Source organism: Mobula birostris, chromosome 27 (genome assembly GCF_030028105.1).
Source record: "Mobula birostris isolate sMobBir1 chromosome 27, sMobBir1.hap1, whole genome shotgun sequence".
NCBI lineage: Eukaryota > Metazoa > Chordata > Chondrichthyes > Myliobatiformes > Myliobatidae > Mobula > Mobula birostris.
The window spans coordinates 18,123,514-18,247,674 of record NC_092396.1 but is presented as its reverse complement, the minus strand read 5'-3'; the positions used below and the strand labels follow the sequence as shown (position 1 = coordinate 18,247,674).

The 124,161-nt window shown below is 47.0% G+C and overlaps 3 protein-coding genes and 1 pseudogene across 5 annotated transcripts; 3 read left to right on the top strand and 1 right to left on the bottom strand.

Moving 5' to 3' along the window:
- Positions 1–808: 808 nt before the first annotated feature.
- Positions 809–5,342, bottom strand: LOC140188800 (transcription factor HES-5-like). The gene is made up of 3 exons (XM_072245447.1): positions 2,901–5,342; positions 2,590–2,758; positions 809–1,933 (listed from the first exon to the last, which is right to left on the bottom strand). Exons 1-3 carry the CDS (start codon positions 2,976–2,978, stop codon positions 1,692–1,694), a joined length of 489 nt encoding a protein of 162 aa, XP_072101548.1. The 5' UTR covers positions 2,979–5,342; the 3' UTR covers positions 809–1,691.
- Positions 5,343–11,149: 5,807 nt separating this feature from the next.
- Positions 11,150–15,963, top strand: LOC140188799 (transcription factor HES-5-like; annotated as a pseudogene).
- Positions 15,964–19,940: 3,977 nt separating this feature from the next.
- Positions 19,941–42,470, top strand: LOC140188798 (proteasome subunit beta type-7-like). Its single transcript, XM_072245446.1, has 8 exons — positions 19,941–20,057; positions 21,023–21,116; positions 26,644–26,741; positions 33,744–33,884; positions 37,191–37,306; positions 38,923–38,981; positions 40,549–40,700; positions 41,507–42,470. The coding sequence occupies exons 1-8, from the start codon at positions 19,993–19,995 to the stop codon at positions 41,616–41,618; spliced, it is 837 nt and encodes a 278-aa protein (XP_072101547.1). The 5' UTR covers positions 19,941–19,992; the 3' UTR covers positions 41,619–42,470.
- A 16,039-nt stretch (positions 42,471–58,509) lies between these two features.
- Positions 58,510–118,025, top strand: ccdc187 (coiled-coil domain containing 187). 3 transcript variants are annotated; one of them, XM_072245129.1, is made up of 12 exons: positions 58,510–58,690; positions 60,459–60,560; positions 77,530–77,592; positions 78,533–78,662; positions 80,504–80,594; positions 97,844–97,949; positions 100,300–100,460; positions 105,428–105,490; positions 108,864–108,977; positions 113,977–114,092; positions 116,264–116,361; positions 116,507–118,025. In XM_072245129.1, the coding sequence occupies exons 2-12, from the start codon at positions 60,512–60,514 to the stop codon at positions 116,659–116,661; spliced, it is 1,146 nt and encodes a 381-aa protein (XP_072101230.1). In that variant the 5' UTR covers positions 58,510–58,690; positions 60,459–60,511; the 3' UTR covers positions 116,662–118,025. The 3 variants fall into 3 exon arrangements, with proteins under 3 accessions (XP_072101230.1, XP_072101228.1, XP_072101229.1); XM_072245127.1 differs by lacking the exon at positions 58,510–58,690 and adding an exon at positions 58,705–59,034; XM_072245128.1 differs by lacking the exon at positions 58,510–58,690 and adding an exon at positions 59,366–59,496.
- Positions 118,026–124,161: the final 6,136 nt, after the last annotated feature.

Here is a 124,161-nt window from a genome sequence, read left to right as displayed (position 1 = left end):
TAGACCATAAGTCATAGGAGCAGAATTAGGCCATTTGGCCCTTAGAGTCTGCTCCACCATTCCATCATGGCTGATTTATTATCCCTCTCAACCCCATTCTCCTGCCTTGTTCTTGTAACCTTTGATACCCTGACTAAGCAAGAGCTATCAATCTCCACTTTAAATATTTCCAATGACCTGGCCCCCTCACTAATCTGTGGCAATGAATGCCACAGCTTCACCACCCTCTGGCTAAAGAAATTACTCCTTATCTAAAGGGGCGTCCTTCTATTCTGAGGTTGTGTCCTCTGGTCCTAGACTCACCACTATAGGAAACAATCTGTCCGCATCCACTCTATGTAGGTCTTTCAATATTTGATATGTTTGAGTGAGATCACCCCCTCATTCTTCTAAACTCCATCAAGTAAGGCCCAGAGCCATCAAATGCTCCTCATACGTTAACCTTTCATTTCCAGGACCATTTTCATGAATCTTCTCTGGATTCTCTCCAGACTGATTTTTGATAGCATCTGTTTAGTAAGTATCACTCTCAGAACAGGACCTCTGTGTACCTAAGAACAGTTATGAATACAAGGTTTGACTGGTTCTTGAAGAATCCAGCTGAACGATTTAAAGCTTACCACAGCCAAGATTAATGAGCCCAACCAAAAGTTTCTTTAAACTGCTTTCTGTGGTGAAAGGCCAGCAGGGTTCAGTATGGAGCAGCACTGGTCCAGTAGCACAACCGCACACCCCAACACCAGTACTGAGCAGCAGGATAACCAGAGAATAATCTGCTGTTTGTATACAACATTTTATTAAAGCACACATTTAACATACAGATAACAATAAGACTGGCTTTCAAAAGTTATATCACAAAATTAATGCATAATAGTAAATCAGCTTTCACAGAGCAACAAAATTCACACATGGCGGGGAAGTGATTTTCCTGCACTCTGAAATGTGGATTAGAAAGGAAAGTACCTGCCCTTCCCTAGGACACAGTGGGGAGATTCATTGGAAGGCAGGTTCCAGGTACCATCGTGACAGTGACAACCTGAAAAACCACAGAAGGATATTCGGCCAGTCCAGCTAGCCGAAGCCAATTCAATGATCGTCCGATTTGACCTGCTCCCACGCTCTTTCCTCAAAGCCCAGAAGATAACTGTCCAATATGATCCCCCAACAACCCTTACTTACTCAACATACGGGGTTTCAAATATTGAAACTATTCCAAGACACAGTTTATTGACTTACCCATCACTGCTAAACGCAGTTTATTCACCAGTATACTGACTTCCCCTGCACTGCTAAACGCAGCTTATTCACCCAGTATACTGACTTACCCTGCACTGTTACAGTGTCATTGCAAAGGATAAAATCCTCAATTCTTCCAAAGAAAGCTTCAATTTCGCAGAAATCGACAATAAGCTTCAGAGCAGCTCAGGTGACAGCAGTCTCCACATCCCTCCTCACCAAGACCAATAAGCCCTAACTTCCTGAACACAGTTAGGTGATTCCACCATGGGAGGATATCCGCCATGACAAATCACACTCATGGTCAATAGCTCGTGCCAGCTGTTAACCGGGATCCAACCACAACCCCAATCAATTAACACCAATCATCGATCTACAATCACAGACACTTGTCAATATCACAAGACAGCACAAAAGCTTGGGACCCCAGTATAGAAGGGTCTCTGTTGTCTCACTCAGAATTGCCAGGGTCTCCACAGGGTCCCGGTGCTAGGAGGCTCCACTTCTTTCGCAGCAAGCTGCCTGAGAGTGGTTTGGTGTGGGGACGAGTCACGGTCAGGGCATGTTGCCCCCCCCCCCCCCAGAGGCACAGCAGCAGTCCGGGCACCTGGGTCTGGTGTGCCGACAAGATACCGAGAGCCTCCTGCATTTACTGGATGTGGCCATCGTCGTTCCCCTGCATAGGGGGGTCTGGAAGCTGGAAGGAGGAGACAGACAAAATTAGGCCTCGGCTGCAACACTGAGTCAAGCATTTGACATTTTGCCAACATCCTTGTGAAATGAACAGAGATCAATAATCATCTCTTCCCATTCTGTGGCACCTCCCCGCCATGCCTTACCTCCGTCCCTCCCTCTCAGAGAGAGGGCCCCAGCTTAACTCTCCAGAACCTCTCACATGGATGTAAAGAATTCTATAGTTAATTTTTACATCCTAAAACCATAATTAGGCCATTTACCCGTTGAGCCTACTCCATCATCTGATGCTGGCTGATTTATTTTCCCTGCCAATCCCGTTCTCCTGCCTACTCCCCGAAGCCTTTGACACCCCTGACCTTCTGTGTTAAAGAAGAGCAGGGCAGATCATCCAGGACCAGTAATTCTGCCTCGACCAATACCGCTGGCACAAATGATCACAATCACGGTCACACAGTCATGGAGCTGTTTGTGGGATCTTGCTGTGTACAATCTATCCCTTCATTTCCCACGTTACAGGAGTGACTATCTTTCTATGGGTTCTTTTTCCACACTCATTCCCATAAAGATGTGCGTCAGTGACTAATCTCTGACTTACACAGGGAATTCTCAGCCTTCCCAGTCACTGAGAGAAGCTAGAAATATTCGGGAAACACTCACCAAGCAGGTGGTGATGCCTCAGGAAGCTCACACATCTTTCCAAGATCTCAGCTTTCTCCAGTCTGTAGTTCGGCTCCGAGTGAAACTCTCTCTCCAACAATCCCTTCAGCTGCACAATGCTTCTGTGGATGCGATCTCTGCGCCGTTTCTCCACCGCGGGTTTCATCAGCTGCGGGACAAGGGGAGAGAAACAGCTCAGCAAGGGATTGGCAGCCCCCCCCCTCCCCCCACCACAAAACCTGCCCTCTCGCCATCTCCTTCTGGCTCAGAAACACCAGCCCCAGAACCCCCTCCGTCTCACCCTCACTTACCCCACATGGTTCTCTGCAGCTGACCCTGGGTTTGGTACCTTCCCTCAGGCGCCGACCGGCAGCGGTGCCCGGAGACATGTCTGCTGGGCTGAGCGTGAGGGTGAAGCCCAGCGCGGACCGTGTGAGTGAGAGGCACTGACTGATCCAGCTCTCTGAGGCCGACCTGGGCAGCTGCTGTATTTAAAGGCCGATATTAGCATGACAAAGTGTGGGGCTCTGCTCCCACTCGAGTTCCCACACTCACCAGCCAATCCCCCAACTCACTGACAGCACAATAGACGTGTGCCCGGCTACACGGGCAATTAGTGACGGGATCGGCCTCCGTATTGTGGGCAGGGCGGCCTGAATCTCTGAGGGCCATCTGGACAGCAAGTGAGTCTCACAAATCCCAGGATATTAATGTCGGCACATCCTGGGAAAGTGGCTGGAGGTGGGAGCGAGGGACAGCTCCCATGTCAGAATCAAATATCATTGATTAACATCTCGTTGTGACAGGTTGTGAGGCAGACAATGACTTAATCTGATACAGGAGATGATCAGCTCTCAAGTGCACTTTCTGAATTGCTGTCCCAATTTACAAATGGCTCACTGCTGTCTTTGTGAGGGAGAAAATATCGAAGGATGGGATGTAGATTTCATCAGCATAGTCACCACTCATTAGCTTCTCTGACAAAATGGGATGTCCTGATGAAGGATCTCAACCCATCACAGTTTATTCCCTTCCATAGATGCTTTCTGGCTTGTTGAGTTACTTCAGCATTTTGTGCTCAGGATTTCCAGCATCTTGCATTTGGGATATGCTTCTTGTTGAGCTATTCCCACAGAGAAGCTGTGCGATTATGGGACTGGAGTTACCTTGTATCTTCAACCGGGTAAACATGGCAGGTTTCCAATTCACACAAGAGTACCTGACTTGAAACACTGGCTGTCCATCGGTCTTCCGCAGGTGCTGCCTGACCTGCTGAGTTCATCCATCACTTTGTTTTCGCTCCACATTCCATCTTCTGTCGTGTCGTGTGTCTTCCGTCCACAATGATGAACTGATTTGCCATTTAATGAGCTGATTGGGAATTCAGGGCAATCAAAAGCAGCTTCCTTATCAGTTTTTTTTGTTTACAAATTTTAAAGAAAACATTCCCTGCCCACTCTTCAAATCTTTAGACCACTGCATTTCAATAAAATAAGACGATGGATAAAAAACCTGAAATGGTCTAAATGCAATTTCTTTTTTACAAAGCACATTTAATGGAGCACTGCCACAAGAAAGCAGCATCCATCATCAAGGACCCCATCATCCAGGCCATGCCATCTTCTCACTACTTCCACTGAACAGGAGGTACACGAGACTTACCCACACTACCAGGTTCAGGAATGGTTACTACCCTACATCCATCAGGCTCCAGAACCAACGTGGATAATTTCAATTGCCACTATTCTGATCTAATTCCACAACCTACAGACTCACTTTCAAGGAATGCTCTCAGTATTTTTTTTATTTGCATAATGTCTTCTTCTCTTCTTTTGCACATTGATTGTTTGTTAGTCTTTGTTCATGTATTGTTTTTCATATGTTCAAAAACTTTAGAGAACTAATTATCTCTAGATAATTAGCTTGTCCTGTACATGCTCACCAGCTCCCTCTCCAGCAATGTCTATGTATCTAAATTCACTTCCCTTTTAGGAGGTGTTGTCTCCTTCAATCCTGGTCTCCTGTGACTTTACCTACTACCAACGACAGCCATGCCTTCATCTACCCGCCCCAGACCTCTCTACCTCTACTTCCTATTTTTCTAACTTGGTCCTCAGCCATCAGTAAATTAATAGTCAATGATGAATGGTGGAGCAGACTCAATGGGCCTCATTCTGCTTCTATGACTTAAAAAGTCTTTAAAAGTAACCTGTTTCACCGTACTTTAGATAACCTCTTACCATATCACTGCATTTGTTTAATCACACCTCTGAGATGCACCCTTTGCTGTCTCAGAGGTCTTTCGTAAGTTCAAGTCAGTGCCTGAGCCTGTTAGCTCCTGGTCATGTTCACAGGGTGAAAGGCTCTTTGTCTGGGTCAGGGCAGCACAGTAGCAGAGAGGTTAGCGCCAGCGATCACCGATGGGGGTTCAATTCCTGCCGCTGGCTGTAAGGAGTTTGTATGTTCTCCCCGTGACCATGTGGTTTTCCTCCTGGAGCTCTGGTTTCTTCCCACAACCTAAAGACATGTGTTTAGGGTAGGGTTAGTGAGTTGTTGGTGGCAGGAGCAAGATGACACTTGCAGGCTGCCCCCTGCACAATCCTCCAGTTGTGTTGGTGGTTGATCCAAACTGAGGCATTTCACTGATTGTCGTGGAGTTTCCAGAAGTTACTAATTAACCTACTTGTCACTCGCAGGAAGAGTGAGAGATAAATAGCTATTTGTCAGAAGGTGGATGTGTTAGATGACCAAAGGCAGAGGGTTGGAGGAAGGGAGGTTGGAGACAGAAAGTTTTGTGACGGGTTACCAATCAACATAGAATGATGCAAAGCTGGCCCATTGAACCTATGCTGGCTCTTAGAGTGATCCATTCCCCCACTAATCATCTAAACATTTCCACCAACTTCCCCAAATGTAACCACACACCTCAGGACTAAGTACAGTTTAGGAGGAGAAGGAGAAGGTGGCGGCGCAACGCAGTGCGCGCGGCCGCTCTGAATGATATTGTAGGTGTTAACTAGGGGGCTGTGCACAATCCTGATTTGATGGAGACAGCCATGAGAAGCACAGAGGAACACCTGGAGAAACTTCTGAAATGCCCGCTTTGCTGCCGCTGCTACTGTGCCATCGAGAATCTCCAGAGGGAAGGCCCCAAATCCTCGGCTTTGCCTATTGCCTGTTGCCGGGGCTGGGGTCGAAGCACTCAGCAGAGATGGTGCTCGGTGCTCGGTGTCAGAGAGGTGGTCAGAGGCTCAGAGTTTTCGGACGGACTCGGACTGTGGTTGGATGCTTCCAGGATGCTGCATCGGCAAGTTTGCGGCGCTGGAGGTTCACCGTCTGCGTGAGATGATGGGACTTTCGAGAGACTTTGAGACTTTTTACTGTGCCCGTGGTCTGTTCTTTATCAAGTTACGGTATTGCTTTGCACTGTTGTAACTATATGTTATAATTATCTGGTTTTTGTCAGTTTTTCAGTCGGTTTGTCATGTGTTTCTGTGATATCATTCTGGAAAAACGTTGTATCATTTCTTAATGCATGCATTACCAAATGACAATAAAAGAGGACTGCATGTCCTCATAATCTAAAATTTGCGGTGGTCGTTTCACCCACGCAGGACATTTGTAGAAAGTAAGAAGAGAGTGTAGCACCCACGAGAAACCCATTCAGTCACAGGGAGAATGCACAAACACCATGGAGACAGAAATGATCCTGCAGATGCTGGAAATCTTGAGCAACTGACACAAAATACTGGAGGAACTCAACAGGTCAGGCAGTATATGGAGGGAAATAAACAGTTGATGTTTCAGGCCAAGACACTTCATCAGGACCGAAAGCCAGAGAGACGGCACCAGATTGAACCTGGGTCACAGGTGCTGAGTCAGCAACACTACTGCTTCTCCATGCTGTGCATGCTCCAGGAGTCTACCAACTGAGAGCTGGCAACTCGAAGGAAAGCAAGCCTTAATCACTGATGAGGAGCTGGTTATTCATGGAGATCTGAATGACGTGTGTCAAGGAAGAGCGTGTAGGAGGAGTCCATTCAGTTCTACGTCATGAAACCTGGATGGAGAAACTGCAAAACCATTGTTGAGAGAAGCATCTGTTTCAAAGGGAATTATATAACCACATGAAAACGTAAAAGGAGAAGAAAACTCACTGACTTGAAATATTAAACACAAGACATTCTGCAGGTGTTAGTCATGCAGAGCAACAGACACAGAATGCTGGAGAAACTCAGCAGGTCAGGCAGCGTTGATGGAAATGAACAGACAATTGATGTTTTGGGCTGAGGACCTTCAACGTGACTGGAAAGAAAGAGGCAAGACCCCAGAATAGAAAGATGGGGAGAGGGGAAGGAGGATAGCTAGATTAGATTAGATTAGATTATGAGGACAAGCAGTCCTCTTTTACTGTCATTTAGTAATGCATGCATTAAGAAATGATACAATTTGTTTCTCCAGAATGATATCACAGAAACACAAGACAAACCAAGACTAGAAGCTCATAAGTGAAGCCAGGTGGGTGGGAAAGGTAAAGGGCTGGAGAAGAAGGAATCCGATGGGGCAGGAGAATGGACCCTGAGAGAAAGAAGGAGGGGCACCAGGGGGAGGTGATAGGCAGGTGAGGAGAAGAGGTAAGAGGCCAGAGTGTGGAATAGAAGATGAAAGAAGGGGGAGGGAAGAATACTTGATGTTCATGCCATCAGGTTGGAGGCTTTCCAGATGGGATATGAAGTATTGCCCCTCCGCTCCGAGAGTGGCCTTGTTGGGGCAAAAGAGGAGGCCATGGACCAACAAGTCAGTACGGGAATGAGGAAAGGAATTAAAATGGTTGGCCACCGGGAAATTCTGCTTTTGGCAGATGGACCAGGGGTGCTCAACAAAGCGGTCCCCCAGTTTGTATTGGGTCTCACCAATGTAGAGGAGTCACATTAGGAGCACTGGATGCAATGGACGATCCCAACAGACTGGGAGGTGAAGTATTCACTCACCTGGAAGGACTGTTTGGGGCCCTGAATGGAGCTGAAGGAGGAGGTGAATGAATAGGTGTAACATTTCTGTCGTTGGCAGGGATATGTGACAGGGTGATTAGTGGGGGAACGAATGCACAAGGGAATCATGGAGGGAGCAATCCCTGCAGAAAGCAGAGAGTGGTGGACATAAAGATGTGTTTAGTGGTAGGATCCCATTCAAGATGGTTGAAGTTGCACAGAATGATGCATTGGTTGAGGAGCCTCATAGAGGCTCAGAGGACAAAAACAACTGTATCCCTGTTAAGGCAGTGGGAAAATGGGGTGAAATGAAAGAGATGCATTTGAGGGCAGCATCGATTGTGGAGGAAGGGAAACCCCATTCTTAGAAGAAGGAGAACATCAATTATGTCCTAGGAAGGAAAGCCTCATCCTGGGAGCAGATGCGGCAGAGACAAAGGAGATGAGATAGCAATTTTACAGGAGGTAGAGTGGGAAGAGGTATAGTCAAGCTAGCCATGGGGAATTGGTATGTTTTTTTTCATAATTCATATTTTTATTATTATTTATTCTTATTTTACAAAGCAGCACAGCATATCATAGAGCAGGTAGAGTACAGCATATTGACACAGCCAACCCATGACAGGAAAACAAGTAAAACTTAGAAACAGAAAGAAGTTCTAATTTAAGTTTAAATTAACATACAACCAAAATTGATCCCACGCGTCTTGCACTTCTCCCTCACTGTTAATTCTTCCCAACATGCGTTTATATGATGAAGTCTTAATCATTTCCTCAGTCCATTCCTTCATAGTGGGACATCTGGGTTTTTTCCAGTTTTGCAATATAATTCTTGCAGCTGTGATGAGGCCCACCTTTAAAATAGTAAATTTGTCATTGTTTACATTAGGTGTCATTGTCCTATCACCCAGGAGACCAAGCCGTGGGCACAAGGGCAGTGTGGAACCCGACCAACTCCCCAACAAATCAAGAAATTTACACCAAAATGGACAAACCATGGAACACTCCCAAAGCATGTGAAAATATGTGCCCACCTCATTTTTACATTTCCAGCATAAATTATTATCAACAATCTCCATTTTGTAGAGTCTAGTTGGTGTCCAATAATATCTGTGTGCTATCTTATATTGAATAAATTTCCCTCTCGCTTCCCTAATATGTCTACCCACGTTTGATAAAATATTTGACTACTCATTATCTTCAATCCTCCTGCCATACTGCTTTGAGATTGTGACACGATTCACCCACAGAGTGCTTGAACAGTTCATAAAACACTGATGCTTTATGAACTTCCTGTGCTAATGGAAAGTATTCAGTTGAAGCGTTACTTTGTGGGTCATCGTTCTTGAATATGCTACTAATGCAATGTCTTATTTGCAGGAATTTGTATGTTTATAAAAGACAGTAAACAGTTTGTCTCCAGAGAGATCAAGAAAAGGAAGTGAATAGTCAGAAGCGGACTGAGTGAATTTATGGGACCTGAAATATTAGTTCTTTTCCTCTCTGTACAAGTGCTGCCTGGTCTGTTAAATATTTTCCTAATTTCCAGTACGTATTATTATTGATTTATGGAAGACCATAAGACCCTAAGACGCAGGAGCAGAGGTAGGCCACTCAGTCCATCGAGTCTTCTCCGCCATTCTATCATGGCTGATATATTGTCCCTCTCAAACAACACACATCAAAGTTGCTGGTGAATGCAGCAGGCCAGGCAGCATCTCTAGGAAGAGGTACAGTCAACGTTTCGGGCCAAGACCCTTCGTCAGGACCGAAACGTCAACTGTACCTCTTCCTAGAGGTGCTGCCTGGCCTGCTGCGTTCACCAGCAACTTTGATGTGTGTTGCTTGAATTTCCAGCATCTGCAGAATTCCTCCTGTTTATATTATCCCTCTCAACCTCATTTTCCTGCCCTCTCCCTGTAACCTTTGAGACTATGACTAACTAAGAACCTAACAACCTCTGCTTTAAATATGCTCAAAGACTTGGCTTCCAAAGGTGTCTGCAGCAAAGAATTGTACAGATCACCACCCTCTGGCTGAAGAAATTCCATCTCACCTCTATCCTAAATGGACACCCCTCTATTCTGAGACTGTACCCTCTGATCTTAGACTTTCTCACCATAGCAAACATCCTATCCATATCCACTCTATCTGGTCCTTTCAATATTCAATAGTTTCAATGAGATCCCCCTTCATTCTTCTAAACTTCAGCACAACCCTAACTCTTACATTCTAGTCCTCTCAAAATGGATGTTAACATTGCATTTGCCTTCCTTAACAATGACTCAACCTGCAAGTTAAGCTTTAGGAAACCCTGCACAAGGTCTCCCAAGTCCCTTTGCACCTCTGATCTTTGAAATTTCTCCCCATTTAGAAAATAGTATATGCTTTTATTCCCTCTACCAAAGCGCATGACCATACGCTTCCCAACACGACATTCCATCTGCCATTTCTTTGCTGATTCTCCCAATCTCTCCAAGTCCTTTTGCAGATTCTGCAACACTGCCTGCCATTCCATTTATATTTGTGTCATCTGCAAACCTGGCCACAAAGCCATCAATTCCATCATCCAAGTCTTTAACATGTAACGTCAAAATAAGCAATCCCAACACCGACCCCTGTAGAACACCAGTTGTCACGGGCAGCCAATCAGAAAAGGCCCCCTTTATTCCACCTCCTTGCCTCCTGTTGGTCAGCTGATCTTCTACCTATGCTAGTATCTTTCCTGTAATACCATGGGCTCTTATCTTGTTAACTAGCCTCATGTGCAGCACCTTGTCAAAGGCCTTCTGAAAATCCAAGTAAACAAAATCTATTGACTCTCCTTTGTCTATTCTGCCTGTTGTTTCCTCAAATAATTCCAACAAATTTGTCAGGCAAGATTTTCCCTTAAGGAAACCATGCTGATTATGGCCTACTTTATCATGTGCCTCCTAGTCTCCGAACCCTCATCCTTAATATTTCTCTTTTACACTATTTATTTACCTTTCTGCTGTACCTTATAGTTGTGACTGCACTTTACTGCTGGCACAAAACAACAAATTTCAGGACTTATGTCACAGATAATAAACAGGATTCTGCTTCTGATCCTCTGTAGCTGCTGATGAATTTCCCGTCCCTGTGGCCGCTCTGCCCATCTGTGAGATGTCAGACACTTTAACCAAGCGAAACAAAGCCACTATAATTGGCACATGATTGTGTTTTAAACAATGCCAGACTCTCCAGAACCAGATGTCAAACAGCAACACTGTTAATTCTGACATGGGAGCTGTCCCTCGCTCCCACCTCCAGCCACTTTCCCAGGATGTGCCGACATTAATATCCTGGGATTTGTGAGACTCACTTGCTGTCCAGATGGCCCTCAGAGATTCAGGCCGCCCTGCCCACAATACGGAGGCCGATCCCGTCACTAATTGCCCGTGTAGCCGGGCACACGTCTATTGTGCTGTCAGTGAGTTGGGGGATTGGCTGGTGAGTGTGGGAACTCGAGTGGGAGCAGAGCCCCACACTTTGTCATGCTAATATCGGCCTTTAAATACAGCAGCTGCCCAGGCCGGCCTCAGAGAGCTGGATCAGTCAGTGCCTCTCACTCACACGGTCCGCGCTGGGCTTCACCTTCACGCTCAGCCCAGCAGACATGTCTCCGGGCACCGCTGCCGGTCGGCGCCTGAGGGAAGGTACCAAACCCAGGGTCAGCTGCAGAGAACCATGTGGGGTAAGTGAGGGTGAGACGGAGGGGGTTCTGGGGCTGGTGTTTCTGAGCCAGAAGGAGATGGCGAGAGGGCAGGTTTTGTGGTGGTGGGGGGGGGGGGGCTGCCAATCCCTTGCTGAGCTGTTTCTCTCCCCTTGTCCCGCAGCTGATGAAACCCGCGGTGGAGAAACGGCGCAGAGATCGCATCCACATTGTGCAGCTAAAGGGATTGTTGGAGAGGGAGTTTCACTCGGAGCCGAACTACAGACTGGAGAAAGCTGAGATCTTGGAAAGATGTGTGAGCTTCCTGAGGCATCACCACCTGCTTGGTGAGTGTTTCCCGGACTATTCCAGCTTCTCCCAATCACTGGGAACGCTGAGGTGCCAAACTGAATACGGCACCTGGCTCAGTGGGAGGTTAAACTCGTGCAGGGTAACAAAATATTGGGAAACAACCAGTGTGACGCTCGGGTTCAAAAAAATTAAAAGCCAGGAATCTACAGGTCAGTTTGCTCATCATCTTTAAATGGCAGGATGCTAGAGTCAATAATCAAAAAGGAACTATTTACTCATTTGGGAAAGTTGAATCTAATAAAACTTTTCAGACCAGATGGAAATAACTAGTGGACTTCTGCTGATCAGTTCTTGTCCCACAGTTATTCACTACTTACATTCGTGACCTGGAAGAAGGAATGAAATTAAATTTACCGATGAGATAAGAATGTGTGGAAGAGCATGTTGTGATGAGAATGCTGTGGGACTGGGTGAGTGAGATTAATGTGGGAAGCATCAGATCAAGCACGTCAGCAAGAGAAATCAGAATGCGGATTATCAAAAGGGAGATACCGCAAATTGGTAAAGTTCAGAAGGATCTGGATGTTCCAGTGCATGAATCACAAAAAGCTCGCAGGCAAGTAGAACAAACTGTTAAGAAGGCAAAAACTGTTTAAAAACAGGGTGATTTTGATCAATTATACAGGTGTTGGTGAGTTTGCACCTGGAATACAGTACAGAGTCCCAGTTGCCTTACCTGGAATAAAAGATTGGAGGTAGTACAAAGCAGATACACAAGCCTAATTCTTGAGATGACAGGGTTGTCCTGCCAAGACAGAGTAAATGGTTTGGACCTGTATTCCTCAGAGTTTAAGAAGAATGAAAGGGGTCCTTCTTCAAACATACATCATCCTGAAAGAGCAGATGTTGTGATGTTCCCCCTACTGTGACCATCTCAGACAGGGGACATCACTACCAAAGAAAACTTTAAAACTGAAGTACAGAACATATGAATTAATGAAGCTTCTCCATTGTTAGATTTGATAGATAGATAGATACACTTTATTAATCCCGAGGGAAATTGGGTTTCATTACAGCCGCACCAACCAAGAATAGAGCATAAATATAGCAATACAAAAACCACAAACAATCAAACAACAAAATGCAAACTATGCCAGATGGAAAGTAAGTCCAGGACCAGTCTATTGGCTCAGCGTGTCTGACCCTCCATGGGAGGAGCTGCACATTCGATGGCCACAGGCAGGAACGACCTCCCGTGCCGTCCAGTGTTGTATCTCGGTGGAATGTGGCCGAAGTCCGACAGTAAAAAGTTCAATATCCAGTCTACAAACACATTCCTCGATCGTAATATGACCCGGATTGCACCATCTGTTGTTAGCCAGAACAGTAAGCACCCAACTCCTTCACACTTAACGCTCTCAGTGCACTTCCGGTCAGCCGGAATGGTCTGGAAGCCTCCCTATTTGTCACAATAGGGAGATATATCCAAATAAAAATGAGACAACTTATCTTTAGTCATGTGGGCCCTATGGACCACTTTAAATTGTTGGAGGGAGTGACGGGCACACAACAATGAGGTATTAACCAATTTTAAAATTTCATTCCAAGTTTCCTCAGAAATTGAAGTCTGTAAATCTTGTTCCCAGAGATTTTTAATTTTGTCTAAAGGGACGTTTCTCATTCCCAACAACATACCATAAATATTAGATATTGATCCATTATGAAAGGGTTTCGAATTAAAAATTACATCTAATAAATTCTTATCAGGACTTTTAGGAAATGTTTGTAATTGAGACCGCAAGAAGTATCTAATATGTAAATACCGAAAAAAGTGGGTTTTTGTTAAGTTATATTTAGCTGGGTTTATTGCATTCACTTTTGCGTGACCTTGGCTTCACTAGAAGAGAGATCAAGTCAACCAGCAGGGCTGTAGCTGAGGCAGCAGAGAAAGGATCAGCATGGCTGTGGACCAAGTATGTCCAGAGGGGCAGATAGTCAGACAGTGTATCCATCTTTTGCAAACCCTTCAGTAGTTGCGTAGACACCTGAAGAGCAGACTATCTGTTGGATGGAAGTGACCAACAACTCTGATAGCGGCAGATGCCAAGTTTTTAAGCTCACCAGTGGGAGGTGGTGCTTTAGCACTGCTGGCCCACCACCTTGAGGGAGTCTTGATCATAAGCGGGCCAAAACTCCTGAAGACAGGTGGCAGATCAACTGATGATCCCACTGGTGATAGCACAGGACAGTTAACATCTTAGTCCACGTGTATTTTTTTAACTCTGACAACTGCTCAAACGAAAAGAGACTTCCTCCAACAAATAGATCCTGAAAGCATTTATTTGAAAAATACTGGAAGGAAGTATTTCAAACTTTTTCTGTGCTTTTTAAAGTCAATTTTAAACCAAGCCCTTTGACTGCCTTATTCGGTACTGTTGGAGGAAAAGATATTATTTTGGAGACTCCTGATTTGCACATTTTGGCTTTTATTTCTCTTATAGCTAGGAGGGCGTTGTTACTTAGGTGCAAGGATGTTGCTCTGCCTACTCATGCCCAATGGCTAAGCGATGTTATGTCAAGCTTCAATTTAGAGAAGATTCGTTGTTCAATTTCTGAATCAAGACAAGACTTTTTAACATTGTGGGGACCTTTTCTGAATTACTTTCAAAATCTTTGATTTGTTATCAAGTACAGATGTTGGCTAATAATATGTTTTACTGTATGATAAGGATTTTTTTTCCCTTTTTCTTTCTTTACCAAACAGCCTTCTCGGTAGTGGGTTTAGATTTTTTTTGTATAATAATAAAATTATTACTTTTCAATATTATGATTTAATTTAATTTACACGAATATGGGGTAATGAAACTATAAGTGTGATTCACATATATTGTATTTGATATATGATATCTCCTCCTGTACTCTGTATTCTTTTTTGTAAGAAATCAATAAAAATATTGAAAAAGAAAACTGAAGTACATAGCAATCTGCATCATTATATGTGTTTAAAGTGGAGGTGGATGAATATTTGATAGATCAAGGAAGAGGGGGGCATTGAGAAATGGCACAGAAGAGGAGGAGTCCAGCTCAGATAATCCAGGGTCATATGAAAAGTTGGGACAGGCGTGAAAGGCTAGGTGACCTTCTCCTGCTCCTGCTTTCTGTACGAACTTTGGCTTGCAACTGAAAAAAATAAACGAATAAAACAAGGACATTCTTGTAAAGTCAGAAAGGAAGGAGACAGATTTGGGAACAGCTTCTTTCCAATAAGACTGCTGAACGGATCCTGACCCGGATCTGGGCCGTACCCTCCAAATATCTGGACCTGCCTCTCAGTTTTTTTGCACTACCTTACTTCCCATTTTTCTATTTATGATTTATAATTTAAATTTTTAATATTTACTAATTTTACTATTTTTATTCTTTAATATTTTTAATCCAGGGAGTGGGAAGCGCAGAATCAAATATCGCTGTGATGACTGTACATTGTAGTATCAATTGTTTGGTGACAATAAAGTATAAAGATACTTAGTGCACAGCAATCTCCCACAAGCAGCACTGTGATCATGGCCACATTATCTGTGTCAGTGATGTTGGTTGGGATAATTACTGGCCAGAAAGACCTGCCAAATGTTTGACTCCAAATGCAGCTCCCGAGGCCTAACTCTTGTCTGTCTCTTTCCAGCCTTCAGATCCCAGGCCAGACACCCCCTGCAGGCTTACAACAACGGCTACACCCACTGTCTTCAGGAGGCCCTCTGCTTCTTGTCGGCACGCCAGACCGAGGGGCCCGAACTGCTGCAGTGCCTCCGAGGAGAGAGGGGACAACACGCCCGGACTGTGAGTCCACCCCACACCACCTCCAGTCGGCTCGCTGCGAAACAAGTTACAGCTCCCAGCATCAGGACCCTGTGGAGACCCTGGCGATTCTGAGCCTCGCCGAGTGAGACTGTGGAGACACTTTTATACCGAGGACATGTTAGAAAAGCGCTTCCCAAGTCTTTGTGTTGTTTTGTCATATTGACAAGTGTCTATGATTGTAAATCGATGATTGATATTAATTGATTGGGGCTGTGGCTCTGCGGAGGGAACCGCTCAGCGGGGCAGCGAAGGGGATTTTGTCTCCACAGGGAGCAGCTTTATCCCGTGTCGGATCCCACACACCACAGGCTTCCCTGGCTTGGCTTGGGTCCACCTCTCTTCCAGGTTGGCTGGAGAGTTGACCTCCGTTCCAGTGAGCTGCGGTGAGGGAGTGGGGAGTGGGTTGGATCCTAGTTGACAGCTGGCATTAACTCCGCCGTGTAATGCAAGGCTGGGTCCCACACAGCCCGCTTCCATCCTCCGCTCTCTGTCGGCACACCGCAGGTGGTGAGGAGAGAGGGCAAAGGCCCAGGTGGCCTCGCTGAGCCCCTTCCCCCTGGTGCCAGGCAAGCCCTCTGGATTTTAGGGTTCATTAGTTTCCTTTCTCAGAGTGGGCGATGCCTTTGTGGGGGAGAGTTTAACGCTGTCCGCCAGCTACCACAGTGGTAGTGACAGAGACCTCGGTGTGAGTGGGTGAGTGGGTGGGTGGGGGAAATATGTTTTTAACTCCTCTCCCTACGCCATGCCCTGTAAGGACACTGCAATATGCCGGGCACTTGGACCCCGAAGACACCCTGGTAGACCGCAGGCCGAATACGGAGTATTTGTGTTGCTTTGTCATATTGACAACTGGCCGTGACTGTAAATCGATTGATTAATAGTAATTGCCCGACGCGCTGGTTCAGCTGAGGCCTCTTGGTGAAGGGGATTTTACCTCAGCGTCGGGGATTTCCAAAGCGGGAACTCCGACACAGTTTTTTTTTGTTTTACTACAAAAATACGGCTATTGCAAATTCAGTACAACAAAACACTGAGACAATAACAGTGATTAACACAAACTAAATTTTAAAAATTCCCACCCCTACCTAGGGTGACATTTATCCCCTGCGCTGCACGATGGTTCCCGGAACACTTCCGTGTCTGGGGCTGTTCGCGCCTCGGCCCGTCCTTTGGTGACTTGTGTGACTGGCAACCTGCCAGAAAGCTGGCGTGGCCTGTGATCCTCCTCTCATCGTGTCCCGGCCCGTAGATAGGGGGGGAAAGTCAGGGGCACCTGGACTTCGTGCACCGGGGCCTCCGTGATCTGCTCCGGGGTAATTACTCATTTCTGTGAAATGGTACCGTTTAAGCTCGTTTCTTTCCTTGGAAGAGTTTGGGGATTTAATCCCAAAGAACGACACTACCAGTGCTGGGTAAAATACACTATATCGTGAAATATTTTCAATATTTGAAAAGAGGTTTGGGGCAATAGGTGTTTTAATGCCGGGCTTTGGGGAAACCAAGTGCCTGATCCTTGCCAAGAGCTTGCACTGGCTTAATGGTTTTCTGTCTTTGCTTTTGTCTGTTCTACAAGGAAATTAAAGTGGGTTTGTTGTTAAGTGCCTTCTTTTGTGACACGTCGTTTCTTTGGGAAAGTTTGCTTTCTGGGGATGAAGTAGATTACTTATTTTGGTTGTTAATGTTGCACATGCTCAGTAGCTGCTCCGCTGCCAGGGAAAATGCTGCCTCCGCTTCATCATCCCCCATTGTAGGTTCAAAACTCCCCCTGGTATTTTGCTGGATGAGGTGGTGGTTCCCTGGAAATGTGCACTGATGCAATGCCTTCTTCTTGAATCAGACTGCAGCATCACATTGGGCCTGGGGTTGAAAGTGCCCAGTTAGGGAATGTGAGGTGACCCATGAATTGCTATCCCAGAGTTCCTTGGTGACTTGAGCGTCAACTCTGAATTCTCTTGCAAGTTAGTTGAGTGCAATATGAGTCCTGAAATTCCACTTTCTAAGCAGTGGTGCCCCGTGGAAGCAGGAATAATGAGCGGCAGCTGGATTCTCCCACCGGGAAGGAAGTGATGTTGGATTCACCCGGTGGCCAAACGTTTTAATTCCGATTCCCATTCCCGTTCCGCCATGTCGGTCCATGGCCTCCTCTTGTGCCAAGATAAGGCCCCCCTCGGCGTGGAGGGGCAATACCTGGATTTCTGTCTGGGTAGCCTCCAACCTGATAGCAAGAATATTGATTTCTTGGTTTAAAAAAAATCCCTTCCCCTCCCCTCTTCTTCTATTCCCCACTCTAGCCTTGTACCTTTTGTCACCTGCCTATTAGTTACCCCTGGGTCCCCTCCTCCTTCCCTTTCTCCCATGGTCCACTCTCCTCTTCCATTAGATTTCTTCTTCTCCAACCCTTTACCTTTCCCACCCATCTGGCTTCACCTATCACCTTCCAGCCAGCCTCCTTCTCCTTCCCCCACCTTTTTATTCCAGCGTCTTCCCCCTTCTTTCTCTGTCCTGAGGAAGGGTCTTGGCCTGAAACGTCTCATTTCCATAGATGCTGCCTGACCTGCTGAGTTCTTCCAGCATTTTGCACGTGTAACTATGGATTGACTGGGAGTCAATTTTCCCCTGCCCTGTCTCTCAGCATCATTCAACCACCTTCCACTGGGCCTTTGGAGATCATCACCAGTAACAAACATGTGCTTTAATATGTTGGAGGGAGAGGACCGAACAGAAGGGGGCAAAAGTTAGAGGCCTAGTATTTGAGGTTCTGGTCATCAGAGAGTCCAGAGTTGAGGCCTGGAGTTTAGGGTCCTCATCAACGGCAAGTCCTGGGGTCAATACGGAAGATCAACACCTGGAGGTCAGTCGGAGGTTGAGCCCGATGGCTGGAGCCCTGATTCTGCAGGTCCACTGGCGAAGTCAAAGTTTAACGTCTGCGAATCCACAGGAGGCCAGACAGCCCGTCCTAGGGTTGGGGGACTGTGTGTGTGTGTGTGTGTTTGTGTGTCCAGGTAGGGGTGGCTGGGTGTCAGGGAGGAACTGGGCTTGTTTTGCTGCTGTTGTGATCTGTGCTGGTTCTGCAAAGCATTGTGGGCTTGCCAAGTTGGCGCTGGAATGTGTGGGTAACACTTGGAGCCTCCCCCCCCCAAACACGTCCTTGAGTTGCATTGGCTGTTAATGCAAACGGTGCAGTCACCGTTTGTTCCGATGTACACGTGAGAAATAAAATGAATCTGAAGCAGAAGTATTATCTGTTGACAACACAATATTTTGTGAACAAGCAAGTCTCAAAGTTGTATAGTTTATACATTCTTTGATAATAAACATTCTCGAATCTTGAATTTTGAACGCACCGGGTGTTGTGCTTGGTTCCTGTCGTGTGTACAGCATCAAACTTGCTGCAGGGCGGCCTGAGAGATCGGCTGGAGTAACAGCAAACTCTTCTCCACATTAAGGACAAAGTCTCTGGAGAAGCTCTGCATCGATTTGGGGGAGGTCTGATACACTTTCCACAGTCTTGATGCAGGGGTTCAGTCTGAAATGTCAACATTTCCTATTTCCCCCACCACCATCCACAGAGAACCCGCGGCTCAGCCTGCTGAGTTCCCCCACCAGGTTGTTCGTTGCTCCAGAATCCAGCGTCTACAGTTCATACTGCCCAGGTAGCAGATTTTTTTAAAAATTATGCGGAAATACAGCACAATTACAGGCCATTCAGCCCAACACAGGAACAGTACCGCAGCATAAAGGCCAGGACCAACAGACTCCGGGACAGCTTCTTTCACCAGGCCATCAGACTGATTAATACACATTGATCTGATTGCATATCTGACTGGACATTGTGTCTGACTCTACATACATGTATACAAGACAACTGTGTATACAATCTTAGTGTCTGGGCAATATCTTCCCACATTTCCCTTCTTTATGGCCTGTACATAGCGACGGAGACGCAACATAAAGATTGTTACTCCCTCACGTTGTGAGATGGATGTAAGAAATAAAATTCTAATTCTAACAAGCCTGCAGCACCCATTAACTCCCATGAGACCAATTAACCTGTATTTCTCTGGAGCACCTGGAGGAAACCCCCATGGTCACGGGGAGAATGTACAAACTCCGTCCCGACAGCAGTGGAATTGAACCTGTGTCGCTGGCACTATGATAACATTACGCTAACCTCTACGTCACCATGGCTCCCCAGCACCAGCGCGCCGATTTGCAGAGACAGGTGTTGAAAAGTCTCTCAGTTAATGCCACCTTTAACTCAGTGATGGCCTGGTCAGGGTAACCCAGCTCAGCTCCCTTCACTCCCAGCTGGGGCTGGGGTTCATCATCCCCTTCTTCAGTCACTCCCAAAGCTGCTTCAGGAGGGAGGCCAGCCCCCCCGGGCGGGGACTGGGGTCTGTTGGAGGGGTTTTGAAAGACGCAGATAAATTCGCAGAAGTCCGAGCTCCCATTTCTCTGTCATTTCAAAATAGTTTCTGATAGGGCCTGTGGCCCAATCACACGAGGTTTTTGTTCTGTGTTCTGAAAGTGAAACCTTGAGCAGAGGAGAAGTCGGTGCATCAGGTGAACATGTTGAAGGCAAAGAAACTCCTTCATCCCCCCGAAGGAGGGTTCAGCTTTGAGAACTGCACCAGGTGAGGGGATAGGGGTGGGGGGTGGGGGTTCTTGCTGGTGTAGCAGAAGAGGAGATCCTGGTGGGAAGTGGGTGAATTTCTCTGGCTGAAGCCCAGAGCAAAAAGTAAAGGAAGTGGCTGCAAGACTGCTGTCGGTTTGATGCTCTCTCTCCAGTGCCCCCTGCTTCTGTCTGTGACCAGCCCTGAAACTGAAATAAGGCTGCAACGTTCAGGAGCGTTCTGTGCCTGGGGGGCAGGTGGTGGGGCAGTGGGGGGCTTAAGATTGGGGAGCAGCTGCTGTTTTGCTGAACATTTTGAATCCATTTTTTGAAAGTGAAACTGAAACAAGGCAGTTCTGCAAGAGCAGCCAAATCAAGCAAGGAGTTTTGTCCAGGCTGAAATGAGCCTCTGCCTCTCACAGCAAATGCGTTCTTAAATACAGAAAGCACTAATCGTTCTGAATTTTCCTGTGCCCCATTTGTATGTTAATTGTCTCTGCTAAGTCTCCCCACCTTCTGACTCATCTTCCCTCCCTTCACCTCTCTCCCACTCCACACCGCCTTTTCAGTCTTTATCTCCTTTCACCTCCCTCCCCTTCGTTCCTCCATTTTCCAACCTCCCTCCTACCTGACCAAAAGCTCCCTTTCTGAAGGCACTGGCTGTCTATGCAAGCAATCCCTCATCACTGTGAATTCACCCATCTCTGACTCTCTACCCGTAAACACCCTCAGCTTATTTAATTGTGAGGCGAGGATTGGTTTGGAGTGGGAGCAGATGCAAGCCATAGCTGGATTTTGTTGTTTCATTACCGCATCTTCACCACCATGTGACGAGCCCTCTGTCAGCAGTCACTGATTAGGGCCAAGAGCTCACGGGGTAAATGTTCCCGTGTGATCCTGACACAAGTCTGCAGATTTGGCCCAACTTGCTCATTCTCTCCCTAGCTCACTCCCTCTGTCTCTTTTCAAACCTATTGTGTCTTTCAGGAACACTGAGTTGGAGGGAAACCTACAGAAGGTGGGCTTCAACCCTCCAAAACCAAAGAAGACAGGGACTACCATCGCTGGCGCCATCTTCAAGGTAACCGTTCACCCACCGCACCAGTCGCTGACACCCCCAGGGTAATCCATTTTGCAAACATTCCGTCACCGTACCAGGAGACATCATCAGTGCCCTGTTAATTTGTGGTGTGACCTCCAAATGATTGGCCTTTATATATTTATCTATCCGCTGATTGGTCATCAGTATGGAAATTCAATTGTGATGTAGGGAGGGGGGGTCTCGTCACTGGTTGCGTGACAAACTCTGTGAGTTGTAGTCTCGAATTTTGCTCGCATTTGCTTCTGTATGTCAATTGAGTTTCCATAATGATGACCAATCGGTTGATTGATAAGTATATAAAGGCCAAGCAATCGGAGGATGCACCATAAACTGACTGTGCCCTGATGATGTCTCCTCGTATGGCGTTGAAACGTTTGCAAATGGATTGTCAAGATCGGAGAACAGCTCAACCCAACCATCAGCCACCCGAGTTACACACTTTCCGAGTCATTTCCAACTCCCAGGGTGGTAGGGATCTCCAGGGCAGGATTTAGCTAAGTACAACGATGGTACAGGCGTTAAATCGAACATTAGCACTGTGGCCACCTGCACTAATGATCTGGTGAAATGAGCTCAGATCCAACCATGGCAGCTGTGGGCTTTAAATCAGGAAATATTCTTGAATCAAAAGGTAAAAGGTCATTAGTAAAGATGAGCATAAAACTAGCAGTTTGTTGTAAAAATTGTTTCACTAATGCCCCACCAAAAGTGCATGTGTCTTAGTTGATAAACATTTATGGAGTGGTTCCTGTTAAGAGGAGCTGCCACAGGGTTCTGGCCTACATCAGCTTGTATTTCCTGCAGACCTTCCCATCACAATCACAGGCTATGTCCTGCCCCACTGGTGGGACAGAACCCCTGGAGGTGAGGGCCATAGGGGTGTACAGGTCAGAGGGATTAGCCCTGGGAGACCTCAGCACTGACTCTGGGTCCCATGAAGTCTGATGATCCAGGTCAAGTATAGACAACGGAATTTCTCCCTGGTGCCCAGTGCCCTCCCTCAGCTCCTCTCTTTTCGTTGGCACTTGGAAGAAGCACTGGATGCTGCAAGGGCACAAAATGTACTCAGGCAGGAGGACTTTAATGTCCACCATAGGGAGGTGGCTTGGTGACGCCCTGAGGGACCTAACGACCAGAGAAGATGTACCTGTGGCAGAGGCACTGATGTGTGATTACACTGCTAGAAATGACCAGCTTACAGTCTCTATGGAGACAAGAGTCCTCCCTTCACACAAAAGGCACCGTCTTTGGCCTTGTCTGGTGCAAGGTGAAATGATGGCAGGGTGGTTATCCCAGCTTATGTCATCCAGTCTGCTCCCAGTCAGCACCGAAAAGATGGAAGGTTTCATTTACAGTGACCTCACAAAGCATGCACCATTCACCTGCTCACTGGTACCCTGTCTGGGTTTCACCAGGGCCTTTCAGTTCCAGAACCCATCATAAACATGGTGCAATATGAAACAAGGAGCTGAATTCTGGTGATGGGAGAGCGACAACCCGTGACTGTAAGGCCGTGCTTGACTGAGTGTAGCATCCAGCGGCCATATAAAGACAAAAAAGGAGCACCCGCAGGCTTATGTTAAACACAAGGGATTCTGCTGATCATAAACATTAGAAATTCTGCCAACAACTGGAAGTCCAAAGCACAGAGACAAAATGCTGGAGAAAGTCAGCCTGTTGGCCCATGGACTCCTTTTGTGCCAAGATGAGGCCACCCTCAGGGTGGAGGAGTAACAACTGATGGCATGAATATCAATTTCTCCTTCCGGTAAAAACAAAATTCTCCCCGCCTCCTGTTCCCCACTCTGGCATTGTTCCTCTTCACACCTCCCCCTGGGTCCCCTCCTCCTTCCCTTTCTCCTCTGGTTCACTGTCCTCTCCTATCTGATCCCTTCCTCTCCAGCCCTCTAACTTTCCCTCTCACTTGGCTTCACCTATCATCTTCCAGGTATCCTTCCCTCCCCCCCCCCCACCTTTTTATTCTGGTATCTTTCCCCCTTCCTTTGCGGTCCTGAAGAAGGGCCTCGGCATGAAACGTCGACTGCTTATTCATTTCCACAGATGCTGCCTGACTTGCTGAGATCTTCCAGCATTTTGTTTGTACTGCAGAAGGAAAATATTCCCTGGTATGCAACAAAGTCATGGCATATCCCCTCCCTCAGTGCTGTATTCCTTTGCTCTCCACAGTGGTAAAACGGATTTATGATCGTCACACACACAATAATAAAGACAGTGAACTTTGTCCTGCACAACATCCATACAGTCCATTTCGTTAGAATAGCGCACTGATGGAAAGCAAGCACAGAATGCAGCATAAAGTGTCACATTTACAGAGAAAGTGCAGTGCAGGTAGACGATAAGGTGCAAGGACACAGTGAGGTAGATTGCGAGGTCAAGAGTCCATGTTATTGTATGAGGGGATCGTTCAATAATCTTTTAACAGCGGGGTTAAAGCTGTCCTTGAGGCTGGTGGTACATGCTCTCAGGCATTTGAATCTTCTGCTCAGTGGTGAAGAGAAACTATTCCACGGTGGGTGGGGTCTTTGATTATGTTGGCTGCTTTACTGAGGCAGTGAGAAGTGTAAATGAAGTCCTCGGAGGGTCAGCTGGTTCCCACGAGGTGTGTCCACAACTCTGCAGTTCCTTGTGGTGTTGGACAGAGCTGCTGCCAAGCTGAGCTGTGATACATGCCCTTTGTGTCGAGACATCTGCTTCATTCATCCACCTATTCAGCTGTTTGATCTCCACAGCTTTCAAGTGAGGTTTGCACAAGTCCTCATCTGAGTCTTAAACGTCTTCCCCCACGCTCTTAAAATGTCGCCCTTGATTTTATTCCCACAAGCAAGGGGAATCATCCTCCCTTCGTCTAGCCTGTCAAGCTCCAAGATCTCCTCTTGTTCATCTAAACTACAGTGAATATGGTCATACGTGACCCAATATTTCATATGACAATGACATTATTCCAAGAAACCATCATTGCTTTCCCTCTACAGTAGGGGCTCCCAAGCTGGGGTCCACGGACCCCTTGTTTAATGGTAGGGGTCCGTGGCATAAACACGGTTGGGAACCACTGCTCCTATGGCAAGAACAATCACTTTGGGAAAGCTGGCGTCAATGGGAAAAGTTCTACAATGTTTGGTGCCATGCTTCCCTCAAAGGAAAATTATTGTGGTGGTTGGAAGTCAATCCTGCCACCCTGTGACATCACCACAGGAGTCCCTCAGGACAATGGTCTAGACCCAGTCATCTTCAGCTGTTTTATCAATGGCCTCCCTTCATTCACAAGTTCAGTATTGGGGATTTTCCCTGATGATTGCATCATATTCAGTTCATTCATAGCTCTTCAGGCGGTTAGACGTGGCATTCCGTCGTGGTCTGGTACAGGAACTTGGCATTTCAGGCTGCTGCCTTACAGGGACCAGGCTGTCTTCCAGCCTCAGCTGCTGTTGGTGCAATGTTTGCCCATTCTGTCTGCTTGTGTGCTCCATTTTCCTTCCACATTCCAAAAACTTGCTTGCCAGGTTAACCAGTTACTGAAAATAATCCCTTAGTGTAAGAGCTGTCTGTGTTGAAATAATCAAAGCAGAATTGGTGGGCATACGAGAAAGAAATAAGAAGTGAGGGAATGGGCTGACGAGGTAGGTCTAGTATGGGCCAGCATGTACTGGAAGGGCTGAACAGACATTTTCTGTGTACTAATTAGTAAAGAAGTGAGATATAAGGGAAGTAAGGTTAATGCCCCAAAAGAGCCAGGCCATGTGCATCAACAACATATATTACAGGTTGGGCAGCCTCCAGCCTGTTGGCATGAATATCGACTTCTCCTTCCAGTAAAAAAAGTATTTTCTCACCCCCTCCTCTCTTCTTCTATTCCCAACTCTGGCCTCTTACCTCTCCTCACCTTCCTATCACCTCCCCCTGGGTCCCCCTTCTTTCCCTTTGTGCACTCTCCTCTCAGATCCCTTCCTCTCCAGCACTTTATATTTCCTATCCACTTGTCTTCAGCTATCACCTTCCAGCTATCCTCTTTCCACCCCCCACCACCTTTTCATTCGGGCGTCCTCCCTCTCCCTTTCCAGTCCTGAAGAAGGGCCTGAGCCTGAAATGTTGACTGTTTATTGATTTGCACAAACGCTGCCCGACTTGCTGAGTTCCTCCAGCATGTTGAGTGTGTCGCAGCAGATATTCTAACCACCCAACTTAGATATTAAATAGCACTATTGTTAATATCCTGGGGCCATCACTAGCCAGAAACTCACCTGGACCAACCACATACTGTAAATACTGTGGCCACAAGAGCACATCAGAGAGTAGGTATCTCCTAGTAAGCAACTCTCCTATTGATACCCCAAAGCCTTTCCATCATGTACAAAGTGTAATGGAATATTCTCCATTTGCCTACGTGAGTTCAGTTTCAACAACACTCAAGAACCAGGATTAAACAGCCCAGACAATTGTAGTCCACCCATCACCTTAAACACCTCTGCAGATGGCACACAATATCTGAATGTGTGTATTGTCCTCGGAATGCACTGTAGTTATTTGGCCAGGTGAAGTGAAAACTCCTCCCAAACCTGCAATCCCTATGGCCAAGAACAAGGGCTGAGGTGCACCAAGTTATACTTGACTTGGACCAACATTGCCATCCCTTACAGTGAGTGTGAGTGTGCGACCCTTCATTAGAGGGATTGCAGTGGTTCGAGAAGTTAGCTCTTTACAACTTTTAAAGTAGCTTATAGGGATGGGCAGTACATATTTGCATCCCAAAAAAAAAAATGACCGGAATGGGGAAAAATGCCCAGTTTGTGTCAAATCTTTCACCCTGGGTGAACTGGAGGCTGTAATTAACAGAGCTCCAGGCAGGCTGCTTTGGCATCTTTGGGTTCTCAGTTTGCCCTGGGCAGCGTGACGGGGCTTGGTGAATGAGTTCAAAGTAAAGTTATTTATCAAAGTACATATATGCCATCCTCAGATTCATTTGCATTCACAGTAAATACAATGAAAAACCTCACACAACAAGACAGACAAACAACCAATGTTCAACAGACAAAACTGTGCAAATACAAAAAGAAAAAAAAATCTAAATAAATAAATAGACAATAAATATTGAGAAAATGAGGTGAACAGTCCTTGAAATCAGACCCGTAGGTTGTGGGAACAGTTTATTGTTGTGGTGAGTGAGGTTATCCCCTCCGGTTCAGGAGCCTGATGGTTGAAGGGTAATAACTATTCCTGAACCTGCTGGTGTGAGTCCCTGAGGCTCCTGAACCTCTTTCCTGGTGGTAGCAGCGAGAAGAGAGCATGGCCTGGGTGGTTGATGATGGATGCTGTTTTCCTGCGATACTACTCTGTGTAGATGTGCTCAATGGTGGGGAGGGCTTTACCTGTGATGGACTGGGCCGTATCCACTACTTTTTGCAGGGTTTTTATTTCAAGGGCATTGGTGTTTCCATTCCAGGGTGTGGTGCAACCAATGACTGACTACTTCCTGTGTTTTGTTGTGTAGGATGGGGTGATTTTGGGAGCTGATACCCGGGCCACAGATGACATGGTCGTGGCGGCAAAGAATTGCATCAAGATACACCATATCGCTTCAAACATTTAGTAAGTCTTGTTCTTGGGATTCACAAACTGACATCCGTTACATCACTCCCTCTAGTGGCCATACTGTATAATGACATCTCCTCATACCCTCCTTTGCTCCAAACAAGCCAAGTTGATCCAACTTTCCCCACAACTACAGTTTTCCAGTTTTGGTGACATCCTCATGAATTTTCCCTGAACTTTCTCCAGTGAAATCACCTGTTTTCCATGAAGAGGAGACCAAAACTAAAGACAGTGTTTAAACCTTTAGTTTTATTTAGAGATGTAACATGGTAATGGTGCCTTCCGGCCCAATGTGCCCCTGCTGCTTAATTACATGCATGTGACCAATTACCCTAAGAACCTGTATGTCTTTGAAATGTGGGAGGAAACCAGAGCACCCAGAGGAAATCAACACAGTTGTGGTGAGAGTGTACACCACAAGACAGCGGCAAGAAATGAGCCTGGGTCACCGGTGTTGTAATAGTGTTAAGCTACTGTGCTATTCCCAAAGCTAACTAGTGTTGTACACAGTTCCCTCTCAGGAGACAGTCTATCTACTGACTTCCACAGGTACCTTAACTGCACCTCCTCTCACCCTGTTGCCTGAAAGGACACTGTTCCTTTTTACCTCAGTTTCTCCCTCTCCACTGCATCTGTTCTCAAAGCAAGGCCTTCCATTGCTGGACATCAGAGCTTTCAGAAAACAGGATTTCCCTCCCAGCTGCTGGAGCTCTCATCCATATCTACTCTATTTCCCACACTTCTTACCTCACTACTTCCCCTCCGACAGAGTCCCTGTAGTCCTCACCTATCACCCCACTGGCAAATGCACGCAATACCTCATTCTTCACAACCTCTGTAATCTGCAGCTTGCTCCCACTGTCATCTTCAACTTCTCTACCCTTTCTTCTTTCAACTGGGACGACTCCCTCCGTGACTTCCTGGTCTGTTTTTCCCCTCCCAGGAACTTCTCCCCCGTCACCACAAGTGTGTAACTCCGGTTCTTACACCTCCATCCAAGCTGTCTGGAGCTCCAGGTCACTAGCCATTTTAATTCTCTTCCCCATTCCCACACTGACATGTCCACCCTCGGCTTTCTCCACTGCCAGGGTGAGGCTAAACTCAAGCAACTAAAAGCACCTCAAATTCCACCTGGATAGTTTTCAGTCCAATGACATGGATATTGAATTCTCCTGTTCCAAGCCAACTTCTCCTCCTCTGTTCCTTTTCTCTCTCCTCCTGACCTACCCAGTTCTTCCTACACCCATCCCAGCCCTCATCACCTTATCTCTTTCTGCTCCTCCACCGTCTCCAGACCATCACTCACACTCTCCTTCCACTGGGACGTCGCCTCCTATTGGTACCTCTGCTCTTCTCGTCTCCCTTACTTGGTTCCATGCTCGGCCTTCCTTTCCTATCAGTCTCCATCACCTACAGCCCTATGTTGCCTCTGCCCATCACCTCCCAGTCTCTGTCACCTACTTCCACTCTTCCCTCCTCTGTCAGCCTTTCGCTTCCCCTCCCCCACCTTACCTGGATCGACCTATCACCTGCCAGTGTTTTCTTCCTTCTTGATTCCAGATGTCAGCTGCCCATTTCAGAGTTTAAAACTAAGTTCAAACTAGATCTATTACCCAAGCATATACTGTGCATGTCACCGTATACTACCTTGGGGTTCATTTCCTTGTGGGCATTCACAGTAGATACCCCTAAATGTATGCTGCCTGACCCACTGATTTCCTCAGTTACCATGTGCGTTGCTCCAGATTCCAGTATCTTTAGTCTCTTATGTTTCCATTTTCTTCTATATAAGTAAAAACATCCAGCAAGCTGTTTTGAACTTTTTCATTGCCACTCCTATCATAACTGAGGGTCTGATAATGTACATTTTTAGGACCATTTCTCCCTCCATACCAGTCAAAATCCTTCCATTTCCCCGGTTGCAACTTCCACAATTCATTATAAGACCACAAGACATAGGAGCAGAATTAGGCCATTTGGCCCATCGAGCCTGCTCTGCCATTCTATCTTGGCTGATTTATTATCCCTCTCAACCCCATTCTCTGGCCTTCTCCCCGTAAGCTTTGACGCCCTGACTAATCAAGAACCCTGCTTTAAGTATACCAAATGACTTGGCCTCCACAGCTCTCTGTGGCAATGAATTCCACAGATTCACCACCCTCCGGATGAAGAAATTCCTTCTCATCTCCGTTATAAAAGGTTGCCCCTCTAGTCTGAGGCTGTGCCCCCTGGTCCCAGACTCGCCCTCTCTAGGAAACATCCTCCCTACCCACACTATTCAGACCTTCCAAAATTTGATAGGTCTCAATGAGACCATAAGATATCAGAGCAGAATTAGGCCATTTGACCCATCGAGTCTGCTCTGCCATTTCATCGTGGCTGATCCAGTTTTCCCCTCAGCCCCAATCTCCTGCCTTCTCCCCCACATCCCTTCATGCTCTGACCAATCAAGAATCCATCGACCTCTGCCTTAAAAATACATAAAGACTTGGCCTCCACAGCTGCCTGTGGCAAAGAATTCCACAGATTCACCACTCTCTGGCTAAAGAAATTTCTCCTCATCTGTGCTCTAAAAGGACCCTCCCCCCCATTCTGAGGCTGTGTCCTCTGGTCTTAGACTCTCCCATCATAGAAAACATCCTCTCCACATCCACTCTACCAAGGCCTTTCACCATTTGATAGGTTTCAATTAGGTCACCCCTCATTCTTTTGTGTTCTAGTGAAAAGGCCCAAAGCCATCAAACACTCTTCATATGACAAGCCATTAAATCCTGGAATCATTTTCATGAACCTCCTTTGAACCCTCCCCAGTTTCAACAAATCCTCTCTAAGATAAGGGGCCCAAAACTGCTCACAATACTCCAAATGAGCCTCACCAGTGCTTTATAAAGTCTCAACATTACATCCTTGCTTTTATATCCTAGTCCTCTTGAAATGAATGCTAACATTGCATTTGCCTTCCTCACCACAGACTCAACCTGCAAATTAACCTTCAGGGAATCCTGCACGAGAACTCTCAAGTCCCTTTGTATCTTATTCTTTTGTATTTTCTCTCCATTTAGAAAATAGTCAACTTTTTCATTTCTTCTACCAAAGTGCATGACCATACACTTCCTGACACTGTACTCCATCTGTCATTTCTTTGCCTATTCTCATAATCTGTCTTAAGTCCTACTACTGAAGGGTTTCAGCCCGAAAAGTCAACTGTACTTTTTTTCCATAGATGCTATTTGGTGTGCTGAGTTCCTCTAGCATTTTGTGTGTGTTGCTAGGTCCTTCTGTAGCCTCTCTACTTCCTCAAAACCACCTACTCCCCCACATATCTTCATATCATCTGCAAACTTTGCAGTAAAGTCATCAATTCCATCATCCAAATCATTGGCATATAACATAAAAAGAATCGGTCCAAACACAGATAGGTCCCTGTGGAACACCACTAGACATTTGCAGCCAGCCTGAATAAAGGCTCCCTTTATTCCCACTCTTTGCCTCCTGCCAATCAGCTACTGCTTTATCCATGCTGGAATCTTTCCTGTAATACCATGGCCTTGTAACTTGTTAAGCAGCCTCATGTGTGGCATCTTGTCAAAAGCCTACTTAAAATCCAAGTACACAACATCATCTGATTCTCCTTTTTCTATCCTGCTTGTTATTTCTTCAAAGAATTCCAGAAGATTTGTCGGACAAGATTTTTTTCCTTGAGGAAACTATGCTGACTACAGTTTATTTTATCGTGTGCCTCCAAGTACCCTGAGATCTCATCCTTAATAATCGACTCCAACACTTTCCCAACCACTGAGGTCAGACTAATTGGCCTATAGTTCTCCCTTCTTCTGCCTCTCTCCCTTCTTGAAGAATGGAGTGACATTTGCAATTTTCCAGTCTTCCGGAACCATTCCAGAATCTAGTGATTCTTGAAAGATCATTACTAATATCTCCACGATCTATTCAGCCACCTCTTTCAGAACTCTGGGGTGTACACCATCTGGTCCAGGTGATTTATTTATTTTCAGACCTTTCAGTTTCCCAAGAAAACTTCTCTCTAGTTATGGTAACTTCACACACTTCACGACTCCTGACATCTGGAACTTTTACCATCCTGCAAGTGTCTTCCACAGTGAACACTGACACAAAATACTTATTTAGTTTGTCCGCCATTTTGTTGTCCCCCATTACTACCTCTCCAGCATCGTTTGCAGTGGTCTGATATCCACTCTTGTCCCTCTTTTACACTTTATGTATCTGAAGAAACTTTTGGTATCTTCTTTAATATTATTAGCTAGCTTACTTTTGTATTCCATCTTTACCTTCTTAATGACTTTTTAGTTGCCTTCTGTTGGTTTTTAAAAGCTTTTCAATCCTCTAACTTTCCACTAATTGTTGCTCTATTATATGCCCTCTCTTTGACTTTTGTGTTGGCTTTGACTTCTCTTATTAGCCATGGTTGTGTCATCTTTCCTTTAGAATACTTCTTCCTCTTTGATACTCCAGCTGCAGTGCTGTCGACAAAAAAGCCTTGCAGAGGGTGGTTAGGGGAGCAGAGAAGGTTATTGGGGTCTCCCTGCCTTCTGTCCAAGACCTCTTTCAGAGTCGATGCCTCCAGAAGACACGGTACATCATTAAAGACCCCTCACACCCTCTCCATGAACTGTTTGTTCTTCTGCCATCAGGCAACCGTTACAGGAGCATCAAATCTAAAACCACAAGGCTACTAAACAGCTTCCTCCCACAGGCAGGCAGACTGCTAAATAGCTGCTCTACCTGACTCTGCTTTGGACACTTTTAACTTGCACTGGACACTTATAACTTGATTTTAACTGACATGTGGCTGTTGTGTTTTACTATTTTTTGTTATGTTTATTATTTAGTGTTGCGTTTGTTATGATTGCACTGCTCCTGGGAAACGCTGTCTCATTCTGCCCTGCAGAGCTGATGTACGGTTAGAATGACAAAGTTTTTTGAATCTTGAAATATATATCCTGTGCCTTCAGAATTGCTTCCAGAAATTCCAGCCATTGCTGCTCTGCTGTGATCCCCACTCATTTTCTTCTAAACTCCAGCAAGGACAGGCCCAGAGTCATCGATGTACCGCATACATTAACCCTTTCATTCCCAGAATCGTTCTCGTGAACCTCCTCCCCAATACCAGCACAAGTTTTCTTAGATAAGGGGCCCAAAACTGCTCACAATACCCCTCGTGTATTCTAACCAGTGCCTTATAAAGCCTCAGCATTATATCCTTGCTTTTATATTCTAGTCCTTTTGAAATGAATGCTAACATTGCTTTTGCCTTCCTTACACCACCGACTCAACCTATAAGTTAACTGTTAGGTAATCCTGCACGAGAACTTCCAAGTCTCTTTGCACCTCTAATTTTTTAATTTTCTCCCCATTTAGGAAATAGTTTACCCTTTTGTTACTTCTACCAAAGTCCATGACCATACACTTCCCAACACCATATTCCATTTACCACCTCTTTGCCCATTCTCCCAATTTGTCTAAGTCCTTCTGCATCCTCCGTGCTTCCTCAGCACCATCTGCCCTTCCATCTCTTTTCATATCGCCCGCAAACTTGGCACGAAAGCCATCAATTCCATTATCCAAATCATTCACCTATAACATGAAAAGAAACAGTCCTAACACTGATCCCTGCCGGACACCACAAGTCACCAACAGCCAACCAGAAAAGGCCCCCTTTATTCCCACTCTTTGCCTCTTTGTCTCCTTCCAGTCAGCCAATCCTCTATCCATGCTGGTATCTTTCCTGTAATACCATAGACTATTATCTTGTTAAGCAGCCTCGTGTGTGGCACTTTGTCAAATGCCTTCTGAAAATCCAAGTAAGCTCATCAATCCTATTTGCTATTTCCTCAAACGACTATCTCACACATCTCTGGATTAAATTCGATATCCAACTGCTCAATTGATCAGGTCAGCAATATGATCCTGAGCTTTTAGCCCCCTCAATCACCTGGCCAATTTTTACAGCATCAGCAAACTTTCTTTAGTTTGTTACCCAGAATTAAGTCTGAAATATTAATACATAAAATAAAAAGAAAGGAACTGAGCCATTATGGAACGCCAGTTGTAATGGTCTTCTACTAACAACTTTTGGATCAGATTTACCACTCTACTTTGTATCCCTTGAAATTCCTATCTTTGCCACTCTTTGTGTGTCACCTGTTCAAAAGTCTTGCTAAAGCACCCTTGGTGATTGCTTCCCTTTCCCGCCCTCCTGGGCACAGATGGGGGTTCGATTCCCGCTAATGTCTGTAAGGAATTTATATATTCTCCCCGTGACTGCATGGGTTTCCTCTGGGTGCCACACACCAAATGCTGGAGGAACTCAGCAGGCCAGACAGCATCTATGGAAAGGAGTAAACAGTCGACGTTTCGGGCCAAGACCCTCCATTGGGGCACGTGGTCTCGGCCCTGAAACATCGACTGTTTACTCTTTTCCACAGATGCTGCCCGGTCAGCTGAGCTCCTCCAGCATTCTGTGTCTGTTGCTTTGGATTTCCAGCATCTGCAGATTTTCCCCTGTGTGTGTTTCCTCCGAATGCTTCAGTTTCCTCCCACACTCCAAAGACGGAAAGTTAGGGTGAGGGTTAGTGAACTGTGGGCCTGCTATATTGGTTCTGGAAGCGCGGGGACACATGTGGACTGATCCAGCGCGATCCTTGCTGACTTGATGCGATTGATGCAAATGACACATTTCACTGTACATGTGACAAGTAAAGCCAGTCTCTTCCTCTTCCCTCTGTCTCTGCAAAATATTTAGTCAGGTGGACATAATCTCTCCTTAACAAATCCCTTACAATCATTGTTGGTTGATCTGTGCCCTTCTGAATGAAGGCTTATTGCCAGAATTGTTCCAATAATATGCCCCACCACTAAAGCAAACTTCTCACTCTCCAACAGGCTTTCATTGCGACATTAACTTCCCACCCTCTCCCTGTGATATTAACTTCTTCTCTCTCTCTCTCTCTCTCTACCCAGCTGTTGTGGGGCAGGAGTGGCAGCTGACGCTGACATCACAATGAATTTGATCTCGTCCAACATCCAGCTCCACAGCCTGTCGACCGGGCGCCAGCCTCGAGTTGCCACCGTTAACCGGATGCTGAAACAGATGCTGTTCAGGTGCGAGAGCAGTCTCACAACAGGATTAAGGGCTCTTGATTCATTGGCGCTGAAGTGGGGTTGACTGGTTGGGGAGAAGATTAGACCAGAAAACAGTGCAGCAGAATTAGGGCACTCACCCTCTCAAGTCTGCTCCGCCGTTTGATCATGGCTGACTTATTTTCCCTCTCATCCCCATTCTCCAGCCTTCTCCGTGCACTTTTGACTAATAAGAACCTATCAACCCTCCCCAGCCATCTGTGGCAATGAAATCCACAGATTCACCATCCCCTGGCTGAATAAATTCCTCATTTATTTTCTCAAGTGACATCCTTGACAGGTGGATAGGGTAGTGAAGAAAGCTTATGGGGTGTTAGCTTTCATAAGTCGAGGGATAGAGTTTAAGAGTCGCGATGTAATGATGCAGCTCTATAAAACTCTGGTTAGGCCACACTTGGAGTACTGTGTCCAGTTCTGGTCACCTCACTATAGGAAGGATGTGGAAGCATTGGAAAGGGTACAGAGGAGATTTACCAGGATGCTGCCTGGTTTAGAGAGTATGCATTATGATCAGAGATTAAGGGAGCTAGGGCTTTACTCTTTGGAGAGAAGGAGGATGAGAGGAGACATGATAGAGGTGTACAAGATAATAAGAGGAATAGATAGAGTGGATAGCCAGCGCCTCTTCCCCAGAGCACCACTGCTCAATACAAGAGGACATGGCTTTAAGGTAAGGGGTGGGAAGTTCAAGGGAGATATTAGAGGAAGGTTTTTTACTCAGAGAGTGGTTGGTGCATGGAAAGCACTGCCTGAGTCAGTGGTGGAGGCAGATACACTAGTGAAGTTTAAGAGACTACTAGACAGGTATATGGAGGAATTTAAGGTGGGGGCTTATATGGGAGGCAGGGTTTGAGGGTTGGCACAACATTGTGGGCCGTAGGGCCTGTACTGTGCTGTACTATTCTATGTTCTATGTTCTTCTATTCTAAGGTTGTGCCCTCTGGTCCGAGACTCTCCCAAAGGCCTTCTGGAAATTCAAGTGGAGAACATCCACAGCAACACACACATTGCTGAAGGAACTCAGCAGGGCAGGCAGCATCTCAGGAAGAGAGTAAACAGTCAATGTTTCAGGCCGAATAATAATAATGAGAAGTCAGAATAAGAAGGTAGAGGGAGGGGGAGGAAGAAGTACAAAGTGGTAGGTGATGTATGGAACCAGGAGGGGGTGAAGTAAAGAGCTGAGAGGTCGATTGGTGAAAGAGAGAAAGGGCTGGAGAAGGGAGAATCTGGTAGGAGAGGACAGAAGACCATGGAAGAAAGGGAAGGGGGAGGGGCACCAGAGGAAGGTGATGGGCAGGTAAGAAGAGAAGGTGTGAAAGGGAAACAAGAATAGGGAGTGGGGAAGGAGAAGGTGGGGGGGGTCGACTTCTGGAAGTACGAGAAATCCATTGATTCACCTTTGTTTATCCTGTCTACGTTGTACTGAGGGGGAGAGGACTGAACTTCCTCAGTGTCTACGTTGTACTGAGGGGGAGGGGATTGAACTTCCTCAGTGACTTTTCCCTGATTTCCGATACTCAGCATCACTGAGCCAGGCTGACCCAGCACAGTTCAATGACCAGGGGAGAGGGGGCACAAGCAGAAGAGTTTACCCTGAAGATGGGAGATTCATGGTCCCACAGAAGATGCGAGATCTCCCTTTCTCCAGAACATCGTCTTTTTCAGATCACAGCCGGATGAAGGCAGCACACAGCAATTCTGCCCAGTCACCCCTAAATGATGAGCAGGGTTCCAGCTAAGTTTTTATAGACCCCCCTATCCTTGACGCAGGACCTAATGAAGGCAAAAGATGGGCCCCCTTTCAAATTTTGATCAGAATCAGACTTATTATCACTGATATATGTCAGGAAAGTCATTGTTTTGCAGCAGCAGAACAGTGCAAGACAGAAGAATTACAAAAAAATAAACAAATAGTCCAAAAGAGGAATAGCAAGGTAGTATTCGTGGGTTCACGGACTGCTCAGAAATTTGATGGCAGAGGGGAAGAAGCTGTTTCTAAAACATTGAAGGCGCATTTTCAGATTCCTGTAACTCCTCCCTGATGGTAGTAATGAGAAGATGGCATGTCCCAGAGGGCATTTAATGGTGGATGAGAAGATAGCATGTCCCAGAGGGGATTTAATGGTAGTAATGAAAAGATGGCATGTCCCAGAGGGCATTTAATGGTGAATGAGAAGATGGCATGTCCCAGAGGGCATTTAATGGTGGATGAGAAGATAGCATGTCCCAGAGGGGATTTAATGGTAGTAATGAAAAGATGGCATGTCCCAGAGGGCATTTAATGGTGAATGAGAAGATGGCATGTCCCAGAGGGCATTTAATGGTGGATGAGAAGATGGCATGTCCCAGAGGGGATTTAATGGTAGTAATGAGAAGATGGCATGTCCCAGAGGGCATTTAATGGTGAATGAGAAGATGGCATGTCCCAGAGGGCATTTAATGGTGGATGAGAAGATGGCATGTCCCAGAGGGCATTTAATGGTGGATGAGAAGATGGCATGTCCCAGAGGGCATTTAATGGTGAATGAGAAGATGGCATGTCCCAGAGGGCATTTAATGGTGAATAAGAAGATGGCATGTCCCAGAGGGCATTTAATGGTGAATGAGAAGATGGCATGTCCCAGAGGGCATTTAATGGTGGATGAGAAGATGGCATGTCTCAGAGGGCATTTAATGGTGAATGAGAAGATGGCATGTCCCAGAGGGCATTTAATGGTGAATGAGAAGATGGCATGTCCCAGAGGGCATTTAATGGTGGATGAGAAGATGGCATGTCCCAGAAGGCATTTAATAGTGGATGAGTAGATTTCATGTCCCAGAGGGCATTTACTAGTGGATGTTCTTGGAGATGTTCTCAAGGTTGGGGAGGGTTGTACCCATAATGGAGCTAGGTGAGCCTACAACCACCTGCAGCCACTTTCAATCCTGCATCTTGCAGTCTCCTTCCCGGGCTGTGGCGCAACCTGGCAGAATGTAGAAATTTGCTAGTCTTTGGTGATGGTCCCAAATGAGGTGGAGCCGTTGGCACGCCTTCTTTGTGACTGAGTCAGTGCGTTGGGTCCAGGATGGATCCTCAGAGATGCTGACGCTCGGAAATTTGTTGCTACCCTTTGCACTACCCTCATTGAGGACTGGTGTGTGTTCTTCCAACTTCTTCCTGACGTTTCTGCCCGTTAACAAACTTTGTTCACCCCTGACTCCTCTGTCAATGCCCAAGAGTTGACCAGCCCCTGACTGAAATCCAATGTTATCATTATCTTTCTGCAGGTACCAGGGGCACATTGGACTGTCAGTGATAGTAGGGGGCGTTGACTGCACAGGGTCCCACCTGTATGCTGTGTATCCTCATGGTTCCACAGACACACTGCCCTTCGCCTCCATGGGTAAGGAATGGTTAACACCATGTACAGAGTTGACATAAGGCAGACCAGCAGAAACTCTGAAAACTTGTTAAATGTAAGCGAACCAGACAAGTACATGGACATCCAGGTTAATATGGGTGAGCTGGTAACTCCGACTGATGTTAAAAAGCCTGGCAAGGCTCTCATAAGCAGACTGGGCAGGGGCACTATGGAGAGCCCAGGAGAGTCAGCGCTTCATGCAGGAAGTGGGTGCAGGAAAGACGTGTCCTGATTGCATTATACACCATGGAGACCTCTTGCCTGCTTTACCATTCCATGGGATCATGGCTGTTCTTTTATCTCAGCACCAACCTCCTATATTAATTTCATATTCCCATAATATCTACAAAAACATAGACCTTTGTATAAAACGCGCTCAGTGACTGAACTTCCAAACCCTCTGACAAATCACTAGAAATTATTTATTTATTGAGGCACAGTGTGGAATAGGGCCCTCTGGCCCTTTGAGCCACACCACCCAGCAAACCCCGATCTAACCCCAGCCCAATCACAGGACAATTCACAATGACTAATTAACCTACCACCCGGTACGTCTTTGGACTGAGGGAGGAAACCAGAGCACCCAGAGGAAACCTACGTGGTCATGGGGAGAACATACAAAGGCCTCATAGGCAGTGGCAGGAATTGAACCTTGATCTCTGGTAAAACAGTACACTATTGTGCCTCCCCCAAATGAGGAAACCATAGAATCATAAGACAAAGGAACAGAATTAGGCCATTCAACCCATTGAGACTGCTCCGCCATTCCATCATGACTGATTTATTATCCCTCTCAACCCTGTTCTTCTGCCTTCACCCCGTAACCTTTGACACCCTTACTAATCAAGAACATTTCCATCTCCGACTTAAATATACCCAATGCCTTGGCCTTCACAGCCATCTGCGGCAATGAATTCCACAGCTTAACCACGCTTTGGCTAAAGAAATTCCTCCTCATCTCTGTTCTAAAGGGGTGTACTTCTAATCTGAGGTTGTGCTCTCTGGCCCTATTCTCCTTCACTATTGGAAACGTCCACTCCATATCCACTCTATCTATGCCTTTCAATATTCGATAAGTTTCGATCAGATCATAGAAGCATACAGTATAGAAACAAAATCTTTTTGCCCACCTTGTCCATACCGACTATAATGCCCTATCCATATCAATCCCTTCAGCCACATTAGGAACATATCCCTCAATGGCTTTACTTTCTCTATACCCATCCAAATGCCTTTTGAATGTTGTTCTTGCACTTGCCTCCTCTGGCAGCTTGTTCCAAAAAATTCACCACCTCCTGTATGAAAGATATGTTCCTCATCTCTGATTTAAACCTTCCCTCTCACCTCAAACCTGTGCCCTGTAGTTCTAAGCTACCCCAGGAAGATTTTCTGATTGCCCATCTTGTTAACGCCCCTCAGAATTTTATAAGCCTCATTTGTAATATTTCATGTTTCATGAGACAAAACTTGAGGGTCCCATCTAAATTTACATATTTATGCATTTTAAATAATGGAGTAAACTGACCCGAATCAGCTCTGTGCTTGTAACTTGGGGGCTTTACCGGGATAATAACTGGTGCTGTGCTCTTCTACAACAGGCTCTGGCTCAGGGGCTGCCATGGCTATTTTAGAGGATCAGTACAAGCCAAATATGGAGGTAAGTGAGCTACTGTGGCCAAACCACCATACCCAGTCTTGAAGCTCTGAAGCCAAACAAAGTTTTTTTTATTGGATTATGATTGGGAGTCCCTCTCTAGTATAATATCCATTTTGCACTTGACTTGTTTCCTTTTAGTTGAATTAAACCTATCCAGCAACCTGTGAGTAAGCACTGATCCCAACCATTGGAGGTCCTAAATCCTTCTCATTACTATAAGAGCAGTAGGTAGTTGAGGAGTTCTTGCTATTCATGGACGCCACAATGTGCTTGAGGTCCTTCCTTCCCCAACCCTCTCCCCCACAACTTCCACCCAGCCATTCCGCCAACTCTCATTTTCTCTTACTCAAACCATCTGTTCCTCCAGTACTCCAGTGCTGGTCTTTGGATGACCCTGGCTCTGAGTCCAAATCTATTAGGTACCTCCTGAACCTAATAAAGCAGCCACTGTGGTCTTCTGCTGCTGTAGCCCATCCTCTTCAAGGTTCAACATGTGTATTTGAGACACTCTTCTGCACACTACTGTTGTAACATGTAGTTATTTGAGTTACTGTCACCTTCCTGTCAGCTTGAACCAGTCTGGCCATTCTCCTCTCACCTCTTTCGTTAACACGGTGTTTTTGCCCACAGAGCTACTGCTCACTGGATTTTACAAAATTTTTCGCACCATCCTCTGTAAACTCTGGGACTGTTTGTGCATGAAAATCCCAGGAGGATCAGCAGTTCTTGAGATACTCAAACCACTCTGTCTGGCACCAACAATCATTCCACAGTCAAAGTATCTCAGATCACATTTCTTCCCCATTCTGATATTTGGTCTAAACAACAATTGAACCTCTTGACCATGTCTGCATGCTTTTATGCATTGAGTTGCTGGCACATGATTGGCTGATTAGATTTTGCATTAATGAGCAGGTGTACATGTGTACCTAACAGGAGGTCACTGAGTGTACATCTCTCCAGCCCAGAATCCATGTTATTCCTGCCCTGGGTAAAACATGCAATTTGGAGGAACTCAGCAGGTCAGGCAGCATCTATGGAAAGGAATCAAGATTTATTTTTTTCCATAGATGATGCCTGATCTGTTGGATTCACATTTGTATGTGTTACTCTGGATTTCCAGCATCTGCAGAATCTCTTGTGTTTATTTCTGCCCTAAGCTCTGGAACAACCTAGCTCTGAGCCCTGAGTTATTCCAGTCCTATGCCCCGAGTCACACCAGTCCAGGTTAATCTAACCCTGAGCTCTGGGTCACTCCATTACCTGGATTCCGAGTGTTAGACCTTATGTCACTCCAACTCTATACTCCTGGTTATTTTTGACCTAATTGCTTGGTCACTGTAGTTTGGACACGGAGTGTCTCCGGCTCTGGGCCCGAGGCCCTGGGCCTTCCCCGCTCTTGGATACTGTGTGTCTCCGGCTCTGGGCTCTGGGCCTTTCCTGCCCCTGGATAGTGAGTGTCTCTGGCTCTGGGCCCTAGACCTCTCTCACTCTTGGGCACTGAGTGTCTCCAGCCCTGGGCTCTGGGATTTATCCTTGTGCTCATTGTGCAATTTCTTATCTCCAGGAGGAAGAAGCCAAGCAGCTGGTCCGCGAGGCCATTTTGGCCGGGATATTCTGTGACCTCGGCTCTGGGAGTAACGTCGATCTCTGTGTCATCACCAAAAACAAGGCTGAGTTTCTCCGTGCATTCGATTGCCCCAGCAAAAAGGGGGAGAAGTAAGTACCCGGTCCCCCAGGGTTATTCAGCAGAAGGCAGGGACCACCTGAGGACAACAATTATAAGCACAGGATAGGAAAACAAGGAGGAGACTGTATGTCTACATCTTGCTGCTGGAGGAATGCTGCCTATCTTGGTCACCAGACCAGAGGATGAAATGGTCGAGAGGGGTGGAGGAGAGTTCTATTGGCAGCCTGCGGTTACGTGGACAAACTGGAGAAGCCAGAATTATCCCACATAGTAATGAAATGATTGAAATTCTGAAAGGAGAAAGGGGCTGAACAACAGCATAGCAGTTAGCACCATCACTTTATGATGCCAGCAATCACTATTCAAGGTTCGATTCTCGCCACTGCCTGTAAGGAGTTTATACGTTTCCCCTGACTGCGGGGTTTCCTGCCATGTTCCCGGGACATGCGGTTAGGGTTAGTAAGTTGTGGGCATGGTGACACTTGTGGGCTGCCCAGCGCAATCCTCGCTGATTTGACTAGAAGTATGTGGACAAGTCTCTTTTGCACAGGGAGGGATTGTCTGCATGCATTACCTGTGAGGGTAATGGAAGCAGATTGCACAGTTAGTCTTCAAGGTGGAATCAGGTGAATAATTGAAGGGGAAAAAGTGGGAGGGCAGATCTGAACGATCTGGGAAACAGGACTAATTGGTTGCCCGATGCAGCCACAATGAGCCAGATGGTCTCGTCCTGTGTGTGCCTTTCCAATTCCCACCCCCACAGTGTGATTCCATACCTCACCCCCCGCCCCACCGACGTCCCCTGTGTCTTATTAACCCAATCTGTCTCTTACAGGAAAGGCGTGTACCGTTACAAACCGGGCACCACTGCTGTGCTTTCAGAATCAGTCACTCATCTCAAAGCTGAGCTGGTGGAGGAGGCTGTACAGAGGATGGATACTGAGTAACGAGTGGCATCCCATCCACCTTCCAGGATCCAACGGGAGGATTGTGACAATGTATTTCTCTTGGAAGCAGATGCATTTAATGTTTGGCTGTAGATTTTCTTCCCCCCGCCCCCCCCCCACCACACACACGATCACAGATAGTTTCCCAATCAATTTTATCATAGTAGTTTCTTTACTTAGAAAATCAGATCGAGTTAACTTGCACAATTCCTGCAGGACTAGGGGCCTAATGAAATTGTGGATTCTGCAACATCAGCCTTCTACCATAAAGGGCTGATCATCCAGTCTCTTCTCATTATCGGGGTCTCTGACCTCCCACCTGGTCAGCTCCAGGCCTCCCTTCTTGTTGCTCTAGTGGTCTCGTTTACTTGGCTAATCCCTGAGTCTCTCACTCAGGCCTACACCAGGATCATGGACTCCTCTTGGGACTTCTGATTTCCTTCTGGGCCAGTCCCACTCACCTGCTTGGCCAACGCCAGGACCTTTGCTCTCCCTCCAGGCCTGGTGTCCCTGGCCATCTCCTCGGCCAATGCTGAGTCTCTAACCTCCAACTCAGCTGCTCTGGGAGTCTCTGACCTCCCTCGCAGAGTTTCCGCCCACTCACTCAGGCCCAGACGCAACCACCTCTGCCCCGATCCCACAAAGCGAACCAGTTACGAGCCTGGATTTGAGCGATGGATTGTGGTTCAACAAGGTTGGTGTACTGAAGAATAAACAATTAATACTGGGGCTAAACATTCATGGGCATAATTTAATTGCATGGTTCAAGTGTTTTAAAAGAAACAAAAATGTTTCCTCGATTGCTTTTTATAAATTATAATGCCCAATAAAATTAAATTTACTCTCCTGCAATTTTATCATGCTTCACTTGCATCTGAACCCCAGTGTTCTCAGCTTCATCCCCAGACTTAGCAAAGGGGTGACATGGCTGCTAATCTTTGCCTGACAAGCATTGGAAGAGGAGCAGGTCCACAGGTGTAAAATACACAGCTTTTATTGAAGGGAAGATAAAACAATCTGAGATGCCTCACTCAACTTTGATAAGTGATTTGTTTATTAGACATTGGAATATATTTACATACAGTACTTCCAAATTGTGTTTGAATTGTATTAAAAATAACCGAGAGAAAGGAATGTTTGGGTGGGCCCGTTCACACGCAGTACTTCCAGAAACAGTCCGAGAAATTGTTCCTCTTTTTGTTTAGTTTTCTGCTCCGTCCAGGTAAGAGTCTGCCAGTCCCTGCTTCCCCTGACCTTCCATACAGAATCTGCAAAGAACAGAGCCAGGCCAAAACTAATTCGAACGGTCTTCCAAAATGTTAATTTCTCCAGCCCTTGTTACAATATACTTCCAATCCCCAATTCATAATGTCAAACTCTACCTGCTCCCAACCCCAGCTTGTACACTGATGCATTCAATTTCCTAAGGTCGGACAATGGTACAGATAGTTGAGCAACTGTCTCACAGTGCTCGAGACCTGGGTTCAGTCCTCACCTCAGATGCTGCCTGTGTGGACTTTCCACCTTCCCCATGATCGTGGGCATTTCCTCCAGGTGCTCTGGTTGCCTCCTACTTAGCAAGGACGTGCAGATTGGTGGACCAATTGGTTACTGTAAATTTCCTTGAGTGGGAAAGTCAGGAGGAAGTGAAAAGAATGTGGGGAGAATATAAAGTGGGATTAATCTAGAATTAAGGTGGTTCGTGGTTGGCGAACCTGTTGGCACACATTCCCAAGGTGGCATGTGTTGTCATACAGCATGGGGTGCTGCCCCTCAATTCTTTAAATCCCACCCATGATAAAAAGACACATAATGATTGTCTTTACTGGCAAACAAAGCAGCAAAATGATTTTATACAATCCCAAGAGCAGTGAGATGTTTTCACAGGAAAGTCCATGATTATTGTTACTAATTAATTAATCAATGATGATCACTACTCAAAACTACCATGGCAGATGAGAAACTGCTTTAGGAGTTTCTTGCCAATTTAGGCATATACTCTCAAGAACACTGGTTGGCATGGACGCAGTGGGCTGAAGGGCTTGTTTCTATGTTGCATCTATTTACGGCTCTTGATTTTTCCTATTCACAAGACCTGCCCAACTCCCTACCTTCGACCCTGGTTCTACTCAAATCCCCGCACTGCTTGCCTACTCCCCAACCCGAACCTCAGCTTCACCTCTCTTATCAGAATCTGTCTACTCACACCTCAAACCCTAGTCTAATCCTAACCTTATCTGACTCCAGCCCTGATCCAAACCCAATCCCACCTGTTCAGGTGCCCTGATATAAAAGAAACACATACTTTGATTTTTTTTTTCACTTTTCATAATCTCAGGACACTCAGAGTGAATTCTAGTCACCAATGTAGGAACTGTGGCTCTCACTTTACAGAGAGCAGCTCCCACAAACTATCATGTGATGGCAACCAGATGATCTGCGTTAATATTGTTTGGCGACAATAAAGTATAAAGTCTGTGCAGTGTTGATGGAGGAAGAAGGGTGGTTAGAATAAACCACTGCTCTCATTAAGTGTGCACCCTGGCACCTTTTGCATTTGTCAGCACAGACTAGCTCTTGGTGAAATGTCTCCCCTGCACTCCAGCACAATGCTGGATCTTTGTGCACAAGTTTCTGGAATACTACCTGAAATTAATGCTAAAAGATAAAAGAACGACAACTCACTGAGCAAATTCTGGCCCTTGTAGCAACTTTTCCTTATAAACTGAAACATTGATTGTTAGCAGACTAGTTAATGGTGAACACATTCCCCCAACGGTTGGAGAAAGACATTTCCAGGGCAGATACAGGTAAGAAACTAACATCAGTATTGTTGACTGAACATTGGGGTCTAGCAGACACATGTGGGACTGAAAATCAGGGAGAGGGTTGGGGACAAGTAAAGGGTGTTCGACAGGTGAAACTGAGGACAAGTGGTAAGTAACACACATAAAAGTTGCTGGTGAACGCAGCAGGCCAGGCAGCATCTCTAGGAAGAGGTACAGTCGACGTTTCGGGCCGAGACCCTTCGTCAGGACTAACTGAAAGAAGAGTTAGTGAGAGATTTGAAAGTGTGAGGGGGAGGGGGAGATCTGAAATGATAGGAGAAGACAGGAGGGGGAGGGATGGAGCCAAGAGCTGGACAGGTGATTGGCAAAAGGGATATGAGAGGATCATGGGACAGGAGGCCCAGGGAGAAAGAAAAGGGGGAGGGGGGGAGAAAAGCCCAGAGGATGGGCAAGGGGTATGGTGAGAGGGACAGAGGGAAAAAAAGGAGAGAGAGAAAAAGAATGTGTGTATATAAATAAATAAATAACAGAAGGGGTATGAGGGGGAGGTGGGGCCTAGCGGAAGTTTGAGAAGTCAATGTTCATGCCATCAGGTTGGAGGCTACCCAGACGGAATATAAGGTGTTGTTCCTCCAACCTGAGTGTGGCTTCATCCTTACAGTAGAGGAGGCCATGGATAGTCATGTCAGAATGGGAGTGGGACGTGGAATCAAAATGCGTGGCCACTGGGAGATCCTGCTAAGTGTTGGGCAGGTGAGGGTGAGGACAGGTGGACGGTGATGAACAGGTGAGGGTGTTGGACAGGTGGAAAGTGATGAACAGGTGAGGGTGTTGGACAGGTGGAAAGTGATGAACAGGCGAGGGTGTTGGACAGGTGGACGGTGATGAACAGCTGAGGGTGTTGGACAGGTGGAAAATGAACAGGCGAGGGTGTTGGACAGGTGGAAAGTGATGAACAGGTGAGGGTGTTGGACAGGTGGAAAGTGATGAACAGGCGAGGGTGTTGGACAGGTGGACGGTGATGAACAGGTGAGGGTGTTGGACAGGTGGAAAGTGATGAACAGGTGAGGGTGTTGGACAGGTGGATGGTGATGAACAGGTGAGGGTGTTGGACAGGTGGAAAATGATGAACAGGTGAGGGTATTGGACAGGTGGAAAGTGATGAACAGGTGAGGGTGTTGGACAGGTGGAAAGTGATGAACAGGCGAGGGTGTTGGACAGGTGGACGGTGATGGATGTGAGGGGTGAGCGATGGCAGACCTGACGATGAAGTGGTTGGAAGACGGAGGAGGGTGCATGCTCTGAACTCTCACCTCTTTCTGGTTTCCGGAGCTGATGTCACTGGTGTCTCTCAGACCTGTGAATAAGGAAGGAACATTTAGTTGAACTCCTGAACCCAAAATATGTAGGAAGCTCAGTAGCAGAAGTGCCAGCTTAATCAGATGATAAACAGAAGGGAGAGTGCATGGAGGGGAGCAGGTAACATGCAAACCCAGATTGTTTGTGCAAAACTTCCCATCCTGAAACTCTGACAATCCACTGGCCAACTATTCAGAAATCCTGATGGTTCAGCATCAGGTGATGTTTGCCATGCTCCTGTTCCATTCTCTGAAAGCTGAGTTCCCACACTCCCATTCTGTGAACCAGGGTCCCAGTTTCCATGCTCCCAATCAATTCCTATTTCCTGTACTCCCTTTCACTCGCCCTAGACCCTGTGTTGCCTTTCAACTTCCTTGGTTCACCAGAAAATTTATTACAATATTGTGTAACATCTAAAAAAAAAGTGAAAGGGTGTTGGGATATAAACTGGAACTCCAAGAGTTCAGAAACTCTGCCAGACCGGCTCCACCAACGTGCCTGCACAGTGCATCTCTCTGAATCTCCAGCTCATACTGAATCCAATCCAGTTCAGCTCAACGAGACACGTCTGCTCATCAAATCCTCGCAGAGTAGGTGCAGGTTGGGTCAAGAACCTGAAATTTCAGTTTTGTTTGTCTCAAGATGTTCTGGGCAGTTCCTGCACTCCGTGTTTTTTTCTTTCTCCCTTTTACAGTACAAATGATAGGTACTGTAAAACCCCTCTTACACTGTCCGATCAGCACCTCCGGGGCGGGTACCATCAGCATACACCGCCTCAGTGCTGTCCCATCCTAGACCAGAGTTCTACACTGCTCTCTAACAACAGCAGGAGACTTGCTGTCTCCTCCCTGTTGGATTCCGACTGTGGCTTCACAACATTCCTCACCACTGGTGTCTGTCTGGTAGTGAGCTCAATGTCAACATCTTGATCTCAAGATTTACTAAGACATTGATGAGCCAGCACTGGAACCACACCATGTATAATCCTTCCTACCCCACTTATGTGAACAGACAGAACACGGGAATGGTGCCCTGCGCCCACAGCGCTGATCCAGAGGATTTTACCATTCTTGTATTGCTCAGCAGCCTCTTGGTCTTTGATGGCGTCATACAGGTTGTCCCTAGCCGTCATAGCAGATTTCCACAGAAGGAAGCTGTTGTCCAAGTCTTGCAATTCATTCAGATTTACAGCCTGGTTTTCCTCGCCAGACACTGTACAAGAAAATAATTCAAGTTATTAGAACATCAGAATATGGGAAGAACAAAGGGCATTCAGGCCATCACAACCCCAATCGATAACCAGGTTCACCTGGAACCCATATCCAATGTTTCTAGATTAGATTGCTACCCATCATCTGAAAACCATTTTTCATCAGTATCCCAGGCAGCACCTGAGGAGGGGAATAAACAGTTGATGTTTCAGGCTGAGACTCTTCGTCAGAAGTCTAATAAAGGATCTCGGCCTGAAATGTCAACTGTTCATTTCCCTCCATAGCTGCTCCCGTACTTGCTGAGTTCCTCCAGCATGTTGTGTGTGTTGCTCAGGATTTCCAGCATCGGTAGAATCTATTATGTTTATGATTTCTTCCTCAATATCTTATGTTAAGATAATGCTGCTCTGAATAACTTCACTCAGTATTTCTAACACGTCTTAATTTACTACTTGGCAGACATCATTCCAGTCTCCAGGCTTTATAAGTTCAACTGCCTTACTTTAAGTATCAAAAAAATTACTTTCTTTAAAGTATGGTTCCTATTGTCCAAGTAACAGTTAGTGTCTGTGGATCTGTACGCCAGTGACGGGGTGCAACTGTGCCCAATAAGAATGTAGAATTATACCCCAGAGAGAGTGTGGGACTGTACCCCAATGAGAGTCAGTGTGTGTGGAACTACCCCGGTGAGAATCAGTGTGTGTGGGACTGTACCCCCGTGAGAGTCAGTGTGTGTGGGACTGTACCCCAGTGAGAGTCAGTGTGTGTGGGACTGTACCCCCGTGAGAGTCAGTGTGTGTGGGACTGTACCCCAGTGAGAGTCAGTGTGTGTGGGACTGTACCCTGATGAGAGTCAGTGTGTGTGGGACTGTACCCCCGTGAGAGTCAGTGTGTGGGGAACTGTACTCTAGTGACAGTGTGTGTGGGACTGTACCCCAGTGAGAGTCAGTGTGTGTGAGACTGTACCCCAGTGAGAGTCAGTGTGTGGAACTGTACCCCAATGAGAGTCAGTGTGTGGAACTGTACCCCGGTGAGAGTCAGTGTGTGTGGGACTGTACCCCCGTGAGAGTCAGTGTGTGTGGGACTGTACCCCAATGAGAGTCAGTGTATGTGGAACTGTACCCTGGTGAGAGTCAGTGTGTGAGGGACTGTATCCCAGTGAGAGTCAGTGTGTGAGGGACTGTATCCCAGTGAGAGTCAGTGTGTGTGGGACTGTACCCCGGTGAGAGTCAGTGTGTGTGAGACTGTACCCTGGTGAGAGTCAGTGTGTGTGGGACTGTACCCCGGTGAGAGTCAGTGTATGTGAAACTATCCTGGTGAGAGTCAATGTGTGTGAGACTGTACCCCCGGTGAGAGTCAATGTGTGGGGAACTGTACCCCTGTGAGAGTCAGTGTGTGGGGAACTGTACTCTAGTGACAGTGTGTGTGGGACTGTACCCCAGTGAGAGTCAGTGTGTGTGAGACTGTACCCCAGTGAGAGTCAGTGTGTGGAACTGTACCCCAATGAGAGTCAGTGTGTGGAACTGTACCCCGGTGAGAGTCAGTGTGTGTGGGACTGTACCCCCGTGAGAGTCAGTGTGTGTGGGACTGTACCCCAGTGAGAGTCAGTGTGTGTGACACTGTACCCCAATGAGAGTCAGTGTATGTGGAACTGTATCCCGGTGAGAGTCAGTGTGTGAGGGACTGTATCCCAGTGAGAGTCAGTGTGTGTGGGACTGTACCCCAGTGAGAGTCAGTGTGTGTGAGACTGTACCCCGGTGAGAGTCAGTGTGTGTGAGACTGTACCCTGGTGAGAGTCAATGTGTGGGGAACTGTACCCCCATGAGAGTCAGTGTGTGTGGGACTTAGTAAATTCGGAACCAATGCACATATTAAGAGTTAGCATCTATGCAACTATATTCAAAGATCCAGTATCTTTTACAATAATCACAACTGCAACATTTTCCTCTATGAAACATCTCTAACAAAGTAAATTGAATGAAGGCATTTTTCGGGATTGTAAGTTTGAAGTATGGGTTTAAATGAAGAGCAGTAGGCAGGGGACAGGAGATTAATGCAGGGTGTTTCAGAGTGTTCCTCCCGGAGTGGAGTGAATTGTTCGTTCTGGTGGAATGCAGAGACATGGAGGAGTTTCTGAGGGAGACAGTCTGGGCCCATGGAGTATTTAAAAACAGGAATCAGAATTTGAGGGCAGTATCAGGCTGGTGTCAGTGTGAGGTAGTGATAGGGAGATGTGTGATTGGGGCTCGACACAGGTGAAGACATGTCCGCAGAAATTTGGATAATGTCTGGTGAACTGATAGGGAACTTGAAAGATCCGCCAGAGACTTTTGGAATAATCATGTGATTAAACTTACAGAGGAGGTTTCAGGAATGCTCGTTTCATAACTTCTACTGATAAACTGGATACAAAAGGAAAGTAAACAAGTAAAACCAAACTGCTCCCAGCTTTGGTAAGTGAATCAAGGGAAAAATTCCACAGGATATTAATTGCAGTAACACTAACAGCTGGGATTTAAAATTACCAGTCAATTATTTTGACTAATGTTAAGTAATTGCGATCAGTAGGGAATAAACAGAATGGAAATTAAACTCTAGCAACTGATCTCTGTACCCAAGCTGGAAAGTATGATTCTGGCTCTTTAAAGACAGAAATGGAAATACAAGCTGATGTTAACTTCTGAATCAGACCCAAAATCAACTTTGTACAATGGGATCTCGAAACCAAAGATCAGATTCAAAGTTAGAAACACAAGAGATGCTGCAGATGCTGGAAATCTTGAGCAACACACACAAAAAAGCAGGAATTCAGCAAGTCAGGCAGCATCTCTGGAGGGGAATAAGCAATCAATGTTTATTCCTCTTCATTGATGCTGTCTGGCTTGGTAAATTCCTCTAGCATTTTGCGTGGGATTCAAAGTCAGAATAGATATTAACTTCATCCTGTTCAGGGACGCCGTCCTACACTAAACACAAGATTTGTTATTAACTCATTTACGGGCATACTGTAGGACAATAGCATTTACATAGGTGAACTCATATGCCAATAATTAATGGAACATAGAACAGTAAATCACAGCATGAACCTTCAACCTACAAAGTTGTGCTGACCAATATAATCCCACTCCATGATCCACCTAACCCTTCCCTCCTCCATAGCCCATAACCTTCCATTTTCCTTACATCTATTTACCTAAGAGTCTTTTAAAAGTCCCTATAGTATCAGCCTGTACCACCATCCCTGGGAGTGTGTTCCCGCCACCTATCGCTCACTGTGTGAAAACAACTGGGTAAGTATTACTTATTTATAACTCACAATAACACCGGAGGAAATTCAGAGGAAGATGCCTGCATGTGTTTATAAAGCACCTTTGACCATGACAGGACATCCAAAAATATGCTACTAAAATATTTTTGTATTGAAATCATAGTTCATGGCAACCCAGTTGTGCACTGCAATGTGATAACAACCAGACATTAATGTTCATTGAAGAATGCCTTCAATTCCCATATCCTTGTCAATAATATGGTAGAGAGAACTGTTGACAGTGCTCCAATCACACTCTCACTCTACGTCCCGCCCATAATACATAGGAACAGAATTGGGCCATTCAGCCCATCAAGTGTGCTCTGCTATCCCTAAACTGCAATCCACGTGCCACTCCTATGCCCATTCTCCTCATCTGTCTACATCCTTATGTAGACTCCCTGCTTCCTCAACACGGCCTGTCCCTCCACCTAACACCTAAGAGAATTGCAGGCTTATCGTCAAGCTGTGAGATGAGGCCTGAAGAAGTCTGAGGAGACAGTACATCTAACCATGCCAGACACCCTACAAGGAGGTGCTGTAACCCGATACTTTTACACCGAGGAATGGAGATGGATAAGTGATGATCGTGACACAGGAAAGAGCTCAGTACAAGCTTTTCCTCGACCCCTTCAACCCATGGCTTACCTGCACTGTATCTTGAGTCTGTGACGGGTATAGCGAAGAGATAGGATCCACTAAGAAGCAACACACCAGCCAGGAGTACGAAGGACATGATGAAAAGGGATTGGGAGACAACTTGTTAGGGAGTGAGAACAGAAGTGTGCACTCAGTACAGAACAAGGACTTTATATATCCTGCTACCCCATCCCTATCACGAAAAACAAGAGCAAGATCCATAAACTATCTCCAGCTGTTGGATCCAATCAGCTCTTCATTTTGACTCAGCTTCGAGGATAAAACATGAGAGCAGATGGGACATAGATTTACTGCCCCTTACTAACAGTCACCAATAACAAACACATCTAATTTACCTCTGTCAGACCCCAAATTTAAAGAGCTGTTTATCATTCACAAGGAAAATGACGTAGCTTTATCCAAGAGGGTTTGTCATGATATTATTGAATGAATTCTTTAAAAAAATCATTGAAAATCTCTTAAAGAGCCAGCTCACTTCCCTTACACTGCACTCTGGCCATCTATCCAACTCAGCTTTTTTTCTGTTTAGTACTTTGATATATGCCCCATACCTAAATTCATTTTTTAAAATTTTATTGAGATACAGCACGGAATAGGCCCTTCCAGCCCTTCAAACCTCCGCATGCAGCACCACCCCAGCCCCCCACCCCCCCCGATTTCACCCTGTCCTAGTCATGAGGCTGTTTACAATGACCTACTGCCAGCTGGTGGTGTCACGGCATCAGCACCGGACTCCGAAGCGAATGGTCCGGCCGGCTTCTTGCATGACTTCCATCCATGCTGGGTTGAGCATTGAGCTAGCAACTCAGCCCCGTGAAACGCAGACAAGTGCTAAAGAAAATGGCAAGGTTGCCACCCGATGCGCCACAAGGCACGGAGAGGAATAACAATTAACCTACCAACTGGCGTGTCTTTGGACTGTGGGATGAATCCAAAGCACCCACACGGGGTCACAGGGAGAAAGTACAAACTTCTTACAGACAGCAGTGGGAATTGAACCCAGGTCGCTGGTACTGTAAAACATTGTGCTATGATACCCTTATTACTGCTGAGTACATTTTTTAACCTTTCACTTTAGATGATCCAGGCTCTTCCTAAGCACAACTCTGCCATTTGCCTCAAATGCTTTCTGTACTTTTCACATAGTGTGGGCACGTGGCCAAGTGGTTAAGGCATTGGACTAGCGACCTGAAGGTCGTGAGTTCGAGCCCCCAGTCAAGGGAACATGTTGTGTCCTTGAGCAACGTACTTAATCACACATTGCTCTGCGACGACACTGGTGCCAAGCTGCATGGGTCCTAATGCCCTTCCCTTGGACAACATCGGTGTCATGGAGAGGGGAGACTTGCAGCATGGGGAACTGCTGGTCTTCCATACAACCTTGCCCAGGCCTGCGCCCTGGAGAGTGAAGACTTCATGGTGTCGCAAGACTAACGAATGCCTTTACTTCACTTACTTTCCACATAAGGACATTTCATTCCAATTCCAAAGAGAGGAGATGTTGGAGGTGTATATGGGAGGGGCTCTCTGGTGGAAGGAACACTTCCGGCTGGAGTCACAACACTGCAGATGTTGGAATTGGAAGCAACAAGCACATTGCTGGAGGGCCTCAGTGGGTCAGGCAGCATCTGTTGAGGAAAATGGACAGCAGACATAACAGGTGAAGACCCATCATCCGGATTGGGGGCTTTAGCCCTCCAGGTTGGTGCCTATTTATCAGAATCTTTTCTTATGAACCGCAACAGAAAACGAAAGGGGCAAAGAGAAATCCATCTGCGGAGAGCAGACTTCCTTCAAAATGGGAATTCTTGGAAGAGAAATACGAGTGGATTTAGCAAAAGGAAACCCAGGTTCTGATGAAAAGTCATCGGCCTGAAGCACATCTACTTTTTCCCCCACATTTCCTGCCTGACCTCTTGGGTATTTCCAACAATTTTTTTTTTCAGATTTCCAACATGTGTAGATTTCCCCCTTCCCGGTACACTTTTTGGATTTATGATGTTATATACTGACACCTCGAGCCTTGTTATCTCCGATCTTCTCTCCCTCGTCAAACCATGTCGTGGTTTAAGGAACACTATTGGAACATGGCACAAGTCATGGTTATGCGACCACTGGTGCCAGGCAGACAATCTCTGAAGAGTATTGATAATGGTTGGGGTCACCTGTCCTGTAAAGACACTGCCCAGAAGAAGGCAATGGCAAACCACTTCTGTAGAAAAACTTGCACAGCACATACTGATGATGATGATAATGACTGGAACATCTCTCAGCATGCACATTTCAAAGGAATAAACTCCCAGTTTAGTCAATCTTTCCTAACCATTTTAATCTCTCAGTTCTGATAGGAACCTGATAAAACATTTGTCCATCGTCTCTCCACATGGACCCTCTCCATATCCTTGTAGATATATGGAGGACAGAACTGTTGACAGTGCTCCAAGCATGATCTCAGTCTACATTCCAAATAAAATTCCCACAGCTTTTCAGCCTTGTAATTTTATTCTTCTTGAAACAAATCTCAATGTATCATTGGTACTTATAATTTGACTGTTAACGTACCTTGTTATAAACACAAGAGATTCTGCAGGTGTTGGAAATCCAGAGCAACACACACCTCCCCTTTCTTGATATCTCCATCTCTGGAGATAAACTGCCAACGGACCTCTTTTCTAAACTTACTGATCCCCACAGTTATCTCAACTATACCTCTTCCCACCCTGTCTCCTGTAAAAATACTATTCCCTTTTCTCAGTTTCTTCGTCTCCACCACATCTGTTTCTCAGGATGAGGCTTTCCGTTCCAGGACATCAGAGATGTGTCCTCCATCTTTAAAGAATGGGGATTCCCTCCCTCCACTACTGATGCTGCCCTCACCCGCATCTCCTCCATTTCCCATACATCCGTGCTCACGCCATCTTCCCGCCACCATAACAGTGAGAATCCCTTTTGTCCTTACCTACCATCCCAACAGCCTCCACATCAAACACATCATCCTCCGCAACTTCCACTGTCTCCAAGGGGACCCTACCAATAAACATATCTTTACCTCACCCCCCCCACCTCCGCTTTCCACAGGGATCCCTCCCTCTACGGTTCCCTTGTCCATTCATCCCTCTCCACTAATTGCCCTCCGGGCACTTATCCCTGCAAGTGGCCTAACTGCTACACCTGCCCGTACAACAACCCCACTCCCCTCCCACCACCACGTTTCCATTCAGGGCCCAAAACCCTGAATGTTGTGCGTGTGTTGCTCTGACTTTCCAGCATCTGCGGGGTTTCTCATCTTGGCAACACACACAAGATGCTGGGGGAACTCAGCAGGTCAGGCAGCAGCTAGGAGGGGAAAAATAGTCAACGCTTTGGGCCATGACCCTTGATAAGAATCCTGCAATATTTTGTGTGCGTGTGTGTGCGTGTGTGTGTGTGTGTGTGTGTGTGTTACTCCAACTTTCCTTGTTACTTTTAATAATTGGTGAATCTATACCCCCTCTTTCTCCTGACCTTTTCCCCATTTAAACACTGATTTTCTAACAATGCAGATTAGGCAAGAAGCCAAGTTCCTCCTGGTCTGTTTGACTCAGCTTCTCAATAAACTATGTTGGCCTCAAAATTCAGTCCGGATTTTTGCCTATGTGCCAGTACATAGTTTTGTTATATATTACAATCAGAATTGTAATATATCTTCACCTTATTAAATGAAGTTGACACTAGAGCATAAACAGAATAAATAAGTGGGGCAGCCAAAGGTCAGTAAAGTTTAATCTCTCTGACTTTTACAGCAGGTTGTTTGTCTAAATACCTTTTGCATTTCTCAATAAAATATAAAATAGATGCATCTAGCTACACCTGCGCCAAAAACCCTTGGCAATATTTCTGCTGTTACAAGGAGTAATAAATGTGTCGCTCTGGTGTGAATAAATGGTCTTTAGATGTCATGTTCTGCAATAAATATGCTAAAATGGAGACTATAAGTGAAATTACAGGAAACTGGAGGTAAAATGTATAAGGCACACAGTGTGATCTTTGGTTGAGCTTTTAAATCAAGGGGCTGACAGCTGGAGTGGATGAATCTGCAGTGGTGAACTAGAAGGAATAAAGAAACTGCCACTTTCTCTACCACAGGTTTTCGTCGCTCCTGTTAAGTATCAAAGGTTACCTTGATTCCTTGCTGTTCCCAGGCTCTGAAGGCATTGATTTCTGGTGGGAGGCAGTTCCAAAGTCACTTGTTAACATCGCTCACAATTAGTTCTCCTGGAGTCTTTTGTCCAAGTAGTCTCATAGCATGGACATCATTAAGAGTGGCATTTACTGCCTACGTCTACTTTCCTGGTACAACAGCATGGCTTATTACATCCATATTTAAGATGCACCTTGGTTGTATTTGGGTTGTTAGTCCAATGAGGTCGAATGAATTGGGTTTTCAGTCCTTACTGTAATCTAGTCCCCACCCTGGACTACTCTGTGAAGGACACAAAGGTTTATAGTAACGAGAGCCTAGAAGGACCATCTCCCCATCGGAAACCGATTATGGAAACAGATTTCTATTTGTCAGCTCCTGCCCATGTCTTTGTCAGGTGAATGTCCATGCTTTGGTCTTGAGAGCCATCCTGGAGGGTCGTACTGGGGATCCAACACATTCTTCTAGTAGAAGATGAATCTCAGGGTTGTATTCTGCACATATACTAATGTACTTTGTATTTTTGATCATTCAAGTTGAGTATGATCTTCTCCTAAGGGATTATCCATTGGTGGGTCCACCCCTTCATCCTACACAATGCTTGGACTTCCTGATTATACTGCTACAGTCTGAACGGTGCACTTGTGCAGCCAGAGCAATGCACCAGTGTAAAAAGGGCATCAAATTAGAACAAATAAAATCAACTGCAGGGTAAACAGTATCATACCATTACAGCTGGACGGTCAGCAATTATCCATCAGTGCAACTGGGAAAAACATCAGCACAGCGATTTCAACTATGACAATTGCATGAAGATGGAACCGAGTGCTCTTGGTGATGGAACACGTATAAGGTGGCACCTCATTTAATTTCACACACAAAGGTCACGTTAGCGTAAACTGAAATGCGTGGAACACAAGGCTATGTCATGTGCCGACCACTAAAACTAGGAACAGACAGGGCGAAGTAACCCTGCAGCTGATGGTCAGCTCAGTGCTCTGTCACATTCAAGTGTGCCCTGGTAAAATACAAATAAATGGAGATGAAGAGGAAACCCCTCAAAGGGAGCTGGCATTAAACCGTGCGCAAAGGAAGATGTTTGTGGTTGTGGTTGTTGGAAATCCATCACCCTGGCATCAGGGTCTTGCTGGAGGAACTCTCACAGGAATATATTTGGTCCAACCCTCCTTAGCTACTTCATCAGCTGCCTTCCTTAACACGGTGGCATAGAGGCTAGCATAACGCTATGTTCAGCACCAGCATCTGGGGTTCGATTCCACTGTCGGCTGTAAGGAGCTTGCACTGTACATTTCCCCTGTGACTGTGTGGGTTTCCTATGGGTGCTCCGCTTTCCTCCTGCATTCCAAAGATGTATGGATCAGGGTTAGTGAGGTGTGGGCATATGATGTGAGTACAGGAAGTGTGGCGGCTCTTGTGGGGAGGGGGAGGGGAGAAGAGGAGTAGGAGGGAGGGGTGATGGGGAGGGAGTGCATGAGGGTTGGGAGGGAGGAGGAGGGGAGGAAAGGAGGGGTTGGGCTGGGGAGAGGGGAGTGGGAGGGGGAGGTGGGGAGTGAGGGGGAAGAGGGGAGGGAGGGGAGGAGGAGGAAGGGTGGGGAGGAGGGATGGGGAGAGGAGCGAGAGGGAGGTGTGGGAAGAGGGGAGGAGGAAGAATGGGGAGGGGAGAGGAGGGGGGAGAGAGAGAGAGGAAGGAGGAGGGAGAGGGAGGAGGAGTGGAGGGTAGGGGTTGGGGGTGGCTGGTATGGATTCAAATTTTCATCTGCTCCCGCAGCAAATAACTAGGAAATATTTTTTTGCATAAAACTCAATCCCTCCACAATAAACATACAGTAATCCTGTTAAACCTGCCTGCAACGTGCGGGGAACAACCACCGGGTGGAGCGATTCATCCCGGTGAGCCAGCAGTGGTGGCGGGGAGATTCGGTCATGGGCAACGTGGGTGAGTTCAGGGGTGCGAGGCTCCAGCACCGAAGTGGAGATCACCAAAGGCGAGCTCGATGCCAATTTCCAATGGTCACGTTTGATGTGTAAGGGCCATGGGTTCCGGAAAAGAGAGTTCAAACTCTGTTCCTGCCCCAAACATTGGTGTAAATGGACCCTCAGACAGGACATCTGCCCTTCAAATGAATGGAGTGCGCTTTTAATCACCAGCCTTGGCTATTCAACTGCAGCGGAAGCACCTAACAAACCTTGTTCCAACTCCAGTCCTTCCCCCTCCCAGGTGTCGGTACATTCGAGTTTATTTACACCGCGTTGTTTTCACGCTGAGGCCCCTGAACCATTTGCCTTCACTCCGGTTCAGCTCCGGAGTCCAAGCGGATGTGCGGGGTCCCTCTTCCCTCTCGAAATGTCCCTAAATTCAAGCCCATCCAAATTTCTCCGCCTGGGGCCTACCACATCCTGTACACCGCAATGCTTCCATTCCTCTTTGCCTCATAATTTAAATGAGTACAAAGTACAATTCAGTCGCCGGCCAGGCAGGGAGAGGTACCCCTCATCGCTGTGTTCACGGTCTGGGCTGTTCCGTGTGGAGAGACTCGGCGGGCTGGACAGCATCCGTGGAGGGGAAATGGCGAGGCCCAGGTACAGAGAGCTGAGGGGAAAGCGCAGACCAGGGGAGAGTGGAGATGGTGACTGACTGGCGGGTGATAGAGGGCTGCAGGTTGCTGATGTCCCTCTTCGCGCCTTATGGTGCATCCGGCGGTGACCTTGCCGTTTCTTCAGCATTTTCGTCTTTTTTTTCCCACGAGGCCGAGTTACTAGCTCGACGCACAGCCCAGCACGGATGGAAATCATACAAGTAGAGGAGAATGAATTACATTGTTTTTTTTCCGTATTATACATTCTATATCAAATTTACACTTTGTGGATCAACACCATGTGTGATTCTGATATTGTTTATTTTACCTTCTGTATGTACTGTTATTGACATATATACCAGAGATATTCTCCTCTTGTTTGTATACACACTTTTTTTAAAAAAAGTCAATAAAAAGAAAGCATACAAGGAGCTGGCCGGATTCGAACCAGTGACCACTCTAGTGCGGATGCTCGGACTGTAGGTGATGGAATCTATTCTATCTCCATCACCATCGAGCTTTTAAGCTCTCCTGCGGTTTTACCCTTTGCTCATTCACTCCAACGCGTCTGGCGGTGCCTTCCTGAGGTCCTCCTAATTAAAGCGCCCCCTCCGACCTTTAATCTCTCCTGAAAACCCCCTTCAGTGTTATGTTTGGTGCGGTAGCAATCGGTAAGCGCGTAGATGTGAACGACTGCAGGTTGGACTGGAGACGGGTGAAAGGAGAGAGGGAGCGGTCGGTGTCTTGTTTACTGGCGTGTGTCCTTGCGGCACTTCGGCCTCGGCGGGCGGGGGCAGCTCCCCGGTGTGCGCGGCTGACCGCACAGGGGCTCCACAGTCGGCCTCTTGTCTTCACACGCCGCTGGCTTGGCCGCAAGTTCACCAGAACAGCTGTGTGACAGGATTTTGACTGTGGTTTGGCAGCGGCTGCCCTCCGTAGTCCCAAAGACAACAGCTGTCGGATTCAGAGGTGGAGCATTAGGAAAGAAAGTGGCAGTGGGGAGGATAAAGGGACCGGGAGAGGGAGAAGAGGAGGATATAGAGGCGAAGGGAGAGGGTTACGGGATGAATTAAAGATAGAAAGAGAGAGAGTTGTGGTGGGGGGAGAGGGTGGAGAGTTCTCCAGGGGAAGGGAAGGGTAGTTTTGTGTGTGTGAGAGAGAGAGCGCAGGGAGATAGCGGTATAAATCTGGGCGCCTACACTCTCCTCCGGTGCAGTGAGGGGGAGCGGGCCGACTTTAGCAACTCCGCAAGTTTTGTCCCAACTGTTGCAGCCTTCTTGCTGACGGAGACGGCGGACAGTGAGAAGAGGCTGGTAATGAACTGTCTGAACTCCAGAGGGTGGGGGTGCGGGTGGGTGGGGTGTTCTCGGTTGCTGATCAGAATTAGACCCCAGCCTGGTGTCCCCCGCTGACCGGGGACCGGTGGTTTCTGACAGGCGGGGAGGGGACGGCTTGATTGTTGGGTGAATTTGCGGGGAACGTTGTATGGTGTGAGTTTGGATTTTTTTTAGGGGAAATCGAGATGTACTTTCTGTGTTCTGGAGGCGGTAGTGATGAGTGTGATTCCACCCCCACCCCCACCCCCACCCCCACCCCCACCCCACACATCCCTCCGGAAGGTCGTGTGCAGAGGGAGCTCCGATCCCAGACGACACCGGTCTGAAGTGGAAACGTTCCTTCAGTGACCGGGAGTAAAGCTCCACCCAACGCCAGTCGGCAGCCGTTCGAGGCGGCGGCTCCCCGGCGACTTCAGAATCAGATTTAATCGCACTGCAGTATGTCGTGAAGTTTGTTGTTCTTCTGGAGGGACGGCCAATAAATTCCGCTCCATACAGCCGTACCCCACCCAGCCGAGAATTACTGGGACGAGGTTCATTTTGTGGCCGTTTTGGTTTGCAGGTTGCCACAGGTGCTGGAAATAAGATGTTTAGCCGGCCGAGTGGCGTCTGTGAGGTGGGGACAGAGATGTTGCCTCACTAGATAAAGGTGGAGAAAGGGGGGGGGGTGACGAAAGGGGAACCAAGCGATGGGTTAGCAAGCATGGGAGATAGAAGAATTTGGGAATGAGATAAATAAATTTAACTCTGAAATGGGAAAAAGGTATAAAGGGATTTTACTGGAACCCTTGCCAATGGTGGCCATGTAAAAAAAATTGCAGTAGTGGAACACATTGGAGCCAGTACCATGCCAGGGGCCTGCCAGATGCTCACACTGAGGTTCCTGCCAGGCTTTTTCCGCTGCCCTTCCTGGCTATCCTCATCCTCTGGACCACTGGTAGGTTAGGGGCCCCGGACTCGGACACCCGCAGTACTTCCCTGCCTCTGCCGGTGGACTTCCCCCGAGTGCGCTTCCACAGGGACAAATGGCTCTCTAGTCGCCGCCCCATATGACCAGTTCCTGCAGGCTGTTGGACGTGGAGACTAAAGCTCTGGCACTTCCCTGTTGCTGTGTTAAATGGAGGCTTGTGCTACCCTGTCCAGTGCTGACCCTTTTTGTCACCCCTCACTCCTGTGGGCCCGATTGCTCTTTCCATTCTTCCACTGTCAATGAAATTGCAATGGGATGCAATTTGCCTCATCTCTCTAACACCCGCCGCCACCCGTGCCTGGTCTCTGCTCCTCCGCTTATTCTCAACTTGTGTGCTTTTGAAAGCTTGGAATTTTAAGATCCACCAGTAGACTAGGAATTCTTCAAGTTTCCACCCATAAAATATTTTTGTTTGTTCTTGTTTTTCCAGATGTTTGATTATTTGGATGTTCCTACACAATCCTGTTGAATCCCAAGACCACAATGAGTGAAATCGTAATAGATAAATCCAATTTACCTCGGGTGCGAGAAGGTGAGCAAGAGATTTTTAAAAAATTTTACTTAGAGATACGGTGTGGGATAGCCCCTTTCAGCTCTTTGGGCTGCACTACCAAGAACCCACCAATTTAAATCTAGCCTAATCAAGAAACTATTTACTAAACCTACTGAATGGCACATCTTTGGACTGTGGGAGGAAACTGGAGCACCCGGAGGAAACCCACGTGGTCATGGGGTGGACGTACAGATGATGTCAGAACTCCAGTGCCCTGAACTGTGATAGTGTCACTCTGATTGTTGGTGCAGTGCAGGATGGGGGTAGGAGTGAAGCTTTCCATTTCCCAGTTTGTGTGTGTATTTATTTATGATACATGTTAATCTTCCATTCATTTTGCAAGGACCTTTCATGCAATAAGACATTCCAAGTGCATAAGTCACCCAAAGATAATAAATCATCCAAAGGTTTATACTGAGTCAAAGCAAGGTGTTGTGTACTGGTGATGGAAAAGTTTGGTCAGATGTGAATTAGAGAAGTCTTAGTTTGAGGAAAAAGAATTTCAGAGCTTGGTAACAGATAAGTGTTGAAGTAAGTACTCAGGAGGGTAGGACTGAGGACTTGTACTTGCATCGTGAGATGGCCGGACGAACACTGAGCTTTTTGGAATCGGTTAATGTAAGTAACATACTGAAACAACGAAATACTAGAAATCGTTTTTCCCTCTGAAGTAAATTGAGCACAACTTTACTGGCGTAATGGCTCATGATCTCACAGAAGGATAAAGGGATGACTCTTGTGAATAATATTGGATATAGGATTGGGTTTGGCATTATAGACACAAGAGGTAATGCAGATGCTGGAAATCTAGAACAATACACACAATGTGCTGGAAGAGCTCAGCGTAGATGCTGCCTGACCTGCTGAGCTCCTCCAGCACATTGTGTGGACTTGGTGTTGGTGGTTGTTCTGGCACGTATTCAGTCAAGGAAAGCAGAAAATAGATGCGCGTCAATTGAGAAACATTGACAGGCCAGCCTAGAGGGAACTTTATTTCGTATCTAACCCATTGTGTCCTTTACTGCTTGACGGGACATTGATGGAATTTAAAGGTATTGTGATGCTTCCGCCCATGGAGTATTTGATGGGACTGTAAAGTCTATAAGACATTGTCATTCTAGATTTATGGAAAATTGTACACAATGCAGATTGAAGACCATAAGACACAGGAGCAGAATTAGGCCACTCGGCCAATCGAGTCTGCCCCACCATTCCATCATGGCTGACTTATTACCCCTCTCAAACCTCTCCTCCTGCCATCTTCCTGTAACTTGTGATGCCCTGACTAATCATGAACCTTTCGACCTCCACTTTAAATATACACAATGACTTGGCCTCCTCAGCCATCTGTGGCAGTAAATTCCACAGATTTACCACCCCCTGGCTAAAGAAATGCCTATTTATCTCTGTTCTGAAGCTGTGCCCCCTGGTTCTAGACTCGCCCACAGGTTTGTTTTATTTTGTTTCTAACTTTTCAGTTTTTGTCTTTTCCCATGTTTTCTGTTTCTGGACCCATGCTCTCCCTGCTCTGGTACCATTTATTGTAATAATGCAGAGAGAACTTCACTCTCTTTCTAAACTCTGCCTCTCTTTGCCTTAATATTTGATGGGTCAGTGTGAAAGATTTTATTCCCCTTTGAGTTCAGACTAATGAAACAACCACCCAGGCTCAAAGCAGCTGCCCTGTTGATTCTGGATGTTTCATTCCTGCCTGCTGAGGAGAAAGCTGGTTGGCAGGGCCAATAAAATATTAAACTTATTTGTTTTAAGTTGGGGTGCAGCGTCCAGAATAAACAGGTTGTGAGTTTTCTGCAATGCCACCCTTGTGTGTCCTGTTTACAGAACAGGAGCTGTTTAGTTCATGGCAGGGAGCAGACGTGAACATTAGTAAACTGTCGGCAAATGGCAGCAGTTTCATCCAACGATGTCTAACAACCCACAGTCTTTATTTCCCGTCTTTGGAGTGAATGGAACATTCCCCGAATCTTTTCAGTAATGTTACGGGGGTGGGGGTACTTCTGACAGCGTTTGTGAACATCCTTCAGTTTCGCTGTTTCTGAATCAGGAGGGTGACTGTTCTTAGCTCAGCACTTGTGGCAACGAGGGAGGGGTGATTTCTGATCCTCTCTTATAGTGTCCCCAGTCATTCTCCCCCTCTCCTGTACCTGATGGATCACTTGGGGATGATGCTGGGAAATGGTCCTTCACACAAAGGCTGGTGAAACTCCGGAGCTTGAAAGAAAATGTCAAAGATGAGGTTAACAGCCTCAATTAAAGTGTATCAGTTGGTCGACTGATCTTGGGTATGCTATCTAACCGAATAACAGCCTCCTCAGAGAGACTTTCCACCAACTCTAGGTTTCCTTCTGTGAAGAAAGCGGAATATTTGATGTGGTTTAGATTTTTGCCCTTCCGAGGAGATTACTTGGCCCATTATGCCTCAGCTAATGCCAATCTTTGCTTCACCTACTGCCAGCATTTCCTGGTACCTTCGCTCCTGTCCCCCATTCTGTGCCAATCCCTATCCATCCCTCTCACTGTGTTGGCTCCAGGAGACATTTATTTTGTCAATTCATCCTGTTGCAATTTGGAATTTCTCTCAGCTGACCAACCAGGAGTGTTGACCAGCAACTGTGATGGTGCCTTTCAATCTCCTCTGAGCAGGGGAGCCAACGTATGTTGTAAACGAAAGGCAGGAGTGAACTCCTCTATTATACAGTGGTTGTTGGGCGCTGAACCGAATGAAAGTCTGGCAGTACTAATGCAGTCCTGGATACGGGTGGGCACAGCACCAAACCATTCACTGCAACATCAGCAATCCCAGTGCAAAAACTGTAGTTCTGCTGCTGTATGGTAAAGTGACAAACTTGTCAGCCGACCAGTGCGAGCCCAGGTTTCACTAAGATGTTTCCGTCCAAATAAAAACTGGGTTACAAACTGTTGTCCGTAAACTTGACCACAATGCTGCCAGGTTGCCGAGGTTAACTGGGTTATTGTCGTTCTTTATTGGGCAGGATTGTTGTTGGTTCTCACCTATGTGACCATCACAGTGAACGCTGTGACTGCTGACCAACCCAGTGAGGTGACTGATCATTACAAGCTTCCTTAGCACAATTAAGATTAGTTTAGTTCCATTTGTCACAGCTACTATTTGCGTCAGCGACCAACATGGTCTACGAACGAGGGCAGCCCACAAGCGATCCAGCCCCAGTATAGCACACTCGCAAGTTGGTAACCGGAATGTTTTTGGAATGCAGGACAAAAGCGGGGCATCCGCTGGAAACCTACACGGTCACAGGGAGAATGTGTAAAAACAATCCTCGTGTACAGTGGCAGGAGTTGAACCTCGATGCTCCAGTCGCTTAGCCGGTGGTGAAGCTGCATCCATGCCAGACTTCAAGGCGAGTGGTCCCGCGTTCGAATCTGGCAGGCTCCTCGCACGCTTTCCATCCGTGCTTGGTTGAGTGTCGAGCTAGCAATTCGGCCTCGTTTTTTTAAAAAATAAACAGACAAAAATGTTAAGGAAATGGCAAGGTCGCGGCCTGATGTGCCGCAAGGCAATGAGAACAAAAACAAACACTTCCGATCACTGGCACTGTGAAGCGTGATGCTGAACACTACGCTACCGTACCACCCACTACATGCGTTCCTCTCACTCTGTTTGAACATGACCTTCAGTTGAGGACTAGTTAGTGGATTGTAAAGAGTTGGCAGAGCGCCTGTGTCTGACCCATTGGGGAAACTATTTGGTTTAACCTGCTGTATAGTTTCTCACTCCCCCACCCCTTTCTCTTACCTCCTGCTACACCTTTCAGAGGCCCATGGGATTACTCTGTGCGAGGTCCTAAATTAGAATAGAAATTCTCATGAATTTCTTTACATGGTGAGCATTTAATGCCTCTTAGATGGTAGCAGAAGGTTCGAAGCTGAAATATATGCACTTACAAAATGATTTTCCACGAGGATTTCACACAAGTTTCTGTTTTGCTGAAGTGTTTCCAAGCAGGGTTTTGAACAGAATTCTCTTTTTATTGATGGTAAGATCTTTGTTGTGCCTTGAGTCCCAGCTCTCCCTCAACAAGCCCCTCTGTTTGTACCTCTGTCCTTGGCCCCATCTGTGAGGCATTAACATGTGAATGAGCCGTTGCACTCTCCCTGACTTTCCTTTTAAGGGATCTGTTCCCAGAGCATCTCCTTCAAAGGGTGAGAGGGTTGGGTCCCTGTCCGTCTGTTACTCCCTCGATGGAACAGACCATAGGAAGTTTCATTTTCTTTTTTTTTAATTAAATTGGAATGTTTTAAGACTTGAGGAATAATAAAAATAAGTCTTTGATTTCATAAGTATAGTGGAAAATTGTGGGATAATTTTACATTATCTCTGTATCCCACACATGCGTGCGCGCGTGAGTGTGTGTTTATTTTCTATGTTTGCTGGAGTGAGGGGCTTTATACTGAGATGGATGCTTCCAATCTCAGACCAGATGTTTCATCTACAAAGATTTGTACATCAAGTTAAAGAAAACCTCGTGGGTTATCCAGGCTGTGAACTCCGTTGTCAGCCTCGGAAAAAGACTGTATGACATGCTATTTTCCAGCACTGTCAGACATCCTCCTATGGTCTCTGAGTCAGAATGCCGAATCAGGATCATTTTTGTTCCAGACTTGCATCCATCGTCAGTGGTAGGATGTATAAAAGCAGGAGTGTTGCTAACCACAAACGTTTGATGCCCAGTCACCCAAGGACATATTGAGACAGGTGACCCAAAGGCTTAGTTAAGTGCGAAGGTTTTATTGAGCACCTTTAAAGAGAGATGGGATAAAAGGTTTAGCAAGTGATTTCCAGAGATTGTGAAGGAAGTGGAGGCATGTGGAACGCTTAAAAATTAGGGATGATCAGATGATCATAACCAAGGGCAGCATGTGGTGTAAACATGATACCTTCGTGGTTAGCGTCATGCTTCTCAGCACCAGCAATCCGGGTTCAATTCCTGCTGCTGTCTGTAAAGAGATTGTACGTTCTCCCTGCAGCGTGCGGTTTCCTCCCACGTTCCAAGGGCACACGGGTTCGGGTTAGTAAGTTCTGGGCATGCCACGTTGGTACCAGAAGCGTGGAGATACTTGTGAGCTACTTCCAGCACATCCTCGGACCATGTTGGCTGTTGACACAAAAAACACATTTCACTCCACAATTTAAATTCAGCATCTGACAACAAACTTTCGCTCCAAGTCTGCATTGACCTGGAATTTCTGTCCCGTGGGGTGACTCTGCTTTCCCTGGCTTCCAGTAGCTCAGCTTTTGATTAGAATTTAATCAATTGGGAATTCTGAATACAAATTTGTTATTCAAAGGGAGGTACTTTTTCCAATTTCATAAATACTTTAAGTCTCTACTTGTGTTCTCTAGAATAAATAAAGTTACATATTGTCAGAATTAATTTCACTGTGAAGGCGGCTAATGATCCTTAATCATATCTGCAATTTAATGTTGATTTTCAGGGTTATCCTTGAATGGTCAAAGATAACGTACTCGTTTGTGTGCTGTCTCTCCCTCCGAGCTGACACTCTACAGTCACTCTCTGGGGGATGCTCGTCCCCCCCCCCCCCCCCCAGCCGCTAGTGAAGTTCTGAAACTCTACTCTGTCAATCTGACCTTCAGTCATCACCTTTACATCTTCTCCAACCATTTGTTCATATTTTCACCTGGGCGGAGTGCCTTTGGATCATAATACTTAAACATGGCGCATAAGTTCCGATGCAGTCAGTCCTGGTTACTGTTTCTTAAAATTTTCTCTGTGTGTCCATATTCCCTTAGAATAAGATTGTCCAGAATTGTTTCAAAAATGCAAGGAGTATCATAAACAAGGCGGCTGAATTTAGAGTGTGAATCAATATGTGGAACTGTGATGTTGTTGCCATTACGGATGTCTCAGGAGCAGGAATGGCTGCTGAGTGTGTCAGACTTTAGATGTTTCAAAAGGAACAGGGAGGGAGGCAAAAGAGGTGGGGGTGTGGCATTGCTAATTAGGGATAGTGTCACGGCTGAAGAAAAGGAGGAAGTTATGGAGGGATGGTTTACTGAGTCAATGTGGATGGAAGTCAGAAACGGGAAAGGGGCAATAACTCTACTGGGTGTTTTTTTTTATAGACGCCCCAGTAGTAAGAGGGATATCGGAGAGCAGATAGGGAGGCAGATTCTGGAACGGTGCAATAATAATAGGGTTGTTGTGATGGGAGATTTTAACTTTCCTGATATTGATTGGCATCTCCTTAATGCAAGGGTTTAGATGGGCTGGAGTTTGTTAGGTGTGTAGATAAGCTGGAGGAGAGGCTGTACTTGACCTGGTATTGGGAAATGAGCCTGGTCAGGTGTCAGATCTCTCGGTGGGAGAGTATTTTGGAGGTAGTGACCACAACTCTATCTCCTTCTCCATAGCGCTGGAGGGGGATAGGACCAGACAATTTGGGGAAACATTTGATCGGGGTAGGGGGAAATAATGATGCTATTAGGCAGGAACTTGAGAGCAGATGTTCTCGGGGAAATGTATGGCAGAAATGTGGCAAATGTTCAGGGAAGATTTGCATGGAGTTCTGTATAGGTGTGTTCCATTGAGGCAGGGAAAGGATGGTAGAGTTAAAGAACCATGGTGTACAAAGTATGTAGAAAATCTAGTTAAGGAAAGCTTACAAAAGGTTCAAGAAACTAGGTACTGTTAGAAAATTACAAAGTTGCTAGGAAGGAGCTTAAGAATGGAATTAGGAGAGCCAGAAGGGGCCATGAGAAGGCCTTGGTGAGCAGGATTAAGGAAAACCCCAAGGCATTCTACAAGTATGTGAAGAGGATGAGCTATGTGAGAATAGGACCAATCAGGTGCGATAGTGGAAACGTGTGCATGGAGTCGGAGGAAGTAGCGGAGGTACTTAATGAATACTTTGCTTCAGTATTCACCAGGGACAAAGACCTTGGCAATTGTGAGGATGACTTACAGCGGGCTGAAATGCTTGAGTATATAAACATTAAGAAAGAGGATGTGCTGGAGCTTTTGAAAAGCATTAAGTTAGATAAGTCACCAGGACCGGATGAGATATACCGCAGGCTACTGTGGGAAGCAAGGGAGGAGATTGCTGAGCCTCTTTGTGTCATCAATGGGGATGGGAGAAGTATCGGAGAATTGGAGGGTTGCAAATGCTGTTTCCTTGTTCAAGAAAGGGAGTAGAGATAATCCAGGAAATTATAGACCGGTGAGTCTGACTTCAGTGATGGGCAAGTTGTTGGAGAAGATTCTGAGAGGCAGGATTTATGAGCATTTGGATAGACATAATCTGATTAGGAACAGTCAGCATGGATTTGTCAAGAGCGGGTTGTGCCTTATGAGCCTGATTGACGACTTTGAGGATGTTACAAAACACATTGATGAAGGTAGGGCTGTGGATGTAGTGTATATGGATTTCATTAAGGCATTTGATAAGGTTCCCCATGCAAGGCTCCTTCAGAAAGTAAGGAGGCATGGGATCCAAGGAGACCTTGCTTTGTGGATCCAGAATTGGCTTCCCCACAGAAGGCAAAGGGTGGTTGTTGTTGGTTCGTATTCTGCATGGAGGTCGGTGATCAGTGGGGTTCTGTTCTGGGACCTCTTCTCTTTGTGATTTTTTAAAAATATATATATAAATGACTTTGATGAAAAAGCAGAAGGGTGTGTTAGTAAGTTTGTTGATGACACAAAAGTTGGGGGTGTTGTGGATAGTCTGGAGGGTTGTCAAAGGTTATAGCACGGCATCGATAGGATGCAGAACTGGGCTGAGAAGTGGCAGCTGAACTTCAACCCAGATAAGTGTGCAGTGGTTCATTTTGGTAGGTACAATTTGAAGACAGAATGTAATATAAATGGTAAGACTCTTGGCTGTGCAGAGGATCTAAGATATATTGAGGTCCCTGTTGATAGGACACTCAAAGCTGCTCTGCAGGTTGACTGTTGTTAAGAAGGCGTACGGTGTATTGGCCTTCATCAACCGTGGGATTGAGTTCAAGAGCCGTGAGGTAATGTTACAGCTATATAGAACCCCGGTCAAACCCCACTTGGAGTATTGTGTTCAGTTCTGGTCACCTCACTACGGGAAGGATGTGGATACTCTAGAGAGAGTGCAGAGGAGATTTACAAGGATGTTGCCTGGATTGGGGAACGTGCCTTTTGAGAATAGGTTGAGTGTACTTGACCTTTTCTTCTTGGAGCAGTGAAGGATGAGAGGTGACCTGACAGAGGTGTATAAGATGATGAGAGGCATTGATCATGTGGATAGCCAGGGGAGTTTTCCCAGGGCTGAAATGGCTAATGCGAGTGGTTTTAAGGTGCTTGGAAACAGGTACGGAGGGGACATCACAGGTAAGTGACACAGAGAGCGATGGGTGCGTGGAATGGGCTGTCGGCGGTGGAAGCGGATACAATAAGGTCTTTTAAGAGCCTTTTAGATAGGTACATGCAGCTTAGAAAGATGGAGGGCTATGTGCTAGGGAAATTGTAGGCAGTCTCTGGAGTAGGTTACATGGTCAGCACAACATTGTGGGCTGAAGGGCCTGTAATGTGCTGTAAATTTCTATGTTCTAAAAACCCAACTTCATTTGGTCTCACCTGCAAGTTTTATTCAAGAATGAATTAACCTGCTGTGATGTGTGATTGTATACCCAGCCCTTGATTCCATCTGTTGATATCGGCTGTTGATGTTTGAATTGTATCGACATCTATAACAGGGAAAGTTCTGAAGCTCAATTTTGTGGAAAAGCTCCTCAGATGTTCCAATGTGCACTCACAGAATGTGGATGGGCATTTGATACACAGTGAGTGGTTAGGGGTAATAATGGAGACAGATGAAATAGCGCTTTTCAGAAGGGAGCTGTGTAAGTTTCTGAAAGTAAATAAAGTGCAAGGCTATGAGGGTGGGAGGTGTTGTGCATGGAGGGAGAGGGACGGAGACCAGCTTCATTGCTCTTGCGTAGAGCCAGTATGAAAGCAATGGGCTGCAATGCCTCTTTCCACACTGTAATCATTCTGCGAAGTGAGTTACGCAGAAAGATTGTACAAATTGTACCAATCAAGCATAAAGGAAAGTAACATCTGGGACAACTAAAGTGTTGGAAGAAGGAAGTGGGAAACTCTGCAGAGCCGACACGTTCACACTAGGAAAGAATTGTCAAAACTTTTTTGTTTTGATTAACAAGTAGCAGAGTGGGTTTCCCAAGTACAGGTTTGACTAATGAACTTGGGATTATGGAATTTTCTGGAAAGGCTCCATTGGGTCTGTAAGTAATTTACAATCTCCGTATTAAGAAAGGATGAGGGTGCATTTGGTGACTAGAGTTTTCCCTCTATCAATCTGTGTCGAACTTCACTCTACTTGTTTTCACTTCTTGTGTTACGTTGGAGCAGGTGAGCGTGTTGTTTAAGTTCAGGGGGAGACAGCCTCGCCAACAGTGCAGAGCTCAGTCTGGAAAATTCCTAATATCAGGTCAGATACTTGAGGCTGAAGGTGCACAACACAAAGTGACCCAGTCCTCCTTCCCATGAACTATCCCTTCAGTTTATTTGTTCATGGCCGGCAAGTGTAGCTGGAAAGGCCAGTATTCATCGCTCTTCTCTTAGACCTGGTGCTGGTTTGACATGGTTGAGTCATTTGCAAGGTCACTTCAGAGGGCATTTAATAGTCTATTGATGTGAGAACGGAGTCACATTGAGCCAGGGCAGATAAGGACTTTGTTTTTGCCCTCTTACTAATGGAGACATTTTATTGAAGTGAAAGAGACTCCAATTGTTGAAAGCTGTATTCTGATTCTGAACTTGTCCTGGTGTGAACTGGCCCAGCACTCTCCAGATGATGAGACCAGAAGGAAAACCACACACCACCAGAGCAACGTCCTCCTCTCTGAGAATGCTGAATGGTTTGAACCTCAGTGTCCCAAGCCAGAGCAGGGACTGTGGGCCAGTGCTGCCAGAATCTAATTTAGTCCAGCACCCATCCACCGTCAGGGAAAAGGACTTTCAGCCTTGTGGGCTGGTCGGTGTTACCTCTGACAATCCAGCCACTGCCACTCTTCTCTTTTGGCCTTGGGACAGCCGTTGTCTGACCACACTCAGTGGCTATTATTCCACATTCAGTTTGGAATTGAGTCATGAGTCTTTTTGTTCACAGCGTAGAAAATGCTGGCTCTTCGGAGGTATACATGGGCTGTAAATGTTTACGTGGAACATTAGTTCCTGTGCCCGGTGAAGACTTTGAATTCAGACTTGTGGGTGACCAGTCCGCAGACACCTGATGGTTCATCAGACACCTCAAAAGAGGTTCCAGATCGCAATGGGACAAACTGAAAGGAAGAAAAAGTGCTTCCTGGGGCCATGAAGTGGCTCTGGGTGGGGCAGGCATGGGATGGGCTGTGTGAAGGAATGGTCTGGGTGTGTGAGCGTGAGGGGTGAAAGAAGGAACATGATTTCCTGAGGGAGCTGTGCAGTAGAGGTGGCCAGACCAGGTGAGAGGGGAGGACAAGACATGCAAAGGGGGTGTTCACCAAACACTGGATGAAAGTGTAAGTGTTGTTTTGGACTTTTCCTCCTTCCTGGCGTTCCGGTGCTCTGGCGCAGACCTGGTTAACTCTGGGCTGGCCGGGAGACCTGGAATGTGGGTGTGTGCAGAAACACAGACTTGTGTTCTTTCTAATAAAGCACCTTTCTTCCCACCCCTCCCTTTCAAACTAGAGCCAAATCTGACCTCAGCCTCTGCCTCCCTGTGTTTCTCCCCCCCCGCCCCCCCCCCCCCCCCATCTCAGACCTCTGAATCCTCTTCTCTTCCAAACTTTCCACCAACACATTTCCCTTGGCGGGGTTGCCAGCCCTTAAATTGTCCCATCTGTCTCCGTGGCTACACACGCTTCTGTTCTTCACTCGGCTTTTTCCGATGTGGCAGGACACACAATCTGTATTTACAAGCTGCAATTACAGCACTCTGGCATTTCTGAAGAAAACCCTCTTAAGTTGCGGTTGTGTCCTGTGTTGCTGAGTGGCTGGCTGAGGGAAGGGCGTCTGAAATATCAGGGTGGGTCTCCTTCTGTCCAGCTCCAGCCTCAGTGCCACCCTCCCACCAAATGTGAGGCAAACAAGGGGACTTCGAGGCTGGTGGTTGTATATGAGAAACGATGAGCATCATTTTCCTCCTGACAAGAGCCAGGATTCCAAAGCTTGTGTCTCCGTGGAAACTGTGCTGTTGACGCAATTCCCCCCACCCCCATGCGCTGTCTCCTGGCCTGTGAGAGGCTGGGGTTAGGAGTGCAGGCCCACATATGTGAACAGCACAAGTCGCCATTGAGGTGAAAGATCTCTGGCCTGTGCACCTTGTAACCGTCTCCTTTTATCCGCAGTTGCCACGGCAGCATGCAAATGCACGTCTGGGTTTATTCTTTAGCAACTGCTGGCGAACTGTCAACAACTCCTGTTGTTGGTGGGGCAGGGAGCGAGGACCCAGGGTGTAAGTGTTACAGGAACAGGAATCCCTTCAGCCCTTTGGGCCTGTTCTACCATCTTATTAGATCGTAGATTAGGGTGGCATAGTAGGGTAGCGGTCAGAGGAACACTTATTGCAGTGCCATTGACCTGGGTTCAATCTCACCATTATAGGCAAAGAGCTTGTACCTGCTGCCTGTGTCCACGTGGGTTTCCAGCGGGTGTTCCCTTTTCCTCACACGTCCCAAAGATGTACGGGTTCGCGGGTCACACAGGTGTGATTGGGCGGTGCAGGCTTGTTGGGCTGGAAGGGCCTGTAATTGAGCTGTCTCTCTAAATGTGAAAAAAAATGTACTGCGTGTGCTGGGTAATTATAAAGTCTGCCCACTCTGGTTCGGTGTCCTTGCACAGTCCTGCTTGAAAAGAGTCCGTCAGTGAACACCGTGAACGTTTTTCAAATTTCAATATTTTATTTTATTGAGAGACAGCAGGGAATCGGCCCTTCTGGCCCTTTGAGCCACGCCACCCAGCAATCCCTGATTTAATCCTAGCCTAATCACGGGACAATTCACAATGACCGGTATGTCTTCGGACTGTGGGAGCACCCGGAGGAAAGCCACACGGTCACTGGGAGACCATGCAAATTCCTTACAAGCAGAGTTGGGAATTGAACCCCAGGCGCCTGTACTGCAAAGCATTGTGCTAGCCACGACGCTATGACCCTGTGCCTGGACAGTGTTTACTAGGTGAGCCTTGGGTTTAAGTTGCTGTTCAGAGTGACGTGAATTGACCCACTGCTTTGTTGGCTCAGTCCCCAGTGAAGAGCAAGCCTGGGATTGCAGCCCAAAAACCGAATGAAGAAAAGACTTTCATTTTCACAACTTCGGCTCTTTGCAGCTGAAGTACAGAAGAGACAGACACACCTCCTACAAACAGCAATAAGGTCAACTGTGGGGTCGCCTGTTTATTGTGATGATTGCTGCACAGGGAATTAAATATTGGCCAGGACACCAGGTGGAACTTGCTGCCACACATACAAAATGATGGAGAAACCCAGCAGGTCAGGCAGCATCTCGGAAATGAAGAAACGGTCAACGTTTCGGGCCGAGACCCTTCTTCAGGACTGGGGAGGAAGGGGGAAGATGACAGAATAAAAAGGTGGTGGGGGTGAGGTGAGGGGAAGGAGGACAGCTAGAAGGTGATGGGTGAAGCCAGGTGGGTGGGAAAGGTAAGGGGCTGGAGTGGAAGGAATCTGACAGGAGAGGAGAGTGGACCATAGGAGAAAGGGAAGGAGGAGGTGAAAGGCAGGTGAGAAGAGGTAAGAGGCTAGAGTGGGGAATGGAAGAGGAGAGGGCTGAGGGACTTTTTTTTTACCAGAAGGAGAAATGGATATTCATACCATCAGGTTGGAGGCTACCCGGAAGGAATAGGAGGTGTTTCTCCTCCACCCTGAGGGTGACCACATCGTGGTGCGAGAGGAGGCTGTGGACCGACACAGAGTTAGAATTTTCTGTTTTGTTTTAGATCATGCCCTGAGGTCTCTTACATCCAATTAAGAGAGATTTTGGTTTGATATTTCTGACAGTGTCAGCTCGGGTAACGGGCTGTGGGCTAGTCATCGTTCTAAGCTTCCGAGTGACCCAGCCAGCTCTTAGGGCTGATTTAATTGCATCCCAATCACAACAAAGGGCCCTCTACAGCTGTGAACGTTTTGATGTTGAAAGGAGCCCTTTCTTTAGCAGAGCTATTAAACAACACCAAGGGAAAGCAATCCCTTACGGATTGCTGTGTCCAGTAAGAGGGGTACAGAAAGGGTCCCAAGTCAGGATCCTTGTGTAAACAAAAAGGACGTGTGCTTGCCCGAGAGAGAGAAGGGAGTGCAGTGAAGCTTCATCAGGTTAGTTCCTGGGATATGCGGTACATTGTATGCTGGAAGGTTGTAACTGGGCCTCAAGTTTAGAAGAACGAGGAGTGACTGGATTAAAAGGTACAATGAAGCATAGATGTAGGGTGGATGTTCTCCTGGCTAAGAGGTCTGACACGGGTCAGTATCTCAAAGTAAGGGATAGGCCATTTCAGAGTAACGCGAGGGGGAATGTCTTCATTCTGATAGTGATTGAATCATTCGTCTTCACTACCACAGAAGGCTTGAGGCTCAGAATGGAGATGAACAGATATCTGGATGTTGGAGGACTTGGGGGAGGGGGAATATAGGGATTGGGTGCACCACTTAGTGTGAGATGAATGAGAAACGGAACAGACACCGGGGGCAGCTCCTGTGGGTTGCCAGGGCCAAAGGCCAACTTTGGTTCTCTGTCATTTGTCAATGAGATCGGTGGGCAGGATTGGGATTGGGGGTGTGGATGTGGCACATGGGAGGAACTGCGATCAATCTCCTTGTGGCCTTCTGCACTTCCGAAGCGTGGCGACACCCCAAATCCCTCCTGGACTGTCTACACCCCAAAGGCATGAACACTGAACTTTCCAATTCCCCCACCTCTCAACTCTGCTTCTCCCTCTTCCAGACCCACTGAGATCCTCCAGCCCTCTTTGATTTCATAATCCTCCTCTATAGCCCCATTACCCAGTTTTGTTTTCTCCCCACCTCGCCCTACCTAAGCCTCACCCGACTCCACCGGCTTATGCATCGCACTCCCTGGGATCACTTTCCAGTCCCTGTCTTGCCTCTTCCCAACTCCCTGCTATACAGGCTATCCTCTATGCTCCACACCCCCCCCCGCCCCACCAATCATTCACCCACATGTACCGCCAGTCCCCATGAACACCATGAACAGTTTATTTTGATCTTGCTGCAGACTCCCTCCTCTGCACTCTCCTGTGTCTCTGGATCTGCTCTTTGATAACTCAGAGCTACACACAGTCCCATGCCCCACTGTTGGGATAGAGTCTGGGGTGAACCACAGCTGGCTTACACTGAATTGGACAAGATCCAAATGAATCCTACTCTCAAAAATGCCCCTTACCTGTCTACACATTACTGTGTGATTTTATATCCTAATGTACTTGCATTTGATTTTTTGCATTAATTCCAAATTTCACTTGAATTGACTTTATTACTTATATCCTTCATATACATGAGTAAAAATCTTTGTTATGTCTCCATCTAAATGTGCAATTTATAGTAATTTATAATAAATTGTATGTACAATAGGATAGTCAATATAACATAGAAATACAGTTATGTCAGTGTGACTTAATCAGTCTGATGTCCTGGTGGAAGAAGCTGTCCTGGAGCCTGTTGGTCCTGGCTTTTATGCTGCGGTATCGTTTCCCGGATGGCAGCAGCTGGAACAGTTTGTGGTTGGAGTGACTTGGGTCCCCAATGATCCTTCAGGCCCTTTTACACACCTCTCTTTGTAAATGTCCTGAACTGTGGGAAGTTCACATCTACAGATGTGCTGGGCTGACTGCACCACTCCCTGCAGAGTCCTGCGATTAAGGGAAATACAGTTCCCATACCAGGCAGTGATGCAGCCAGTCAGGAAGCTCTCAATTGTGCCCCTGTAGAAAGTCCTTAGGATTTGGGGGCCCGTACCAAAACTTCTTCAACCGTCTGAGGTGAAAGCGGTGCTGTTGTGCCTTTTTCATCCCACAGCCAGCATGTACGGACCATGTGAGACCCTCGGTGATGTTTATGCCAAGGAACTGAAAGCTGTTCACCCTCTCAACCCCAGATCCATTGATGCCTGTCTCCATTCCTCCTACCGTCCACAACCAGCTCCTTTGTTAGTGGTGAAGGTGTTGTTGAAGTTTTGATTCACTTTAACCCCATCACACTGCCTCATTCTGTGCCTGGTCTGAGGAAAATGCTGCTGCATTGAAGTAAACTCCCATCACTTCACCTCTGACTGCCAGTGAGAGCCCAGCACCCACAGACCACAGGGAGCTCCTGTGCGGGCACCCTGGGGACAGTTTCTGTTTGCAGCCCAGGAGGGTGGATTCCAGTATGTGTCACAAGGTAACTGCTGGTCTGACTCAGATGTGGAGATTCACCTAAAGCCAGCCTTGTGTGGCCCATGAGGTATCTCATGGCAGCTTTCCCAGTACATTTTCTGCCTTTCATGACAGAGTGGGAACATAGGAGTAGTAACAATCTTTAATCCCTCGCTAAAATGCTTCAAGAGTCACTAAATCTTACAGCACAGACACAGGCCATTCAGCCCATGTGTTGTGTTGGCCCCTTTGAATTCTCCTGTTCTCATTTCTTCTATTCCATGGATGTTGAATTTCTCAAATCCTATCATTTTTGTATAAGGCTGCATTTCTTTCTTGCCGCTCTCTGCCAAGTGGAGACCTTGAAGGACCTCGCAACCACTGAAGTACTTTGTCACGTAGCTGTTCTTGTAGAGAAACGCAGCTGTCAATTTGTACATAGCGAGCTCCCACAATCAGCAGCTGAGCTGGTGAACAGCAACCCTGCCTTTGGTGATGTTGGTTGAGGAGTAGTTATGGCCAGGGTGGCAGAAAGAACTGCCCGGTTCACTCTGGACCCACGGTTACGGCAGTGTTCATTCCAGTGGACTGCACAAGCTAAGCTGAGTTTATTGACATGCACAAGGTTGGCGTGGGATAGATAAAGTGAACACCTAGCTCACGGGTGACTCGAACAATTCACAAGTCAGAAACGCGGCCACAAGCTGAGTTCCCACGTGGCAGAAAATCCCCACGGCAACCCGGCAAATCCATCCCTTCAGCCTCTCAAACATTCATTTGTATGTGTGGGCTGTGGATGGGTCAGGTGTTTGTAAGCTGGGAAGGACCTTTGTACCCACCGGAGGGGGCAGACAAGCCTTGGCTTAATGTTACATCAGTGGAGCGTTCCTCTGGAAGCCCCAGAGTGGGAATTGAACCCAGAACCTTCAGAATCAGTAACACTGAGCTGCACTCAGCTGAAATATTTTCTTAGCCCATTCCTTTCATGCCACAGGCTGTGATCCAGCAATTCAGGAATCTGATGTGGTTAACTGTTTAACAACCACCAATGGGGAAAGTACTATAGTTTCTGGCTGGGCCTTCAGCACCAGCACTGGACTCAGGAATTCCCCTCCATCCTCTCTCTTCAAGGTGTTTCTCAGCACTCTGACCAAACATTTGATTGCCTGACTCACCGACGTGGCTCTTCAGTTCAGCTTTGAAGGTGGTTCCCATGAGGAGCCATGGGAGCTTTCCCTTTTGGTGGGGACTTCTTCTATACAACTGCTTTTGGTTGTTATTAACTGCTTGTGAGTCTGTACTTGAGACAGGTGTCCCTTCAAAAAAAAGTTTGTTTTTTTTCCCCAAGGGGGTGATGTGTTGTGCGTGACTCACAGACAGTGTGCTGGCGCAGGGTGGGATGGAGGCCTTGAGTAAGGAGTGTGGCTGGAGTCTGACTGGGACGGGCGCCGGCTTGGTGGGACGTTCACCGGTGATGGGACTGACCTGTAACTTTCCCCTCCCTTCCATTGCAGTGTGCCGTGGCTTTGCAGTGTTGGAGGACGGAGCGTTGGCACATAACCTTCAGGAGCAGGAGAGTAAGTAGAAACACCAGCTGCGGGTCTGCCTGCCTTCATCACCCACAGAGGATGCTCAACCGTTGGCTCTGCAGCAACTCCTTTTAGAGGGCTTTCAGTTTACACAAACCAGACTGCAACTTGGCCCTCGCTCCCACCAACCCCAGCCCAACCACCAATCACAGTTTCTCTGCCTCTGGTCCAGAGGGTGCTCGGAGGGGCTTTAAGTTGCACGGGGGTCAGACAGACCGAGACCAGGGGGAGTACAATTGACCAAGGCTTCTGCTCCTCCATTCTCTCGGTGTGAGCACTCAGCACCATTGACCGTGTGTCAGTGAGAGAATAAGGGGAGGAGGTCTGCTAAGGGCAAGGAAGGAAACTGGTATGTAGATCAGGAGGGGTTAGTGTGTCTCCATTACGGAGCACAAGAAGGCGGAGAGCCCTGGCTCGGTGCTTGGGTCGGGACGGGCACTGAATAGGCCCCAGTGTCATGGGGAGAGTCTGTGGTGAAGGCTCCTGGAACTGGGGCTGGGGAAATGTATCTCTGGAAAGCAGCTGGAGGCTGCATCATCATGGTGAGAACATGGAGCCATAGAAATCTACAGCACATTACAGGCCCTTTGGCCCACAATGCTGTGCCGACCCACGTTACCTACTCTAGAAACTGCCTAGAATTTCCCTACCGCGTAGCCATCTATTTTTCTGAGCTCCACACACCTATCTAAGAGTCTCTTAAAAAAACCCTGTTGTGTCCAAATCAGGGGGTTGAGGGGGATGTGGGCCACAGCAGGGGGAGGGGGAGGTTTGTGTGGTGGCTATGGTTGAGGGAGGGTGGTGGGAAGGTCTGGAAGCCTCCTGGCTTCTGTTTCTTTTCTTGCTATCCCATTTGGAAAGAGTATAGCTGAAAGGTGCGTCCTAAAGCCAACAGTGAGAGCAGTGTCCCTGTGTTGGTGTCCCCCAGTTGAGCAGCACTACGCCTCGAACATCGAGAAGAACAAGCTGGTGCGGCAGGATGTCTGCGTGGCCAAGAAGCTGCAGGACGAGGAGGAGCTGGAGGCCAGGCACTACAGCCGGGAACACCAGCAGCAGATGTAAGTTTGGGGGTGGGGAGTGGACAATGAGGGGGTGGAGGGGTGGGGTTGCTGTTGGAAGGCAGGGCATCAGGTGGTAAGATGAAGTTGTGTCAAACAATAATCAGTTTCTAAGATGGTAAATTAAATATTTGTTTTAATGACCTCAGTATTTGGACCAAAGTGCCCCTCCCCCCACCCCTTTGATAAGCCACCCAGTGACCAGGCTCTGTTCCCAACAACCTGCACATGGTAGCAATTCACATAACAATGGATGGTGTGTTACAGCCCTTGTGCTCCCACTGGCATCTGGTCCTTAGTTTGGTGTTTTACCAACTGGTGAACTCATGATAAAACCCCTTCTGTTGTCAGTCTGGGTTTGAGCAACCTCTTCCCTCCGCCCCCCCCAACATGGAGATGTTGTGCTCAAACTCCTAATCCCAACTTTTGCCCCCCGGTCTGGCGTCTCATCCAATGACACACCGTCCATGATGGTGTCACTGTCACACAAACACCCAGGCCCCAGGTATCTCCTCGGCAGGCTGGGCAGCCGGTCCCGCTGGTGCCGAGGGAAACGGTATCAGGGCTGCAGTTGTTCTGGCTCTGGGGGCAGGGGGAGCCTCAAACCAAGGCTGTGATTGGCTGAAATCCATCCCTCAAACCAAGGCTCTGATTGGCTGAAATCCATTCCCCCCCCCCCCCCAGAGCCTGGGCACGCTCTGTAGGGGCAAAAGGTGTAACTTAGCTCACCGGAGTACTGTGTACAGTTCTGGTCACCAAATTATAGGAAATATATCAATAAAATTGAGAGAGTACAGAGGAGATTTACTAGAATGTTGCCTGGGTTTCATCTCCTAAGTTACAGGGAAAGGTTGAACAAGTTGGGTCTTTATTCTTTGGAGCATAGAAGGTTGAGGGGGGACTTGATAGAGGTATTTAAAATTATGAGGGGGATTGCTAGCGTTGACGTGGATAGGCTTTTTTCCATTGAGAATGGGGGAGATTCAAATAAGAGGACATGAGTTGAGAGTTAAAGGGCAAGAGTTTAGGGGTAACATGAGGGGGAACTTCTTTACTCAGAGAGTGGTAGCTGTGTGGAAGGAGCTTCTGGCAGAAGTGGTTGAGGCAGGTTCGATGTTGTTTAAAGTTAAATTGGACAGCTATATGGACTGGAAAGGAATGGAGGGTTATGGGGTGAGTGCAGGTCAGTGGGACTAGGTGAGAGTAAGAGTTCGGCACGGACTAGAAGGGCCAAGATGGCCTGTTTCCGTGCTGTAATTGTTATATGGTTATATGGTTCCCCCAGCTCTCCAGCAGTGGAAAGAGCAGGTTCCACGAGGGGAGGGAGAGAGAGAGAGCAGATGGTGTAACCCATACAGCAGCCTGCATTATGGTGGGCTGTGCAGAGTTTGGTGTTTCTTCCCCTGCCCAGAAGCATCTCCAGCTCTGGTATCAGGGTGTTCGTACCCATGCACGAGCAGGCTTGGGGGCTGTTTGGGGGAGCCCAGTGTGAGCTTGTGCTGACGTCACAGATCTTGCCTCTGGGTCAGTGCAAAAGTGCTGTGGCAGCAATTGAGAAAAGCGGCTGGAAGTGGGTGTCCACCTCCCCCTGTGGTTGGCTCATGATCAAAGGCAAAGGTATGTGCACAAGTACGATTAGGAGCAACGACAAACTCACTTGCAGCAGTGTCAGATAGCACAGAACATCAGATACACAACGCAAGGGGCACAAATGTACTACTTATCTGGTGTTTGTGAGCCGACAGTTTTTCAGCAGCTTCGCTTCACAGGCTATGAAGCACCCGGGACTATCCTGGGCCAGCGGCTCTCTTTCCCGAGCTCACCACCATTTCTGTCTGCAGTGAGGAGCTGGATTCCCAGTACGCCAAGGTTGTCCAGGAGGAGATCGAGAAGCGGCTTGAAGAGAGTCTGCGGCGGGAGGCGCAGGACAAGGTAGGCGGGCTCGTGCCCACTTATAAGCGTTAGCGGGGAGCCTTTGGGTGAGCTGAGGGGCACTTGTACACCTGCTGGTTCCAAACACCCAACTGCATAACAGAATTCCAATTTATCAGCCCCCTCTCCCTGCCCCTTTCCCACGACTTCAGTCCTCTCCTGAATACAAAGTTGGTTGGCTTGGGTATGAGCCAAGGGGAGGCCCCCTCTCTCCAGTCCATGCAATACCCCAGGAAGATGCCACCACACCCAACAGCAGAGCTCTCGTAGCCTTGTTGTTCTCCATCATCTGCTGGTTGGATTATCGTCCTTCAAAGAGCCCGATCGCAGACCTCTCTCTTGTCCAAGGGTTTATGCGGCTTATGCCAGTGACCTCACCCGGGGTCGACACGGCAGTGCAAAGTTTTGCAGCGCTAGTTGTAAGATCAGGGTTTGACTCCTGCCACTGGCTCTTAAGGAGTTTGTATGTCCTCACCATGGCTCCATGATTTCCTCGTGGTGCTCCTGTTTCCTCCCACAGTCCAAAGACAAAATTAAAAGTTAGAGTCACTGAACACCACAGCACATAAAACAGGCCCTTCAGCCCATCTAGTTCATGCCAAAAAATGAAATCTACCTGGAGCCAGGCCAGAGCTCCCCATAACCCTCCCTTTCATAGGGCATAAGTTTCTTTTAAATGCTGAACTTGAGCCCAAGTCCACCACTTATGCTGGCAGCTTGCTCCACAATCTCAGCACCCTCTGAGTGAAGAAGCTCCCCCTCATGTTCCACTTAAACGTCTCACCTTTCACCCTTAACCCACGACCTTTCGTAGTCTCAGCCAAACTCACTGGAAAAAGCCTGCTTACATTTACCCTATACCTGCCCCTTATAATTTTGTATACCTCTATTCCCTAAAGAGTAGCGGAATATGGGGAGATTTGATAAAGTCCTGATCTATTCAACCTTCCCTCATAACTCGGGTCCTGGCAGCATTCTTATAAATTTTTTTCTGTACACCTTTTTTGCCGCGTGCCTGCGTGCATGCGAGTCTGTGCGTGTGTGATGATTTTTTCATGGCTTTTTATTTTACAAGGTGCAGAACGAGAGGGAGAGACTGTGTGGTGCGCCACTCCTCACACAGACATTTTCGCAGTATTTTCCCTTTATTTTACGAGGTCGAGTTGCGATCTCGACACTCAACCGGGCACAGATGGAAAGCGTACTCGGGAGCGGACCGGACTGGTTTCGAACCCGGGAACCTCCGCTCCCGGGTCCAGCGCCGATGTCATTGAGCCACCAGCCCGCCCTTTTCTGTACACTTTCAAACTTATTTACACCTTTCCGGTAGGGAGGTGATCAAAACTGCACACAATACTCCAAATTAGGCCTCACCAATGTCTCATACAACTTCAACATTACATCCCTACTCCTGTACTCAACACTTTGATCAAAAGGCCAATGTGCCAAAAGCTTTCTTTACAACCCTATCCACCTATGAAGCCACTTTCAATAAATGATTAATCTGAATTCCCAGATCCCTCTGTTCTACTGCACTCCTCAGTGCCCTACAATTCGCCGTGTATATCCTACCCTGGGTTGTCCTCCCAAAGTACAACACCTCACATTCGTCTGCATTAAATCCCATCTGCTATTTTTCAGTCCATTTTTCCAGCTGGTCCAGATCCCAAAGCAAACTTTGATGGCCTTCCTCACTGTCTACTATATCCCTAATCTTGCTGTCGTTCAGTTTACTACATTATCCAGATCATTGAGGTAGATGACCAACAACAACAGACCCAGCATCCATCCCTGACTCCCACTATTAGTAACAAGCCTCCAGTCAGAGAGGCAACCATCTACTAACACTCTTTACCTTCTTCCGTGAAGCCAATGTCTAATCTATTCTACAGCCCCGTTCTGAATTCCACACGACTGAACCTTCTTGACCAGCCTCCCACGCAGGACCTTGTCAAAGCCCTTGCTAAAGTCCTTGTAGACAATATGCACTGCATTGCCTTCATCGGTTTTCCAATCTCAAAACTCTGTAAGATTAGTTAGACACGACCTACCACTCACAAAGTCATGTTGACTATCCTTAAACAGTCCCTGTCTATCCAATGGCTTAGATATCTGGTCTCTTAGAATACCTTCCATTAATTTACCAACTACTGATGTCAGGTTCACTAGCCTATAATTTCCCATCTTATTTTTAGAGCTTTTCTTTAAAAAATAAGAGAGCATTAGACATCCTTTGATCCTTCAGCACCTCGCCTGTTACTTTGGATGTTTTAGAGCCCTGCAACTTCAGCACCGGTTTCCCACAGGGACCAAGGAAGCACCTTGTCAGGCCCTGGTGATTTATCCACCCGAATGTGCCTTGACAGGAACCACCTCCTTGTTTGTAATTTGTATATGGTCCATGACCTCACTTCTATGGACCCTTGTGTCCACCTGTGAGTAAATACAGATGCAAAAAATCCATTTAAGACCGCCCTCATCTCTTTTTGCTCCCTGCATAGATGACCAATCTGATCTTCCAGAGAGCCAATTTTGTCCCTTGCAATTCTTTTTCTCTTAATATATCTGTGGAAGCTCTGGGTATTCTCCTTCACCTTGTCTGCTTGAGCATCTCGTGTCTTTTAGCCCTCCTGATTTCCTCTTGAATTTCTTTCAGTCTTCAAGTACCTCATTTGTTCCATTCTGCCTATACCTGCTATATACTTTCTCCTTCTTATCCAGGGCCTCAATATCTCACGAAAACCAAGGTTCAATAAACCTGTTATCCTTGCCTTTTATTCTGACAGAACATACAAACTCTGTACTCTCAATATTTCAGTTTAGAAGGTCTCTGACTTAACAAGGACATCTTTACCTGAAAATGACCTGTCTCAATCCACACTTGCCAGATCCTTTCCAATACCATCAGAATTGGCCTTTCTCCAATTTAGAATCTCGACCAGAGGATCAGACCTATCTTTTTCCATAATTATATTGAAACTAATATAATTATTGATCACTAGTTAGGGTCTGTTAATTGTAGGCATGTTATGTTAGTGCTAGAAGTATTTCAATGTACGTGTGACCAATAAAACTGATTTTTAATCTTTAGCCACCTCCCCCCTCCCAGGGTAGAAGATGAAGATGTCCAGTCTGTGCCAACACTGAGCTGGATGGGATAACAAACCCATTTGTCAATTTCTCTAGCTTCCTCAATAAATGTCACAGGCAACATGTAGGTTCCTCTCAAAGTGATTGATCAGTAGGGCGGGACTGACAGTCTATGGCTAAGGATTGGTAATGTTGGTGTTGAGTACTGACGCCCCCCCCACCCCAGCCACCCGAGAGCAGAGAGCCTGTAGAAACACGCTCTTGATGGGGACCCCTCGGGGTGTGATGAGCTGATGTGACTTTGGCCAGGTCCTCAGGATCACCCTCCCTCCCACTCCCACAGCCCCTTCCAGGTGGTGTCATTCAAAGTCTTGCATCCATCCCAGTGAACACAGGGGGCCTCTGTTTAACACTCCATCTGAAAGGCAGGGCTTTTCCACTGCAGCAGTCCCTCAGTATTGCACTGGGATCACAGCCCCCAAGAGGAAGGTGGGGTGCCCAGGGTCTGAGGGGGAAGAGCCGATATTTGACACAGTGTCAGGCCAAAATGTGGCTGTTGTAACCGCGGCGGAATGGGCTCCAGCATCCCCTCCAAAGAGGGGCAACCTTTTCTAAATGAGACGTATACTGATTGTTCTAAGCAGGACAGGGAAACAAAAGCAGTGGTAGTGTTTGCAGCTGGCAGGCCAGGCAGTCGGCCACAGACAGAAGCTCCTAACGCCGTGAGTCTGTTGGCTGAAACCCTAGACCAGTGGCTTTGAGTGAGGTTCTGGCTTCCTTACAGCTGGGAGAAGCTGCTCCTCTTGGGACCCCGTGGTGAAACACGCTGTCAATGTGTCTCATCACCGGTTCCGTGTCACAGCAGTGAGTCTGGAGAGGTATCTTTTAATGCTTTGGTTGCCTGGTCTAACTAGTATAGCCCTCCCTACTCTTTTCTCTCTCCCCCCCCCCCCCCCCCCACCCCTACACACTGGATGATATGTGTTGCCGGGTTCTCACTAGGAACAGCTCCTGCCAGCTGTAAGCCAGCCAATTCCTCTCTCCAATCACCACTCCAACATGTTACACAATGTGAGAAGCTTCTGTCTGCAGCTCAATTAAACTCACATCAGCACAGTTAGACCTTGTGTAATTAGAGTGGGGACTGGACTGTGACATTACCTCCCAGTGAGCCTTCTGTTTTCCCTTCCGTGAATTCCACGGCATTGCCTTTGAATCCTTCTCAATCAATCATTGTATCGCCACCACAGACGGACAGTAATAAGAACGCACACACAAAAACACAAACGGTCAACGTTTTGGGCCGAGACCCTTCTTCAGGACTCAGCCTGAAGCGTCAACTGTTTACTCTTTTCCATAGTTGCTGCCTGACCTGCTGAGTTCCTCCAGCATTTTGTGTGTGTTGCCTTGGATTTTCCAGCACCTGCAGATTTCTCCTGTTTGAGATAATAGAGAAGTCACTTTTCCCAGAGACTGAGCCTGGTTCTGGTCTCTCCAAAAAACACAGATGTCTTCCCCCACACCTGCCCCAGCTCATCCTTTCAGACCTCCCTACTGAACATCAGTGTAAACAGTTTTCATGAGAGCTGGGCAGAGCCGCTCTGATTCCTTAAGGTTGACACTTTAATTTGTAAATCCTGTTGCTACTTGTCTATTCCACGGAACACTTCCTGTATTGGCTGGTGTAGTGTGATTGGAAACCTCGGCTTTGGGGCTCTGGGCTGGGTGGATGTGGCTGTGTGGACAAGTGTGAGTTACTTGCTATTTTCCCTCTACCACCTCACAGAAGTGATTGCCTTTCACAGGTTCTGACCCCCAGATCTGTGCAGTACCAGCTGACACTGGGATCGGAGCTTGTTGATGCCCCAGCTAAAACTTTGCCATATTTTATAAACCACACAGAGCGTAGGTGATGGAATGGGACTGGCATGTAAAGATTAGGGTTGTCACGTGCAAGTCGAAGCACACAGTGAAGCATGTCGTTTGTATCGACAACCAGCGCAGTCAGAGGATTGTGCTGGGGGACAGCCTGCAATTGTCGCCTTGCTTCTGGCACCAACGTGGCCTGCTCACAACTTGCCCACCTTGGAATGTGGGAGAAAACTGTTGGAGCAGATGGGGGAAAACCACGCGGTGACGGGAAGAAAGTACAAACTCTTCGTATAGACAGTGGTGGAATTCAACCCCGATCCCCGCTGCCACTCTAACTGCCACAGTACGGTGCTGCCCTCGCCCCCTTCCTTCCAACCCTACCGCATCTGCTAGGTAGACCAGAGATATCTGCACGTGAGAGACACAGTGCCCACTTCCCCTTCACGAGCGGGAGTGGGATTGCCCTGTGTCATGTCGTTGAGCTGCTCTCTCACCTCCGCACAACCACACTTGTTTTCACCTGAGCTGCCTTTCATCTTGTTCTCTCCAGGCGGCTTCCTTCTGTTTCTCCCCCGCCGCGGATACCTCACTAATTCCAGCATTGCGGCCACAGACTGCCTTTAATCACAAGATCACAAGACAAAGGAGCAGAAGTAGGCTATATGGCCCATCGAGTCTGCTCCGCAGCTCCCCCATGAGCTAAACTATTCACCCATCTAGTTCCAATTTCCGGCTTACAAGATCACAAGACAAAGGAGCAGAAGTAGGCCTTGTCAACTTCCTTCTCAACTCTAACAGCCGGTGTGCCAGCCATTAAGAGCCTGTCTCTGGCTGGGTCCCAGCGCTCTCTCTTCTCCTGTTCACAGCTTGCTGACTGTGCCTTTGACTTTTGCAGGCCTCCAATTCAGTAAAGTGAGTAAATGTGCTGAGGTGCTGAGCTGGTGGTGGTGGTTGTGGTTTGCCACAATTCCAGATTCCAGAACGTCTCTCTCCACACCCCCCCCTCCCCCGAGTAGACAGTGAGGCACTTGCTATGTCGGTTATTTGGAGCATTGATGTATTGAAGGAATGGGTGAAAGGGAGATGGGACTGGGCTTGTGTTTAGTGTAAGTGTCCACGTGGACCATCTGGGTGACATTGCCTGCTTTGTGATCCAGTTCTGCACACCGTTTCCATATCAGCATCAACTGCCAACGGTTTGGGCAGGTTTGTCTGAGCTCACGACAGGAGAAGTTTGTGGAGCTGAGTCCCTCTGTCAGTGCAACGTTCCCTCTTTTTAAAAAGAAACCTTTATTTGTCACATGCTCATCAAAACTTACGACGAAATACGCTGTTTTGCGTCAATGGCCAACACTGCCCGAGGATGTGCTGGGGCAGCCCGCAGGTGTTGCCACACATTCTGGCGCCAACACAGTATGTCTACAAGTTTAACACGAGGAATTCTGCAGATGCTAGAAATTCAAGCAACACACGTCAAAGTTGCTGGTAAGCGCAGCAGGCCAGGCAGCATCTCTAGGAAGAGGTACAATCGACGTTTCGGGCCGAGACCCTTCGTCAATGGTCTGGGCCGGAAACGTCGACTGTACCTCTTCCTAGAGATGCTGCCTGGCCTGCTGTGTTCACCAGCAACTTTGACGTGTCTACAAGTTAATGACACTCACCAGGATGTCTTTTGGAATGTGGGAGGAAACCCACGTGGTCACGGGCGGAATGTACAAACTCTGTACAGACGGAGGCGGGAATTGAACCCTGATCTCTTGATCGTTGGTGCTGTGAAGTGTGATGCTACACATACTGTATTGTGAATTTGTGCCTGGATTAGCAAGCGAAGTCCCATCTGCTGGGTGCTCCTCACTGGGCTAGCTACACTCCTCCTGTGCACTCGGCCTGGTATTTATGAGGGGTATTTCCAGCCACCTCATTGGGGACTGTTTATTATTCACCCCAAAGGTGACCTTGGGAAGCATCAGATCTGGACGTGGTCCTGTGCACACCCGGTGAGTCCCTATCCTGGGGTACTGTCTGGTCTTTGGACACCCAGGGCTGCCGGTGGCATTGGCTTAGATTCAATAGCCAGGGGCCAAGATGGGCTCTGTGTGGCCCAGTGGATAAATTTGAGTGGCTTGGGTGTCCTGTGTCAGGATTCGGTGGGTAGTAACTTCTAAAGAGTAGATTCATTGAACCAGAAAGCCTTGCTCCAAATTAAAGCCATGCATCAGACTATGACTTACAGAGGGCTTCCCTCAAGCCTTTTGTACAACATTTGCTGATTCTTCAATGTATGAACTTCCTGCTCGTAATATGGTCAATGAGTTAAGTTTTTTAAAGATTTATGGCCCTAGAGCAGGGGTTCCCAACCCGAGGTCTATGGACCCTTTGATTAATGGCATAAGAAAGACTGGGAGCCCCTGATCGAGAATGTGGTGAGTGAGCTGTATGTTCTGAATCCCTGGGCCATTTTCTCATTTGCTCCGGATAATGAAGCCTGCTGAATAGGTGAGGAACAGGAGAGGCAGTTTCAATGGAGGAGATTTGTTGTGTGAGTGAGCTGGTCATCTGTTTGAACAAGGACCGTGACCGGAGCTCTGGTGCTCAATTTCTGAGCTATCTGCACTGGTGTTGTTCGTCTGTAGGTGTGTTCAGTGTAAGAACACACATAGGAACAGGATGAGGCTGTCGCCACCGTACAAAAAGATCACAGCTGATCCAGTCTTGGTCTTGACACCGGTCTCCTGGTCTCCTGTTCTCTTCCCCTCTCTAAGCACCTTGTCTTTTTTGCAGTGCAAGTCAGTCAATCTCCATCTCAAGCAAATTCGACAACTCCCCTCCCCGTTCTCCGCAGCTCTCCGTGATCAACGATTCCAAAAGCCCATGATCCCTGAAAGAAGAAATTCTTCCTCATCCCCATCTTGTGGGGAGCTCCTTCTGTACGATAAGATGGACTCTTGGTCTCACAATCTACCTCATTATGATTGTGCACTGCATCATTTATCTGCACTGCACTCTTTTGGTAGCTTCTATACTTTATTCTGCATTGGTATTGTTTTACCTTTAGTTTAGTTCACTAATTTAATCTGTATAAATAATATGCAAGGCAAGCTTTTCACTGTACATTATATGTATGGGTGTGTGTGTGTACATATAAATACACATACTGTGTAAGAATGTACATCTGATAACATACCAATACCCTCATCTCCTGACGAAGGGTCTCGGCCCAAAACGTCGACTGCACCTCTTCCTAGAGATGCTGCCTGGCCTGCTGCGTTCATCAGCAACTTTTATGTGTGTTGCTTGAAATTCCAGCATCTGCAGATTTCCTCGTTTTTGCTCATTTCCAAACTGTGCCTTCACAAAGGGAAGCATCGTCTCAGCACCAGCTTCACCACCGCCACCCATTTTGATAAGAACTCTCTATTCCATAGATGCTCAACCTCTCTGAATTTGTTCATTCCAAGAGTCAGCCAGCTGAGCCTTTTCCCAATGTATGTGCCTCAATCCGTCAGTGTAGACCAGAAATGTGTGTGGTCCTCCAAGTGTTGTCTCACCAGCACCTTGCAACGTAACATCAACATTTCCTTACTTTTAAAAATCAATATCAACTAGGCCTCCCAGCTGTTGGACCTCCAACCTTTCTACCCCGAGCACCAGATCCCTTCCTCGTGGCATCATTTTGCAGGGGTACTCTGCTGAACTAAAAGGAGCTTCTCACTTTCCTCTCTGGGGTACTGGCCTGAGTCTGGGATTCATGGGACTCGGCTGTGTGTTCTTTCCCTCTGCCATCAGATTTCTGAATGGACAATGAACCCATGAACACAACCTCAGTATTTTGTTCCTTGCTTTCTGCACGGCTTACTTAAAAAAGGAAATTAGATTATATATACTTATCGTAATTTATAGGTTTTATTATTATGCATTGCAATGTACTGCTGCTGCAAAATCAACAAATTTCACGACATATAGTAGTGATGTTAAACCTGATTCTAGTTCTGATATGATTTCTCTCAGCTCCACAGCACCACTCCATTAAATTCAAGGTTTTGTCAGCAGTGAATTTTTTTGGTGCTGGTGCAGTATTGTGCCATTGAAGAGAATGCATTCAGGCACTAAATAAATTGTCCTGCCGCATTCAGATCAACCTTGGCTGGATGTCACTGCCGATCTCCTTAAGTGGATCCCAACGTTCTTTCCAGATGTCCAGTTCAACCTTCAAGCTCTCATCAGCTTTTCTGCACAACTCTAGACCCTTGGGGCTCAGTTGCCCCCTTCCTCACCCTGTGGGTGCTGGGTGTCTGGGGTTTAACCTCTTCACTCTCCCACCCCTCGAGAGTGCCAGCATTCACTGGGCTTTTAAAGCTTACAATCTCCTACCTCTCCAGGTTTCTGTCTCTCACTGGGGTTTAACCTCATCTCCTACCCCTCAAGGGTGTTGGCTCACTGGGGCTTACCCTCCACTCTCACCTCTCGCAGGTGCTGGGTCTCTGGAATTTAACCCCCGGCACTCTTGCCGCCAGCCAGGTAATCATTGTAACATTCTCGCTGACCTCTCCTACCCTGCGTGCTATTTTTACTGTGAACTGATTCGAATCTGGGAGTGTGAATGCCAAAGAAAATGTAGAAAGGAGTTTGGCCTGTCCCATTGCTAAGGAACCCAGGAAAACGTGTTGATGTTTTAAGTGAATGTGATTTAAGATGTGTAATGGCTGGGTAGCAGAGGATTGAGTCACAGTGCTGCTTAGAACCTGTGGGCCTTTTATTCTGAGATGATGGAATGTTTCCAATTATAGAACAGCTGTAAAATATAGAACAGAGTGCTTGACTTTAAACAGGGACCTTGGGCATCTGAACTTCCAAGCAGGCTGAGAATTAGAAATGGTTACTATGAAACAACAGCTCGAAATGAGTTCACACCAGGGAAACAAGATCTGGTCAGGCTGGATGGCGATCCCTGGTTTCCAAGTGAACATCACCTTCTGTTACCCCTGCACCATGGTTCCAAGTTACCATCTTGTTGCCCACTGCCCTCCGGTTGTTGTCGCAGAACCCAGCCGCTGAATCTCTTAACATGCACTGCAACCCCCCACCACCCACCCCTCCCCGCAGCGCCTACCCATACAGGCTGCAGTCTTCTGACCAGCCTCGCCTTCTCCCAAACCTGCAGCCTCCCCAGACTCGGGATTCCTGGCGCACATCTCCCCCACCTTGCCAGTCCCCAGTTTCTTTGCTTCACTGTGAAGGGTTGCATCTTCTGGGGCCTAAATTCTGACAGACCTTTCTGCTTCCTGCTCATTGCTTTCCTGTCATCCTGCGGAGTGAAGGGATATGGGAAGAAGGCAGGAAAAGGGTACTGATTGTGGATGATCAGCCATGATCACAGTGAATGGTGGTGCTGGCTGGAAGGGCTGAATGGCCTACTCCTGCACCTGTTGTCTATCCTATCTAAGTGAAGCTTGGTGTCAAGCCAATGAGGCATCTTGAGGTGTTTCACTATAGTACATTACCTGTTTTGGGGTTAAACCTTAAGACGCCGGTCACTTTGCTTCTTGTTGTCTCTCAACCCCTTGTCCGTCAGACTGAGCGCACTCGGATGCTCCCCGTTTGGATCATTGCCACCTCTCACTTTTCACCGAATTCATGACTCCCACCTCCCATTCCAATCACACTGTCCGTTGTTTTGCTTCTGTTTCTGGCTGCTAGTGGCCCCCTCTCGGGTGAAGGTCACTTTGACCTTATATTCATCATTGACGCCCCTCTCCCTGAATAGCCACCTACTCGTTCCCCTACTGCCCCATCTCCATCCTTCCCTTCTTCACCAAGCCCGGGGAAGATTGGGGGTGTTGTCCTTGCCCCCTCCACCTCTACCCCTGTAACTCTCCTACCTGGCTACCACTCCCATCCTGGGAAGTTGAGCCAAAGCTGGGTGTGGCAGTTCTTGACCTCGGGGTTGAACTTTTCCTCCTATGTGTTAGCGCCATCACTCGGACCTGTAGCATCGGTCATCTCTGCCCCATCGCGACTTATCTACTGTAGAAATCAGCGCCCACACCTCCGTTCCCTGTGGTCTTCGTCTTCCAACGACCATTCGGCAGTGAAGTTCCCACCTCTCGTGCTCCTCACCCCAAGTCTCAAGGAGTCACTGTGCTCCGGCCTTTTGACGTGCTGGGGACTTGCTCCAAACAAAGAGGTGGATTCGAGTCCCTCCATGACTGCCTCCTCCTACAACATCTGAAACTCTTGGCTATTTGGTGAATGCAGCAGGCCAGGCAGTATCTCTAGGAAGAGGTACAGTCGACGTTTCAGGCTGAGACCCTTCGTCAGGACTAACTGAAGGAAGAGCTAGTAAGAGATTTGGGAGGGGGAGGGGAGATCCAAAATGATAGAAGACAGGAAGGGGAGGGATGGAGCCAAGAACTGGACAGGTGATTGGCAAAGGAATATGAGAGGATCATGGGACAGGAGGCCCAGGGAGAAGGAAAAGGGGGAGGGGGGAAACCCAGAGGATGGGTAAGGGGTATAGTCAGAGGGAGAAAAAGGAGAGAGAGAGAAAGAATGTGAGTATATAAATAAATAATGGATGGGGACGAGGAGAAGGTGGGACATTAGCGGAAGTTATACACACATTCTTTCTCTCTCTCCTTTTTCTCTCTCTGTCCCTCTCATTATACCCCTTGCCCATCCTCTGGGTTTCCCCTCTCCCCCTTTTCTTTCTCCCTGGGCCTCCTGTCCCATGATCCTCTCATATCCCTTTTGCCAATCACCTGTCCAGCTCTTGGCTCCATCCCTCCTCCTCCTGCCTTCTCCTATCATTTCGGATCTCCACCCCCCCCCCCCTTCCCACTTTCAAATCTCTTACTAGCTCTCCTTTCAGTTAGTCCTGACGAAGGGTCTCGGCCGAAAACGTCGACTGTACCTCTTCCTAGAGATGCTGCCTGGCCTGCTGTGTTCACCAGCAACTTTGATGTGTGTTGCTTGAATTTCCAGCATCTGCAGAATTCCTCGTGTTTGCACTCTTGGCTGTTTGGGCAGTTTGATTTGGACCTCCTGCCCCTCTCTGATTTTTGACCATCCCACCAACATTTGGCTATTAAACTCTGGAATTCTCTTCCTAACCCCACTCTGCCTCTGTCCCCACACACACTTACTTAAACATAACCCTCAGCAAGTCTCTTACCTTCTCCCCTGACACATTGTTTTGTTTGGATTTCATTGTGGAAGAGATTACACATGGCATCCCGCAGAGCAGGGATGTGACATGTCTGGAGCTTTTTTTAACCCCTTAAAGATGATCTCACTTTCCCCAAAATTATGTTTATGATTTTCACCCCAATCGGACTGTCCCCTCTACCTCCGTGCTCCATCAGCCTGCTTTCTGAAAGCGCCATTGAATTAATCCCTCTCTCTTCCCGTCGCCCTGTAAACTTATCCCCCTTTTTCAACTATTTACTCAGTTTCCTGTTGAATGTTGTTACTGAGTCATGTTTTAAAAACGCTCCCTCTATTCACTCTTTATTTTAGCAAATCACTCTAATTTATTTGGATATTTTTTTCCACCGGTGGACTTGGCTCGGAGCGCCCGGGTCTGTTTGCGGCAGTGAGCGAGTGTATGCACAGCAGGGGGCGGCATTCCCGCGACCGCGGCGAGAACCGCGCCGGCTGCAGCAGACAGACTGGCCGAGACCCCCTCACCTCTGGGCGGGCTCCGAGAGCCGAGAAACCCCCCCCCCCCACCTCCGCCGCCTTTCTGGGCAATCGGTGGTTTACAGGGGGTGCTCACCTGCCCCGGTAGACATTGCAGCTTTCCCCAGCTCTGGGATAAATGTGCCGTTCCTGCAGGAATGGGTTGCGAGTCAGAAGAGCAGGTGGAAGGGTGACAAACCCCCGCTGGAGGAGCGGGGGGTCGGGGTCTGAGTCGGACTCGCAATCGGGATTGTGTCGTTGCTGCGTTGCGCTCCCCCGTGTGGGAGAAGATTGAACTGCAGCGCCCTGTAATCCCGGGACACTTGAGGTTCTCCTGACGCTGAATTAAGAACAGAAAACTCGGGTTGCACTCAGGTCGGCGTTGTACACGTGGGCTTCCTTGAAGGAACCCAGTGCTGAACGTGGTTCAATGGAGACCTGTTTAAGTGCCGTGCTCAGTTCTGTGTCCTCTCCAGAATCACAAGTACATTCTGGGCATCCTGCCATCAAAATTCAAGAATTCTGCAATAAAAAAAAATGCCTTTTGATTGAGACGTTAAATCCCAGCTCCATCTGCCCTCTTGAGGAGAAGCAAGATGTTATCATAAGACCTGGAAGTACAATTAGGCCATTCGGTTCATCGAGTCTGCTCTCTGATCATGGCTGATTTAATATCACTCTCAAACCTGTTCTCCTGCCTTCTTTGAAACCCTTACTAATTAGCAAGAACGTATTAACCTCCACTTTAAATATACCCAGTAGCTTGTCCTACACAGCTGTCTGTAACAATGAATTTCACAGATTCACCCTCTGAATAAAGAAATTCCACTTCACCTCTATTCTATAGGGGTGTGCTTGTGTTCTGAGGTTGTGCCATCTGGTCCTAGACTCGCCCACTATAGTAAACGTCCTCTCTAAGTCCACTCTATCTAGTCTTTTTCACTATTAGCACAACTGGAAGAAGAGCTTGGGCTACACTCCCTGGGTCAGTGTTTCTATCTTAACCAGTACAGCCAAAGGACAGATTATCTGTTGATGGGAGCGTAACATGAATTGTAGAATCATAGGGCATTCATCATACAGAAGGAGGCTATTCTGCCCATCCTAGTATGCTGATTGCCAGACCCAACTTGAGGCAACACACATCAAAGTTGCTGGTGAACGCAGCAGGCCAGGCAGCATCTCTAGGAAGAGGTACAGTCGATGTTTCGGGCCGAGACCCTTCGTCAGGACTAACTGAAAGAAGAGCTAGTAAGACATTTTTGCTACTTGAGGCAATGGAATTACAGGACCCCGCACATACATTTCCTGAAGGCTGCACCACCCTTTGAGGCAATGAGTTCCAGAGCCCCGATCATACTCTAGGTCAGGGGTGGCGAACCCTTTTATAGACACTAGATTTGGAGACCAAAAATGTACACAATATTCCAAGTGTGGTCTCACCAGGGCCCTGTACAACTGCAAAAGGACCACTTTGCTCCCATACACAATTCCCCTTGTTATGAAGGCCAGCATACCATCTTTTGAGAGCCTGTACCTAATTGGCGATAATATTCACGACAATTCTCTCATGTGCCACGCTAATTTTGAGCAGAGGTTATCATTGATTAATGAATTAATAACAATAATTACACCGAACGGCAGATTTTTTTTTCAAAAATGTTGCTTCCTCAGAAATTTTTGTGGTTATGAAGCCAAACACAAATATAATTTCAGACTACTTGTCTCACTCAGGAATTTGGAGAAACAAAGTAACTTTTATTGATCTACTTTCACTGATCTTTTTTCTCTATACCCATGACTGTGTGGCTAGGCATAGCTCAAATGCCATCTATAAATTTGCTGATGATACAGCCGTTGTTGGCAGAATCTCAGATGGTGATGAGAAGGCGTACAGGGGCGAGGTATACCAGCTAGTTGCGTGGTGTCGCAGCAACAACCTTGTACTCAACGTCAGGAAGACAAAAGAACTGATTGTGGACTTCAGAGAGGGTAGGGAACTCACACCAGTCCTCACAGAGGGATCAGAAGTGGAGGGAGTAAGACATTTCAAGTTCCTGGGTGTGAATATATCTGAGGACCCAGGCTGGACCCAGCATATCGATTCAGCTATAAAGAAGGCAAGACGGCAGCTATATTTCATTAGGAGTTTGAGGAGATTTGGTATGTACCTTGGAGGGCATCCTAACTGCCTGCATCGCTGTCTGGTATGGGAGGTGGAGGGGGGGCTACTACACAGGATCAAAGTAAGCTGCAGAGAGTTACCAAATTAGTCAGCTTCATCATGGGCACTAGCCTCTGTAGAATCCAGGAGTGATACCTCAGAAAGGTGGGATCCATTATTAAGGACCTCCACCACCCAGATCATGCCCTCTTCTCATTGCTACCATCAGGGGGGAGGTACAATAGCCTGAAAGCACATGCTTAGTGATTCAGGAACAGCTTCTTCCCCTCTGCCATCTGATTTCTGAAAGGGCATCGAACCCGTGAACACTACCTCACTTTTTTTTTTAATTTCCTTTTTTTGGCGCTACTTATTTAACTATTTAATATATATACTACTGTAGTTCCCAGTTTTCTTTTTCTTTGTTATTCTGTATTGCATTGTACTGCTGCTGCATAGTTAGCAAATTTCACGACATATGCTGGTGCTATTAAACCTGATTCTGATTGAATATAACGTGTTTAATTGCATAACGGTATAATTATGGAATTTCCTGTGATAACACCTCAATGCTCTCAGATTGTATAAAATCATTTGCTGCTTCACTTGGCAGTAAATGTAATCATTATGTATCTTTTTATTGGGGAAGGGGTTAAAGAATTGAAGGGGAGACACTGCGTGCACCCAAGCTGGTGGTTTATTTTCACAGCCTCCTGCCTCCCCTGATTTTTCTGCACCTCTTCAATAAGGGCAAAGGATCCTTCCTATTCACTTCATCTGTTTCATCCCCTCAATCTCCCCCACCAATCATTTCATGCATCTTGGGTCCTTCTTCTCTCCCCCTCCCCCCCCCCCAGCTTGTATGTTCCAAAGGAAATAATCCAAACCAATTCAGTTTTCCATTCCTGACAACATCCTCATAAATTGCCTCTCCCAGGAACCCCTGGACACAGGGAGGGTGAGAGTCTATGTCTGTGATGGACAGTTAGTAAAGTCAGTGCGTAATTGTCACTGCCGATCAGACGCGGAGGCAGTCAACCTCCACTTTAGTGTAAGCTCTGTCTCAGAGATCCATGCTGTCTGTCGCTGTTCTAGTCTCTGTGAGCTTTGGTTTTCTTTTGGACCACTCCTCTGTTTCCTGTGAAACAAACTGATCCACATCTCCACTGCTTTCTCAGGTTTTTCTGTCCCTATATAACCTTTCTGTTCATATTCAATGCCTCAACGAATAAATGATAACATCCCATTCATTTCTTTAACCGCCTCTCGACCTGCCCTGCACCTACAAGCATCTGTAGACATTTGCTCTAACGTTGCTGCATTCTGCACGCTGCCTTGTGGGTCTTTTTGCACCACTCTCTAACTGAGTTTCTACCCTCTCCCTTTTCTTGATTAAACTTCAAGTGCTAGATTTCTGCTTAGTTGACCTGCCCACTTATCTTTTCACTCCTCTACCCGGCACCTGGCTGCAAAGAGCTCAGAGAACAGTAAGATGGAGGGATTTCACAGCACTAGGGAAGGCTGAGGAGAGTATCTCATTTCTGAATTTCCCCTGTTAACCCCAGATCCCGTGGGCCACACGAGGACAAGGGTCCCAGTATTTTTATGGCCAGTTAGTAATCCTGGTGAGTAATTACTGTTACTCATGTGGTGGTGGTGATCAGAAGTGGAGGCAGTCAGTCCCCACATTATTGTAAAGCCTCTTTCACTAAGATCTGTGTGATTTATCACTGGTCCAGTCTCCTAGTTTTGGTTTTGCTTTGGACACACACAGTGCTGCTACGAAACTCTGCTTCCTGGTAAACAAACTGATCACTGTTTCACTTCACGTCAAAGTTTGCTAAAATTCCCCACCGACTCGCACGTCTTATCATCTGCATCGGACTGTCCTCTTGAATGTCTCTGCTTAAAATGTTGTCAAAGGTGTGACTCTCACTGGGGTTCAGACCCCTCCCCTGAAGATGCTGACTCACTGGGGTTCAGATCCCTCCCCTGAAGATGCTGACTCACTGGGGTTCAGATCCCTCCCCTGAAGGTGCTGACTCTCACTGGGGATCAGACCCCTCCCCTGAAGGTGTTGACTCTCACTGGGGATCAGACCCGTCCCCTGAAGGTGCTGACTCTCACTGGGGTTCAGACCCCTCCCCTGAAGGTGCTGACACTCGCCAGCCATACCTTGTGGTTGACCTGTCTGTTCTTCCCTGTCAAGCTGACCCTGTCCCCGTTGTTACCGAACATCAAGCTGAACTGGGCATCCGTGTCAATTTTTCGCCCTCTCCCTGCCTGCCCCGACGCACCGGTCACTTTTTGCTTTCGTGTAATAACTGCCCCATGCAACATGCATGGCATTTTCATTCTTGTATCTATGAACTCAAAGGGACTTTTTTTGGGCCAAGTGTCTCAGAGCAGAGCTGTGACTAATCTGTTCCATGTGTTTGTGTTTTAGGAGGTGGCCCGGAGGCTGCAGGAGGAGGAAGAGCTGAGGAACCAGAGGAGACTCACACTGGAGGCTGAAGTGTATGGAACCAGACAAGAGGCATACCGACAGAGGGGTAAACCAGGGCCACATCCTTGTATTTTGATAGCGCCTTACACCAAGTCCAGCCTCAGAGGACATCACTGTCAATGAATTACTCTTGCTGTTAACTCTGTGATAATGAGGGAGCCAGTTTGTGCACAGCAAGCTCCTACAAGCAGTAATCTAGCAAGGTCTCTTCACTCACGTGAGAGCAAGAGAGACAGGAACATGTTGAGCCTGCTCTGCAATTAGTAAGAGCATGGCTGATCTTTACCCTGGCTCCCTTTCCCTGCGTGAACGCCACCATGTCACTAATAATTCTCCTCCCCATCGCTGCCTTGAGTACACTCATCAGCTGAGCTTCTGTGGCCCAGAGACCCCCTGCCCCCTGGGTGAGGAGATCGCTTCCCAAGTACCCCAAGGCATTATTTTTCAGCCTTCATTACAAGCCGCGCCGCTGGCAGTGTGGGGCTCCCCCAGGTGGTCCCAGAATTCCGGTCAGGACACGGCCCACTGAGGCACGAATGCCCCCTGCGGCTGGGAAGGCAGTGAGACGCTGACTTGTCCCGGATCAGCTCAATCAATGTCACTACGCGGAGCAGACCCTCTTATCCCATTGCACCAGGGCTGACTGTCCGAGAGCCATTTCCGCAGACCTACCCTCAGATCCCTTCCTCTTCACCTTTGCCTCCCTGGTGAAAGCTTTATCAATAGTCACGGAGGGCAACAGGTGCAGGAGGGGTGAAAGGAAGATTAACTCTATTTCTGACACGTGCGTTGAAACATACGGTGGAATGCATAGCTTGCGTCAGTGACCAACACAGTCTGATGTCGTGCTGGGGGTGTGGTGCAGCTGCACATATTGACATGCATCCGATGCCCACGACTTACTTAACCCTTCTTTGGAATGTGGAAGGAAGCAGAGGAAACGTACAGAGGTGCCCTGATGATTGACACTGTTACACAACCTGCTATGTGACTTGTGCGGACTGTAGTTTTCCATCAGACTGGGGAGTGACAGGAGTGGTTTCCGGCTGGGTTGTGCCACCCCAGAGGTTCCACTGGGTCACCTCCTGGTGGGAGTTGGGCATATGCAGGCACAGATACAAGAGTGTTGTTAGTGGTAATCAGTTTCCAAATTTCCACCTCGAGGATTCATTCCCGAATGAAATAATTCAGCATCTCTTTATCTTGGTAATGAGAAGTTATTCACCAGCAGAATGGGTTTTTACCTATTAATCTGCCTCCAAGCTTTAAACACTTTTTGAGACCTACAGCCTGATCTCTCATGGGAAGGGCGAGCTTTGGCGCTCTCTCCTTCCAGCTGGGTTTAACGGAAGGGGCAGGGACACGCACCTTCGACTGGATTCCATGTAAGGAGGGCAGCTGAAGTCACTTGGCCAAAGACCCCCGTGTTCACACTTCACCCTCTGGGGAGGACGTTGTGCCAGGAGGTGACGAGGTAGACCTCCGGCATCAGACGTGGCAAGGGGAACTCAAAGCGATTGGACGCCAGACATTCACTGGTGGGTTCATTGGCCGTCGTAGGGAGGGGTTACCTGTGGGTCTGTGACACAAAACGGCCCGGAGTGCCTGCTGTTTCCGAACTGGCCTCTGACAAGCTGCCCCCCTTCAAACCCTGCACCACGTAGATCATGTGAACAGAGTGACGGTGGACTGCAAGCGATCGCTGGTGGTGTGTGTGTTTGGGGGGGCGGGGGGGGCGCGGTCAGGTCTTGTTGTCCAGAATCTGTATCTCAAATGGTAGTGAAGTGGGTGGGGGGGGGTGGGAAGTCATGAATCAGGATGGAGTGAGGCTGGTGTCGTGGTGCTGGATCGGAGAAATGGTGGGTGTGAGGGTCAGTAAGGACGTGGCTGGGGAGAGATTTGGGAGATAAAGATTCTTTGGGTCCGGGCTCCAGGCTGGACTTGGGACACTCTCAGAGAGGTCCACTTCAAACCGCCCCACTATGGAGTGAGCCCTACAGGCTGGGCTTTGGGGACCCTGACCTTGGGGCCCTCTGTTGGAAGTACAGAACCTGATTTTGGCCAGCTACCACTCTCGGAACTGAGTTTGCGCAAAGCCATACACACGATGTGATTCGTGCTGGCAGGCGAGCAGTGGAGTTTCCTGAGTGGCACAACCTAGCCCAAAAACCATTTCTGTTACTTCCTGGTCTGACAGAAAACCCCAGCACTGCACAACCACGTCACCAGTCACCCCCTCCTGCATAATGTCCACAGGGGGATCTTGCCTGTGATACCCCCACAGTGGAACAGTCAAATTCCATTTCTGTTGGTGCTCCACAATCCTTTGCCCTACCACACCGACACAAATCGCACGTCTGGTCATTGCTTCATTTTTTGCTTCTCGTCTTAACCAGGGAAGAAACTGTGGCGTGGACAGGAGGGGCACTCCCTGGACCGGAAGGTTGCAGAGCTGAATATCAGAGATGAGTATGGCGTTGATGAGGAGCAGCTGCAGAGGGACGAGGCACTGGCCCGTCTCCTACAGGAGGAGGAAGAAGTGAGGATGATGCAGCTGGTATGTGGGATTGATTAGAGCGCTCTGGGTGGGGGGGGGTGTTGTTCATTATCATTGGTGAGGGGCTAGATTGCTCTGTCTCATAGACTGTCGGATTCAAGTTCACATTCTTTATCTTTCACACGTAGCTAACAACGCACAGCGAAATGCGTCTTTTGCTGAACAACCAACGCAATCTAAAGGTGTACTGAGGGCAGCCTGCCAGTGCCGGCACACGTTCCAGTGCCAACGTAGCACGTCCGCAGTGTTCAGCAGAAGAACGCAAGCAGCAGCAACAACACAACAGTGAGCAAGCCCCTTTCCCCTCAGTATGTACATATGCACGTAAATCACGCACGCACCTTTAACCCCAGGACCAGCTGTCTCTGGGCCTCCGTCTTTCAGTCCTGGCTCTTGGACTCTCAGAGATGGCAGGTGTCAGGCCTCCGACTTTCAGTCCCTGTCAACCAAATAGTCTTTAATTGTCGTGTAATGTTTCCCGAGAGTTCCCTGTAACCCTCCCCCACCCCTGCTAGCATCGGCCAACAGAGCAGCAGACTCCGTTCAGTAGGTAGTCAGGGCACTTCTGGGAGCAGCACTAGGCAAAACTCAGGGTGACGTGGCAATGCAGTTATTCAGGGACATAGGCTATTCAGCATGTGATAGATAGGATGAAGTGTACCCACGTGCACCGACCAGCTTGACAATCCTCTTGATTCTGGTGATCAATCAAACAGCAGGAGGAGGTTCCAAGGACTCCCCATCCTCCGTTACCGGGCCCCACCATCGCTGAGTAGTACCAAAAAATAGAAGCACTTGTCAATGAAGTGATCAATCTTTGCTTCCTCCTGGGCTCTCCACCACACCACTAAACAAACCTGACTTTAAATGATTCAGTTAACTCCACAAGAGAGTACTACTGGTTCCCGTGAATCAGTCAATATCCCATCTATATGGAAGTCTTCTACTCTACAACTCCATGCCTGTAGCCAATTTTTTCCAGTATAATTACAATACCAGCATTTTCTTAACACTGGGGAAAGTTAATCAGTGTACCTCATATCAAAGGCGGAATGACCTGCCCTGCGAGTTATCACCTAATCACTCCCCTCTCAATCCATGGCACGGTAAGGGAAACGGTTGTCGGCAATGCTGCTGGTTCACCGATGCTCATTTTGGGCTTTGCCAGATGCCTTGGCTTTCCCCATACGCCGACAAACTTATCAAAGACTTGGTCTGAACATGGACCGAAGGTCTGAATTCCAGGCGTGTGCAGAGACTGACTTCATCAAGAAGTCACTCTCATCTAGGCAGCACTTGACTAATTATGTCATCAAGGAGCTCTGGTGAATTGGATGTCAGTGGATACCAAAGGGCTCAGAGCTCTACTTCCACCCAAGTGGAGACAGACTCCTCGGCAAATGAAGTGGTTCATGTCAACAAGTGAGGAAATCGTGAATCCAGTCACACAAGGAGGCATTGAGGCTTAGGCTTTGAAGTTTATTGATTAGTTTTGAGGGGATGAGAGTATTGATTGCTGAGCTATGGTCAGTGAAAGGCATCCTGATGTATTCATCTTCACTGTTCAAATGTTCCACGATTGAGTGAGGATCCAATGAAATGGCATCTGCTGTTGACCTGTTGTGATGGTTGGCAAATTGGAGCAGATCCAAGTCGATTCTCAGGCAGGAGTTGATATGTTTCATCACCAACCTCTCAAAGCACTTCATCATAGCGGATGTAAGTGCTACTGGATGATATTCACTGATGCAGGTTAGCACATTCTTGTTAGGCACCAGTATAATTGAAACCTGCCGAAGCGAGAGGTTAAAGATCTCACTGAACACTCCAGCCAGGTGACCAGCACAGGTCTTTAGTACTCGGCCAGGTCCCCTGTCTGGGCTGGATGCCCATCTGAAGGATGGTCTCATGTTGGCCTCAGAAACTGAAATCACAGGGTCATCGGGGGCTATGGAGTTCGTAAAGGTGCCTCCATGTTTTGATGGTGAAAGCAAGCATAGAAGCATTGAGTTCATCTGGGAGCGAAGCCTTGTTGTCACCTATGTTGTTTGGCTTCACTTTGTAGGAGGCGATAGCATTCGAGCCCTGCCACAACTGTCGAGCATCCTTCAGTGACTCAAGTTTGGTCCAGAATTGCCACATCGCACATGAGATGGCTTTCTGGAAATTGTACCTTGAAACTCTTGCATTTAATTTGGTCACCAGACCTAAATGCCACTGATCTGGCCCTCAGCAGATTGCAGATCTCAAGATTCATCCAAGGCTTCTGGTTGGGGAGGACTCTGAATGACTTTGTGGGGACACACTTCCCTACAACTGTTTTTATGAAGTCTCTGACGATCGTGCATTCGTTCAGATCTTCTGATGAGTTCTTAAACACGACCCAGTCCATTGACTTGAAGCAACCCCAGAACCATTCCTCTGCCTCAGGCGACACCTCCCTGTTGCCCTCGTCTCTGGAGTCGTGCTCTTTAGCCTCTGCCTCTATGTAGGTAGGAGGAGGAGGACAGCTGAGTGATCAGATTTCCTGAAATGCAGTTTGGGCATGGAACAGTAGGTGTTCCTAATAATAGTGTAACATTGGTCAAGTGTGCTGGGATCCCTGGTGCTGCAGGTGACATGTTGATGATAACTGGGCAGAGTTTTCCTCAAACAAGCCTGTCTGAAGTCCCCAACAATGATTTGGAAGGCATCAGGGTAGGCTGTTTCTTGTTCGCTAATCACAGCAATCAGACATCGAGTGTTTGTTTAGTGTCTGCTTTTGACAGTATGTACCCTGCGGTCAGGATCACGGGAGAGAACTGTCTTGATAAGTAGGATGGTTGGCACTTAATCATCAGATATTCCAGGTCGGGGGAACAAGACGCTGGGTCCGAGCATGATAAGGAGCTTATTTTGAAACCCAGAACCCCATCCTTTGCCTTCTCCGAATCAGTTGCCAAATCCATCCAGTGTATTGAGAAGCCCTTAGGTCTTACCGACAAGTGAGAGTGTCTGGAGTGAGCCACCTTTCCGTGAAACACAGAACACGTCAATGGCTCATTTCCTTCCAAAGGAGCAATCATGCCTTTACGTCTTCAGACTTGTTTTCCAAGATTCTGGGTAGAGGGAGTTCCATTCCTCAGCATTTCAGCCCGGCTTAGAGTCCTCCCCTCCTCCCCCCGCTTCCGCCCATGGCAATGTGCCTTCACTTAAAGGTGCTGTAACTGCATTTCTGAGATTTAAGTCCACCAAATCCTTTATAAGATTGTGAAATTGCTAGTTCATTAAGAGAGTTCAAAAATAAGTTGCTTAAAGGGAAGTTGCAGGCTGCAGATTGCAGTGAGAGTGATTCAGAAAAAGTTTATTTTGAAGTTTTGTAAGTAGTCTGGTAAGTAATTCACCAGTACCATCTTGACTCTGCCCACAGAATCTGATCACCCACCCTTGACATTGGCTTTACCACCGATATCCTCTCTCTCAACGTCATGTAGGTCGCCATTGATTAGAAGCTCAACTGGACCGGCCTCATAAGTACAATGGCCACAACAGCAGGTCAGATGTCGGTTGAAGGACCCATCTTCTGAGCTATCAGATTGTTGAGAAGTCTGATGTTGTAATTATATTATAGCACCAGGAGAAAGTAGCCTGCATGATTTCCATCACGTTCACACATTAAACATTCATTCCCCTGCCTCTGTCACTCAGTGGCTACAGTGTGTATACAGAATGCATTTCAGCTGCACACCCTCTGCTATTATTACAGCACCACAACTATGACACCGCGGACAAGGAAATTCCACCACTTGTAGGTTCCTGATCGCTAATCCTTCGTGAACGCTGCGTCTAAATCCCGTAACTGTCTGCCCAACAGCCCAGTGGGAGTCCCTTCACTAGAACGACAATGGTTTGAGAAGTTCGCTCGTTACCACTTTCTTAATGGATATTACGGGTGGACAGCATTGTCAGAGAGGTCCTGATCCCGAGGAGGGGACAAATAACCCGGTGAAATCTCTGCCTCTCGGAATCGCTTCACAGCTGGGGGCTGTGGCTGGCCTTCAACTCTGTAAATTCCTCCCAGAGCTTCCGTGTCCTTCTCTCGCTCATTCTTCAACACCCTCCCCCCCCCCCCCCGCCACCTTAAACCCTATTGTTTGGTCACCTTCCCTAATTTTCCAATTTTGGTGCATTTTGGGAAGTTGTACTTTGAGAACAAGTTTTAATGCTTTAAAACAGGTTCCCTCGGTTAATAGCAACGCACATCAAAGTTGCTGGTGAACGCAGCAGGCCAGGCAGCATCTCTAGGAAGAGGTGCAGTCGACGTTTCAGGCCGAGACCCTTCTTCAGGACTAACTGAAGGAAGAGTGAGTAAGAGATTTGAAAGTTGGGGGGGAGGGGGAGATCCAAAATGATAGGAGAAGACAGGATACTCCCTTTTGCCTATCACCTGTCCAGCTCTTGGCTCCATCCCTCCCCCTCCTGTCTTCTCCTATCATTTTGGATCTCCCCATCCCCCTCCAACTTTCAATCCCTTACTCACTCTTCCTTCAGTTAGTCCTGACAAAGGGTCTCGGCCTGAAACGTCGACTGCACCTCTTCCTACAGATGCTGCCTGGCCTGCTGCGTTCACCAGCAACTTTGATGTGTGTTGCTTGAATTTCCAGCATCTGCAGAATTCCTGTTGTTTGTGTCCCTCGGTTAATAGTGAGGGTGCAAGGTATTAAAAAAAAAGGTTGGGAATCCTGCTTTTATAAGGAGGACAGATGGGGTCTGACCTGTGTTAAGGTTTTACTGTGGATCCATGTGAGGTAGAGAAGTAAAAAGAGATGGTGCTTTTTGTCAGAGTGACACTCAGGACTTGAGATGGTCTATCATCGGAAAAGGGAGAGGTTTGGGCACAGTACCGCACTTCCTTTGCTTTCACTGTCAGTAATTTGTCTCTCTAATAAATTCAAGCTTAAGTTTTAAAATAAAAAAATCTCTTACAGAAATCAAGGAGCCAAAGGAATCAAGAGGAGGACTTTCGCACTGCCCAGGTTGCACAGGATGAGGTAAATCTCTCAGGACAGGAGATGTGGTTTCTCAGGACTTTCTGCACAGGGTTGGGTAGATTGGTATCACCCAAGAGCTGCTCCACACTCTTGGTCAGGATGAGAAGGGCTAATGTCGGGTGTTAGTGAGCTGGAGCCTCATTGCCCAATGTAATCGGTGTTATGTGGTCAGGTGGGGGCAAACTCTCAGACAGAGAACCTGCCCCGGATGTTGTCCCTCAATTGTCTTAGAGTCAACAGGCCCTTTGGCCCTATTGGTCCATGCCAGCCCATCCCACTTGCTTGTGATTGGTCCATATTCCTCTCAACCTTTCCCATCCACGTGTTGACTTTGGATCAGGCACTGGCCTGGATTATTCCCAGACTCAGCCGGTGAGGCTCTGACCTCCAGGAGGGTACCACTGAGGCGTGGGGCATACCCAGGCAGTGGGTAGACACTGGTCAGTTTTGAACTGTTTCCCAGACACTGAATCTAGGATTAGCTCCAGTGACTTTTCCCTCTGCGGGAAAAGGGTGTGGACTGCAGCCAAGGAGCCTGATATTCTTGGCCCCATGGTTCTCTCTTTCATCCCTTTCCCTGTGGCGAAATGGTAGGTGCCAGCCTTAGCCCAGTGGGTAACACAGTCGCAGGTTCGAGCGTGGCTGCAGAGACTCAGGCGCCGATCTAACTTTTACTTATTTTGTGTATTTGATAAAATGCTGAGAATTGCATTCTCAGTCCTCACGTGGGACATTGTAAGGAGACCTTTGCTCCATATCCAACCCATGCTAAATTGTCCCAGGAGTTTTGATGGGATAATGTGGATCATTAGTTTGTATCCAGTCCCCACACCAGAGTGCACCACTGTGCAGGATTTTTAGTTTTCCACTGGCCTGCATTTGCAGTTTTTGAATTTATTTGCAGGATCCTTTTCAAAAACAATAACTTAAAAGTGTTAACTAAAGTCAAACTGCTGATGAAACTCAGTGTGTCCAGTAGCATCTGTGGAGGCAGAGGAATAGTCGATGATTTGGATTGAGAGCCTGCATTTGAACTGTGTGTCTGCTGGTGTTCATAGAAACATAGAAAACCTACAGCACAATACAGGCCCTTCAGCCCACAATGCTGTGCTGAACATGTCCTTACTTTTGAAATTACCTAAGGTTACCCATAGCCCTCTATTTTTCTAAGCTCCACGTACCTATCCAGGAGAAAGATCCTATCATATCCGCCTCCACCACCGTCGCCAGCAGCCCATTCCACGCACTCACCACTCTCTGCGTTTAAAAAAAAAACAACTTACCCCTGACATCTCCTTTGTACCTACTTCCAAGCACCTTAAAATTGTGCCCTCTCGTACTAGCCATTTCAGCCCCAGGAAAAAGCCTCTGACTATCCATATGATCAATGCCTCTCATCATCTTATACACCTCTAACAGGTCACCTGTCATCCTCCGTCGCTCCAAGAAGAAAAGGCCGAGTTCACTCAATCTATTCTCATAAGGCATGCTCCCCAATCCAGGCAGCATCCTTGTAAATCTCCCCTGCACCCTTTCTATGGTTACCACATCCTTCCTGTAGTGAGGCGACCAGAACTGAGCACAGTACTCCAAATGGAGTCTGACCAGGGTCCTAATTAGCTGCAACATTACCTCGCGGCTCCTAAACTCAATCCCACGATTGATGAAAGCCAATGCACCGTATGCCTTCTTAACCACAGAGTCGACCTGCGCATCAGCCTTGAGTGTCCTATGGACTCGGACCCCAAGATCCCTCTGATCCTCCACACTGCCAAGAGTCTTGCCATTAATACTATATTCTGTCATCATATTTGACCTACCAAAATGAACCACCTCATACTTAACTGGGTTGAACTCCATCTGCCACTTCTCAACCCAGTTTTGCATCCTATCAATGTCCCGCTGTAACCTCTGACAGCCCTCCACACTATCCACAAAACCTCCAACCTTTGTGTCATCAGCAATTTTACTAACCCACCCCTCCACTTCCTCACCCAGGTTATTTATAAAAGTCTCAAAGATTAGGGGTCCAAGAACGGATCCCTGAGGCACCTCACTGGTCACCGACCTCCACGCAGAATATGACCCATCTACAACCACTCTTTGCCTTCATTTCTGGATCCACAAAGCAAAGTCTGTGATGTATCTCAAAGATACAACATTTTGGAATGTGCACATGTCAGCAGGGGGGGTGGTGTTGTCTAAGTTTAAAAATATCCTGGTGTGTGCGATGCACAAGGAAATGACAGAGTTCCTGCTGGTTTCAGATGTTTTGTGGCAAGTGAAACTTCCGTTCCTGGTGCTACCCAGGGGACACGGGCTGTAGTGACTGGGTGTCTGTATAGTGGGCAACTCGGCTCCACTAAGTGACTTGACCCATGCAAGTGCTTTGGGCTCCCACGGAGAGCACTGCACTGGCTAGAAGTGCAGAAAGGTTAAAGCGTGCCTGCTCCCATGGATGGACAGAACGATCCCAAAACATTACTTCAGTGGAGAACTGGGGAAGTTTCCTTGCTCCTGACCAGTCTTTACCACTCAATCAGCGGTAGAAGGGAAAGCAAGCTGAACTTTGTCTGAGAGACCATCTTGCCTATTAAATAACTCACAGGCTTCCTCTGTCTGTGGTGAGATGTTTATGCTCAATGCTTGTTTTTAATTTTGAGGTTTTTTTTAAATGTTTGCCTGCAAATGGTTTTTTGAAAAAACACATCTGCTTCCATTTTTGCATCGCAAGCAAATTCTTGGCTTTTGAAATATTTGTGCCCATTTTGTGTTAAATGCTGCCCACTGGACAGTTGGACCAGGCACCCCCTGACAGTGGCACCCCACTATAACTGAGGCACTTAATGACATCATCAAAGTGCTCAGTAACATTTTACTAACAGAGGTTAGGCCATCATGATTTCTTTGTTTTTGCATATAATGAAAGAAGAACCAAACAGCATGTAAAATAAGACATATAAATACAATATTTCTGTTGAAAATAAGATGTGATTTGAAGTATCCTCTCTGGGCATAAAAATTCCTTCTCGAGTCATTTCACTCTCATGAGAATGTAATTGTTGTCAGCACTAACCACAGATCTAAATACTTGGCAATGAACTGGCCGCTCTTGTTCGTGTGGCTTAGGGACTCTTTGCTCTAGGGCAGATTGGGGGGGCCGTCCTCGAGACACACTTAACCCCTTGATCCTTCCTCACCACAGCTCTGTTTTTCACCTTATCCTATACCAACTGGTTCATCACCCCCCTCCCCCAAGCAGTCCAGTTCCCCACCCCACCCCCACACTCCCATATGCAAACAGTTGTTCCTCTTGCATTGCCTTTGATGCCAAAAGCTAAGCCCTAACCGAGACCAAATTTGTGACTTTCAGGAAATTGCCCGGTACATCCAAAGACAGGAGCTGAAAGCCCACAAGCAGTCCAAGGAGCTCAGGAGTGCGTGCTCCGGAGATGGCGACAATTCCCCGGAGAGGTGGGAGAGGCGGGTAAGGAAGAGTATTCCACGTCTGGCAGGAGAAATATTGAATCTGTGGAATTCAGTGGCCCAGACAGCTGTGGGGGCCAAGTCATTGGGTGTATTTAAAGCTGAGCCTGGCCCGTTCTTTATTAGTAGGGGTTGAATGGTGGGACAGACTCGAAAGGTTGAACAGCCTAATTCTGCTCCTATGTTTTTATGGTCTGAGGGAAAAATTGTGCAGGCGTCTCGGCCTGCATCACCATTCAGCACAGTCTTGCCTTATCCTTCATCTCCTGCAGACTCCCGAAGTCCATTGACTCCTTTTGTACCCAAAAAAAATCTATCTGCTTCTTGACTACGTTCATGAACCTGGCTTCTGTGGTGGAGAATTCCACAGGTTCACTACCCTCTGAGTGAAGAAGTTTCACCTCGTATCTCCACTGGCTCCCGGTTCTGGGTTGTACGGCCAAGGGAAACATCATGCAGTCACACAGCACAGGAAAACGGGCTCTTCGGACCACCAGGCCCACTTCCGCTATCAAACACCACTTACACTAAACCTATACGAATTCCATTTTATTTCACTCTTCTCCACTTTCTCATTAATTTGCCCCGGATTCTACCTACCACCCACCCCACACACTGGTGGGGGGGGGGGGATGGGGGCAGGGTGGTGGGGTGGAATTTACTGTGGCCAATTAATCCACCACAACACGCGTCTTTGCGATGTCAGGGAGATCCAGAGCTGGAGGAAACCCATGCCGTCTCAGAAGGAACTGGCAAGGTGCTCACAGACAGTATCTGACATCTTCAAGGAGCGGTGCCTCAGAAAGGCGACTTCCATTACTACGGGCCTCCATCACCCAGGACGGGCCCTCTTCTCATTGTTACCCTCAGGACGGAGGTACAGAAGCCTGAAGGCACACACACACTCAGTGATTCAGGAACCGCTTCTTCCCCTTAGCATACAATGGACATTGAACCCATGAACACCACCTCTCTTTTTTTTTTTAAAAATAACTTCTGGTTTTGCACATTTATTTACTCATTTTTTTCTTTCTATATTATCAAGCATTGCATTGAACTGCTGCTGCTAAGTTAACAAATTTCACAACACATGCCAGTGATATTAAACCTGTTTCTGATCTGAAGTCAGCATTGAACCTGCGTCTCTGGTGCTGCGAAGTAGAGACTCTACTATTGTGCTGCCACCCCCGCCCCCCCCCCCCCCCCCCGCATCCAGTCCATCAAACCCTGTCAAAATTCTGTACCTTTCAATGAGATCTTGTCTCAATCTTCCCAAAGTACAGGGCTAGTCAATCCCACCCTTCCTCACTGGGCAAGCCCACCTTGTTGTAGTCCATCTGCTAAGTTCCCCTGATGGCAGTTATGTAGAAAAGATTGAACCTGCACACGCAACACTCCAACTGTGGTCTCACGGAGACCCAGATGAATTACAGTAAAGCGCCTCGCACCTGTACTCCAAGCCTCTTGCAGCGAAGACCGTCAAATTATTTGCACATTTGCTTTCAGTGGCTGGTGTACAAGGACACACAGATCCCTTTTGAGTGTCAACATTTCCATATATATCTCCATTAAATTAATACTCTGCCTTTGGTTTTTTTTTTGCTGCCATCATGAATAATTCAATATGTGTCCGTGTTGCACTGCGTTTAATCTTCCGTTCACTCAAATTTATCTAAATCACCTTGAAGCTCTTTCTGTATTCCTCACAAATCACACGTCCACCCACCTTGTGTCAGTAGTAAATTTAGAAACATTGGCTTCCCTCAGCCCAGTCACTGATTTTTGTGGTTAATAATTGGGGCCCAACACTGAACTCTGTGCACTCTGGAAACAATACCCACTTCCCCCGTTGTTTCCTGTCTGCACCCATTTTTAAATCCCTGCCAGGATATTACCTCCAATCCCTTTTATACTTTTTATCTGGGACTGCAGAGGCCTTTGGAGCACCACAACCACAGGTTCTCCCTTACCTGTTCTATCAGTTATGTTTTCAAAGAAAACTCCAGTAAGTTTATCAAACGCCATTTCCCTTACATGAATCCAACTTTGTTTAATTCTCTCGGTATTTTCTGGCTGCTTTGTTATCACATGTATTGTGATAGATTGCAGCAATTCCATCGCTACTGTTGCCAGCTAATGAGTCTATAGTTTTCTGTTTTCTCTCCCATCCTCTTTAAATATTCCGATTATATTTGCCACTCTCCAGCCTGCAGGAACCATTCCATAATTAATAGAATTTGAGAAGACTACAACCAATGCATCCATTATTCCAACAGCTCCCTCTTTCGTGGCACTGGGATGCAGAAAATCGGGTCCTGGGGATTTCTTGGTTTTCTGTTGCTTTTGTATTTGGCACTGTTATGTACTGACCAACACGTACACAATGCTGGAGGAACTCAGCAGGCCAGGCAGCATCTATGGAAAAAAGTACAGTTGACATTTCGGGCCGAAACCCTTCGGCAGGACTGGAGAAAAAGAGCTGAGGAGTAGATTTAAAAGGTGTGGGGAGGGGAGAGAGAAACACCAGAGGGAGGGATGAAGTAAAGAGCTTAGAAGGATAGGTGCCAAGAGGGAGATCAGTGGGGAGGGACAAATGGACAAGGGAGTCGCGTAAAGAGCTATCCCTGTGGAAAGAGAAAGTGGGGGGAGGGAGAGATGTGCTTGGTGGTGGGATCCCATTCGGGGTGGCAGAAGTTTCGGAGAATTATGTGCTGGACGCGGAAGCTGGTGGGGTGATAGGTGAGGACAAGAGGAACCTTATTCCTGGTAGGGTGGCAGGAGGACGGGGTAAGAACAGATATGAGTAAAATGGAAAAGATGCAGTTGGGGCAGCGTTGATGGTGGAGGATGGGAAGTCCCTTTCTTTGAAAAAGGAGGACATCTCCTTTGTTCTAGAATGAGAAGTCTCATTCTGAGAGCAGTTGCCATGGAGATGGATGAATTGAGAAAAGGGGATAACGTTTTTACAAGTAGCAGGGTGGGATGAGGTATAGTCCAGGTAGCTGTGAGAGTCCGTGGGTTTGTAATAGACATCGGTGGGTAAGCTCTCTCTGGAGACGGAGAAAGTGAGATCGAGAAAGGGAAGGGAATTGTCAGAAATGGACCAGGTGAATTTGAGGACAGGGTGGAAGTCGGAGGTAAAATGGATTAAGTCAACGAGTTCAGAATGGGTGTAGGAAGCAGCACCAATGCAGTTGTTGATGTATCACAGGAAAAGTGCAGGATGGTCACCAGGGTAGGCTTGGAACATAGACTGTTTCATTAGCCGACAAACAGGCGGGCACAGCTGGGACCCATGCAAGTGCCCATGGCTACTCCTTTTGTTTGAAGGAAGTGGGAGGAGCCAAAGGAGAAATTATTTAGAGTGAGGAAAAGTTCCACTAGGCGGAGGAGAGTGGTGGTGCAGGGGAACTGGTTAGGTCTGGTGTCCAGAAAGAAATGGAGAGCTTTGAGGCCTTCCTGGTGGGGGATGGAGGTGTAGAGGGACTGGACATCCATAGTAAAAGTAAGACGATGGGGGCCAGGGAACCTGAAATCCTTGAAAAGATCCAGAGCATGTGAGGTGTCATGGATGTAAGTAGGAAGGGACTGAACTAGTGGGGGATGAGACAGAGTTGAGGTATGTCAATATGAGTTCAGTGGGGGGAGGAACAAGCTGAACCAATGAGTCTACCTGGACAAGCAGGTTTGTGGATCTTGGGTAGGAGGTTGCAACGGGAGGTGCGGGGTGCAGAAATTGAGGTTGGTGGCGGTGGATGGGAAATCCCCAGAAGTCAATAAGGTTGGTGATGGTGTGGGAGACAATGGCCTGGTGTTCCTTAGTGGGATCCTGTTCGAGGGGTAAGTAAGAAGAGGTGTCTGAGAGTTGGTGCTGGGCCTCAGCAAGGTAGAGGTGATTCTGCCAGACTACTACAGTCCTTATCTGCAGGTTTGATGGTGAGGTTAGGATTGGTGTAGAGGGAGTGAAGAGCCAAGTGTTTGGAAGGGGTGAGGTTGGAATTGGAGAGATGAGTGTTGAAGTCGAGACGGTTGATGTATGAGACTTGTTTGCTATTGTGTGCTGATTCTATTTTGGTATAATTCTTCCTCATGATTACAATCTTGGGTCACTAATAGTTCTGGGAAGTTATTAATGTCTTCTTCCTCAAAGACTGAACCAAAGTATTTGTCTATTTGCTTTGCCATACTTTTGTTCCACCTTTTCCCATTTCTGATTTTAAGGAAAGTACATATTTTTTCTAATTTTTTTTACATACTTGCAGAAGCTTTACAGTCTACTTTTATGTTCCTTCCAAATTTACTCCTGTACTCTTTTTTTTCTCTATTTAACAATCTCCTAGTTCACTTTTGCCGAATTTAAAACTTGCTCCCACTCCTCACACTTCTTACTTAATCTGACAATTTTATATAACGCCTCTTTGTCCTTAACAAATTTCATGAGCCATGGTTGGGTTGGTCTATTTCTGTGTCCTTACACTGGGGACAGGAACGTGGAGCTGTTGCAGTCCCTTCATTGGTCACCTTAAAGAGGTTAAAATCACTGATCTCTATGGTGTCCACACTGCACGTACCCCGACTTTCCTGTTTGATGCTGTCCCTACATCGCCCCCACTGGTTGGAGGCTGAAATACAACTCGCAGCCATGTTGCTTCTTGGGAACACATTCTATATTTTTGATTCTCCAAGCCAGTGTTATTTCTGACTGTCATTCTTAACCTCACCTCCTTTACCTTTTCTGTTGACCATCCAGTCCAATTACTCCTGCACAATAAATAACAGTAGTTGGCTCAAGAGATGGATGAACTCAGTTCACCCAAAGGCCTAAAGCTGAATGCATTGTCTCCTCAGTGACTGGGATCTAGACACTTGGAGTGTGGGTGTTCAACCAGAAACTCCCTTCACTTGTGCGGCTCCTTTAAAAATGAGATGGTTGGGGGATGAGGGTTGAAATCGGGCTGTGTGACTGAAACAGCTTTGACCCAATCACCTTCAACCTTTAGAGTCGAACGGGCTTCTCTCGCCAGGAGCGGCTGAATTCGGAAGGATTCCCATCTCCCAGTGGTGGGCAGAGTCCAGAGCGAGGGTCGTCACCAACAGAACAGCTGCAGCAGTCAAGGTACACACTCGTGTGACGGGGGGGTGGGGGGAGTGGCTCCAGTCACCATCACACTGAAGGGGAGTTAGTGTGTTGGGTAATGTAATGGGTGACAGAGATACATATTGTTCATAACAGAAACTGTTCTACATAATTCACAAACGCTGTCATTGAGTTGTGTTCACTTTAAGAGATGGAGTTCGATGTAATGACGTTAGTGTAGGGTGACTGCTTTTGGCTTGTTTGTAAAGGGCTGAGGCTTTTGTTAAGCATGTAAAATGATTCCCACATGTTTCATTCATAAAATCCTACACTGGTGACCCCGACACCCTCGGACAATTCCAGAGTTACTCAACAACATGTCGACCAACACAGCTGCTTTGAAGCTGCCAGAGTTTTAGGAGCAGCGTGCTACCATGTGTTTCGCAAAATTGGAAGCCCAGTTCACCCAGTGAGAAATCACCATGGACAGTACCACATTTTACTACGTTGTTGCGTCTCAGTAGTTCCACTACATCGCACCATCGTTCCACTACATATCACCCACAGTCCAGTGGCTTGTGTGGACGGTTTCACCTTAAAGATTCCTTCCTGACAGATGAGTGTCGGCACGATCATCTACTGGGGGCTCAGAACGGCTCCAAAAGAGGAGCCGCAGTCCTCTGCAGCTGAGTTGGTATACAGCCAGCCACTATGGGTGCCGGGTGATTTTATTCCTGATGCCACGACCACCTACTCAGCATCTCAGCATCGTCCCACCGTCCTCCATATACTCAATTCTTTTACACCTATTCCTGCCTCCCTTCATGGTGTACAGCAGTCCTGAGTTCCAGTTCACCTGCGTTCTACCTCGTTCGTCTTTGTCTGCCAACACTCCCTTAAGCACCCTTACAACGTCTGGTTCTGCATTTTGGGAGGGGACAAAAAGACTTTTATCATAGATAAGAAGGGTAAACCTGAATATATTTCTATCGATCACCTTAAACCAGCCCACTGAGTCCTGAATGGTTCCACTACCATATCCCCAGCATCACAACGTGACCATGCGCATGTCAGCACATGGACGAGCCAGAGACACCTGCGGTTACTCCAACCTAGGCACATCGAACCCGAGTACAAGCTCCAGACAGACTCAGAATGCCAGTTTTTGATGAATTCTGGGCTGGGGGCCTGTATAGGGTCATGTAACGGGTAACAGATGACACATATTGTCCATCATAGAAACTGTTCCACATAATTGACAAACACCGTCATTGAGTTGTGTGTTCACTTTAAGAGACTGTCTGACGTAATGACATCAGTGTAAGGCGACTGTTTGTAATGGAAGAAAAGGGCAGCTGCGCTTGTTAAGCAGCGAAAACGATCTTGCATGTTTTATTCACAAAATCCTACACGTGAATGTCCTCTGCTTCATCCCAGACTTTTGCTCCTGAAGCTGCTGATTGCCTCTCCTGAGGACTATTCCAAGTTACCTACAGCTATGTAAACCTGAAGCTTGGAGTTACTGAGAATTAACTCGGTGCAGTGGCTCCAGTGTTAGCATGAATGGAGCCTCCACCTTGCCCTAAACCATGGCATCTGTATTAACCCCAACCACCAGTACAGCAGAGACCAACTCACCTACCAAGATAGTGAATGCTGAGAGGGTGCTTCCAATAGTGGGCACGTCTAGGACCAGAGGGCACAGCCTCAGAATGCAAGAACGTCCCTTATGAGCAGAGATGAGGAATTCCGTTAGTCAGAGTGTGGTGGATCTGTGGAATTCATCACTGTGGAGGACAAGTCATTGGATACACTTAAAGCGGAGGTTGTTAGGTTCTTGCTGAGTAAGGGCATCGGTGGTTACAGGGAGAAGGCAGGAAATAGGGTTAAGAGGGATAATAAATCAGCTATGATGGAGTGGCGGAATAGAGACTTGAAATGGTCTTGTATTTGTCCTGTAGAAGGGTCACAAGCTGTGTTGAGTTGTTTCTTTGGCAGAGCTTCCTGAGCTGCGAGCTTTATCTGTTATCATTAAATGAAATAAATAGTTCCTCCCACAGAGTGAATCAGAAATCTGTCTGTCTAAATATAGCCCGTGCTAGGGACTGTTAATACACTCACTGTTTCCATAGCTATTGCGTTTTTAGAGCTATTCATCAGCGTCTCTTAAAATAAATTTTTAATGCTTTTTTTTTAACATTTTGCTGTAGATACCTGTTTCCAAGAAATGTCGCTGAAGAGATAGATCCAACCTTTAAAACCAAAAATGCCAAGTGTTCGCCGGAGACAGTCCGTCCTGTTCCACCAGGTAACTTCTTATAGGGCAAGAGCTGTGTGTCCAAATCAGCCCTGCCCCCAGGCCAACTCCAGCCACTTGCAGCTTATCCAATATCCTCTGTATTGATGCCTTCCCGCTGGCTAAACGGAAACTTCCGCTCTTCCTCCTGTCGCAGGGTTGCCTCGCTCCCGTGCTGTGCCACCAGACGGTTTCTACGACTACCTGGACGAGCCCTCCGAGCCCGCATTTGTCCCGCCGACCCGGCGGCAGGAAGAGAGGTTGGCGAGACAGAAATCAAAGGAGAAGAAGGAAGGGTGTAAGCAGCAGTGAGAGAGGCCCACGCCGTACCCCGGGCTGAAATGCTGCTCCGCCTGAGAAGATCCTGTCACATAATTGTGCACAAGTGCCATGCATATATATAACTATACGTGTGTGTGTGTGTGTGTGTGTGTGTGTGTGTGTGCGCGTGCGCACGCGTGTACACACACACACACACACGCACACTTTCTCTCCTCGTATAAACTCCAGGTTTCCGTTGCACACTTTGCTGGAAGCTGTCCAAGTAGCTGCATTAATGGCTCCGGAGTCCGCGGCTGTAGGCTGTCCTGCATTGCTTGTCTCACCAATTTCGATAGATCTGCACCTATAGGCTCTGGTCCAATAACCCAGAGATAGCAAAAAGCAGCCGGCATTCTGACCCTGGCAGCAGTCTGTTGCCCTTCAGTATCAGTGACGGGAGGAGAGCCAGGGGTGGGGGGGCGGTTCATTCCCCAGGTGCAAGAACCAGCCTGACGTTTGAGTGGCTAGCAACATGGTAGTGGTCATTGGTGAGACCGAAAGGTGTGAATTTATGTGCCCCTTTCTCATCCTTTCTGTTCACATGGGTCTAAGGGTCAAACAGGCTGCGCGCCCCGGGTCCGGATGGAAGTGCTTGTTGTAACTCTCCCCTGCATACAGTGCCCATAGCTGAAATTGAGAGCCGAGGGGAGGATGGCATCTTCTCACCTCTGGCCTTGAGCCCTCCTGGATGAGGTAAAGAATGCCCCCGCCCCCTCCCCATACCTTTCCTCTCGAGTACGGACAGGTATGATGGAGCCAGGGACAGGCCGGAGATCCTCCCAGCCTTGTCGCACACCGGCAGTGCCCAGACTTGCCACCAGAGGCCGCACCAACTGGGACAAACCATCGCCAACTCGTCCCTGCTGCTCACCACTGGAGAAGTGCCCTCCCAACTTTGCAGAGACCCTCAGTGAATGACCTGCCACATCACCTTCTCTATCACAATCCGAAGAAGCTGGCCCCAAGGGCCGAACATTCCAGTCAATTAACTTTCGCCTGTTTGGGTGTATTTAATAAAGTTAGAACGTCTTTCTTGATCGTTATTCTGGACATTGAAAGAGAGCTGTAATCTGTATCGGGCCTGTGCTGTACTTGTCCCAGGGGTGTTCGATGGGATCAGCGAGGGAGAGTTTTGCTATGTACCCAGCCTCTGTTTCCAAGCCCGGGAATGGTTCAAAAAACGTAAATTGCTTTGCAGGATATCTCACTGCCTGTATTTTCAGCTGTTGCATTTATTTATTTACCTGTTACCTTTAACCTGTAAGTTGGCTCAGTGTGCCAGCACTTGGGGTGGCATCTCGAATGTCCAAGTTTTGTATTATTAGTAGGGCCAATAAAGAGTTTGTAGACCTGTACACATTCTAACGGGTGGAATACTGTCTAATTCAAAAATGTCTTGGTACGTGTGATGTATCAGGGTATGTCACACTCCATGCTGACCATTTGAAAGAACAAACCTATATTATTTTTTGTGCCAGGTTAACATTGCATGCCTTAATGCTATCCACGTGACTATCTGGTGAGTGCAGTGGGAGAGTCGGCCCAGAGGCAAGTAACTGGGGCTCGTTCAGTTCTCTGTGTTCCCATCTTGGAAGCAACAGGCTGAATTCCCTCTCGGTGATGAGGGGAGAAGAGATCAGTTCAACAGCAGCCACTTGAAGATTTCTCTGATGCTACTCAGGCTTCGCGAGGTGTCAGATGACTTTGAAGGTCGAGAAGTCCAATAATTAGATTTCCTGAAATCATAATTGCCTCTTCCACCTGGATGCTCTGTCCTGTTTTTTTTCATTTTTGGACTATCACTGACCAGTGGCAGTATGTGTGAGACCTCACCCTGCCAATGGCTGGTTGATGGTGAAGCCAGTTACCAAACAAAAAGCAGTGAACATTGTTTGTCAGAGTACAGAGTGGATACGTGGTCATTGGACAAAGGCATTGATCTTGTTGGTTAGAGATCTGTATTCATGACCCTAGGCCCCTCTCTGTCCACCCAAACCTTTCAAGTTTAGGAGTCATTTTCCTTTTCTTTCTTTGAGCTGCAGATGCCAAGGCCCCTGACTGTTGTCACCATAGGAACCATCTCCAAGGATACTCACTGTAGCCAAGATGCCCATTCAAAGCTGGCAGGTAGGCTGGAACCTGTGATCACCATGGGAAAATTCTCAGATTTAAAAAGGGAGCTTTAGGGAAAGTTCCACGACTGGCACAGCTGCTACTTGAATTTCTTTTTTTTAAAAAAACAAATGCCAATGTTTATCCATTTTATCTGAAATCTGGAATGCGTAGAAAAGCCCCACTGACCACATGACTCGCCTCGCTGTCAGAATTCTTCCCCAGCTCTCCAAGGTTCAGAATCAAGTTCCTTGAATTTCTCTCTTTTAGTATTCTTTTTAAATCTCATTTCCCACCCCCCCCACAACCCAGGACCAGGAGTTTAAGGAGGAGAGACGCCATCTTCTCTTCTCCTGTCATACAGCCTCTCCTGTTTAAAGTCTGCTACACAGAGGCTCACTGTACCTGAATCAGAGCCTTTCCTCTAATCGTTCTCATTTCCTGAATCCTGAACTGGAGTGAACAAGCTAGCGGCTATCGATATCTTTCCCAATGCCAGGACATGTTTTCTCCTTCCCTCTTTGTTAAGAGCTTCACTAAGCGGCTGACGAAAGATTTGCTGGACTGACGGTCAAAGAAAACATCCCTGGATGAGGGAAGAAGTCACTTGGCCAGTGTGCCTAATGGTGTTCTCTCTTGTTTCAGCACCTATCCTCAAAGATGAGGCATTTCTCAAGAACACGACTACTATGTTATGGTCTTCCAGGAATGAGTGACAAGCGTGTAGCTCCAGTTTTCCCAGCAGATGGGCTTCACATGAAGGGTAGCTCAGCATTGAAGTGGCACATTTACCAACTGCAGTTGACCTTCCAACCTGTGACCTGTTGCTCACGTTTGCTGACAGCCCAGTCCATGACCTACTGGCCACATTCATTGTCCTCCAGCCAGACATGCTCAATCCCATAGGGTAGCTGGAGACACAAGTATCTGTCGATGCTGCAATCTGGAGCTACAAGCAATCTGCTGGAAGAGCAGCACCTGTGAGGTGGAAAGGAATTGTCGATTTTTTGGGTTGAAACCCAGTGCCCAGACAGATCCCCCATTGAGTCCTACCAACAAGTTTTTTTTTGTTGTTCAATCTGTGTAACTTCTATCATTTCCTTAAAAATGGATATACTTTCCTGGCTTATTTTATTTTAATGTCCTATCCAGAGGGCTTTCCTGCTAATCTGGTGAATGTCGTGCCCTAAAGCTGATTACCAATCCCGGGTCATAGACTCCACATTGAGCTGGATCTCAAGCACAGGCTTGCCCAGGGCAGCTCAGGAACAACAAGTTGCCTCCTTCCTTCTAAAACTTCCAGGTCCCTCCAGAGTGAAACTGCACCTATCTAATTTCTTTCAAGCAAGCCTCCTGTGTTTTCCTGCTCTGAAGTGGGGAGGGAAGAGTCTTGCACTCTTTAGAATGCTTTGTCTCAAAGCTACCCTGGTAGGCAATCCGGGTCTTCAATGGGTGGACCCTAGATCGTTTTGAGATGAGGTTGTATAATTGTCCTAGATTTTGGGTAGGGTGGTAACTAATTTTCCATGTCCACACCAGCTTTGAATTTTATTTTTCTATGTCTTACTCTGTATATAATTAAAGAAAATAGAACCCTGCACAGCCGGGTATGGTCCAGGGATTTTGATTTTGGAACTTATTTTGAATGTCTTTACATGGCATAAAATTAATTTCTTTTAATTTATTTTTTATATGGAATATGGGTTTCACAGATGCAGCCAGTATTTATTATTCTTTACACAAACATGAGGAAATCTGCAGATGCTGGAATTTCAAGCAACACACTTAAAAGTTGCTGGTGAACGCAGCAGGCCAGGCAGCAACTTTTATGTGCATTTATTGTTTTTTTTTATCTTCACTGTTTTTGGTCTTGCAGCCCAACTAATAACGTGGTTAAAGATGGGTCCTCCTTTTGCCCCATGGTGGGAAGTGGGTCCACAAGGTTCGGACACAGTGGCCATTAGGTACACCTATACCCCTGCTCATTAGGGCAAATATCTCATCAGCCCAACCCGTGGCAGCACCTCAACGCGCAAAAGCATGTAGACATAGTCTAGACATTCAGTTGTTCAGACCAAACATCAGAATGGGGAAGAAATGTGATTTAAGCGACGTTGACAGTGGAATGATTGTTAATTCCAGACAGGTTGGTTTGAGAATCTCAGGAACTGCTGATCTCCCCTGATCTTCATGCACAACAGTCTTTGCACCATTCTCTGCAAACTGTAAAAAACAAAAACAAACAAAAAAAATCCAATGAGTGGCAGTTCTGCGGACAGAAACGCCTTGTAAATGAGGAAGGTCAGAGGAGAATGGGCAGACTGGTTCAACCTGATAGGAAGGAGATAGTCATGGTGAAGGGTCTCAGCCCAAAACATCGACTGTTTACTCTTTTTCATAGATGCTGCCTGGCCTGTTGAACTGAACTTTAGCCCAAGCAGTGTTAGCATTTTGTGTGTGTTGAACTGAACTTTAGCCCAAGCAGTGTTAGCAAAACTGATTGAATGCTGTAAGCACTTGGTAATGTGGACAGCAGATCAGAATGACTAGGCAAAGTCAGCATAGAATTATGAAAGGAAATTTTATTTGACTAATATACCAGTTTTGGAAGGTTAGATCTAGCAATGTTTCAGGAAGCCAATGTTCATAATTAATTTTTAAAATATTGTTGATTAAAATGTCTATTTAGTTATGTCCTCGTAGAACTCTAATAGAATATGACTTTCCTGCATAAACCATAATATTTGTGCTCTCCAATTGTATTATGACTTAAAATGCACCACCGCTACTTCCTTAATAATGGCTTCCAGCATTTTCCAATGACAGATCTTAAGCTAACAAACTTCGTTTTATGCTTTTAGTCATCTGTTTTTATCTAGAGAAGGGAAATTACATTTACTGGGACCTTTCCAGAATACAGGGAGTTTTGGAAGATCTCAAACAATACATCCACAAACCTCTGCAACCAGTCATTTATTCAGGGAAACATTATGATGCAGAAGAAGGCTCTTCGACCTATTGTAACTGGGACAGTTGTAAGGGAGCTGTGTTGAGATTTCCAGCATTTTGTTTCAATTTATACTCTTAAGTAGTTACAAATCCTTTGATTTCCTTTCTTCTTCCTTGTGTGCAGCCTTTTCTGGTGTTCTTACGCTTTACCGTCCACTTTCTCCACAATTTTCGCTGTTGACCTCGTGTAGCAGCTGCCTGCTCTTCTAATTCAGTGAGCCTGGCATCTATCTTTGAACCTTTCTCCTCCTCTCCCCTTCCATCTATCATCTCTAGAAAGGCAGACTTTTCCTACAACTTTTGACCATTCCCTGCGGCTTTTCACCCACTTACAGGAGTTTTCTTTTCATTCCCCCATCACCTTATACCAAGGCTGTATCCTCCATCCAGAAGTTAATAAGCACACAGCTCTTAGTCATTTTTAATCTTCCTTAGCTGTTTTTTAAACATTACATTCTACAAGGAGATGCCATCCATTCTTCGCCTCCTTTCTTTAGGGTGCACATTTGTTTGTTTCTGACTTTCCACCCAAGTTCCAATCTAACTTCTGTTTACTCTAATTCAACTCCATCCTGGACACCAATTCAGTTGTTTGTTGCCTAATCCACTTATCCTCCCAAGTCTCCAGGCAGCAACAAGTGGAGGAAGCTGAATCCACTTGAAAGTTTAGGATGGAGTAAATACTGCAAGGCAAATCATATAAATACAAGTCTGCCTACAATGCAACATAATACAATAAACTTTATACTGTACATGATAGATGCAAGATTGTTTAATGTCATTTGCAGTACATTAGTATGAAGGATTCAATGCAGCACAAAAAACACAACACGATAAAGAATACAATAATTTTAAAAAGACACAATAAAATTAAAAACTTTGAGATAGCTTATATACATTGATTGTATGTCCATAAAATAATGCTAGACACAGGAGTGTCTGTACATAAGGTGACTGCTAGGAAATGATAAACTAGTGGTGGTGGTTGGGGGAGGGGTGGTTAGTGGGTGGAGGTGTTGATCAGCTTTACTGCTTGGGGAAAATATTTGAGTCTGGTGGTCCTGGCATGATTGCTCATTGACTTCTCCCTAATGGGCGTGGGACAAACTGTCCATGAGCGTGGTGGGTGGGTTCCTTCATGATATTTCTGGCCTTTTTCCAGTGCCTTTTTCTATGTGTGTCCTTGATGGCAGGTTGGCTGGTGCCAGTGATGTATTGGGCAGTTTTGACTACCTATTATAGAGCCCTCCTGCCTGCCACAGTGTAGTTTCTGTTGTTAGGACGGTGGTGAGTGACGTATTTTAGATAATGTAAGGTACTACAAAAGGTTGTATAACAATATGACCTCTACACAACACAATTTTAACACTAAACGATGATTTTCATGCACAAGTCTCCAGAGTTAATAGAGAATGGTGTAAAGCACACAAAAGTAGTCCAGTGAGCAACAGTTCTTGGAGTAAAAATGCCTTGGCAATGAGGGACAATGCAGTACTGAGGGAGGTCAGAGGAGAAGAGCCGGACTGGTTCATGTTGACAGAAGGACATAAGTAGCTCAAATATACACACATTACAACAGTGATGAGCAGAAGATCATCTCTGAAAGCACAACCATGTTAACTGAACAATCATTTGCTTACACTTACATGACCTTTTCTCAAACATTGAGTATGACTCATTCCAGTGATCATTCGACAGATCATCATACATCCTGTCTGTACAGATGGATTCTGCCTTTTGAAGCCACCTTTTAAGCTTACTCACATGTTTCTCTTTAACTCCTGATTGATTTCCAGTATAATTTATCCCGGTGAGTTCTTAGGAAAGGAGTCCTTCATCTTCCTTGTAAGTTGATGATACAAGTTTTACTCACAGCAACTTATTTATCATTACCTCTCCCGGTCCTTTGGTTTTACGGTCTGTGTCTTAACTTTGTCTGTCTTTTCTGAGTCTTTTACGGCGTTCCTTCTCGCTCTTCTGTCAAAGAATCAATCCATTGTTCTCTGAAGAGAAGATGACATTTTGACCAAACAGTGATTAGATGGGACAAGTTCTGGGTTTCCCATCATTTGGAAAAGAGAATGAGTTTTATTCCAGCAGCCATTGAAATATTAATATTTCCAAAAGGTGACAGAGATGAATACACATTTAGCAGAGTTAAGGTTGATAGCCCTCAGTGAGTTTGTAAATCCTACAAGCAGCTGCACCACAGGCATTAAAGGAAGCTCATTTTAGAAGTCTGTTGCAAAGTTTCCTTTGATTCCTTGTGATACGATGGGATATGAAGTTTGGCCAAATTTTAGTCAAAGTTGGTTCATTGTGAGTTAAATACATCCTTGCTGCAGGTTAGGCTGTACAGAAAAGCAAACA

What these genes read in the sequence shown, in the direction of transcription:
- LOC140188800 (XM_072245447.1), bottom strand. Translation starts at nt 2,978, where the DNA reads ATGTCTCCGGGCACCGCTGCCGGTCGGCGCCTGAGGGAAGGTACCAAA. An exon ending in GCTGCAGAGAACCATGTGGG is followed by an intron (nt 2,759 to 2,900) that starts GTAAGTGAGGGT and finishes CTTGTCCCGCAG; the next exon opens with CTGATGAAACCCGCGGTGGA. An exon ending in GAGGCATCACCACCTGCTTG is followed by an intron (nt 1,934 to 2,589) that starts GTGAGTGTTTCC and finishes TCCTCCTTCCAG; the next exon opens with CTTCCAGACCCCCCTATGCA.
- ccdc187 (XM_072245129.1), top strand. Translation starts at nt 60,512, where the DNA reads ATGAGTGAAATCGTAATAGATAAATCCAATTTACCTCGGGTGCGAGAA. An exon ending in AGAGGCATACCGACAGAGGG is followed by an intron (nt 97,950 to 100,299) that starts GTAAACCAGGGC and finishes CGTCTTAACCAG; the next exon opens with GGAAGAAACTGTGGCGTGGA. An exon ending in AGTCCGTCCTGTTCCACCAG is followed by an intron (nt 116,362 to 116,506) that starts GTAACTTCTTAT and finishes CTCCTGTCGCAG; the next exon opens with GGTTGCCTCGCTCCCGTGCT.
- LOC140188798 (XM_072245446.1), top strand. Translation starts at nt 19,993, where the DNA reads ATGTTGAAGGCAAAGAAACTCCTTCATCCCCCCGAAGGAGGGTTCAGC. An exon ending in CATATCGCTTCAAACATTTA is followed by an intron (nt 26,742 to 33,743) that starts GTAAGTCTTGTT and finishes CTCTCTACCCAG; the next exon opens with CTGTTGTGGGGCAGGAGTGG. An exon ending in ACTGCCCTTCGCCTCCATGG is followed by an intron (nt 37,307 to 38,922) that starts GTAAGGAATGGT and finishes CTTCTACAACAG; the next exon opens with GCTCTGGCTCAGGGGCTGCC.